At 49.5% G+C, this 143,164-nt stretch overlaps 1 protein-coding gene and 1 pseudogene across 1 annotated transcript; both read right to left on the bottom strand.

Annotated features, from left to right (window-relative positions):
- Positions 1-3,297: 3,297 nt before the first annotated feature.
- LOC113199025 (suppressor of cytokine signaling 5-like) lies at positions 3,298-4,898 on the bottom strand (annotated as a pseudogene).
- A 32,334-nt stretch (positions 4,899-37,232) lies between these two features.
- LOC113199021 (E3 ubiquitin-protein ligase RNF213-like) lies at positions 37,233-138,003 on the bottom strand. Its single transcript, XM_077792174.1, has 67 exons — positions 137,923-138,003; positions 131,388-131,554; positions 121,606-122,043; positions 121,236-121,358; positions 120,443-120,615; positions 120,037-120,192; positions 119,539-119,747; positions 116,919-117,202; positions 116,094-116,353; positions 114,519-114,716; positions 110,463-110,694; positions 108,041-108,096; positions 106,616-106,769; positions 103,409-103,570; positions 99,824-99,913; positions 99,099-99,221; positions 95,676-95,856; positions 93,251-93,424; positions 92,919-93,068; positions 89,495-90,081; positions 88,552-88,717; positions 87,853-88,070; positions 86,747-86,887; positions 86,473-86,637; positions 83,545-84,697; positions 82,457-82,650; positions 82,094-82,249; positions 77,833-81,441; positions 76,100-76,236; positions 75,472-75,567; positions 74,430-74,548; positions 73,577-73,696; positions 73,018-73,145; positions 72,462-72,606; positions 72,039-72,177; positions 69,718-69,909; positions 68,859-69,004; positions 67,551-67,705; positions 66,106-66,318; positions 65,699-65,880; positions 64,965-65,085; positions 61,786-61,886; positions 61,515-61,694; positions 60,654-60,823; positions 60,465-60,564; positions 58,416-58,527; positions 57,521-57,734; positions 57,157-57,347; positions 56,303-56,425; positions 55,455-55,565; positions 54,767-55,009; positions 54,369-54,450; positions 53,547-53,581; positions 52,275-52,369; positions 49,723-49,882; positions 48,954-49,134; positions 47,854-47,945; positions 47,042-47,293; positions 44,084-44,219; positions 43,659-43,742; positions 43,193-43,373; positions 42,767-42,968; positions 41,525-41,602; positions 40,795-40,989; positions 40,273-40,362; positions 40,011-40,189; positions 37,233-37,689 (listed from the first exon to the last, which is right to left on the bottom strand). Exons 2-67 carry the CDS (start codon positions 131,505-131,507, stop codon positions 37,536-37,538), a joined length of 15,306 nt encoding a protein of 5,101 aa, XP_077648300.1. The 5' UTR covers positions 131,508-131,554; positions 137,923-138,003; the 3' UTR covers positions 37,233-37,535.
- Between the last annotated feature and the right edge of the window lie 5,161 nt (positions 138,004-143,164).

Below are 143,164 nucleotides of genomic sequence, written 5' to 3'. Positions count from 1 at the left end.
GACTTGGAGTTGGAGCCCTCTTTCAACATTTTTCCATCTTCTTGTCATTTGGAGAGAGCAGGCTAGTAAGAACATCTCTACAGCCATCTGTGGTCCAGATGTGCCCAAGACCTTCCTAGGTCCCATGTCCCTCCAAACTGGCCACGTGCCTGAGTTCAAAGCCAGCCTCAGGACTGAGCATGGAGGGTAGCACACAGGTCAGCCCTCCTGTGGCCACTCACGTCCTAAGGGATGCTGGTCTACTTTCCTGGTTTTCTTTTTCTTTTTTTGTGTGTATTGGGGACTAAACCCAGGGATGCTTCACCCCTAAGCCCCATCCCCAGCCCTATTTTGCATTTTATTTAGAAAAAGGGTCTCACTGACTTGCTCAGGGCCTCATTAAGTTGCTGAGGCTGGCCTCCAACTTTTGAACCTCCTGCTTCAGCCTCCCAAGCTGCTGGGATGACAGAATGCACCACTGTACCCAGCTCTGAGGATGCATGGACACCTGTAAATGTACCATGACCCCTTATTATTCACCTGTTTCCATTCTAGATATAGACCTACTCAAGAAATTCTATTTCTGCTTTTGTAAATGCTATTGACTGAATTTTTATCCCTTCAAGATGTATTAGTTGGACCATAATTTCCTATGTGATGGTACCAAGAGGTGGGACTTTTGAGAGATGGTTATATTCTGAAGATGGAGCCTCATGAATTGGCTTAAGGCTTTGATTAAAGAGGTCATGGGTGTCCTTCCCCACTTCTGCCATGTGAGAACCAGCAAGAAGAAATCCTTATATTCCAGGAAGTGGATCCTTGGGAGACACGGAAATTGCTGACATCTTGAATTAATTTTGAACCTCCTCAATCTCCAGAAGATGAAAAGTAAGTTTCTGTGTCAATTCAAAGTAATATAAAGCCACTTGGTTCACGGTATTCTGTTAGAGTGGCATGAATATATTAAGAGATTGAGTTCTGGTAGTTTGCATCTTGCAAGGAATATGTCCATTTTCAAATCATAAGCATACATAGTTTTTTTTTAATATTCTTTTGTTAACCTTTTAATGCCCATGACATCAGTGGTGATAAACATCTGTTATTTCTGATATTAGTATTTGTTTAAATCTTTTATGTCTGTTTCCTCACTTCTCCTCTTTCCTCCTTCTCTACCTCATTTTTTTCTCTTTCCTGTTTCTCTTTCTCTATTACCTTGGTTTTGGTTTTACTAATTGTATTGATCTTTTCAAAAAATTACTTTGGATTTCGTTTACTTTTTGGTGTTTATTTCTTTTTTAAAACTTCATTAATTTTTATTTAATTTTTCTGCTTTATTTAAGCTCTTTCTCTATTTTCCTAAGGTGGATGCTTAAATTATTGATGTTATAACTTTCTTTTTTAAATGTATGCAACCAGTGCTAAAATCTTCCTTATAAGTCTGCTTTTTCTACATCCCTTAAATTTTGTTTTACTTTCAATAATTCTGAATTTCTCTTGAGACTGGCTCATGTGCTATTTATAAGTATATAGTTCAATCTTCAATATTTTTGGAATTTTGGTATATTATTCTGTTATATGTTTCTACTTTATTCCATGTTGTCTAAGGGCATATTTTGTATGATAATTATTCTTTCAATTTGTTTGGTTATGTTTTGTATCCTAATATGTGATCTATCTTGATTGGAGTTCTAAGTGCACTTAAGAATAATGTGAATTGTGCTGTTGTTGGATGAGGTGTTGTATAGATGCAAACTTAATCTAAAGTTTGTATAGAAAGGAAAAAGACCCATACTAGTCAACAGTACTGGAGAAGGAGAAAAAAAGTTGTAGGACCTGCAAATTTATTTTTTACAAGGAGAACACCAAACATACTTTATTAGCACAAAGAAGCAGCCATAACAATGCACAGCAAGCAGAAACATACATTAGCAGTCAAAGGGTTAGTGTTGCATACAAATATAGCTTTTGTTTTTTGTAGCCTTGGAAATAGCTACAGGGATGTAAAATAACCTTCAGTAGCAGCTGGTAAGGAAACTAAGGGGCACTCTCCAGCAGCACAGAGCACATTAACAAAAAGACATGAGAATGGGATTTGGCTACTATAGTGCAAAATGACTAGGACAGAATTGAAAATTCAGTTCAATACTAAGAAGCAACCACTAGAACTTGATAATACTTTCCAAAGCGCTCACTCAAGTTGTATTACACACTATTCTAAGTGACAAAAAGGTGCTAAGTTATTTACAGATACAATGGTTGTACAGTACCTTTTAAATCTACAGTTTAGATTTAAAATTTTCCCATTAAGAATTAACTGCACTGAAATTCTATTAAATTATACTTAAGTGATTCAGCTATGAGAGTTTACAGCAAAGATAAATACTGCCATCCAAGTTATTAATTATAGTTTAACAATATTCTCAACACCAGCAACCACTGTAGTTACTATTATCTGATTTGTTTGGGCATCTTCTAGTCTCATTTTCTTCATGGTCCACAAACTCATCCTGGGCATAGGAAAAGATCCAATTTTAATGGAACAATGTTTAGATTGAACACATCAACTTAAAAAACAAAATCACATGCAGGACTACAATTGCAGCAGCTATTCCAAATGCCTGCTTTGAGTTAAAGCACTCATTTAAAAAATGAATAACTAAGGTCTTTAAATAAAACTCTACTACTAACTTCATAAGTCTGAAATTTTAAAAACAACTATTTAGAAAACCTGGTTTACTTAACAGTACCTTTTGCAGAAGAGAAAAGGAGACTGACTATAAACTATGTCAACACTTAAGTGAACTGCACTATGCCCTTGTGGCCAGAAAATTGCATTTTTCCCCTAAAAGAAAGGCAGTCTTTTATTTATTTATTTTGGACTTCCAAAGCTTGACTTATAGTAACTACAAACATCACTACTTTTGGAAGGTTATAAAAAATTCTTAGAAAAAAATAATTTCAAACATTAGTCAACTGCTGAAATACTCATCTACTATTAGTTTGTTCTTTAATAAGAAATAGAATTCTTCATAGCAAATGCCCCAGAGTTGCCTCCATTAGTTACTATAGCCATTAAAAACCAAACTCAACTAAATGGGCAAATGTTTTTGTAGCCTGACTGAACACCTGCAGCTCTATCCTGTTGTTTCAATAGGGACCACATTTGTCTGAGTAACAGTAGACTGCATCTGACAGAGACTAATAACTAAGCTTACACACTGTATGAAAAACCAAGCACTGACATTGTGCTTCCTATATGTGTACTGTCTGATGCACATGAAAGCAGATCTAGTTAATGCCCTTTGGGAACAGAAGAGTTTACTTCGCCTTGACTGGTTCTCATTCTAACCAGCGAACCTTAACTTTTTGTTTATAATGATACTCTTTTAAACAATCCTGTAACATGGATGGTAAAGGGAGACCATCAATTCCATCATATGTAGTGCACCTGCAGATCACTGCACGGCAGATATACTGCAGGCTGAAAGGAAAAGTCCTCTTCAGAGATATTGTAAGCAACGGTTCAAAAAGCATGCACGAACTGGGATCTTTATAATGTTCTAGAAGTCCTGTTACAGTGGAGGAGTGAAACACACATGGGTCATGGGCATCAAAACTGAAGTTGTGGTTCCACTGTTCAATCCGGGCCTGCAGGGATCTGTTGTAGCGGCGGAAGCTCACAGAGAAGAGGTAGTCCTCTTGTGCAGAGTCCCTGAGCAAAAATGTGCCTTGGGGTTTCCCTTCCAGTAGGGCTTCTGCTTCATTTGGGTCCATCACGCCCCAGTAACAAGGATTCCCGGTAATCTGAAGCAAATCCAGCACGAGGCAGTGAATGTCATCAATCTGCGTGTGAACTTTCCACGCTCCCTGTCTGCTGACATGGGCAGGGCTGTCTCCAGATACCTGACCTTGTTTCTGCCCCCACGACTGCCAACACAGGGTGGTCGTGCCCTCTTCCGAGTCACAATTAGTTTGTGGAATTGCAGAACTGTCCCCACTTATTTCTGTCATTCCAGGAGCTAACTTTGGTCCCAGTTTATATAATGGATTAACCTGTGCAGTAGCTTCAAATGTATGTATTTGTGCATTGGGAGGGGGGTCCACCCCTTCTTCAATACTAAGCTGTCTTCTCTAAGTCTATCTTCTTCATCTTCTGTAGAAACCAAAGATGGATCAAATGTATCAAAAAATGTTGAATGTGGGCTCACAGGAGCTGTATGCTGTTTAATCAAATGCCATTTTTGAGCTAGATCTGAGCCAGCAGGTAAAGGACATTTCTCAAGCATTAATTCAGAAAGATGTATTTTTCTTTTATTGGAAACCAGGGGCTTTGATTGCTTGCTATAAGTTCTCATGGGAAAACAAGAGCCCACAGTATCCTGAAGCCTCTGTCTCAGAGAGCGGCTCCCCAGGGTTCTGCTGGGAACACTGTCCACGTGGTGCGCAGAGCTCACTCCAGAGCGCCGCTCTTGCCTTTGAAGTCCACTGGGAGTTCTACCGAACTTTTTATCAGTGTCCAATAAACTCTGAGTCTTTGTGGAACAGGAATGTTTTTTCTTCCCTCCCCGTGGGGCATGCCACGTGTAGGAATCTCTTGGTGCAATTCTTGCTCGGGGGTGACACATGAATCATTATCTTTCTCAATGCTTATTTCAACAATTTGAGGAATTTCAGTGGCACAGTTTTGGTTTCTCCTTGAAGAATTCTTGGATGGGCTTAACCCACATTGTAAGGCAATATTTTCTCTCAAAGGACTGCTTTGTTGTGAGGAACTGAGTCTCCCAGACTGATGTTTTTCTCTTTGACAGACATCTGTTGGAATTCACGTGGACGCTTTCACTGGGCCTTCCTCCCTCAGGGCTGAAGAGATTCTGACACCTGTATTTGAAGTTATTCCACATTTTCCCCACTTTATCCATTGATTATAAGACCAGCCGGGAGGCACAGGTGGGCCTCATCCAAGGCACCTGCGGCCAGGCAGGACGGCCCCGAGGCTCAGTCATCAAGAGGCAGGTGCGACTGTCCCCTCCGAAGGCCCAGCCAGCGCAGCCGGCTTCCTCCGGACGGAGCCCCGAGACCCCAACTCCACCAGATGCCCCCACCCCCTTCCCCCCCCCCGCCACCTCCCCCTCTTCCTCTTTCCCCTCCCCCATTCCCCCAACCCCCCTAGGACCTGCAAATTGATCTCTGGAATAGATTAGAGACTTGCTCCTTTCAATGAGTATTTTCTCAACCTGCATCTTAGATCAAATTTATATTACATTATTAACATTGTTTTGAACTGAGCAGTCAGAATTATGAATATTTATGGGGCACCATGTGATTTTTTAAATATATGTATATAATGTGGAATTATTAAAAAGTCAAGCTCATTAACATATCTATCTAGTCCTTTCCTGATCTATGTTATTTTTGTGATGACACACTTTAAAATTACTTTTATTTTGAAATATATAATAAGGGTTTCATTTTATTATTTTATACATGTTACTCAGTTTTCTCAACAGCATTTGTTAAAAAGAATATCTTTTCTTCAACATATATTTTTGACATCTTGTTAAGGACCAGATGATTATACATGTGTGGATTTATCTCTGCATCTTCTAAGATATTCCACTGGTGGATGTGTCTGTTTTAATGTCAGAATCTGGTAACTATTATTTTACTCTCTACTTCTATGAGTTAAACTTGAAGACCTAAATTTAAACCTAAAACTCTAAGACATTTATAAAATAACATGAGAAAGTATCTACGTAATCTTGCATTTGATGGTGTTCTTTTAATTGAATCTCAAAATCCATGAAAGAAAATACTGGTAAGTTGGGACTTTGATAAAATTAAAAACTTTTAAGAACCTGGGAGTTTAACTTTAGGAGTTTAAGACAATCCTGGGCAACATAGTGAGATCTGATCCCAAATAATTCTTCAGTCAATCCATCAATAACTTAGGATCTGAAAAAGAAAATGTTAAGAGAATGAAGAAACAAACCACAGAATGGGAGAAGATATTTGCAAAACAAATATATTTTTATTTATTTACTTTTGTCATGTCCAGGTTTATTTCCTGTGCATTATTTGCATCTCATTGGGATTTTTGTATTTAAAACATAGACAGTAGATCCCTCAGTGCTTATCATGAAACACTTCTTTTTGTCCTCCCAGATGTCCTGTGGTATGTAGGCCACTGCTTTGCAGCAGGCTTCTCTGGGCAATGAACCTTTTCAAAGACAGGAAACCTTCCAAATGCAGGGGTCAGAACTGGGTCTACACTTGGTGGCTCCCATTTCATCTCTTTGGCACCAGAGCACTGCCCTCAAAGGGGGTGCTAACTCCATTTCAGGATGAGGAGAGAGAGAAATCCTAAATGACTCCACACAGACTAAACCCAGGCTTCGAGCCCAGCATGGCTGACCTCCACTTTTAACACTCCACCAACTGACCCATGCTGGGCCCAATCCTGAGAAGGATCTGCATCGGGGCTGTCCTTTCCTGCTTGGCTCCTCAGGACCAGGCTCAGTGCCTAATAAAACAGCAGCCATGCGTGGCACTGACCCACGTCCTGAGCCTTCCCAGGACACATCTCCATTTCTTACTCCTTCCTTAAGAAGCAGGGCTCTGGGACGCCCCTCCCTTGGAGGGTTTCTAGCCTCTAGGTCCCTAATCTACAGTGTCAAGGACATTGGCCCCTTGGTTTGGGAAGCAGTTGGGGAGGGTGACTTTGGTCAGGTGTCCCAACACCCTGCCCGAATCAGGTAGAACTGAGGTGCAGACTGCTGGCCCTGGAGGTGACAGAGTCTGTCCAGGACCAGAGTCCCAGGATGCCTCATCCCAGCATCCCAGAACAAGCCATGGACCCTCCTGGACACTCATGGACTTAGGCCTGAGAGGAGTCCCCTGTCAGTGCAGCAGGAAAACCCTGCCATGGTTCAGTGGCCATGTCATACTTTGGAAAATTAAACAAAAAAAAAAAAAAACAACAACAACCAGCAAACAGGAGGCTGAGTAACAGCTGGGCTAAGTCACAGCAGGCAGAGGCATCTGGCACATGGTCAGTGGTTGGGGGTGGGAGCCAGCCTTAGGATAAGAGGATGGGGAGAGGGGACAAGGACCCACCTTCTATGCTCCCCTGGAGGCAGGAGGCCAATCCTCCAGAGAAGGTGGGCTCCTCTAGCCAGGTGTTTCAGGTTTATACACCTCAGGCTGCCCAGAAGCTGACCAGAACCTGGGCTCACAGCACAGCTCAGCACTAAGCATTCCCAGGGCCTGGGCCAGCCACTCAGGCTTTCTTCGCCTCAGTCTCCTGTCTGTTGTGACAGGGGCTGCTCCTACTGTTGTGTGCTGGTTACAGGAGGCCGAGAGCCTGGGACTCCATGTCCAGTACACTAGGACTGAGTACAGGCTATGCTGCTGTGTATTCTTTCACCAAGGAGAAGCCCTCGTGGAGAGATTCTGGGGGTGCTCATGGGCCTTCCTTCCAGCCCCAGGCCCTCCAACCAAAGCAAGGCTTTGGTGACGGGGTTATTTCTTCAGTGACATTCCACACCTCCTCCTTCCTTGGGGCCCAGTGTCTCTGAGGGGTTCTGGGTCCAGTGGACTGGGCTCTGGGGGCAGCCAAGGCAGGCAGGGTCTCCTACTTCAGTCAGCTTCCTGCCCAGCAGCCTGGCCAGACCCCTCAATGTGTGGCTCCTGCTGCAACCTAGGTGGCCGAGGAAAGCTGGTCAGGGGTCTTGCTCCTCAAGGGGACCTCTGACAGCCATCCCAAGCTCTGTTGGAGCCTCAGCCTTCGAGTGCAGGGTGGAGTCCCTGCCTGATCACCCTGGGGGGAGTCTGGTAGGGTGTGCTCGAGCCCCATCACCTCCTGGCAAGAGAACCCTGCAGATAGCAGGCCTCTGTGTGCTGAGGAAGTTCCCCTCCTGCAGAGCTCCTGGCTCAGAATATGAAGGCGCCTGAAGACAGTAAACACTCTTTCAGGCCCTGAGGAACTGAGAGGGAAGGGACTTACCTACAGCTACCCAGCTAGGCATGACAGGGGCATGCCAACCCTGAACTACAGGGTCCGGCACCTCTGAGGCTGGGCCCAAGCTCCCTGAGCCCCGTGTTCAGGATCTGGCTCCTGGGTCCTGCCCCAACCCTGGAGCCCATGGGGTCCCAGGCCCCTCCCTCTGATGTGGTCCCTGCTCCTCCACCAGTGGGTGCCTGCCCCTCCTTCCCCACACTGCCTGCACTCACTTAGCTCCCTGGCAGCCATCTTCCCCGAGACAAATGGGGACACGCTGCACTCACAGTTGGCAGCTTCCTTGGAACCCAACCCCCAACCCCAGAGATGTCATATGTCAGTGTCATGAAAAGACATGAGGCTGGAGGGTTGGGAAGTGGCAGCTGCCAATCACTTTCTGAGTAGACCAGGGTGGGGGCATCTACTGCACCAGAGGACATGCTGGGGCTCTACCATGAGCAAAGCCAGGGGTAGGGCATGTGAGGGTAGAGTCACTGGTCCTCATCTGGGGTCACATCCAGCAGAGGCACCCAGATCATGAGTGTTGCTGGCCCCAGGGGCCAGGGTTGATCCTGGCACTTGGTTTCTGCCCACCAAGTGCCAGCTGACCCGCCCACATTATTTCCTCCAGGACGCTATCAGAAATGCACCCTGGCCCCTGGTTCTGACCTGGGAATGTTCCACACCAGAGGGAACCAAGTTCAGTAAGTGCCTGCTGGGGTAGCATCCCCATTCTAAGAGGAGAAAACAAGGCTCTTAAAGATTTTCAGAGTCTTATTCAGTCTTACAGCTCTCCAGCAGCAGGGGACAGATCCTGCCCTGGTCTTCCAGTGTGTGACACCTGGTTCAGGCACAGTGCCCAAGGCAGCCTGTCTCTGAGCCAAGCCAGGGCTGCTCTGCACCTCATGGCCTACTCACCCCCATGCTACCCTGTCCCTGGGCCCAGCCCCTCCTTTCCTCCTGCTCTGTGATGTACTCCTGCCCTGCTCTCCTCCCTGCCCTGAAGGTGCTGTCTGTCACCCTTGATTCCCACCGAGCTGCAAATTCCACCTGCCTGCACAGCTGTCTCTCCCCAGTACTGTCCTGTCCCTTGTCAGTCCCCTCTCCTGACCACCACTCATTTTGGCAGGTGACTGAGGAATGAATGAAGGGACTGAGGTAGCAGAGGCCAGAGCGTGTGCCCAGGGTTCGTGGCAGTGGTCGAGGGAGGAGTGAGGCCCAGGCCCACTGGGCCCTGCAGGCCCTTCCCTCTTCCCCTTCCCTGCTGGAGGCTGAATACAGATCCAACGGATGCTCCAGGCTGACTGGCTCTCTCCCTGCCAGCAGGAAGGATCCTTCCTGACATTTCCCCAGGTAGTTAATTGATACCCAAGTAATGTGTCATGGAGACTTCATTATATGCCAAGTGGATCCCCTAAGCCTTTCATGTTTGTGCCTCAGAATCAAGATCAGCAAGTTAATAATGGGGCCTTAATCACACTGTTCCCTGTTGGCATTGAAAGAGAATTACTGGGAGATGGGACAGGGCACTAGTAGGAAGAGACGGTGCGTTCCTAGGGCCTTGGGGTGAATGAAACTATGAGTCCCTGGAGCTTCTACATTTCTGCAGAAGGCCCCAGCCTCAGTTTTCCCAGCTGGTGTTTTCCTCTGAAAAAGTGCCTTGACTTTCCACTGAGAAATCCTTTCTCCATAGGTGGGTGGAGGCTGGCTCTGCCCCTGGCTCTGGCCACCCTGAGCCCCAGTGACATGCTCAGGGAAAGGCCGGTGACAGGCTGGGCCAGCCAAGGTGCACCACCTGGGGTTTCTCCTGGAGCCATTCAGCTAGAGCGTCCCCATGCATGGGGTCACTAGATGCAGGAGTGAGGAAATCTGGGGCTGCTGCTGAGCCCCCACCGGGCAGGGCTGATGGAGAGCCAGGAGGCAGCGAGGCCGTACAGTGTTGGCTCACCTTGGAGTCAACACATAGGACCCAGTTTCGCTTCAGGTGGTTTCTGTCACACGTGACCTGTGGTTCTGATCACACACAGGATGACTTGGTTTGTACACCTGCACACTCTTGCTCCAGGATTCACCCACCTAAGAGCCTGTGAGGAGTCCCCAGGGAGGAAGACAGCCTGGTCAAAGTCCAGGCTTGGAGTAGGGTATGCTTGAGGATGGCTCCACTCCTCCCTCAGGGGTCTGCTGCCCATGTTGGGGGCTATGGACAGGGGAAGCTGGCCAAAGCTGATAAGCAGTGAAGCTGCAGGAGGGTCCCCAGCACCTGGCAGACCAGACAGCCCAGACCAGTGGTGCCATTGTTTGGACCTTGAGTGTCCCTGAGAGGTCCATGTGTTAGGCTTAGTCCCCAGACCATGGCCCTGTCCACTGGGCCCTGCAGGTGTGGAACCTGTAGAAGGTGCGCCTAGTGGGCAGTCCTAGGTTGTTGGGATTGTGCTCTCCAGGAGAGAGTGGACCCCTGGTCTCTTCTTATTTTCTTCCTGGCTGCAATGAGATGAACATCTTCACTTCTGCCATGATGTGCTGTCCTGCCACAGGTCTAAAAGTAACGGGACCAGGTGACCATGAACTGAAACCTCTGGAAACTTGAATGTTCCCTCTTTTTAAGGCAATTTTCTCAGGTATTTTATTACAGTAACAGAAAGCTGGCTAGCACAGGTGGGCTTAACCCACACAGAACTGTGGCCCAGAGGAGGAGCCAGCAGGCCCTCCAGGCAGATGGGCTTTAACATGGTGACATCCAACAGGTCGGTTCATATCCACCTGAAGATCAGGGCTGGGGTGCTGGCTGGGGTGAGACAGGGGCAGGGTGGGCTGGTACTCTTGCCACTCAGTATTAAACCAGGGAGCTGTCCAAAATATAGGTTGTGGGGGATGTGGGAAGGATGCCACCCAGAAGCAGACAAAAGAACTTCCCAGGCTGGAGTGGAGGGAAGTCCCTCATGGTAAATGGTGCACAGGTGTGAAGGTGATCATGACAGATGCATGCCTGAGGAAGAATGGCTCTGTATTGCTTATCTTTTGTGTGTAACAAGTTATCCCAGAACAAATATTTACTATCACACAGTTTCTGGGGATCAGGAATCTGGAAGCAGAATGGTGGAGAACTCAGGCTCACCATTTTGTCATGAGGTGGCTTGCAGCCAAGAGGACGGCTGGGACACCATCCTCCCGAGTCTAGGGGCTGAAGGACCGCTTCCAAAATAGTGCCCTTGCATGGCTAATGGTAACCAAGAGGACCCATTCACAGAGTGCTCTGCCATGCAGCAGGGGCAGGGGACCTCCCTCAAAATAAATGCCAAAAGAAGGAGAAGGAGGCAGAGAGGAAGAGAAAAAGGGGGAGAAACAGAGAGAAAGGGAGAGGTAGAGAAAGACAGAAGGAGAGAGAAAGGGGGAGAAAGACAGGAAGGAAAAGAGATGGAGAGAGAGCAAAGCAGAGAGGAAGAAGAAAGGTGGGGGGAGAGAGAGAAATGGAAACAGGGAGAGAATGGAAGGGGCAATAAAAAAGAGAGATATAGATAGATAGAGAGAGAGACCACCACCAAAACAAGAGCCACAGTGTGTTCTGTAACCTAAACCTGGAGCCAGAGAGACAGCCATGGCTTCTGCCATCCTCTGTTTGTCATACAGACCCACCCTGTGCCATGCAGCAGGACAAGGACACCAGTTCCGGGAGGGCAGATCACTGGGCCATCTTGGAGGCCAGCTACCACAGGCTCCAGGAAAAATTAAGCACATAGATGGGCTGATGTTTTCAGTATCAAAAAGAGATTCATTTTCCATTTTATTCCATGGCAGGTTTTGGGGATAAGTAAATACCCGCCTCCAAGTGAGGCAATTACTAAGTCCAGGAAAAACAAGAGGTTGTACAGAGATGTAATTACAACACGTTGCTCAGCAGCAACCAGTGTATGCAAAGAAACATCTTGGACACACTGAAGCCTTATTCATGGGGATGGGAGGAAGCAAGACAAGTGTGCTATGTGTGCACACACATGTCTGCATGTGTGCATCTGGGCTCCATGAGAGGACAAACTTTGACTCCCCAGAGCGGGATGTCAACGAGAAATTTCTAAATCTGAAAAGGAAAAAGCAGCAGCAACATTGCTATTCAGAAGTAAATACCAAAAGAACCATCCAGGAGGATGGGGAAAGCAGGGAGCCATGCAAGAGGGCCTGGGTTCCATCCCAAGCCCCACAGAACTATCTGATCATCCAGACTGTGCACATTTATGACTTTGTTTAGGAAAAAAATGAAATTTAAATCACCAAAAACAAAACCAAAAGCACCCAAGCTGCTCCCCACACCCATCTCCCTGCAGCCTGGCAGAAGCCCAGGCAGCCGGGCCTCTTCCTGGGTCTGGGACCCCCGTGTCCTCCTTCCCCTCCTGTAGGTGCCCTGGGTCTTTCTGCTCTGACCTGGCCCTCAGCTTGTGCCTCTGGCCTGTCACCACCTCTGGTTGCCCTCTGCAGGGCCTCACCACCTGCCTGCACTGGCCTCTGGTGTCAGAGGCTGAGGGGCTTGGTCCCCTGGCTGGGTTGGGGCAGAGCAGGCAGCACCATCCTTCCATGCTGCTTGCCCACCACCTGCCTGCCACTCACCTGCATGCCACCACCTGCCTGCCACTCACCTGCATGACACCACCTGCCTGCCACTCACCTGCATGCCACCACCTGCCTGCCACTCACCTGCATGCCACCCCCTGCCTGCCACTCACCTGCATGCCACTACCTGCATGCCACTCCCTGCCTGCCACTCACCTGCATGCCACCCCCTGCCTGCCACTCACCTGCATGCCACCACCTGCATGCCACCCCCTGCCTGCCACTCAACTGCATGCCACCCCCTGCCTGCCACTCACCTGCATGCCACCACCTGCCTGCCACTCACCTGCATGCCACACCTCTGCTGTCATTAGCAGTTGGCAAAACTCCACAAGTGGCCTGGCCAGGGGAGTGCAGTGGGCTTGGGCTGCTGATGGGGCAGGTGGGCCAGGCTGGGGAGCCCCCACCTCACACAGGCCCCTGGTGGCACCCCTAGTTCCTCACCTCTCTGAGGGACCAGAGATTGAGCTGCTTTGGGCAAGAAAGGGGTGTGTGCAGCTGGGCACTGCACCTGGAGGGGAGGGTGCAGGCACCCTCTCTTGCCCCCAGAACTGTCACAGCTTTTTCTGGAGACACTGATCCTACCAGCCCACTGATGGGGAAAGAGGCGCAGAGAGGTGAAGTCACTTACCCCAGCACATTGGAACCCAGGTGGCCCCACCAGGACAGAGAGCTCCAGGCAAAGCCCGCAGGCCCTCATCTGAGGAGGCACAAGGACAACTTTGGGTGCACAGAGGCTAGGGATCAAAGGGGCTCCCCTACAGCCTGAGTTGGACCTGGGTCCCAAAGGGTGGGTCCCAAGAGGCCTGTGGCTCTAGTGAGGTGTTGAGGAAGGGGCCAAGTGGCTCAGCTCCACCCCGTCAAGCAGCCCAGTGTCTGGGTAGGCGTGGGTTCGATTGAGGCTGGCCTAGGACAGGTCATACAGGCCACCCAGCCCAGGCTGTGAGAGCCCTGAGGGGTCCTGGGTAAGACCACGGGAAGCCAGTCCCTCCCAGACCCTAGGCAAGTTGGGGGGCTGGGAAGGGGCACAGAGGCTGGCAGGGGAACTGGAAATTCGATTTGGATGTGACTTGAATTATTAAGAGGTTCAAGAATATTCTTAGTCCTGAGAAGCTGTGGTCTGTAGATATGGACATCACCATGGTCTATTTATTAGGTTCTGCAGGAAGGAGCTGAGGTGCCACTACACTTAGCCCCCATCCCCGCCCACCCCTCTACTCAGGCCTTGTGTCTGGCTGTCCTCCCAGCCCCAGGCCCACCAGTCCTGTGCACCCCACCCGTGCACCCTGCTCCTTTGGTGTGCACCCTTGAGCACAACCCTGAGAGGAGGGTCTGGCTACCCAACTGTCCCTACCTGTGGCCTGCTGGCTAGACAGCCATCACCCCTGGCTCTGTGGTCTTTGCTTCTCCAGACAACAGCCTTCCTCACTGTGCCAGGCCTGAGCCAATGCTTACCACCTGGGGTCTTCGTAGTCTCAGGGAAGGTGGAACAGGTATTGTTCCAACCTGATGTCTGAGTTGTGCCCAGGGCATTAGAGACAGGCAGTCAGATCCCAGAGAGCTATGCTCAGCTTCAAGCCTGGGCTTTCAATTTCCCTAACCCATGGTCCTGATGGAGGTCTGATAGAGAAACATCTGGAAGAAGTTGGGAGGGCATCTGGTGGGGTCAGCTGCGGTATTTCCAGCTTGGGATTTCATGGGAATGCCAGGGAGTAGAGTGGGGTGGGGTGTGGAGTGGGGTGGGCAGCCAGCCAGGGCTTTGCCTACCTGGGACAGATGGCCTGGGGCACTTGGCAGGGGTGCTGGACACCAGCTCAGGACCTACACCTCAGCAGGTAGGGGAAATGACCTGAAAGTTTCCCCATGAGCCCCCCGGGGAAGACAGGAATCTGGACACTGCTGTTGTCTTTTTCAGCTAGTCACTCCCAGCTCAGGTCCCCTGGAGGCCCTGGAGCTCCATGGGGCAACCCCCTGAGAGGGGGAATCCCATCTTTTGTGAAAGGAGGGGACCTCCCAAGAGCACAATGCTTCACGAGAGGAGGGGTGGCCCCTCCCCCTACAGAGGGGCAACTCCTGAGGGGGACGTCCTTTTCCTACAGAACCAGCACCCTGTGAGAGGGGAACTTAAATTTTAGTAAAGGGGCACTACTTTTCTTAGAAAGGGGCACCCCTCTAGATGAGAACTCAGTCTGTAGAAGCAAGGTACCCGTCTGTATGGGGACAGATGTTTTAGAGGATTGGCACTCCATCAGAGAAGTATCCAACTTTTACCAGAGGAAGGAAACCCCCATTTCCTACTGGAGGAGCACCCCTCCAATAAGGCCACCATTTCTAAATGAGGGGCACACATCCCCTGGTAGAGGGGCACCCCCTTTGACCCCATCCTTCATGGAGGAGCAGTACCCCCTATCTCCTGGAGAAGCTGCAGGCCTCAGAGGGTGACATCATCCTTACTGTTTGGGAACACCAACCAGATTAAAGGGCATCACTTGAGAAGGTGACCCAGCCCCTGAGGAGGGGCACCCTAGGCCCTAAGGAAGGGGCACACCTCAAAAGGGAAAACAGCTCTCCAGGAAGTTGGGGGTGCATGACCCATTCTTAGAGTTGGGGTACCCTATGATATGGCCCCCCATCCCTCCAGGATTCTGGGCTCAACTATATCTAAAAGGGGGACCCCCTGAAAACTTGACCGTGCCCCTCAAGGAGGCAGGGTGCAGGCCCCCATCCCTAAGATGTGGGTCACACCAGAGGGACCACATGCTAGAGAAGAGCTGCCTGAAACCCACAGAGCAGCACACCCCAAGAGATGAACCACACCTCCAGGGAAAGTGGGGTGCTCACATCCCCTAGAGAAGGGGCACCCCTGGCAAAAGGGAACCCATCCCTGGAGAAAAGGCTTCTTTAAAATAGGGGACACTGACAATAGAAGAGCAGCAACCACCCACTAAAAGTGGGATAACCCCTGAGAGGGGAGCCCCATCCCTAATGGGAGGAGTGACGCCCGGTCCCATTCCCCTAGAAGAGGGCCAACCCCTGAGAGGGGAACCCATATTTTCACAGGAGGGGTGCCCTTTGAGAGGGGAACTTAAATTTTGATAAAGGGGATCCACTTTTCTTAGAAAGGGGCACTCCTCTAGATGAGGACTCAGTCTGTAGAAGTGGGGTACCCCTCTGTAGGGAGACCTACTCCCTAGAGGAGGAGCACCTGATCCTTTAGAGGACTGGCACCGCATGAGAGAAGTATCCAATTTTTTCCAGAGAATGGGAGCCCCAATTTCCTACTACAGGAGCACCCATCCAGAGAGGGCCACCATTTCTAAATGAGGGGCACACCATCCCCTAGAACAGGGGTAACTTTTTGACTCCATCCTTTGTGTAGGAGCAATGCCCTTATCTCCTAGAGAAGCTGCATGCTTGGAAAGGTGACACCATCCTTATTTTTGGGAGCCCCAACTTGAAGTAAAGGGGCACTTCTCAAGAAGGTAGCCCAATCCCTAGAAGAGGGGCACCCCATACCCTAAAGAAGGGGTACACCACAGTAGAGGAAACATATCTCTCTAGGAAGTTGGGGGTGCATGAACCATTGTTAGAGGAAGGGCACCCCATGAGAGGACCCCCATCCCTCCAGGATTCCAGGTAAAACCATATCTAGAAAAGGGGAACCCCCAAAAGCTTGATCCCATCCCTCAAAGAGGCAGGGTGCAGGCCCCCATCCCTAAGATGTGGGTCATACCAGAGAGGGACCATATGCTATAGGAGGGCTGCCCAAATTCACAGAGCAGAACACCCCAAGAGATGCACCATATCTCTAGAGAAAAAGGGGTGCTCACATCCCCTAGAGAAGGGGCACCGCTGGCAAAAGGGAACCCATCCCTGCAGAAAAGGCTTCTTTAAAATAGGGGGACACTGACAATAGAAGAGCAGCAACCACCCACTAAAAGTGGGATAACCCCTGAGAGGGGAGCCCTATCCCTCACGGGAGGAGGGGCACCCAACCCCATCCCTCTAGAGGAGGGCCAACTCTCCAGAGGGGGAGTCCCATCCCTCACAGGAGCAAGGGTGCCCCCATTCCCCTAGAGGAGGGGCAACTCCAACAAGGGGTGTACCTTGGGCTCAGCTGCTGACTTAGGTGTACTCTCTCTCTAAGGGCAGGCAAGTGTGGCCCATCCTCAGTGGGAAGGGGTCCCCAAAGTCACACCTACGCCTGGGCTTGGGTGGGAACACCACCTGTTCCTGGCTCTCGTGTGTGCAGTGCCTGCCCAGGCCTGGGGCAGTAGTGTAGCCCCTGTGAGCCTTCCCGGGTCTGCATGAGCCAGTGACATGAGGTTTTAGAGGGAAGGCTCTGGGGGCTTCCACTATGACCCTGTTCTCGTCACACCATTGACAGGACTCCATAGGGGGCCTGGCCCAGAGGCTGACCTGTGGACATGTGCTCAGTGGGCTCAGAGGCACCACCTCTCCGCCTACCATTTTGGTCCTGGGCCCAGCCTGAGACTAGACTCCTTTGCTTACTGGGAATTTCCTGCATGTCCAAGAGACTTCATATGTATTTGCACATCTAATGACCTCCAAACCTGCTGAGGAAAATTTAGAACAGTGGGAGCTGGTGCTCAGCTTCCTCAGAGGCTGCTGTAGAACTGTCCCAAGGGGGGTTCCTTGCTGCCCCTGGCCCATGGGGGCAGCTGAACTTAAGGTGGCTTGTGTGAATTTCCTGGGGCACCAAATAAAACACAGACACACACTTTACTTTTAAACAAGCTTCAAGACAGCTCCTCCGCTCTTGGCCTCAAGTTCCCCAAATGTGTGAGCGAGGGATGTCACAAGAGGCTGGCCACAGAGAGAGAGTGAGCTCATTCAGAAGTGAGCTTTTATGGGGAGGACCCTCATTCTTAGAAAGTTCCAACCAAAAAACTGAAGAAGGGGCGGAGTTACCAGGGACATGTGAGTGTAATTCGACCCAAGGGCTGTATGGAGCCATCTATGTCTGAAGACATGTCCTCAAACTTCCTGGACTGGGGCAACATCCAAGTCCCTAACAGATATAGTGACCATCGCAGCCTCTCTACTCTGGGATGGAAGACACAAATCATTCAGAGCGGCACCCCACAGTTCCTAACACCCAGTGCACACTGGCTTGAGAGGCCTGGCAGCTTGGCTGCACCTGGACACGACATACTGAGCTGTCACTTGGGCTCAGCACAAACCCATCACCCCAGCATATGGCCGAGTGTCTTTCCCTCTCCTGTTTGGCCCACAGCCCAGCAGCACTAGGGTAGTGTGACAGGTTGCCAAGAGACCCAAGGAAATATCCACAGATGGTGTGCAAGGCATGGGTGTATTTTTTATTTTAGTATCAGGAATTGAACCCAGAGACATTTTATCACTGAGCCATATCCCCAGCCCTTTTTTATATTTTATTTAGAGCTGGGGCCTCATTAAGTTTGCTGAGGCTGTCTTTGAACTCACGATCCTTCTGCCTCAGCCTCCTGAGCCTTATAGATACGTGCCACTGTGCCCAGCAATACCAGTGTATTGAAAGCTGCTCTTGGGGAAGGCCCAGGGCAGAAGGCAGGGCAGGCAGCACCCATGCCTCCTGTGATTCCGTCCCTTTCCACACTTTGTCCAATGGCAGGTGGCTGGACAAGAGGAACTTGTCATCTCCCTGGTTCCAACACCAGGCCAGTCACCCAGGGAGAGGGGTTTGTGGCCAGGTCACAGCAGTGACATCATTAGAGTGCTTCGTCTGCTTTGATTCCTGTATGACCAGCATCCAAAGAAGTAGCTGTCCTGGTGTGTGTGCAAGAAAGCAGCTCCTACTGATAACACTAGTCTGCCTATTTACCATGTGGACAGTCAGTGTCCCTCAGGATGGCATTTACCTGGACATTCTGGTCTGGGCTTAATGTGCTTGGGAATAGACCAGGGCATCTCAGGGACATGGTTTCTCTCCATTCTCCATTTCTTTAAGGACAGCACACCTCCCTCCTCTTCTCCATTGTTGGCCACATTCTTCCATCCTGATCTGGAACTGGGGAAACAGGGACCACAGGCTCTGGCAGCCAGCCCCGCCTACCCTCTGTCAACTCCACTCTCGAGCCTGGAGTCTGGGGGGCAAACTGGTACATGAAAGTCAGGGGATGAGGCAGGCTGCAGGTGGGTCACACATTGTGCCCTTCCTCTAGTTGCCTCTTCAACCCATGCCAAGGGAGGAAGTGGCCAGACCTGACTGTGAAGCTGGGCAGTCCCAGGGGCCCATCTCGCAGCTCTCCAAGCAGCTGAATAAGGCCGAGGAACAGTCACCAGGAAATGAGGGCAGAGGGGAAATGAGCACAGAGGGTACACAGGACTTGAATGACTTGTGCCATCCAGCCCTGGACACCTCACACAGTCTTCCCTCAGGGACTGAGGAGTGCCAGAAACAGGGTCTAGAACCAGGCTGCCACTGTGGCCTGCCCTGCTGCTTATCAACACCCCGGGCCTCCCCTTCCTCAATCATACGGTGCGACCCAATACCTGCCTCCTGGTAAACTGCCATCAGGCTTTGCTAACCCACTGACAGTCACTAAACAGGCCTGCTTTGTGACACCAAGGACAAGAACTACTGTGCTGCCTCACAGGTGAGGAAAAGAGGGCCATGCCCTTTCTGTGGAAGCCAGGCTGGGGTCCCTTGAAGATAAAATAGGCCATGAGAAGCTGGAGTAGCCCTGCTGGGGGACAGGACTTGGGCCAGATGTTTCTAGAGAGTTCCCACCAAGCCAGGAGTCCATCTCACTCTCCTCCCGCTTCAGGACCTTTCCAGTGTTCCCTGCCAGTCATGAGCCACAACACTGCAGCAGGGCGAGGCTGGGCCTCTGGAAGCACCACCTGTGGGCAGCTTAAGCGTCCCCTGGTGCTCACCTCTCTTGCCCTGGTCCAGATGGCCTGGAGTGTCCCAGAGTCCTGCAAATGTTCTTGATAGTGGATGACAGCCTAGAGGAGACAGAACTCAGTGACATGTGCTGGCTGGTTCTGAGCCAGACTCTGGACAAACTCTACCTGCCCCACAGCCTGGGGAGGCCCTCACACCTACCACAGAGGCCCAGACTTCCAGATATTAGGAACAGCCACCACTGGTGTGGGGGTGACAGGGATGCCAAGAACCTCAGTGTTGAGGTCCTGACATGAAGGAAGAGTGTCCTAGGGTCCTCCCCACATGCGCAGCTCTGCCCGGCTTTACTGGGGACTTCACTCTCTTCGAAGGACTCCCAGCAGAACTAGTCTGTCCTTCCAACTAGTGTCACCTGTGACCCCTGCCATCTCTAGAAAGTTCAGCAAGGTTACCTTTTACCAGAGTGAAAGAGGGCTTGTAGGTTGCAGGTGGAGATTGGGACAACCCAGGTGGGGAGGAATATGAAACAGGGCTCAGTCCCAAGTGGGACCCTGGCCTCAAGAAGCCCCCGATCCTGGCTCAGATGGGTTTAGCTGATCTCTGGGGCCTCGTGACTCATGGGCAGGAGCAGCTAGTCCCCAGATGGCTCCTGCTTCAGTTAGTGGGGAAGTAGGTGGGGTGGGCGGTGGGCGTCTGGCAGGCAGCAGCCCAGCGTGGCTGGAGGACTTGCACCTGGCACTGGCAGGGCAGCAGCATCTATGACCAGGGACCCACCAGAGCAGCAGGAGGGAGACCCAACTCCAAGACCCTCTCTCACACTATCTAGGAGGGCTGAGAGGCCAGTGGGCCCAGAAAGAAAATGTCGAGCCTATAGGACCCTCACCCATTCCAGCAGGTGGCTTGTCTCTGAAGCGTGGGTTCAGGACTTGCTGGGCTCTTCTCCAGCTCAAGGCACATGACCCTGCCTATTCCTAGGTGGTCAAAGTACATTTCATGTGGCTGACCCCTCACCTGCAAGAACAGAAGGCCACTCTATGGTAAGCTGAGAAGAGGACAGAGGCCTGCCCGGCAGGTCTGGGAGAGCACAGCCCAGAGTTCTAGGGCTGAGGGCCTCTGAGAGAATCTCCTTGTTTTTTCTCATTATGCCACTGGGAAAGAATGGAAGAGGAAAGGCATCCTAGGGCTGACGACACACTCAGGTTTGACAGCCTGTGTGCCTAAGACTCCAGCAACATCCTGGATGGGGAGAGAGCAAGCCTCTTGCTGGTGGACACTCACAAGCCCACTCATCCACCACCTCTTGGCACATCTGCCCCAGGAGCCTGTGCCTGGTGGTATGCGGCTGCTGCTGCCACCTGGAGGCCATTCTGTACACCTGCAACGAGGCCAAGGCAGGACTGAGGCCCACTCAAGTGTATGTAGCCCATGGCCCCTCTGCTGGGTGGCTGCCTCCACCAGCTCAGCACAGGCAGAAAACATCAGACAGCAGGGAGGCTTCTGGGCCCTCTGCCCCACCCCTCAGCAGTCTCCAGGGCTGGGCTGAGGAAGGCAGGGTGTCAGGTGCAGACCATGCCCTCAGCTCCTCCCAAAGGCCCAAAGGCCTGGTAGCACACAAGGAGCTGCTGCCTGAAGAAGGCAGATCTGAAGCCCCACACACTGGCTCTGAGTCCCTGCAGTGAGGTCTGCAATCTGAAACTGGCTCCTGTTTGCTGTACACCTCCCTGCTCTGGCTGAGCTGCCTGAGCACATCAATGTTCTCTCTGCCCTGGGGCTTTTGCAAATACTGTTCCTGAGCCGGATTTCTCTCTTCCTGAGGATGGCTTCTCTTTGGGTTTTCACCTTATAGCTTCTGTGGAACACATGTTAGTATGGGACTGGTGTCCCCTCGTCATGACTATGAAGGTGAGCTGTGGGCCATGTGTGCTCAGCTGCAGGCTGAGTTCCTTCTCAGCTGAGCCAACTGGCTCATCAGAGAGCTGATCCCCTGACCCCTGAGCACCAGTTTAGGTGCTGGGTACCTGGCATAGCCACACCCTGGAGTTCCTGATGCCAGCATGAGCCTTCCTCAGCACTTGCCCCCAGTGTCCAGCAAGGGCCTCCAGCTGAGGGCTACTGGTGGAGCACTCTGCCATTAGAGCTGACATCAAATGATCCTCCAGACAACCTGGTACCCAGGTGCAGGAGGCTCAAGTAAGGGTGAAGCTGAGTGTTAGGCTAAGTAGCTTCTGAGGCACAGGCAGGAAATCTCAGGTAGAATCCTAGGAACTCTGCATCCTCCTATCTACCCTCCTGCCTCCAGGGCCCAATATGTCCACAGCAGGTTCCCCAGCAAGGGGCTCATGGACTTGCCCTCAGCCCAGGGCCATCTTGTCCTCAAACCACTGCTCTGTGACTCCAGCTCAGCTGACAAATGGTGAGAAGTGGAGGAGCATTGCTGAACCCCGCTTGGCACAAGGACTCTGGGATCCAGAACCTGTAGCAGCATCAGATCAGGCACACGGCTGCCTCCAGGCTCATCTTGTGGCCCATGGAGATGTAGAGAGGCTTGTTGCTGAGGCTATGGCTCTTCAGGGCCTACAGCATGGAAAGGAGGTCAGAGCTGCAGGAACACATGCCCCCAGGTCCAGGCCAGCCACAGGGACTGGAGGCTCTGATGAGGCCCTTGGTGGTAGCAGGGAGTTCTTGGACTCCCAGCCCTTAGGCTCCTTCCCGGTGCCTGTCCCTGGGCAGGGTGGGCGAGTGCTGGCATCAGAGGGTCTGGGGTGCACACGTGCAAGTGCATGCAGTGCCTCTGACCTGGCAGAGTAGGGTGAAGGCCCAGGCCAGTCATCATTCCCAGGACAGTTCTAGAACCTCCCGTCAGAGGATGCATGTCCCTCAGCCTGCAGGAGCTGAATCTGGAAAATGGGGAGAAAACTTGCAAAAACCTTTTCTTGGTGAAGGGCTGAGGCAAGCCTCTTCCTCTTTAAAACCCAGTCACAAGCCGGGAAAGGGAAAGGATCTCTCCTGGATGATACTGTACCCAAGCAAAGCCATCTGCTCAGACAGCCCTGAGTGTGCCCAAGGCCCCCATCTGACCTGACAACAGGGGCTTTGAGATGGGCAGCAGCTCACCTGGGACCACAGAACTGGTAAGTAGAGGAGTGGCCAGGGCACACAGGGCCACCCTGGCAGCAGACTGTGACCAAGACTTAGCTACTAGCTTCTTTCTGCTTCCTCCCTACTGGGAACTTGGACATGTGTATGTCACCTCCATACTTTCCTCTGGAGGGGAGAGGATGGGCCCAGTGTGGGTCACATTGTCCTGGGTAGGGTCTGGACCGCCATGTCCTCCACAGATGTTTATGGAGTGAGTGCTCCACACAGGTGCCTCTGCTGGAGGAAAGGACAGATGGGGTGTTTGCTCTCAGAATGCGCTGTGCAATAGAAGAGCCAAAGTGTTAATGTCACCTCCCCTGTGCATGCTGCAGGGCCAGAAGAGGGAGATGCAGCGGTGAGAAAGGGTGTGGATGCACTCACAGGCAGGAGCAGTGGTCCAAATCCTGGCACCTGGGATGGCATGGGGGTGACTGGGGGACATAACCTACAATAATCTACATGAGTGTGGCAGCAGCACAGAGGTGGAGATGGAAGAGGCAATCACAGCACAGGGAAGAGTCAGGGGGCCCAGGGGTTGCAAGCCACAAGCTGGGATACACCACCCAGGGCTACATGGAGAGAGGCACCAGAGAACACCAGGTGTGCTTTACTCCAGGCCAGGATCCAGGGATACAGACGTATGTGGGAGGTAGCTGACCCGTCCTTCCCATCCCCAGGACCATTCCAGGCACCTGCTGGTTAGGCCCAGGCTGTCCAGGCCTCCCTACCTTCTCCTTGTGCAGGGTGCTCTTCTCCAGCATGTCTACCTGCAGGAGTTTCTTGGCCACTCCAGTGCAGGGCAGCTTTGTGAGGACAACAATGTAGCAGGCCACCCCAAAGCTTGGCAGTGGGCAGAGGAGGGTGAATTGGGGCAGTGGGGTTGGGCAGCACTAAGCCATGCAGCCTGGAGGTGGGCCCAGGATGGGGGATGAACAGAATCTCACCATCTGCAGACCAGCAGAGAACTCAGGGGCCAGACTCCAAGACCCTCTGTGCCCTGACTTCATGGGTGAGGTTGGGGCAGGCCCAGCAGCCTAATCAGCATGCTCACACCACGTCACCCTGTTCTTTCTTTCATTTTCTGGCAATTTCCCTCTTCCTCTCCCCTTTGCTGCTGCCCTCAGGTCTATGCATATGTTCCCATGGCCTGGGTGCCCATGCCCAGGAGCAGCCGGCTGGTCCCAGGACTAGCATCCAGGTCAACATGAGTTTACCCTTTGGTTTTGGGGCCATGAGGTCCAAGGGCTGTGGCCAGGATGACCATCAACCTCAGCACCCTCCTGGGCCAAGGTCCCTGCATCTGCAGGAAATGGCACTCCTGTCTGATTATGGACAGAGGACAGACTGTCCAGCTCAGGGACGGTGGTGAGGGGGCTCCCTGAACTCAGGCCCTATGACTTTTCACAGTGGCCAGGTTGGCACTGGACTATGGTACTGGAGATGGGCCAGTGTAGGGTACTGTGGGCAAGAGAAGGAGTATGTAGTAAAGGTGGGGTGAAAGGGGGGCTCTTCTCTGGGTGGGGGATCTGTCCTGTGGTCTCACTGCCGATGATGAAAATGAGTCCAGAAAGGAGCCATCAAAGCCTGGATGGCAGCAGAAGCTCTTGCATGGGGTCAGACATGCCCTCTTCTGGTCTCTCCCAGGGCCCACTCTGACCTTTCCTTTGGGGAGAGCAAGATTACCTCAGTGGTGGAACACCCCCATTTTCACCCAGAAACAGGACCTACAGAGCCACAGGGAATCACATCAGCTAAGCTGACCCTCACTCCTCAGGTTGGGCTTGTGGGGCAGAAAAAAGGGGAACTGCCACAGGGGTCCAGCTTTCAGAAAACCCTCTTCTTTTCTGACTATGAGTAGTAGTGGCTTTCAGGGGGCCTTCCCTCCCCCAGGCAAGAGCAGAGGGTCCACTTCCTGCCCCTGGGAGGAAGTACCTGTCTGGGGCATGAGTCCTGGCTCCTTCTCCTATAGCAACTGTCCCAAACCCACCAGAAAGGGCAACTCGCGGAAGGCCAGAAAGGCCTGTCACATAGGAGGCCATCAGGCTACCCATACAGCTCTCTTCATACACCACCTGCCACCAGGCATGCAGGTCAGCAGGACCCCGAGGCCACCTGCTTCCTGCCTCCATTTGCTCTGCCCTATTGCTCAGTTCACCATCAATAACCAACCTCCCCTCTCTGCCCCACCCATGGCTCCCTTCTCTGCTTCACCCAGAGGTGGAGTGTGCAAGATAACCTTCCCTGCAAATGGCGGTGAGGACTGAATGCAATGTCATTTTGTAACAGGGGTTCACTTAATGCTTTGACTATATCCCTTGTTGCCTTGAAACTTACGTTTTATTCTTTTTCCAAAACTTCTTTTCCCTGACCTTTATCCTCCTTGATCTCTCCTCCCTAATCTCATTTTTCTCTGAATTACCTCTTTAAAAAACCCCTATTTCCCATGATGGGCAGAATCACTGGCTCTGGGACAGGAGTCCCTTGGGTTTCTCCTTTGCAAGCAAAGCAATAAAACATCTTCCTTTTTCTCAAGACTTTGTCTTTGTTATTGGATTGACATTGAGGATGAGGACTGAGCTTCCGGTTACAATTTCAAAGGTGCCCACCTGGGACCTGGTGTGTATGACACCCAACCACTCTTCCCAGGAGCTCTTCTAAGGGCGGTGGCTAGCCTCACCCCTGCTTGCCCCTTGCCCTTCTGGGGCTCCTTGTAAGTCAACCCTGACTCCTCCACCACATGCAAGGCCGCTGGAGGCTCAAAGACAAGGCCCAGGAAGGCACTAGCACAAAGGCAGCATTGCGTGGACACAGGGAGGGGAGGGGAAAACCAGGTCTCCTGGAGGCCGTAACAGTGAGGTGTCAACACTGCCTTTATGAAAAGTCCTCTGATCATCTAGAAGAGTGGGCATGCCCTCAGAGTAGGAAATCAGAGAAAATCGGGGTTTCCAGAGACAGGAGAACTTGGAGACACTGAGGGAGGAGGGGAGTGCACACTGGTGTGGAGCTGCAGGGACAGCAGATGAACTGACTGAAGGCCCTTGCACATGCTGCCAGGAGGTGTGGAGGACAGAGGGCCCAGATGGCCCAGGCTTTCTGGAATGGCTGGCAACTACCCAGAGAGCTTTTAAAGTTCAGCTCCCTTACTTAGGGCTCCTTTTCTCTGGCAAACAGACTGTTTTAAAACCCAAAAGACCCTACCCCACAATGGAAGAGGGTGTCTGGTTATAGGTCAACCTCCGCCTAGAGCACATGAAGGTGGAGTCTCTTAACCGTGTCTTTTCATTAGTCTCTCTGGCCTGGGCTACTTTGCAGGCTGGTCTGTTTCATTCCCCACCAGGGGGCACAGTGACATCTGAAATAGGCTCCTCTTATGTCATGGGCATGGGAAATGAGAGGGGGCTTTCCTTTCTTGCTCACTGGTTTTTGGAGCTTGTGTGGAGAAATTATAATTTAAGCAACCACCATCAACCTATGGGGACACAGGTTGCCCCTTATGTCCCTGTGGAAAATCATCTGTAGATCTCAGCAGCCCAACCTGCTTGGGTTCACTAAGAATCACTTTCTCTTGTCTACCATTAGAGTGGACCCTCCGCATTTTGGGTTATTTTCAGGTAAGATTCTTACCATGTTACTGATAAAATGGCCAAGAGATAAATCCCAGCTCTCTAGGCTAACAGAGAAGTCAGTTCTCTTGGGTGTGTTCAGTTGCCAACCCAGCCTCAAAAGAGGAGTAGAAATTGTGATTTAGGAGCTATCACCAAGAGATCTGGAGGATTCAATAACAAAAATGGGGGTGGGGAGGTATCGGGTTCTAGAGAATGTATGTGTAGTAGGACCCTGGGACTTCCAGCCTCCAGAACTGTTTATAAGGCACCTCGTCTGAGGCATTCTGCTATAGTAGCCCAAATGGACTAAGACCAGGGTGCAGGGGGCCACTCCTGGACTTGTTGGGTGAGGAGGCTCACTAAAGAAGCAAGTCTAAACTGGGTCCTAAGAGAGAAGTGGGAGCTGGCCAGGCACAGCATGGTGTGTGAGGGAGTCAAAGCTGATCTGAATGGGATCTGGGTGTGGGGAGTGGGGTGTGGGAAGGATAGTAGTGGTGGGAGTCCAGCCTACAGGGTCATACCAAGCAGAGAACAGATCACAAAGGGCCTTCAAGCTACTGTCAATAAGTGTAAACTTGATTTACCTTGAGGTCACAGAAAGGACACTGAAGTACTATAAAGAGGACTTATGGTGACAGGATCTCACTTTTATTTTCTTAAGGCAATCGCTGTCCTAGCCCTGGGCATCAAGAAGAAAGACTTGGGATGGGGAGCCCATGACAATTCGGCTGGCTTAGTAACCTACAGAAGCAGAGATGGTGACACATACAGGAAAGGGGCCAAAGGGAGGCAGACAAGAAGGCAGATTCCAGCAAGACTGAAAAAGCTGAAAATATTGAGCTGACATCAGACAGGATGAGGGGAAGAGGAGAATCCAGGAAAGGACAGAGATTTCCAGCTTGGGCACCTCTGGGTGTGTGCTGCCTGTCACTGAGACTATGAGACCCCAAAGCTGACAACCAGACTTGGAGGTAAACATCTTAGCAGTCGTAGAATTCCCTTAGTCTTTATATTTTTATTTTTTCCCCCCTTCAAACACTTCTCACTTGTTAATGAAATTCTAGGAAAGGCAGGCTGGGGATGTGGTTTAGTTGTAGAGCGCTTGCCTGGCACTGAGCCAGGTCCTGGGTTTGGACCCCAGCACCCCAAAGAAGGAGAAAAGGAAAGAAAGAAAATTCCACTACTTTGCTCCAGGTCTACAGCCCCTGCCTGTCCCTCCGGGTTACCTCGGGCTCTGGGAAGCTGAACCATCAAGGAGGCACAGGCGCTGACACTGTCCCCTTTCACGAAGAACACCTCAAGCTCCCGACCCTCTGCTGACCTGAGAAGGCGGAGTCCCGCTGGGATGTCTCAGTGTCACGGTCCACCAGGAGGCTTGCCCCCTGGAAGGACAGACATCAGCCCCGCTGGGGCCCAGCGTGGACCATGTCCCCTGTCGCGCACTGGAGTAGGGCCCTCCCATACACCTAGGACCGGGCCTGCCCCTGCCAACAGCAGGGCAGGAGGGCCACCAGGCTTGCAAGGGGTGGTACAGCCCCTTTCCTCCCCGCCTCCCCGCCCCGCACCTCCCGTGGCCGCTGCCTAAGTCAGCTTGGGTGGCACTCCTAAGCCCAGCAGCAAGGCACTGCAGAACCTCATTTCCCAGCAGAGTCTTGCAGGCTGAAAGGCTTCACCCAGCGAGCGAGAACTTGTGTGCAGTAGGAGTCTTGGACTTCCAGATCACTGTTGCCTCTTACCCCGTGTTCCTCAATGTAATGGACATTTATTTACTCGGTGCTCTCTGTGCCTGGCGCTGTGCTAGGATCTGGAGTAGCAGGTTCCTCGCATTGCTTCACCAGGGACAGAGAGAGGGGTGAATAAATAGTGCGGCTGTAGCGGGCTGGGGTCGTGGCTCAGTGGTAAAGCATTTGCCTAGCATGTACGAAGCCCTGGGTTCGATCCTCATACCACATAAATTTTAAAAAATAAATAAATAAAGGTATGGCATCCAACTACAACTAAAAAAATAAATAATAGTGCAGCTGCAACTAGTGCTGACTGAAAATAATACCCCAGGGTTGGGAAGGGCCTCATGTAGAGGTGATATTTAGAGGTGACCTGAAGGGTGAGTTTGAGAGAGTTTGAGAGAGCAGAGGGAACAGCGGGTCCTGAGATAGGAAAGAGGCTGATGTATGTGAGTTACCGAAAGGCAGCCAGTGAGACTGAAGTATTGCAATTTAAGCCACAGTAATTTAACTCATTCTATTCTGAGAAGTCAGAAAGGTATGTGCATAGGTCATGTAGTCTGTACAGACTTCAAGGAGACAGGATGATAAAGAACACTGCATTGGACTGGACCAACTAGTTTCAGGTTTGGGAAAGACTTCCTACAGCACCAACAACCAACAGCGCCTTGAAAGCACGGCAAGTTCTCTTTGGGGAGAGGGCGTGTCCCGTTTCTTGAGCACCCGCCCCATGCCAGGCACTGTGCTGCTCTTTACCTACTCTAATTTCTCACCACAGAACTGGGAGGCACTTAGTATGTGAGAAAATGGAGGCTAAAAAGGATCAAGTGTCTTTTCCAAGCTGGCAAACAGGAGAGCCAAGACCTGACTATGCTTAGGTCCATCTGGGCTGAGTTGTGTCAGCCTGGTGGTGTTAACGTTGGGGTTCTGAGGAAGTAGCTGTCCTGGGGATAAGGTTCCATGGTGTCTCGGGGTACAGGTAGTGATAGGGAAGGAATACTGACCTTGGTGGGGCCATGTGAAGGGAAAGGCAGCACACTGCAGACTCTGGAGCCCCCAAGCAAAAGCAGCCCCAAGAGCAGAGAGGGCTGTTGCATCCCAGGGCCCTCCCCAGTTGGCTCTCTGAAGCACTCCACCGGCTGAGAAGGAAGCAGGCTCCATGTCCCTACAGGGAAGGTATGAGTTTTGCTAGCATTTCTCTTGGGAAAAAGCACTCGTGCTTGTTTTTCCAACTGGAATTCCCAGGATTCCAAATGCTTGAGCATACGTTTAGTGAACTTGAAGGGGTCAGAACATTGCAGAACACGATGTGAGTGCTAATTGCTGATTGAACCACTGGTGCCCAGCTCCAGGCCTCAGGGCTTATGTCCCATGGAGCACTCTGCATGTACTTTAACACGGCATCCTCACTCGGTGCTTCTGGCATCACATCAGCGATGCTTTCCATATGCACACAGGGTCAAGCAGGCATGCCAGAACTTGGGCAAGTTTGGCTGGGCCCTTTGAACTCATGTTTTGCTCACAGTGCTCATCAGTGGAAGTTTGTTTTTTAAGTCAAAATTGCCTTAACATCTAAGAACAGCTGAAGGATCCCATGACTGTCTCCCTTAGCAAGTGGCAAAGTCTCCTAAGTGTTAAGGATGGAAAGAGCTTGAGGGCAATGACTTGAAGTTCTATTTCTTTCATTGCCTTTATTTCCTGTTACCAGGAAGTCTTCTCCATCCTACAGCCTGACTCACTGAGTTCATTCTTACTCCTTGGTAGCTGGGGCTTTGCTGTTTCAGTGATGTCCCTTTAAGCAGAAGATACCCCTCCCATGGCTGAGTCTTAAGCTTTTTCTACTGTGGACAAGCTGTTCTGCTGTTGTTCTGACAGTAGAAGTTTACCATCTCACATTCTAGGGTGTGCTCTTCACTTCTGAACCATCTACTTCATGAATACTTCTGCAAGGATATTTCCACAAAAACCCGCATCTGTTCTCATAGCCTAGCTGAAGTCTACATGCCATGCACAGTAGCATGGCCCCCAAAGAGGGGGATCCTTTGGCAGCAGAACTGAATTTTATCAAAATAACATTAAAAGTATAATGAAATTTACCTATGCTACCCAGTGTATTTTTGTATAAATCATGCTAAATATGATAGTTAAGGCTTTGAAAGCATAGCATACAAAGTAAAACATCTTATTTAAAAACAATTCATAACAGTGAGGAAAAAATGCTCAGGCCAAAGGGAGGAAAATAGTCTTCACACCAAGGATTTACTTGACACCGGATTCCACCTATGAAGGTGTGGCAGTGAGGAACAGATTGGGTCTGAGTGCCACTGCTGGTCCTGGCAAGCTGCACCCCACTCCCAGGCATCTAAGGCCAAAGTACTCCTGCTCCTACATGTCAGGCTTCTAGTAGGAGGGGGTGGGGCTCTACATAGTCTGGAATGTTCATCACAACTCACTAAATGCAAGCACATGTTCTGTGAAAGGAGCTACAACCTGAGGTCTGAGGTCTGTCACTGCACTTCCTTTATCAGACACTGTGAAACCATTCATGGAAATGGAGTGCATTGTTCCTTCTGCACCTGCCTTTGGAGGTGTGCAAAGAGCCTGTGCCAGGCCACCTTTTTTTTTTTTTTCAGTGCTATAGGTTGAACCTATGGCCTTGTGAGGCAAACACTCTACAACTGAGCTGTGCCCTTTGCCCTAGTTTTATATTTCTGTAGTTCAAAAGTACACAGGCCAGATTTCAAATTGATTGGGTCCCTAATTTATCTGGAATGTAAATGAAACACATGGCCTCCATTGTGCAGTGGCTCCTGTCCTGATCTCACTGCAAATGGATGCTGAGCTGTGAGAAACAGGAATTTATCTGGAGGTCCAGGATATCAAAGTGGGTTTCAAAAAAAGAAAAAACTTACAATGAAAAACACTGCACATGATCGAGGCAAGTTATTTTCCCTTTTTCAGAAATGGAACTGGTTTTGTACTTGCTTGGAGGCTCAGTGGTTTATGGCATGGTTGAGAATCAGAGAAAGGACCAAGAATGCACATACCCAGTGCTTACTCCTCATGGCATCTCAAAGAGCCTACCTCTGATCCAAGCTAACATTGAAAATTTTCATTTAGAATCTCAAAATATGAGAACTGGAAGGTGCTTTGGCTGTTAGTCTACTTCAGTTTATTCACAGGAAACCAAAACCTTAGCAGTATCCCAAGTCCTGTGCTCTTCACAGAGTTGTTGGCTCTGATGCTTTGGAATCTGGCAGTGACTTACTGGGTTGGCTTTTGTTCTGGTGGCCTTAAGGCATGTGCAGATGCACTGGCTTTCCTCGTATTAGTGAGATGATAAAGAGTGTGGTGCTTTTTTCACATCTTGAAACCCAAGAAATATGAGCACAGTACTCAGAACTTAAGGGACTGGGAAAGAGAAGAAAACCAGATTCTTTTCTGTGTGTGCAGAATAGAATAGGGAAGAAAAGAGACCAACACCCCTGCATTCTGCCTCTGTGTGGCAATGTGAGGAAGCACAAGGAAGAGGCTGCAGGCCTGACAGAGGTCATTGCTAGGAGTGACCCCTATTGTGACTCTTCATTTCTGTTGCTCCTTGAATGCACGGGAAGGTGGTTGATTACCAGTTTCAAGTAACTGATCTTCTCATTACTTAATATTCATAACTTAACATGAAAGTTCTGGAATCTGCATGTGTTCCAGAAACAGCATGGCTCTCAAAAAATCCATCGATCAGCACTGCGACCATCCGTGCAGAAATCAGAGCCTCTGGGCTCAAGTAAGTCTCCGGACCCAAAGCCTGAAGTTCTAGCCCATGCACAGCTCAGAAGCGGCTTAGCAGAATCATCTATCAGAACCTCTACAGAACTCCAGACTGTGCACCGCTCCCACACAGGTCACATGGCTGCTAGCTATCCACAGCACAAGGCCATTACCCAGCTCCCCCCACATCAGCAGCGCCGGAAACAGACCATCTCCATCTTGGAAAACCTTCATCACCATTTTGTGGTGGGTGTGGCTATCAGATCCTAAAGCCATTTAGCAGGTGATGTATTGTTGATATTGGGATCTGTTAACATTGTCTTTCCCCACAAAAGAGAGATCTTGGAACCCTACAAGAACACTACAAATCTATAGAGTAAAAACAATGACATACCAGATCCACAGAGTTGGAAAGGAAGACACATGAGCAACATGAAAAGACAAGGGAAGAAAGTACCACCAACAAATCAAGAAAATACAACATTAGAAGAAATGGTAGCTATAGCAGAAAAAAATGACAGAGAAAGATTTCAGGATATACATGGTTAAAATGTTTTGGGATCTCAAAGAAGATGTAAGAGAACAATTACAGGCAGTGAAATATCGCTTTGACAATAAGCTACATAAACAAATCTAAGAAGCAAAAGATCACCTCAACAAGGAGATAGAGGTTATACAAAAAAATGAAATCTTTGAAATTAAAGAAATAATAAACCAAATTAAAAACTCAAATGAAAGCAACACCAACAGAGTAGCCCACTTAGAAGACAGGACATCAGACAATGAAGATCAAATAAATAATCTTGAAAAGAAAGTAGACCACACAGCAAAAATGATAAGAAACCATGAGCAGAACATCCAAGAAATATGGGCTAGCATAAAAAAGAGCAAATTTAAGAGTTATTGGGAAACAGAAAGTCATAGAGGTCCAAACGAAAGGAATGAACAATCTATTCAATGAAATAATATCAGAAAACTTTCCAAACATGAAGAATGAATTGGAAATGAAAATTCAAAAAGCCTACAGGATGCCAGATGGACACAATCACAACAGACCCACACCCAGGCACAGTATAGTGAAAATGTCCAACCTACAGAATAAGGATAGAATTTTAAAGGCCACAGAGAAAGGAATCAGATTGCATATAAGGGAAAACCAATTAGGATAACGGCAGATTTTTCAAAACAGACCCTGAAAGCTAGAAGATCCTGGAACAACATATATCAAGCTCTGAAAGATAATGGATGCCAACCAAGAATCTTGTATCCAGCAAAATTAAACTTTATATTTGAAGATGAAATAAAACCCTTCCACAATAAACAAAAAATAAAAGAATTTATAGCTAGAAAACCAGCACTACAAAACATCCTTGTCAAAACATTTCATGAAGAGGAAATGAAAAACAGTAATGAAAATCATCAGAGGGAGGTGGTACAGTAAAGGAAAAACTAATCAAAGAGGAAAACTAATTCAAGTTAAATAACAAAAATAAACAAATATGGCTGGAAATACAAACCATGTCTCAATAGTAACCCTAAATGTTAATGGCTTAAACTCACCAATAAAAAGACAAGCTAGCAAATTGGATTTAAAAAAAGATCCAACAATATGCTGCCTCCAGGAGACTCATGTGATAGGAAAAGACATACACAGACTAAAGTTGAAAGGTTCCAAATAATCATACCACTCACATAGACTGTGAAAGCAAGCAGGGGTTTCCAAACTCATATAAAATAAAGTAGACTTCAAGCCAAGGTTAATCAAAAGGGATACAGATGGACATTACAAACTGACCAAGGGAAGCATACACCAATAAGACATAACAATCATAAATATGTATGTCCCAAACAGTGGTGCAACTATGTTCATCAAATAAACTCTTCTCAAGTTTAAGAGTCAAATTAACCACAAAACAATAATCTTGGGTGACTTTAACACACCTCTCTAGCCACTGGATAGATCTTCCAAACAAAAGTTGAATAATGAAACTACAGAACTCAATAATAACACAATTAATAACTTACACTTAACTGACATATATAGAATACTTCAACCTGCATCAAGCAGATACACTTTTTTCTCAGTAGCACATGGATCCTTCTCTAAAATAGATTATATCCTATGCCAAAAAGCAACTCTTAGCAAATACAAAAAAGTAGAGATACTACCATGCATTTTATCAGATCATAATGGAATGAAATTGTAAATCAATGACAAAATAAAACATAAAATTTCTCCATCACCTGGAAACTAAACAATATGATACTGAATGAACAGTGGGTCACAGAAGACATCAAGGAGGAGATTTAAAAATTCCTAGAAGTAAATGAGAACATAGACACAACATATAGAAATCTCTGGGACACTGTGAAAGCAGTACTAAGAGGAATATTCATTGCATGGAGTTCATTCCTTAAAAGAAGAAAATTTCAACAAATAAATGACCTCACACTACATCTCAAAGCCCTAGAAAAAGAAGAACAAACCAGTAGCAAAAGCAGTAGAAGGCAAGAAATAATTAAAATTAGAGCTGAAATCAATGAAATCGAAACAAAAGAAACAATTGAAAAAATTGACAAAACAAAAAGTTGGTTCTTTGAAAAAATAAATAAAATTGACAGACTCTTAGCCACGCTAATGAAGAGAAGGAAAGAGAGAACAAAAGTTACCAGTATACATGATGAAAAAGTTAATATCACAACAGACACTACAGAAATACAGAGGATAATTAGAAATTATTTTGAAATCTTATACTCCAATAAGATAGAAGACATTGAAGGCATTGACAAATTTATTAAGTCATACAATTTGCCCAGATTGAGTCAGGAAGATATACACCATTTAAACAGACCAATATCAAGTGAGGACATAGAAGAAACCATAAAAAGCTTACCAACCAAGAAAAGTCCAGGACCAGATGGATACACAGCCAAATTCTACAAGATCTTTAAAGAAAAACCAATACAACTACTCTTCAATTTATTGCAGGAAAGAGAAAAAGAGGCAGTAATTCCAAACTCATTCTATGAGGCCAATATCACCCTGGTCTCAAAACCAGGCAAAGACACATCAAAGAAAGAAAACTTCAGACCAATATCTCTAATGAACATAGATGCAAAAATTTGATGTTTTTCTATTCGATTTGCAAAATCCTGGCAAATCTAATAGAAAAACATCAAAAAGATTGTGCACCATCAACAAGTGGATTCACCCTAGGGATACAAGGTTGGCTCATAATATGGAAATCAATAAATGTAATTCACCACATCAATAGACTTAAAGATAAGAAGCATGTGATCATATCAATAGACACAGAAAAAGCATTTGACAAAATATAGCACTCCTTTATATTCAATATACTAGAAAAACTAGGGATAACAGGAACATATTTCAACATCATAAAGGCTATCTACGCTAAGCCTCAAAACAACATCATTCTAAATGGAAAAAAATTGAAGGCATTCCCTCTAAAAACTGGAACAAGACAGAGATGCCCTCTTTCACCACTTCTATTCAACATAGTTCTTGAAACAATGGCCAGAGCAATTAGATGAAAGAAATCAAAGGGATATGTATAGGAAAAGAAGAACTTAAATTAGCACTATTTACTGATGATATGATTCTATACCTAGAAGGCCCAAAAAACTCCATCAGAAAACTTTTAGAACTAGTAAATGAATTCAGCAAAGTAGCAGGATATAAAATTAACATCCATAAATCAAAGGCATTTCTGTATATCACTGACAATACTACTGAGAAGGAAATGAGGAAAACTACCCCATTCACAATAACCTCAAAAAAAAAAATAAGATATTTGGGGATCAACTTAATGAAAGAGGTGAAAGAGCTATACAAAGAAAACTAGAGAACCCTAAAGAGAGAAATCAAAGAAGACCTTAGAAGATAGAAACATCTACCTTGCTCTTGGATAGGCAGAATTAATATTATCAAAATGACCATAGTACCAAAAGCACTATACAGATTTAATGCAATTCTGAACAAAATCACAATGGAATTCCTAATAGAAATAGAAAAATAAATCATGAAATTCATCTGGAAAAATAAGAGACCCAGAATAGCTAAAGAAATCCTTAGCAGGAAGAGTGAAGCAGGTGGCATCACTATACCAGACCTTAAACTATACTACAGGGCAATAGTAACAAAACAGCATGGTACTGGCACCAAAATAGACTGGTAGACCAATGGTACAGAATAGAGGACACAGAAATTAACCCCAAAATTACAATTATCTTATATTAGACAAAGGTACCAAAAACATGCATTGGAGCAAAGATAGCCTCTTCAACAAATGGTGCTGGGAAAACTGGAAATCCATTTGCAGTTTTAATGAAATTAAACCCCTATCTCTCACCATGCACAAAACTTAACTCAAAATGGATCAAGGACCTAGGAATTAAACCAGAGACTCTGCGTCTAATAGAAGAAAAAGTAGGCTCTAATCTTCACCATGTAGGATTAGGGCCCAACTTCCTTAATAAGACTCCTATAGCACAAGAATTAAAACCAAGAATCAATAAATAGGATGGAATCAAACTAAAAAATTTCTTCTCAGCAAAAGCAAAAATCTGTGAGGTGAACAGAGAAGCCTATATCCTGGGAGCAAATTTTTACCCCTCATACATCAGATAGAGCACTATTCTCTAGGATATATAAAGAACTCAAAAAGCTAAGCACCAAAAAAAAAAAAAAACCAAATAACCCAATCAACAAATGGGCCAAGGACCTGAACAGACACTTCTCAGAAGAGGATATACAATCAATCAATAAATACATGAAAAAATGCTCATCATCTCTAGCAATCAGAGTAATGCAAATCAAAATTACTCTAAGATGTCATCTCACACCAGTTGGAATGGCAACCATTATGAAGACAAATAACAATAAGTGTTGGTGAGGATGTGGGGGAAAATACACTCATACATTGCTGGTGGAACTGCAAATTGGTGCAGCCAATATGGAAAGCAGTATGGAGATTCCTTGGAAATCTGGGAATGGAATCATCATTTGACCCAGCTATCCCACTCCTCAGTCTATACCCAAAGAACTTAAAAATAGCATACTACAGAGACAGAGCCACATCAATGTTTAAAGCAACTCAATTCACAATAGCTAAACTGTGGAGTCAACCTAGATACCCTTCAGTGGATGAATGGATAAAAATAATGTGGCATATATACACAATGGAATTTACTCAGCAATAAAAGAGAATAAAATCATGGCATTTGCAGGTAAATGGATGGCATTGGAGAAGATAATACTAAGTGAAGTTAGCTAATCCCCCCAAAAAAACCAATGCCGAATGTTTCCTCTGATATCGGGAGGCTGACTCATAATGGGGAAGAGAGGGGGAACATGGGACAAATAGATGAATTCTAGATAGGGAAGACGGGAGGGAGGGGAAGGGAGGAAGAAGGAGATTAGCAAGGATGGTGGAATGTGATGGACATCATTATCCAAAGTACATGTATGAAGACATGAGTTGGGTGTCAACCTACAAACAGAGATATGAAAAAAATGTGGTGATTATGTATAATAAGAATTGTAATGCAACAAAAGTACATGTATATAGACATAAAATGGCATGAACACACTTTATACAAAGGTATGAAATTTTGTGCTCTATATGTGTAATAAGAATTGTAATACACTCCGCTGTTATGTATTTAAAAAAAAAGTAAAATCAATAAAAAGCAAAAAAAAAATCCATCAGCTGGCACAGTGCATGCTGGCCTTGAATTCAGTGCTATTCCAACACTGTCTTTCCAGGTGCCCTTGAGGCACAGTGGAGGGGAGGGGAGCTATGTCCCCATCACATAAAGGGACAGAGTAGAGAGTCCTATTTTGCTTGCCGGTCCTGTTTCCATGAAACTGCCACTTTCCATACAGAGACGCAGCTGGACAGCAGTATCTCTTCTGGGAACTGGGATTCCATTTCTGGAAGAACTTCACTCTCTTTGGTTTCCATGTAACTCACCAGAGTGTCCCTCAGGCTGCAAAATCAGGCACAAGAGACAGTGTTTAGAGCATTCAGGAGCCTATCAGCTCTCACTCTTTATAGGACTGGGGTGCTAAGACCAAAAGTACTTAGGGTCAGCTTCAGGTCAGCCAGCTGCCCAGTTCCTGAGCTGGACCTAGAGTCCTAGGCTCAGGGCTTCTGGGGGGTGGAGCTTCCTCGACGATGCTCAGCTAGGCCATTTCAGGCACTCCACTGACAGGTCTGGCTGGCTGCATCAGAAACAAAGCTTTGCCACTCAGAAAAAGGAAGGTGTTCCCTCTCATGGTTTATCTTACCAACGGTTGCAAATTCTCTAGGAAGGGGAACTTTACTGTACAGGCATGTGCCATACGGCCTGAGGGCAGAAACAGCAAAGGTAGCCTGACTGTCCATCCAGAAAGCCAGCCAAGTGAAATAGCTGCCTCATAGCACACATAAAAGTGAACTGACTAATGAAAGAAATGTGCAATGGAGAACTATAAAAGCAGCAGGAGAAAACAGTATGGCTTAGCACCCTGGGAAGTGATAAGGAAGTATGTCCCTGTGGCAGCTTTTGGGGGGGGCAGGGGAAGTACTGGGGATTAAACCCAGGGGTGCTTAGCCACTGTGCCACATCCCCACCCACCCCTCACACTTTAAAAGAAATATATTTTTAGTTGTAGATAAATGCAATAGCTTTATTTTGTTTATTTATATGTGATGCTAAGGAGCAACCCCAGTGCCCCACACATGCTAGGCAAGTGCTCCACCACTGAGCTGCAATCCCAGCCCACATCTCCACCCCTTTTCAATATTTTATTTAGAGATAGGGCCTTGCTAAGTTGCTGAGGCTGGCTTTGAACTTAAAATCCTCCTGAGCTCCTAAGATTACAGACATGCACCACTGCACCCAGCCCCACAGAGGCTTTATGAAAAAATCCTATCAATTGATTTCTTACTTCTATCAATTGTAACATGTAGATCAAAGGAAATAATCTATTCTATACAAAGAGCTTTTTACAAATCATTTAAAAAGAGATAAAGGGGCTGGGTAGAGCACTCACCTGGGTTTGATTCTCGGCACCACATATAAATAAATAAAATAAACACATTGTGTCCATCTGCAACTTAAAAATAAATATTTTTTAAAAAGAGTGAGATAAGGGCTGGAGTTGTGGCTCGGTGATAGAGTGCTTGCCTCGAATGCATGAGGCCCTGAGTTTGATTCTTTTTTTTTTTTTTTAGAGAGAGAGAGGGGGGGGGGAATTTTTTTTTTAATATTTATTTTTTAGTTCTCGGCGGACACAACATCTTTGTTGGTATGTGGTGCTGAGGATCGAACCCGGGCCGCATGCATGCCAGGCGAGCGCGCTACCACTTGAGCCACATCCCCAGCCCCTGAGTTTGATTCTTAACACCATATAAGAATAAATAATGCAATCGGTATACGGGGTAAAAATGGGAGTTCATAACCCACTTGAATCAAATGTATGAAATATGATATGTCAAGAGCTTTGTAATGTTTTGAACAACCAATAAAAAAAGAATAAATAAATAAAGATATCGAGTCCATCTACAACTAAAAAATATTTTTTAAAAAGGGATAAACTGGTTAGGGGCAGTGGCATATGCCTGCAATCCCAGCAACTCAGGAGGCTAAGGTAGGAGGATCACATAGTTGAGACCAGCCTTAGCAATGGTGAGGTCCTATCTCAAATTAAAAAATAAAAAAGACCTGGGGATGCAGCTCAGTAGCTAAGTAACCATGGGTTCAATCTCTGGTACTAAAAAGAAAGAAAGAAAGAAAGAAAGAAAGAAAGAAAGAAAGAAAGAAAGGAAGGAAGGAAGGAAGGAAGGAAGGAAGGAAGGAAGGAAGGAAGGAAGGACAAAAAAACAGATCAACTGCCCTGCCCAATAACCAGAAGCTACCAAGAGCTATTTCAGAGGATGATAAACAAATGGTGATAGATTTAAAAATGTGCCCAGCCACAGAAGTAGGTAGGAAAACAAGTGAAAACAAGACACCATTTTTTGGCCATTAGATTGACACAAATGTAAAATTCTCATGATTTTGGATATTTCAGATTTCACACATTGTTGTAGCTTAATCTACCTAATCTAAAATGCATACTTCTTTGACATAGTTAGGTCTACTTGTTATAATGAGCATATATGATTTCACAGTTATCTTTTAGAAGTCCCCAAAAGATTAAAACCAAAGAAATAAGTTCTCAGTTGCTCTGGTGATGGAGAACAGTAGACAGAGGGTCCTGTGGTAAGGTGGAACTACCTTCATGTCAAGGGAGATGCCAAACATTCTAGGTGTGCACACCCTACCTCCATTCAGGGTTGAAGCTCTCCTGGGCCTGGGTGTTTCTTAGTTTCAACACCATCAGCTCATTGAGCTCCATGAGGAAAGCATCCAGGTCTGTGTGATTCAGGAAGGTTCTGAGGAGCTTAGCAATTTCTGGGCTGAGGTCTGCTTTGTACCTAGAACTGATTTCCCAAAAGGGATCCTAAAAAAGATGAACAAGTACAACATCAAAGCCTGGGACCAGTGTGCAGCACCCTCAGTCTGGGCAGAGGCAGGCAGACTCACTTTCTTCAGTCGCAGTAGCTGTTCCGACTTATGAGCAGAGAGGAATTGCCAGAGGGCAACAGCATGTTTTAACTGACATCTGCTTAAAGCCTGGAAAAGGAAGAGAGTCCCAAGTAGGAGTGAAGGCTCACTCTGAGTGGTACCCAAGGGCACTTCTCCCTAATGTTGTCTGTTTTCATCATGAGGCCATCTCTGTTCCATCCACGAGTCTACCTGCCTCATCTTGGAAACATCTGAGAGTCTCCCCCTCCTACAGCAGCGTGTAACTGTGAGTATCACGCAGTGAGCAGGTAGTCAATGTCCTCAGTCACCTGTGCATCCTGCTCTACTAGGTGGTCAGCACTGAGCGTCCCTGCCTCTCCTGTCCCCAGTGTGCACTGAAATTCTGTGGACTGGTGAGGGGTGGGGTTCCTGACCACCCCTTTCCACAGATGCCTGCACCAGGCTCCTGCGTGGTGGCATTCTGGCAGGAAACTAAGACCAGGTGATGCTGATTCTCCTTGAAAAGCACACAAGACCTACCTTTAAAACCGGAGTTGTTTGGTCGCTCATTCGCAGGATGTCTTGGACATACACATTTAGGTGCATATTTGGATCCCCACCAGCTGTGCCTAGAAAGCCCAGAGTGACCTCTATGATAGACAGTGCTTCACAGGCATCGCTGTAGGACCGAAGCTCTCCACTGATGGCACCCATGGCTGAGTTGGGGAGGGGGCTCTAAAACCAAAATCAGGACAGAGTCTTGGGTCAGGCTATTGCTTCTCTTACTTGGAGAGCCTAACTGTGAGCTGCCAGCACAGGCGGGCCAACTATCCAGCACTTGTGGTAAGAGCTGATGCTTGTGCTTGAGCTGATGCTGAGTGCCGCAGCCTTTCAGACTTTGCACAGAAATGGGTCCAAGTTAACTGAATCCTCCACATGATCCATGAGGACACACAGAGGCACAAGAGCCTCTCCACTTGTCGGTAGCAGAACCTAAGGAGCAGGAGTAACCTTTAGCACCTGAAGCAGCTGCTGATCTGCTGCTGGACATTGATATCATCATTGAGAAAACAACCCCCAAGGGGCTGGTCTGTTCTCATCAAGAAAGTTTGGTGATCTGCCATTCTGCTTGCCTCTCTGAGCTCTGGGATCCCTAAGCTCCTCAGGGAGTCAGAAAGCCTGGTGCTCATAGCAGACACCAGGATGAGATTGTACTGTCCTTACGTATGTGGATGGAACAACCCTGCAAGTGAGGGTTTATCATGACCACCTGTGCCATTTTGTTCTTGATGTCCACAAAGAGATGTTCGAAGTTCCAGTCATGTCTGTATACCAGCGTGGGTATCCCCTAAGTGAGAAAGAAAAAAAAGTTTTTGGAAATTAAAATAGAGGAGGCTTCCATCTGATGACAGGTGTATTCTTCAGCAGTGACTCAGTGGAAGTACCAAGCCGGACAGTATATTCCTGGGCAAGGCATGTAACTTTGTTGTGTTCTGATGACACTGTTCCACCAGCACTCTTTGGACACAGTAACACAAGAAATCTAGCCTGGCTACAGTGACCTTGCAGATATTGCCCTGTAGAATAGTGTATCTGCCGACCACAAGAGAGGAAGAGCGCTGGAGGAACAGGAATGGGAACGTGCACATTTGTGATCTCTCCAGCCACACTGAGCAGAGACTGTGCACGAGGCAGCCACTGTCAGGATGAATTAAAAATGGCTTTAGGCTCAAACAACTGACAGGCTGACTACAATGGAGGAATAAATACATCTGAGAATGACACCTGACTGGACTTGTAAGGATGAGTGCAGCCACGGTAAGGGACAGTACAGAAGTGCCACTGTGCTCAGGGAGTCAGGAGGCAGGTCACAGGGTGTGATGCAGCAAGGAAGGAAGGGGCTGGAGACACCTGGAAGGTCGGGCCGGGGCCAGGTGACAGGGCCTCTGTGCCAGATGGGGGAGTGTGGTGGAGGCCATGTAACTGTCCACATGCTGTGGACTGGCTGGGGGTGGGGTTCCTGACTGCCCCTTCCCAGGGGTGCCTGCACTGATGCTCCCCGCCTAGGGGCATTCTGGCAGGAAACTAAGATGAAGTGGTGCTGCTGGCACTGGGCAGCTGGACTGATGGCTGAATGCTCTGAAGTGAAGCCAAGGCCATGGCAGTCAGAGGACGAGGCAATGGGGAAGGTCTGTGTGGTGGTTCCTGGGCACGGACTGCATATGCAACTGAAGGGGTGGCAGCAGTGAGGTCTTCTTGGTGGTGCCATTAACTGTGGTGGACACCCAGTCCACTGAGACTTGAGGCTGCCCTGGGGGACAGGTGCAGACAGTGATGGTGATATGGAAGAGAGCTGGGGACACCTCCCGGCCCAGAGAAGGTGTAGGGACCACAGAACACAGTGGGGAGGTGATAACACAGACAAGAGCCTGGGTGTCACTTGTCTGTTCCCCCTGAAACTCACAAGGGCTGTTCATAACTACAGCAGATCGTTGGCAGAGGGCCCAGCTACCTTGAGGGTCAGCCGGGGCTTGCCCTGGAGGAAGTGGCTGCTGATCTGCCGCTGGATCTTCTCCAGGTCAAATTCCTGCGAGGTCTCCCCACCTTGCTCCACTTGATACTGGCAGTTGGAGAGAATCAGAGGCATCAGGTCCCGCTCCACTTCGTAACTGACAACATGCAGGTCAGTGACCTCTGAGGCATCCACGGAATAGCTGAGGGACACAAGATACAGTCTTGGTGTCCAGAGCAGGCGTGTGAGGCCTAGGGCTTTGGGGCATATGCTCCTGCTTCTGCATTAGAGTGTAAGCAAGTGAAAACCATGTGCAAACACGGGGCTTTATTGAGGAAGGCTGAGAGAGGATCTGGGGGACAGGAGCTGTTGCTGGCTGGAGTCTGCAGCCCAGCTTGGTGGCAGGGTGGTGAGTTTACGCAGTACCTGTTGTTTTCCTTGGAGAACTTCTCCATCGTGTAGATGATTTCATTATGTAGATTAATCAAGTAGCTGACTAATGCAGTTGAGCAGAGCCCCAGGCCCTGACGCCGGGGCAGGATGACCTTAAAATCTGTGTCCAGATCCAACTCAGAGTTGTAGTAGCCTTTAGGTAACTTGATTTCACCTTTAAAAGACAGGGTCATTACTAAGCAAAGGGATGTTGCTCCAGGCGTTTGTCTGGAGGCAGGGGAAGAGAAGGGAAGCCACGGGCAGCCATGTCCAAAGATCTAGGCCCTGGCTGTTAAGTTTCCAGTGCCCCCAACTCCTTTCTGATTCCATATTTATAGACTCGAGATGACTGAGGGTGACTTTGGAGGTTGACTCAGGTATCCCAGCACCTCCATCAACAGGTTGCGTGGCCACACACACCTCAGGGTGCTGGCAGAGCCACGTGGAGGAGGACACTTACCATTGGTCTCCAGTGACCGCCTCAGGGCATTCCACGTGGACAGGAAGGTGGTGATCCTGTTGTGGAATAGCTGCCTCAGGCCCTCTGTTGAACACAACACTTGGTAAGACCCCATGGAAACAACCCCTACCATTACCCTGGCCAGGGTCAAACCACAAGGCGTGCTCCCAAGAACCTGACCCTGCACCTTCCCTCACTCAGCAGCATGCCTGAGTTTCAAGTTTTAGGCTGTATGAGAAGCTGGAGAGGCTGAGGGCTTTCCAGCCACAGCAGTGGCTCATGGCCATCTCTGGGATTTAGCATCCTTTGCCTCTTTCTCTACCTTAGGACCTGAGCCCCACCCTCATGTCCCAGCCTGAATGATCCTTTTGAACCACCAAACAGGGATGGTCCTGATCTTTGGTTGCAGCAGACAGCAGTCATACCTGAACTGTGACTGCTAATAAAACTCCTGATGGAACAGGAATATTCATCTTCTGGAACATTCTGGAATTGTTTCACTAGATCCCTTTGCAGGGCCAAAATCTCAGGTAAGAATTTCACCAGTCTCAGTTCTGCTTCCTGGAGAAGAGAAGATGGCTCAGTAACACTTCCTCTATTTAATTGAGAAACAACATGGGGTGTACAGATTTTAGGGCAGGCTGGGGACTTTCTGTGTAGTTTAGTTTGGTCAGTGGGTTGTTTTACATGATTCTACCCTGAAGCTTGCAAATGGGAAAGGGGTCATCCCATCCTTTCACCAAGTGGTGAGGGATGTAGGATGAACTGGATCAAGTCCCCACTCTCCTCTAATGAAAAGCTGCCTCAAGGTCTGAGCTGGGCCCCATCTCTCAGTTTGCACAAGAATCAACTCTAGATGACCAAAGACCCGGATGTAAGACTTGACCTCTGAAGCTATCAGCAGAAAAACAGGGGAAACACTCCAAGACATTGGCACAGGTGATGGGTTTCTGGATAGGACCCCCAAACCAAAGGAAGTAAGAGCAAAATGACAAATGGGATCACATCAAACTAAAAAGTTTCTGCACAGCAAAGGAAACAACCAACAGAGTGAAGGGACAACCTAACAGAGTGGGAGAAATAGCTGCCAACTCTTCACCTGACAGCAGCAAATACCCAGAATATATAACTCAAAAATTTTTTAAAAATCAAAGTAATCCAATTTAAACATGAGCAAATGATCTGAATAGACAATTCTCAAAAGAAGAAATATAAGTGGTTAACAAATACATGAAAAAATGCTCAATATAATAGCCATCAAGGAAATGCAGATCAAAACTACAATGAGATGCCATCCTACCATAGTTAGAATGACTCTTATTAAAAAAAAATAATAAGATAGGTGTGCAATCCCAGCTACTTGGGAGCCTTAGGCAGGAGGATGACAAGTTTAAGGCCAGCCTCAGCAAGTTCTAAGTTAGTCTAGGCAATTTAGTGAGATCTTGTCTTAAAAAAAAAAAGCAGGAAATGGGGGCTGTCGCTCAGAAGTAGAGCACTGCTTGCTTAGGAAGCCCAAGAAGGCCCTGGGTTCCATTGCCACTAGTCCCCCACACCCAAAAATAGATGAACCCAAACATAAAATAATAAATGCTAGCATAGATGAAGAGAAAAAGGAAATCTAATATATTTCTGGTACAACTGGTTTTCTTATGGTTATCAAAAGGGGATTTATTAGAATGTCTTATACAACCAAAAGCTGGATAGTCCACAATGGCCATCTGCAGGCTGGGGAGCTGGAGGAACCATTGCAGTCCAAGAAGCAGAAGCCTCAGAACAAGGGGGATTGATGTTGCTACCACAGTCCAATACCAAAGACTTCTGGAGACTCCCTGGACAATCAATCAGTGGCAGAGTCCACTTTGGAAGAGTGAAGGAGCAAGAGTCTGATATCCTCAGGCGATCACAGCAGCAATCAAGAAACCATTCAAGAAGAATGGAGCTTGCACCTGCTGCTGCTTTCTCATTCTTCCAACTTTTATTCCATCCCAGACACCATACTGTTGGATGGTGCTGTTCATGCTTAGGGTACAACTGTTAATTAATACCTCATAATAGAGAACAGTATGGAGGTTCATCAAACTAAAAAAAGATCTACCATGTGATCCAACTATGCCACTCCAAAGGAAATCAGGTATCAAAGAGGTACTGCATGCTCATGTTTATGTGGCACCATTCACAATAAGACATAGAATCAGCCTAGAGGCTATCAGCAGATGAATGCATAAAGAAGATGTGGTTTAAATACATAATAGAATATGATTCAGCTATAAGAAAAATGAACTCCTGTCATTTTCAGCAAAATGGATAGAACTAGATGATATTATGTTAAGTGAAACAAGCCAGACACAAAGACAAGATCAATGCATGCTATATGCATACATGGAAATTTCACACCGATTCCCATTATGTATACAACTAATGAATTAATAAAAATAAGTAATTTGAGAAAAATTTTTTAAAAATTGACTCTTGGGCCCACAGTTGGGTGTGAGGCTGCTGAAAGGAAAGACCAAGGCCTACTGCAGTGGTAGCTGATGTGATTTTGGGTTTTGTTCTGAAGGGCCAGGATCCAGCACCCTCACTCAAACAAGACCGTGTCTTACTAAGAGATCACAACACTAACATGAAGTCCTTCCTAGTGTGAGTACCAGACGTTCCCCAATCATTCTGCTCCCTGCCAGCTGTGGTACTGGTCCATGAAGGAGGTGGTGTGAACCTCTACTGTGGCCCAGGAGAGCTCAAGTGGGTGAAAGCTGGGGATGGTTTCTGGGTCTGGCAGGTGTGACTCCACACCCTGCAGCCCCATCATGCAGCACACTGCCTCCCACCTGCAGGGCACAGGGAGGGCTCTGGTTTGGTTTTGGTGTGCATTCTTTGTTTTTAATATTTTTAAATTGTAGTTGGACACAATACCTTTATTTTATTTATTCATTTTTATGTGGTGCTGAGGATTGAACCCAGCGCCTCGCACGTGCTAGGCAAGAGCTCTATGGCTGAGCCACAATCCCAGCCCCTTGGTGTATATTTTTGACTGTTCAGCAGGCACTTGCTGGTGACCGCCTACTCAGCTTCTGGACATGAACACAAGGTTTCACAGTCGAGTAACCAGTGTGGTCTCTCCTGGCCTTCCTTAGAGATCACGGCTAACCTCACCATGCACTATGTAATGTGCACATTACTCCTGTGACTTCAGCAGATGTGTCTTAATATCTCTGCTCTCTTCCCTAAGACTCCTGATACAGGCCTTGCATTCAGAGTCACAGTGCTGATGGGGTGGCTTAGGATTCTGCCTCTAGGAATGATGACTTTGAACCCAGGCACAGAGCCTCCCAGTCCTCAGGGGAAGTCTACCAGGAAGGGGGCAGCCCATGAAGCAGACACACCTTCTGCAGGAACTGCCAGAGCACGGGCACCATCTCCTTGCCGTTCTTCTGCTCCACAACGTGCTGGAGGTACTCCACTGTGATCTTCTTCCTGCAGCTCCAAATCTTTGAGCAATGAGCCACACTTTTCTGGGACAGCTGGAGCAAGAAGCTTGCTGGGTCACCATATATGATTTTGGCCACAGGGCTAGAGCTGATGCGCTCATCCTGGCTGATGAGTGTGCTCACAGTCAGCAGGGTCTTATCGAGATGCTGGATAAAGAAATGACACAGCATTCTGCAAGTGAGACATGGTCACAGACAACCAGGCAGCTCTTGGACCCACGGTAGCTCCTTAGGAATCTGCCTGCACAACCCGGATGCTTGCTTTTGCCATCTTTCACTGATTGGGGGGTTCCTTGTTCATAGGGTTTTTGCCTCTACAAACAGAGTGAGACTTGGGGCCTTTATTTCACTGCCCTTTTGCTTCCTGACTTCCCTGTCCTGCTATGGATAGTCAGCTCTGTGATGTTCTCAGCAGAGCAGTCATGAATCCAGAGAGATTGTCGATGCATTTCTGGAGGGTCTCTGCCTCTTACTTTCACATCCTGCTATCAAAAGCAGTGGAGCAGGCTGCCATCTGCCCTCTGGGAACTCCTGATAATCCTTGGCCTTACCTAAGACTCGTGCAGGAGGGGGATAGCAGAAGGAGGGCTTTCTCCAGGCACGGCCTCTGACAGCCCTCCTGAGGACAGTGGGCCCACAGTGCTCCCAGATGAATGGGACCCCCTCCTGGAGAGAGGGCTAAGGAGTGGTCACCACTCACCACTTACCTCCAGTTCAGGTAGAAGAAGAGCTTCGACATGTTTTTCCCAACTGTTTCTATGTCCTTTTTTTGACAATTTTGCATCAAAATTTAAATGTCCTACAAAAAAAATCAAAATGTGTCTGTTACCCAACAAACAAAAAGCAGCGCTCTCTATGCAGTAAACACTGAATAATGTTAATAGAGATAGTCCTCCTTTTGGGGTGATAACTTCCTAAGTTCACCAGGTACTGCCAACACCAGCCTCCAGGCCTTGTGAAGACACTTTAGTCTCTGACAACCCTCCAGCCCACAGCTGTGGCCTTGAAAATATTTTAAACAAATGGCTAAGGACAGGACATGAACTCAAAAGCCTAGGGGCTCAGCAATGCTGACAGCTACCCAGAGCCACCTCACTGCTGCCCCCAGGCCTGTAGGCAAAGGTGGTCCTGGGGAGCTGGCAGCAGGTTAGGGCTCCCGAGTCCATGTGCTGTGGAAGCCACACCAGAACAAGAGGTGTTGCTAAGATGGGGAGGACATAGACATCCCTGAAGTGGAACAGATTCTCCGGTGGTGGTAACAGACATTTTATTGCTACTGTTATTATCTGTATGCTTTTAAACAACATTGTTCTACAATGGCACAATGATGGTTTTAAAAGATTTTTGCAAGTAAGCAAGAAGAAACTGAAATCCCTCCTAATGCCACTCAGATAACCACTTACAGAGTCCCCTCACAGACCTTTGCTTTGGGGCTGGATTTAAATGTTTAGAGTACAAGAGTTAGCTCAGCAGACAGTGTTTTGTAGCTTCCTTTGTTTATGTAACAAATTGTGTACATGTACATATTAGGTCAGGGTACAAGTGTGACATCTCTGGAAAGCAGAAGTGGGACATGTCACCTGCTGGGGTGCCACGTGCTCCCAGGGCACAGGTTAATGGTGCATGCACAAGCACCAGTTATCAGTGCTGCAGGCCCCAGCCAGGCAGGTGTGGGAGGAGCGCAGCAGCCCCTCCAGCCCCCGCAAGGAGAGCAGAGCGCTTGCTCCCACTCCTGTCATGCCATTCACCAGGAGCTGAGGGAGCCTGGTCTCCTGGCAGTTATGCCCAGCCCACAACCCTTGCTTACTCCAGTCAGGGAGTGGGTGCTGCTCTTTGAGAAGGCAGCGCAGCATGAGGTGGACCACGTGGGTGGTCTCATCAGCACTCTTCCCCAGCGTCTTTGTCAACTGCTCCAAGTCTCTCCGGATGTGCTGCTGCAGGAATCCTTTAGGGTCACTCACTGGAGGCTTGATGATGTTTATCACAGCCTGTGAGGGCAACGAGATCAATGTGTAGAGGACACAGTGAGAAGCCAAGGGAGCGAAGCACCAGCACTGGGGAGAGGTGGTTTCTAGGTGGGGTCAGGGTGCTCTCAGCATGACGCAGGCAGCAGAGGAAGGGAGGGAGGTGAGTAGAGCCAGAGATTGCTGGCTCTGATGTCATCTGGGTGCTGCAGGGAATGCTGCCCTGCACCTCCTGCAGCCACCACAAGGGTGTAGGTGACAGGGTCCCACCACCTCCCCATGCCCAGGTGTGGGCATGGACAGAGTTGTATACTCTGAGTAGACTTTATGATCTGATTGTTGCACCTTGTATACACATGCTAAGATGTCACACTGTAACAAACGTGTAATTGTTTTGTGTCAGTTAAAACAGATTTTAAAAATTAAAAAAATGAAGAGGATTTTCCATAATCTGAGGAGTAGTTCCCCCATTGCATCATACGCCCCAGAGGGAAAAGTAGGATCTATAACTTTTGCATTACCCTGTGGACTTTGTAGACAAAAGGACTGGATGCAAACACAGCAGGTTCTTCCTATAGCAACGTAAGAGAGTCTAGTGGTAGCATCTAATACCTCAGGATTTTGAGTGGCTCCCAAAAGCATAGCCAGATGAGTGAGTAGGCGAATGAGAATGAAGATGACCGGGGACAGCTCTCGGTCAGACACTACTAGGACATCTCTGGGTTGTGGGTGGCCCAGCACATGGCCAGTCTTGGTTCTGTCTGTGCTGTCTCTGGAAAGGATGAGAGGAAACAGGATGAAGACTAGAGATGTCTGTTTCTCCTCAGCTCCAGGGGCCTCACATCTTAACGACTAGGTTCCCAGTTTTTTCTTGTTTTTTTGGTTTTGGTAATGGTAACGGGGATTGAACCCAGGGGCTCAACCATTGAGCCACATTCCCAGCCCCCACTTTTTTGGGGGCACTAGACCAAAAAGCCACATTCCCAGCCCTATTTGGTATTCTATTTAGATAGACAGGGTTGCTCAGTGCCTTGCTTTTGCTGAGGCTGGCTTTGAACACACAATCCTCCTGTCTCAGCCTCCCGAGTTACTGAGATGATAGGTGTGCATCACCACACCCAGCTAGGTTTCAAGATTTGAAGAAAACACTAAAAGAACCAATTATTCCAAGCCTAGACCACCTGCCTCCACATCCTTCTCTCTTTAGACCCACCCAGTTGGATGGCCAAACTCTGCAACTTTCCCAATGTTAAATGGCTGCACGATGTGGCCATTAGTGCAGGGTGTCAGGATGGAGACCAACACCTTCCTCATGACAGCAAGTTTGGGGCATTTTTGCATCCATGTGGGGATTGTCTACGTAATTCTCACTTTTCCCAAATCAAAGACTGGGACATACAGCCTGGAAAAAGTTTTCAAGATTCAAGGACATTGATAATTTAAGAAGATAAGAGTCTAGACTATTTTAAGCTTTGTAACAGAAAAGCCAGATAAATGGTGAGGTAGAAGGTCCTGCATGTCATCTTAAGGGAGCTCCGACAGCCACACTCATCTCAGGATCAAGCATGGGACTATGAGATCAGATTTTTATTTTTATTTATTGTTTTCAGTTCTGGGAATTGAGTGGGGGCTTCACATGTGCTAAGAAAGTACCCTACTTTTGAACTACACCCCAAGTCCTTTCTATTTTTATTTTAAGACAGGGTCTTATAAGGTTTTCTGAGCTGGCTTCAAACTTTCAATCCTCCTGCCTCAGCCTCCTGAGTAGCTGGGATTACAAGTGTGCACCAATATTCCTGGCTGAAGGTCAGATTTTTATCTAGTTTCTGAATCTGGTACAGTTAGCCTTATGTATCTGCAATTCTGCGCCTGTGAATTCAACCAACTATGAATCAAAAATATTCAGAAAGAACTGGGTACTGAAGAGTAGCTTTCTTTTCTTGTCACTATTTCCTAAAAATATGATAAATGAGTATTTACATAGCATTCAATTTGCATAAAGTATAATAAGAAACCTAGAGATGATTTTTTTAAAGTCTGTGGGAGGGCTGGGGATGTGGCTCAAGCGGTAGCGTGCTCGCCTGGCACGCGCGCCGTGCTGGGTTCGATCCTCAGCACCATATACAAATAAAGATGTTGTGTCCACAGAAAACTAAAAAATAAATATTAAAACATTCTCTCTCTCTCTCTCTCTCTCTCTCTCTCTCTCTCTCTTTCTCTTTAAAAAAAAAAAAAGTTTATGAGAAACCAAGTACAGTGGTGCACACCTGTAATTCCAGTGCCTTGGGAGGCTGAGGTAGGAGGTTCACAAGTTCAAACCCAGCCTCAGCATCTTAGTGAGACTCTATGCGACTTAGCAAGACCCTGTCTTTAAATAAAATATAAAAAGGGCTGGTGTTGTGGCTCAGTGCTTAAGAACCTTAGGCTCAATCCCCAGTACCATTAAAAAAAAAAAAACTGGTTTAGAGGAGGATATTTGTAGGCCACAAGCAAATACTGTGCCATGACATATAAAGGAACTGAACATCTGGACCTGAGTATCTATGGAGGAAAGTGTCCTGGAAACAAGTCTCCATAGATATGGAGGAATGGCTGTAGTTAATATGACTGATCACAGGGCTCAGGCTGGAGCTCAGTGGCCGAGTGCCTGCCTAGCACATGTAAGGCACTAGGTTCAATCCTTAGTACCGCATAAAAATAGATAAAATAGTACATGTATGAAGACATGAAGGATGGGGCTCTACTTTGTGTACAGCCAGAGATGTGAAAAATTGTGCTCTATATGTGAAAAAAAGAAAAAATAAAATAAAGACAGGCTATCCATCTACAACTAAAAAAGTTTTTAAAAAACACTGACTATATCTGTCTTTCACTTTTCTCAAATTAAAAAAACAAAGCAGGGAAGGGGTGCAACTCAATGGCAGAGCTCTTGCCTAGGATGTGTGAGGCCCCGGGACCCATCCCCAGTACCACAAAAATAAAGCAAAGAAACAAAAAAGCTTCAGCACTACATGCCCACAGGTGTGCTTGATGTGGATCCCCAACATGACACAGTCCAGATGAAGAACAGTGGTGTTGGTGATCCTATAGTTCATACGATTCATCTGCTGGAATGGACAGCCCAGAGCCTCAGGCTCCAAGGGATGGAAGCTGAGTCCACATACCTGATACTTTGGAAGCCAGCATGAGGTCTGTGGTTGATACCTCCTATTTTAGCACCACAGTCAACACAGAAGCTCTGCTCCATCGGCTTGCCACACTGGGACATAGAGGGGACACAGGGTCAGCACTGCATCCAGCATTGGTACATGTGCAGAAGCCACCCTCCATAGGAGGTGGTGTGTGCCACAGTCTGCATCTGGTGCATGTGTGTGTTAGGGAGGAGCAGGAGTCCTGGGGAGAGGGTGGGCACTTAACCACATATACTGTCCGTGGGCAAATGTGGCTTCATTTTCCAAAAATAAAGTTTTTTACTCCCAAGTAGAGTGACTAGTGTGTGTAGCTCCATCTTCCTTTCTCCTATTCACCGCCTTCTCCATCCCTGTGTCTAACATGCCAGCCTCTAGAGCATCGTTATCTAACACCAGGAATGATGGTGTTAATAACTTCTAAGCAGACCTCCTCACATCCACTGGACAAAAACAAAAAATCCCAACCATAAGATTTGCCACCACTAATGGGCCCAGGTTTCCAAGTCAAATGGCACCCCACTGCTATGAATCACGCCACAGCAGGCCCCTCCAGCTGCAGCGCTCAGACCACAGAACTCAGTGATAAGAGGGGCCCTGGGATCTCTTCTTATTTCACTCCTCAGACGAGGAAGCAATTGGGAGTCAGGAAGGTGAAGTCACATCAGGGAGCATCCTGTTCACTTTAGGGAGCAGCACACATAAGTCTAGTCCAGCAGCATGTTGCTCAGCAAGTGCAGATGCCATGAGCAGCCCGGGAGAGGCTCTGGAGTCCCAGATGAGCAGCATGTGCTTGTCTCCCAGGGCTCATCACCCATAAGTCTTTCCTGTCCTCTCCTGTCCTCTGGTATCTAGCCCACATTCCTCTCTGACTAGTGAACCAGCTGAGGGTCTGTGTGGCTGAGCCGTGCTGCAGGGCCAGGGAGGGAGGTAGGGCTCCCGGCCAGCAGCATCATGGCATCCTAGGAGACTTGGGCAGTGCCTGCAGACATTCTCGGGCATCACACTGGGCTAGGGGGTGCTGCTACTGGCACCCAGGGAGCTGAGGCCAGGCATGCTGCTAACTATCCTACAATGCACAGACAGATCTGCAGGAAAGACTCATGTTTACAGTGCCATTTAGACACTCAGCTGGAACACCCTGAGTAGCCCTCAGAATACACCTATGTCTCCCTCATTCCCTAGGCCCTCCCTCTCCTCCCAGATGGGAATGCACATTTAGAGCCTCCCCCAAACACCAAGACTCACCTCTCCTACAGAACACGGATGACCTTTGGGACAAGCTGTTCAAAGAACAACAGGACACATGTCAGCTAGTGAGTCTCCACCAAATGACCCATGTGGGAAGGGGACATTGCTGCCCTCCTCTCTGGCCCTGACCAACAGGACACACAGCCCATGTCCTCATGATCTCACCAGAAGCCTTGAGCCATGCCATCAGCTAAGTTTACTTGACACGTCAAGTAACTGGAGGTCAGTGAACACATGTCATCAGTGAAAAGTGTCTGCATTTAGCTTTCTACCACAGAGAGAGGTTAGATTCCAGACACACCAGGGGTAACTTAGTGGCAGGGGGGATAGTGTTTTATATCTTTCTATTCTCTTGGATTTTTTCCTTTTATGGCAAGAGAATGATTTAGAACAACTTAAAAAAATTAGTTTTAGAAGGTTATTTACTCAAGGCAACAGCTTAACTCACATAAAGTCAGGGGTTATATGGCTGTCTCCATGGTCCAGACTACAGGAAGCTCTCTCTGGGTCAAAAACCCCTGCATTGTGACTGGGCTTTGAATGAGCCTCAGCATGGTCCCCAGGTCCCCCTTATTCCAAATGGCTTGTTCTGCCGAGCAACAGTGCATTCCAAAGGGTCTTGTCCCCTGACTAGGCAGGGAAATGACTTGGTCATCTAGCCAGCCAAGTCTGTGGCCCTCGAGCCACCAGGAGGAGGCAGGTGACATGGGCCTTCAGCAGAACCTCGTGAAGCCAAGTCCAACCTCATGTCTGGCATGGCTGCAGGCTGACCTTCCAAGCTGAGAGGAGTGAGACCCTTCCCCTTACACCGATACTCACTGTACCAGTGGATGCCTTCCAGACCCTTCCACTTCTGGGCTTGAGCCAGCAGGTCTTCAGGCATCGTTGGAAGAAAAGCATTCTGAAAGACCAAGAGCAGAAGTGGCCCTGCTGAGTGGGCCTGTGGGCTGCAGCTGCAACCCAGCAAGAGGCACAGAGGGAGAAAGTTTCTTCTCAGCTCGAGAGCTGTTTACAGAGGATGAACAACAGCTCTGTGTGAAACGGCAAAGGGTAGGGCATGTTTTTACCAGGACTGTGCTGAAGGATCAAGTGGGGCAATGGGGCAGAGAATCTAGAAGATGGACAAGTCAGAGAGTTCCCACAGCCACAGGCCAGGTCTCAACATGAAAAACCCTGAAGTTTCACTGTGAAACCAAGATCATCATCATGCAGCTTACCGCCATGCTGGCTGGGGAGAAGGCCAAATTCCTCAGGGGCACCAAGACTTTGCTCTGTCCACACAGAAGGACAGCCGCAGTGTGAACGGCCATTTCTGTCACTGTTCCTTCAAGGCTGTCAGCACCAGGGCCTGCGCTCAGCAAGGGCAGAGTGTTGGCCACGAGGGATGCTGCGAAAGGCCTGACCCCCGGAAGAGACAGGATCTTGCTGTCCTCAATGAACCTGCTCACAGCCTCGCATTGCTGGCACAAAAGACGTTTTTCATGTTAGGATATGTCAGAGAAGAATACTGTGTGAACTTAGGGTTTTCTCTTTGAAAGTCACACATTTCAATACTGAGTGCATATCAAATATCAAGGTAAATATATTTAAAGGATTATAATGGAGGAGAAATTCTTCAGGAAAGAGAATTTTCATATAGAAACACAGCAACCACATTCCTGAGTGCAGATCTCAACACTCTGTTTTGATAAACATGAGGTAATGTTCCTGAGACTGTAAGATTTAGGGTTAACAGAAAATAGTTCTTCCACGTAACAAGGGTACACCCTCTATCCTAGACAGGAAATTATGGAGGGTCATAATTCCTATTATCCTGATAGGAAATAAAAGTTTGTGACTTCTACTGTGCTCAGAAAGCCCCCTCTTAATCATGAGACTGAACTCAAGCCCCAATGTGTCACTCACCTCTGGCTTAGGGTGGAGGTTCGAGTTGTGGGAGCAGTGGAGAGCAGCCACTTCTCGGAACAGTGCCAGCAGCAGGTAGAAGGCCTGTTGAGCTCCAGGGCTCCTGCAGGCCTGCGGGTGGGGTGTGGAGCGAGCACTCAGAAGCTACACAGCGCTACCTGGAGCAACCTTCCCTGGGCCATGCACCGTGGCCCTCCACGCACATGACTCGGGCTATGAGTTCATGAGACAGGCTCAGGTTAACCTCAGTGCACAGGGGCCAGGCAGCCATGATGGAGAAACAGAAGTCAGCACCTGTTCTCCTCCAACTACTTCACTGGTCTTGGAAATGTTTCCTGAGAGGTTTTTCAATTTCCTCTTTCCAGCATTAGGCCCAGATAAACTGGGACTCAAAAAGGAAGCAAGACCAGAACAATTTAAAGATGAGAATCCTGGGGCTGGGGCTGTAGCTCAGTGTTAGAGCTCTTGCCTAGCATGTGTGAGGCACTGGGTTTGATCCTCAGGACTGCATAAAAAGTAAATAAATAAATAAAATAAAGGTTGTGTGTCCATCTACAGCTAAAAATGTTTTTAAAAGATTAGAATCCTAAATCTCTGGATCAACATCAAAATAGACACATAAGCTTATATGTGGATTGTGAATCCATGATTGTGAATCCATCCAGCTCTGGATTTTGCTAATTGTCCTGACACCTTTCACTCACCAGGGAGACCATGGGCATCTGCCTCCTGGCATATAGTGTCACTCTAGGGGCTGTTCAGAGGCCCTCCCCACCACATCTGCATCCTTTGACAGAACCAAGGTCGGGGGGCACCTGCATCAGGGAGAAGCTTTGAGCCCATCCTACCATCAGAGCAGCCTCGAGGCCGGAGGCCTTGCACTCGAGCATGGCTTTGCCCACTGCGTCACGAAGTGCCTTGTACTTGTCCCCATGCACCAGGTATTGGTCCATCTGGCCCGTGTGGTCTTTCTGCAGCTCAAAAGAAAAGGGTTAGTCATGGTGGAGTGGGTTGAGGGGTTCTGCAAGGCCATCTCCATAGGCTAAGAAAGACAGCAGACACCACTGGAGGCTGGAGGTAGCTCAGCTGGGACTCCCTGTAGGGTCCAGGCACGACAGTCCTGGGAGTCTTCAGGAGCATGTCTTCCATAGGGTGGGAGAGCCCAGGGAGGAGGGAGGCTGACCCTGGAGCTTCTTGCTTTCTCTACACATGGCACCACCCCAAGCGAGGTGACAAAAAACATGTCATCCCTGAGTCCCAGTTGGTCATATTAAAGATGCCAGGAGCTGCAGTGCCATATTTTTTAACCCTAGGACAGTAAGAATTTTCAAATTTTTGAGCACTGGGAACAGAGAAGCCTGAAAGCCAAACTCATTGCACTTGTCTCTCAATTGTCCCCACCTCTGCCTGGCAGAGAGCACAAGTCACAGCCTGCAAGAGGTCACCTTTTAATTTACTGGAAGCAAATATTTTTAAAAAATACTCATTCACTTTCCCTGCAGGTGAACAACGAACCAGAAACACACACAAGTGTGCACACACATGTGTCCATGCCTACCTTTGCCCTGTAGCAAGTGGCCTAAGCCCACCCTGAAGCAGAGACCAAGGACCAGATGCCTGCCTGTGTCCTGCCTGTCGTGAGGGCTGGGAGGGTGAGGAGTGGTGCCCACAGCTTGCCCGCTCTGCCAGGGACCTGTATCACCTGCTGTGCAATGACTCCCGTGGGAAACACCCACTGGCACCGATGGCCCTCCCTGGAGAGGCTTTTCACAAACTCCATCCCACGCAGGCTCGAGAGCCTCCGGACCAGGTACACGCGGTGCCAGTCGTTCCCTGCCTGGGTGCAGAACTGCTGGACGTGCCGCAGGTAGCCCTGCTGTTCCTCAGCCAGCTCTGAGAGTGCAAGGAGAAAGCTGGTTAGCGACTGGGGACTGAGGGCCTGCTTCTGGGCAACTCAGTAAAAAACACCCAGAAGAGGGGACCATGGTAAGGGCCAGCAAGACCCTAAGGACAGTTCCTGTCCTTCTGAACCTGTAGCTAACTTCTCCAAGGTAGAGAAGACCTGCCTGATCCATCCTGAAACTCCAGGAGGAGGTCAGAAGCTCTGTCAAGACACAGGCGAGTCCTGGCCACCTCCTGCAGGTACTCCACAGACGCAGCAGTGGCAGGTCCTTGGCTTTGTCTCCCTGAGGAGCAGGTCTGTAGGAAATGGCCTTCCTCCCTCAGGCAGTCGAGTCCACTCCTTGTGCAGTAAGCACTGGTCTTCTCATGAATTGAATCCTAAGGAACAGAGAACAAGAAAGAAAAGGATATTATACTTTATAACAGGCAACTCCCCAACCTTCTAAAATTGCCAGTGAGAATTCAAGGGAAAATAAAAATCATTATTGTAGATCTAAGTATAAATTTTCTGAATCATAGAAAAGAACTGGAAAAAGCAAACCTATAAGGAAAACTGTTCAAAATCTAAAATGCATTATAAAATATGAAGATGATAAAAATAAAAAGGACTCATGATCTCGCCAGCTGGGGATGACCATTGCTAACCCTGAGGTGGACTCCTCCAGGCTGTGGTGTCTTCTCTTTGCACCTGCACACACGTGACTGTCAATGTAGTCACACACTGCTTAACAACAGGGACACCTGCAAGAACGCATCCTTAGGGACTTTCAATGTTGTGTCAGCATCAGACAGCTTCAGATACTAGGTAAGGATCTCATGAGACCACCATCACACATGCAGTGAAGGAAACATCACCAAGTGGCTCCTGACTGTGCGTGTGACATCTAAGAGCAAAGCAAGTCTTTGAAACATCTTTCTTTTTCCACACGGAAAAGAAGCATCTGTTAATTGTACTGAATAAAGCTGCATTCTGTCAGTTTTCAGAAACTCTGCCACTGCCTAAACCATATGGTTCATATGGTTTGCAGAAGAAAAGCAACAAAGAGGCAGCCGGCTTACTTCTAGGCAGTTGATGAAGAGCATATAGAGTTCGGTCTTATCTTCAGTGATGAACGCTTTCTTCTCTAACAGGGACAAATAGGCCTGGATGTAATCTTTCACTGCTTGGAAGCTGTGAAAAGAGAAATATTATTCCTGGTGATGTCAGGATCACCCTACACAAAAGCGCATCTATTAATCTATTATCCATCTATTTCTCTGTGTGAGTATAAAGGTATAATACATACATATGCAGGTATATACCTTTAACAGCTTTTTATTAAAATGTTTGCACACTCTTGGAGGAATATGAAATTCCATATTGCAGTTCAGCTGTTCTCAAACATTTGGTTTAGGGCTCTTTTACAGGCTTAAAAATTATTGAAAACTGCAAGAAACTTTTTGTTCATGTGGGTCAAATCTATCAATGTTTATGGTATTAGAAATTAGAACTAAAAAGTTTCAAGAATATTTATCAATTCACTTAAGATAAAAAGAATAAACCCACATGTGTTAATGATGTGGCTTTTTTATAGTCCTATAATTCTTGGAAGCCTTGTTTAACAGAATTCAGCTGACTTCCTACATCTGCTTCTGATGCTACATTGAAGCGTATAAAGAAAATCTGGCCTCACACATGATGTAGTTGGAAAAGGAAGAATTTTTTAATAGTCCTTATTTATATTTGGGGTTACTCTTTCTCAATACTGTACCAACACGTGATCATTTCTGAAGGTTGGTTATGGGACCTGATACCATGTCAGTTATTTTCATCATCAACTATATTACAATCCATAGACTACTCTGTTATGAATTTTTCCCAGGGCTATGGATTGAACCAAGGGCCTCACTGTGTGCTAGTCAAAAGCTCTACCACTGAGCTGCATCTCCAGCCACTGCATCATTTTTTGATTCTGTGACATCAGGCATTGGTCATTTGGAAAAGCTTTGGTTTGCTGAGTAAAGCAGATCTTGAGATGTTGGCATCTTTTTAGTCTACAACCTGTTGTTGTAGATACCTACCTACATTCATCAACATCACCAGAGATCTGTGGTCTGGTGGTCACTGGCTCAGGCAAAACGGCAAGGCCTGAGAAAAGCAGCCCGTTCTTATCTGGAGACATTTAGGAGTGGAATTCTTTGAGATAACCACTGTCCTCTGGTTTGCAATGTTTTGGATCTATTTCCTGCTTCTACACAACATTAAAAATCACAGCCTCAGGCTGAGGTTTTAGCTCAGTGGTGGAGCACTTTCTCCTCAGGTTTGAGGCACTGGGTCCCATCTTCAGCACCACATAAAAATAAACAAACAAAATAAAGATGTGCATCCAACTATAACTAAGAAATATTTTTTAAAAATCGCAACCTCGGGGGTTGAGATTTAGTAAGGCCCATATGTGAAACTGGCATTTGAAAAACTACATATGCCCAGTGGAGAAGATGACCATGACTATGGTTGCAATTTCCTTCATGCAAAGAAGCTTTGGCAAAGTTACTGCAAATATGGACATGTTGAATAGGCAAATTACTGTCTAGGGATTATTTTTAAAAACTCTGAGGTCTGGGACCCCCTCCCCACCAAAGGGTCCCCACCAGCACGCTGAGAATTGAAGCTCAATGAACACACAGGATCAGCCAGAGGACACCATGCTTGACCATCACTGACCGCCTGTCTCACTGAGAAAACACAGAGTCCACGTGCTGTGGAATCTTGACCTGGAGGACACCGAGGCTAAGGTACAGTCTGAATTACCACCCTGCAAATCACACCCTGGGGTGGCCATGGAGCTAGGGTCAGAACCACCATTCCTAATGCATGGGTTCTGCATGCTTCACCACACCCAGGGTCCTTCCCAGAACTCTGTCTTCTTACTTGTACCGGACCCTGGCAAGGCCCAACTCACGTGCCCACAGGGTTCAGTGTCTGAACATAAGCAACAGAGACCAGGTTTCCTCGCACTGAAGAAACTTTCCCAGATCATGAGCTAGGATATGTGGCAGCACAAAGACCACGCCCAGCCCAGCCCAGAAAAGACCTCAGACAGTGTGCCTTCAGGGAGCCGCTCCCACCTGTACTTCAGGAGCAGCTTCAGCACCACGGAGCGGACGACAGGAGTCTTATCCACAGCATCATCAAATGGCGAGAGAGACTTGGTGTGTTCCCGGTATCCTTACAGAAAGAGAAAGGTGCTACTGCTCATATCATGGCACAAAACAGAGAGGAACTGAATCAAGGTTTGAAGGAAAAAAGTAACTCACGTTGGGGAGCATCTCTCAAAAGCTCCTTCCGCACAAAGAGTAGAGACAGCAGCTCATCAATCACCCTCTTCTGAGGAGGGGTACTGTCTTTGAAGCACATGGTAGAAACCAGGTCCATGAAGAAACTGTTGCACATCTGCCGGAACTGGGCGTGTTTCCCAATGGCCACCCTGAGGAAACAGTGAGAACCCAGTCAGAGGACTCAGAGAGTGTTCCCAAATCCCTGCCTGCAGAATGATTTGAGATTCAGACAGCAACTCATTTTACATCAACAGATGCAAGTGTCTACTTCTGTTAATTAGCTTGTCTTCAAAACTGCAGAGAGTTTCTACACACATCTCTTCCAGGAACGCCTCCATCATTGAACCAGGCAAAGCCTGTCACAGAACCCTTTACTGGGAGGAAAGAGAGGGCAAAGCCACCAGGGATGGGGCACGACCACGGTCTGAAGCCCACAGCACCACAGCTGTCTTCCGCACCTCCCAAAGGCTGGGCAAGAGTAGGTGTGGGGCTCGATGGTAGAGGGCTTGCTTGCCCAGCCTGCACACGGCCTGGAGTCCACCCCTGAACACAACACTCAGATGAAAAGGAGGACAGAAAAGCTCTATCTAAGTTTCTTGGGTCTCTTTCAAGGGCTTCATTTATGAGTTTCTGAATTTTGCTGTCTCAGAATGTTGAGGGACACGTGTGTCTTGGGGAGAGGAATTCTGAGATACCCAAATGGGAGTCTCACTTCAGAGAGTTCTCTGAAGCCAGGCTTTTATCAGGTGGAGGTTAATAGAAACTGAATTTCTGAATATTATATTTGAGAAAAAAGAACAGAAAAAAAGAGGAAGACTTTTAAAGAGAAAAGTGTTTTACCTGTGCTTTTGGGAAACTGTCAAAGAGAACTCCTCTGGCAGGACAGTTAAACAGCAGGGGCAGGTCATGTGCCTGGAGAGCCAGATCTGGATGCAAGGCAAGCAGTACACATGGTCACAGGGCAGACACACAGGATCCTGAGCATCTCCCAGGCAGATGAGGCATGGCTGCACTCCAAACCTGAAATCCAAGCAGGCGATGGGCTCCAAGGCAGACGCCAGCACCCCAGGGGCAGCGATCCCTCCCGCCTGGAGCCCAGACCCCCTCTCACCTGGCCAGGCTCTTGCTGGCTTGCTCCTTGCACTCACAGAGAGTGGTCATCACAGCCACAAAGGGCCTGTGGGTCTTGAGGTCAGAGTTCTCTTGAAGACACTGAGGAGAAAGGCCTGCTGAGGGGTGGCACCCATTGAGCAGGGGCAGGGGTCAGCTGTGCCTTGGGGCAGCCCAAGGCCTCAGGGATTCTTAGCAGTTTCCCATCCTTTTATCTCTTTGTGGCTCTGCTGCTTTTAAAAGAGAAGAACCAAATTCCCAGTGTCTAAATTTTCCCTCTTCCTTCCTTCTTTTCAGGTCTGCCCCTCTCCTTCTCTTGATGAATTTCAATCTTTAAATGATAATAATGTGATGACCATTGCGACACACCATTAAGCTCTGAGAGGCCTCAGCACTTTTGTAATATTGGCTTTAGATCCTGTTTTATTTCTTTACTTATTTAGAGATGGGGTCTTGCTGTGTTGTCCAAGCTGCTCTCAAACTCCTGGACTCAAGCCATCTTCCTGCCTCAGCCTCCTGAGGAGCTGGGCTACAGGTATGTACTGCCACCCCTGGTTATATCATAGTTTAAAGGAACAACACATAGATCCAGTTGTGGCAGCACAGGCAGCCCTTTCTAATTAAGTGTCCCCTTCCGCTCCCGGGTAACCACATTCCTAAGCTTCTCTGAGGTCTTGTGTGCCTGTGTAAACATCCTGCCACTGTCCTGTGCCATTCTGCCCTTTAAACCCTGTGGCCTGGGAGGCCCCACTGCAGGCCCAATTCTGTGAGTTCCTGGTTGGGAGATCAGCTGCAGATCACTGGCATTAACCACTGTATGGCAGCTCCCATGAATATTTCAGGTACCTGTCTCCAGTAATGGATATTTAGTGTGTATCTGGGTTTTCACGATTCTAAAGAGTGCTGTACTAACAGTCTAGCGTATGTCTGCTTCAGTAAAAACAAGAAGCTGGGCTGGGAAGCAGCTGGGTGGTGCAGCCCTTTCCTGGCATGAATGAGGCCCAGAGTTCCACCTGAGGACCACAAAATAAATCAAAGAGTCTCCAGGACACTCATTTAGAAATGCACATCTGCAGCAATGCAGGATAGTGGATTTAATGATTTAATGGCTGTTTCTGAGAGTTTGTGGTCAGGCATGATACTGAAGCCAGAATTAGACAGGCTGATGGGTCAGTTCAGAGAATGGAAGGATTGAAATGTTAATTCCTTCAGAACACTTCCTCCCCCCTCAGCAAGATAACCTGCCCCTGCTCCAACATGTTGCTAAGGTAACCTGTCCCAGGGATTGTCCCTCCCTTCCTGCCCAGATCACTCCACTTTGACCCCTCCAGCCCGTCTGCTTTTCACCTTTTGGCCATCCCACCAAGCATCTTCTGGGCCTAGTCACTTACTCAGGAAGGAGAGAGATAAAAGAGAAGAGAACAGGAGAACAAAGGAAGCCTAGAACATATAAAAAGGCAGAACACCCTCACTTCTTGGGATACCAGGATACCGGCTATGGCCCCCTTCTCCCTTCTGGGAGAAGTCTATGTGACCCATTCTTAAATATGCTTTATATGCTTGCCTCTTCGTGTTTCTCTAATGTTCAAACTTCACCATGTAAGGAAGCAAAACTTATCACTGGTAACTGTGGTATCAGTGTTAGTACTGATGTTCTATAAGGGCATTATACAAGTAAGAATAGTTCCCTATTGCTACTTTGCCGAGGGGATATTTTTCTAAATCATACATTTTGTCAAATGTTCTCTTTACCCTTTGAAATCATTATTTAGAGTTTATTTTTTAGCTTATATAACTGATGACATTCATAGATATTTTTTAGCCATCCTTGAATTCCCAGGATTGATCAAACCTGGAAATGATGTGTGTTTATTATCCTGATAAATTTGATTTGTTAACTAACAAACCAACTCAGCAATGGATAATAGACTTAGACATTTCTCCAAAGATACATAAATACCTGAGAAGCACAAGAAAAGGAGCTCAGCATCACTAGCTATTATGGCAATGAATATCTAAACCCTCTGAGGACTGGGGTAGTAGCTCAGTGGTAGAGCACTTGCCTAGCATGTGTGAGGCTCTGGGTTCTATCCTCAGCACCACAATAAAATAAAGGAATAAATAAAAGTATTCTAAAAAAGCTCTTCATTATTAAAACATTATTCTTCATTATTAAAAACAAACTTCTTCATTATTAAATTCTATTAAAATTTTTCATTTTTAAAACAAAACAAAACAAAAAACTCTGAACCAGGCAAGGTGGCACATACTCAGCGATCAAGAAGCCTGAGGCAGGAGGATCACATGTTCAAGGCAAGTCTTAGCCAAATCCTGACTCAAAATTTAAAAAGAGGCTGAGATGTAGCTCAGTGGTAGAGCACCCCTGCATTCCATTACCAGGACAAAAAAAGAGAGAGAGACAGAGAAATTTAATAAATTGATACTGTGAGTCCCCTTCTAGTTATACATCCAAAAGAAGTAAAAGCAGGCCTCAAATAAGTTGGTGAACACCAAAGTCCACAGCAATCCCAACAGTCACCAGGCCTCTGACATTCTGGTCAAGTCTGGGCATGCCAATCTATTTCCTGTGTGCCTGCCTGCATCTCAAAGGCTGCCTACCTGTCTACAGTGGCCTTTCTCAGACACCCTGACAGTGGGCACTCTGGAGGTCAATGAGATCACACAACAGTGACCCTAGCCCAGGTCATGGGGTGAAAGAGGTGGGAATCTGGTTGTGCTGAGTGACCACTGTTGCCAGACAGCCTGGCCACAGAGATGGTGGCTTTCTCTGAGGGGCACCGGTTGTGCTCTCATTGGCTTTATCTGGTGTTGGGAGCAGAGGCTCAGTGGTTTTCTATTCCCATGGTCCAATGAATTGTGTGTATGTTGAAGTTCCCCCTCCAGTGGCATTCTCCTGCATCACTTTCACCCTGCTCAGGGTGGTGGTGACTTTGCCCCTGAGGGCTAGGATGCTGGCCTGCTCTAGGTCAGCTTGGAGGTGGGTGGAGCCTAACTCTTCAGCTCTTGCAAAGCATCCACAAGCAAGTTTCCTGCCAAAGTCCCGTTCTACATAGTCATTATTATCCCTAAGTGACATGCCACGATACAGCAGTCAGGCAGGGCAAACTCATGAACAACACATGTCTCTGCATCCCACCAAGAGACATGCCCAGTGCTCACCTTGTCTAGTGAGAAGACGAACTTGGTCACCAGCTGGCCCAGCTCAGGAATCTGGCTCTCGGTCCCCAGGAGCACATGTTCCACAAAGAGTGCAATGGAGAAAACACGACTCCACTGGGTTCTGTCGAAAGAGGGTGTTACACACTCAGCTCCAACAGAGAACTCTGAGACAGGAGGAGGGGATGAGAAGGCAGGTGTAAGGCAGCACGGGAAGGCGAGCTGACAGGAGGGATTATCCACCAGCCCTGCCCTCAGCACTCCCCCGGCTCTCCATGCAGGCAGGACTTTGGGTCTCACTTTGCTATCTCAGCATGCTCAGCCACTGTGCTCACTTTCTCGTAATCCTTCACACAGTGAGTTCCTCTTGACCCTCACAGCCTAGCACAGGTTGGGACCCTCCCCACCCTGAAGGCCTGCCCTCTGCTTGCCCTGCCTGCCCCTGTCCGTTCTAATGGCTCCCTGCCACCACAGTGGTTCTCCAGGTGCAGCTGAGTAACCTGCCTTTCTGTGGCTCTGGGGCACCATGGCCTCCCTGCACGTGGTTCTCCTCTTGCTCAAGCATCTAACGAGATGCCTGGCACTTGACAGGGTTCATCAAGCGCAGAGTGAGTGCACAAAGAGCCCTTCCCGTGGAAGGAGCACCCACTCACCCTGCTGCCAGGTGTGCCAGGACCTGGAGTCCACTGATGAGCACAGGCCGAGCATGCCAGGGAGAGCCGGGCTCTGGGTCTCACCTGACCTCCACAGTGACAGCTCTGGCTGTGCTCCCACTGCCTCGCAAGTACCCATCCGAGCAGACGAGCTCCAGCGGTATGGACAGCTTCTTCACCAGCTGCAGCCAGGCCTGGGGACTCGGCTTCAGGGTGTCTCTTATCAGCATTTCAGCACAGGCCATTGCGGCCAACACATCTAGTGTCTGGGAAGAGGAGAGTGGTCACATGACCCCACAGGACCCCACCGGCCAGAGGTCCTGGCAGAGTGTGTCCTTGCATTCCAGGCTCATAACCTGCTCCTTTGGGTCTTGGGATAGAGGAAGCACTATCCAGCTGTTCCCAACACCTCTGGGCTAGGCTGACTCCCAGGCCCCTAAAGGATCTCTCCTGTGCTCCTGGGGACAGGCGCCTCCCGAGGGGGACTGTACCATCTCACTGCCAGCCATGTCGTGCTTCTGTACAGCTTCAGTGAGTCTCTGCAGAACCTGCGGGTGGATGGTCAAGATTCTGGAGAAGTTGTGCAGCCGGGTCTTGAAATGCTGATAGGCCAGGTGCACCCACGGCAGGGAGAGCCCTTCCTCGGGCCTCCCTGAAGCTGCTCGCAGCTCACAGACACAGCACCACAGCGCCATCTGCAGAAACTGGGGTTTTGAAAGGTTTTCAGAATGAATTTTTTAATTATAAAGAGATGTTTTCCTGTGGGAAATCAGAACTATTCAAAAATCACAAAAAAGAGAATTACAACCCAGACTTCCTATCTTCCGACTGCTTTTCAGAAGAGCCTCTAGCCATTTTCCTAGCTGTGCCTTTCCTCAGAATCATCCTCAAATCAAGATCACTGTGTTCCTGATTTTCTCCACTCAAGATTAGATTATGAGAATCCTCTATCACTCATTATCTGTGCAAACATTGTTTTTCAATGGTTGCAAACAACCATTTTAAAATGGACATACTATAATTTGTCCCTTCTTCATTTATTTGGACACTTAAATTGTTTCTAATTTTTCATGATCAGACACAAAGCAGGAAAACCTTGCTGTGAGCACCTGCCTGGCCTCTGCTGAGCAGCGGTGGGGGGGCAGGCTCTCCAATCACTCTGCCATGTGACCACTGCTCAGCATCTGCCCAGGAAGCCTGTAAGCCCTCCCTTCTTTTTGAAAACTCAGTTTTGCCAGATGAGCAGTACAACTGTCATCTAGAGACTCTCTATGTTCTCTTGAGTCACTGGTAGGGCTGAGCATGTGAGCAAAGCTTTCTAGAAACTTGCACGATTACACCCTGTGCAGCTGGCGTAACTTCTACCCATTTTAAAAATAAGAGTATATTCTGCTCATTCTCCGCAAACTCCTCACTACCCTTTCGTCATGCTGGCTAGAGTATATTCTCTCATATTCTCCACCTTCTTTTTCTGCTCTGCATGTGACTACCAGGCAGCTGGTTTCCATCTTGGGCTGGGCTCTGGCTCTCAGTCAGCACTTGCCTGGTGGGACTGAGGCTCTAGGTTTTCTCCCCAGCACCCAAAACAAAACCTATCAACCTTTCCACTGAATTTCACTCATTATTCTTACCTTAAGAGGTCAGTTACATATTTATCTTAATTTTGTCAAGAGAAACTCAACAATTTCAAGAGGGTGATACAAGGAATCTGGAGAGCTTCTCAAGGTACTAGAATGTGCATTCCTGGAGGCCTTGGGGAGTGACGAGGATTGGCCCTGTGTTCTGAGCAGCTCAGGGGACATTCTCAGCCTAGCGTTCTGCATGGCTTCATTCTGTTCCCCTACATGGTAGCACTAGCTCTCAGAAGCTGAGTTCCCGTGTTTGCCCCCAGTCCAGACCATGCAATTTCCACACATGACCTTGAGTGGATACCTACCTTCAGCTCCTCCCAGGTGGACACTCTCATGGTGAAGAGCAAGAAGTCCCTCAAGTAGCACTGAACCAGCTCCTGCTGCTGTTCTCCGGGGAGCTTGGCAAGAAACATGCTCAGGGGAGTCTGCTGGAAGATTTCTACTAACTTATCTGACCGTCCTGCAGGGAGGAAGCCAGAGTGGCTTGAGACAATTGAAGCCACAAGCTGAGAGAAGCTTGCTCCCCAGGAAGGAGAGCCATAGGCTAGAGCAGCCCCTGGGGGTGACTCAGAGACAAAGAGATATTGGTTGCCCCACGGGACTAGAGAGTGGTGGATGTATAGACTAGGGGACACAGAAAGGAAGGCAGGATCAACATTCAATTTAGGCCATGCTAGCCCCAACATGAAAAAACATCTGAGGGAGTCTGAGTTTTGTGCTGCACGTCTGTTAGGTGTAATGGGCTCCAGTAACCCTGGGTTCCCAGGGAATCAGGACTGAGTAGGCTACTCATCAGGGCTGGGGCCAGAGACTATGCCAACCAGGGAGATTTGCCTTCCAGCAGATGTGGATTGGCTCCCAGCTGCACACTCTGCTGAACCAGCAGGGTTGGGCAGGCATGGCCCCAGGTGAAGAAACACCCTCTCAGCAGGGAACAGACTGCTTCCCATTGGTTTAGGACATGCAGCAGAATACAGACCCAGGAAAACAAGTTCACTTTGAACATACTGGTTCTCTAAGTGAATGCTGAAAAGATGAGTCCATGTGTACATGAGAGATGACTTCCAAAAACACAGCCCTGCCACTGGCTTTTCTGGAATGACAATGGCCAAACTCAGCCCCCAGCAAGTGACAGCCAAGCACACACTCTCTAGCTTGTGTGACTCAGGATGGACGAACGGCTTAGGATGGAAGAAGGGGACACACTTTCATTGCTAGCATTTGCTGAGAAAGTTTAAAGGGGACCTTTCCTGGGTCTGAGCCTCAGGACGGGAATGGTCAACTTGCAGCAGGTAGCAAGCCCCGTCCCTGCTGGAACATGCTCCAGTTCACCAGCCTGCTGGTCAGTGCACCACTAAATCACCTCACAGGCTCACTTGATGGTGTGACTTACAGGCTTCTGACCTCCTGATGACTCTCACTCCTTCAGCAGAAATTTCAAAATGAAGGCAGGACATGAACTTGAGCCTATTCCACATGCAAAGTGTGAAAACTACAAGTCCCAGAATTTACCAGGTGCTGGCTGCTGTCTGCCCACTGATGGTCAGGCAGTGTCTTTGTGGATAAAGGCTGCTTCACCAGGGCTGCATCAGGCCCATCTTGACAGGTCTCACCTTTTACATCCATGATGTACTGGGCCTGGACCCAGAGCTCTTCCACATAGTCCCTGATTCTCCAGCTGAAGGGGACACTGTTGCAAGCACCCTCAGGAAGGCTCATATAGTTCTGCACCACGATGGCGGACATCTCACTCTTGGATCTGCAGTGAGGTGAGGTGAACAAGAGGTGAAGGTGCTGTGGGCCAGGGGTGGCTCCGCGGTAGAGTGCTTGCCTGGCATGTGTCAGGCCCTGGGTTCCATCCCCTGCACCACATCAAAATAAAACAAGGCTGCACAGACAGTTGCTGTCTCCTTTGATGGCCAGGACTCCTGCTGAACAAGAACTGGTGGGCTACCTCATAACCCCTGATAACAGATACAATGAAGCAGGCCACCTATGCAGGGCCTAGGAGGGGCCCAAAGCCTCAGGCAGAACCAGGTCTCCAGTGCCTGCGCCTGTCCCTCCCCTGCACCTTATTGGCCTACAGTCCAGAACTGAAGTCCCTGCAATCCGAACAGGAAACTTGGGAAGGCCCCGCACAAAATAGGGATGGTGAGTCTGGTCTGATCAGAAGCTCGAGGTTGCCACCTCTGTCGATGAGGGAGATCATGCATAATGGAGCATGAGCATGATTAAGGACATATTCTTTCCAAAGGGCAGTGTCCCCACTGCACACAGAGTCCAACCCGGCTTCCTGAGCTATCACAGGTGCCCTGAGAGAAGGAAATAAGGAGAGAGGAGATGCAACAAAGGCCTGCAGGATGCCATGGCCTCTAGGATGTAGAAGGAGCTGGCGAAACGTTCCTTGGAAAACAGAGCCTACGTTCTCAAGCCCAGGAGAGCTACTGAGGGTGCCGTGTGGATTTCATTCACCTTATGTTATTCATCACAAGCGGAATGTTCAGCAACTTAGTGTTACTAAAAATAAACATCCACAGGTCCCGGGCCCAGGCTGGTGAGTCTGGTCTGATCAGAAGCTCCAGGTTGCCATCTCTGTCGATGAGAGAGATCATGCTGGCCAGCAGAGGGGTGACTGCGCCTTGGACCCGCTTCCAAAGGGTATGCCTGCAGCAGGGTGGGACAGGGGACAGGGGACAGTGGCTCAGTATCACAGCCAGTGCTGATCTTGACACCTCCTTCCTCTGTGTCAACAAGCCATCTGGCTTACAAGCCAGGGCTGCAAATTGAAGTTTCTATCACTTTTAAGTACAAGAGACTCACAAATGCAATTGTCTTAAGATTAGTTAGCAGGACTGGATAGAACTTAATTCTACATCTAGTAACAGTAACTAGTGCCTTGAAAAGGTGAAGAAATATTTGCTGCATTTTTATATGATTTTTTTTCAGAACAAGCCTACTAGGTTCTATAAACAAATCAAATAAGGACCAACTTCACTAAAAAAAATTAAATAAAGATTTTAAGAAAAAAGTAGCTATAGATAAAATATAATAAAGATGAAGAGATCAAACTAAATTTGATACAAAGTTAAATAAAAAAAACATTTTTATCTAGAATTCGGCTTTTCTTATAGGTGTTTCTGTAACTAACCCTGAGTACTTTAGACTGACAGTGCTTAATTGGTTAAATTAACTACATCTAACGTTCATACTAAAATGATATATTTTTTACATAATGAAAAATGCTACAATTTCTCATGATAAAAGACAATAATTAATAAATATTTGTTTTGGGGGAAAAAAGTGCAGCCCTTTGTAGGGAAATTTTTTTTTCTGGATATATAGTACACAGGATTCTAGAGATAATTTAAAAACATCTACTGAGAAAAAAAAAAAAATCCCATAAGGCAAGGACAATGACCTTGACTTAAGACCCCAGACTAGAACACACACAGTGGATGTGGGGGAGGTGGTGAAAGGGGCCCTGGGCCGGAGCAGCTGAGAGCCCTGAAAAGTGCTCCAGAGTAACAGTCACCGCAGAGGGTCTCCAAGAGACCAAATTTAAAACAACTTGAGAATCAAAAAAAAAAAAAAATGAAGGCAACAGGCTGCATAACATGATGAACTAAAAACCAGAGGACTCCTGGCATAAAGGACTCCAAGGAGGCTGGCTATCTAGCCCCAAGGGTATGTGACATTAAGTCCCAGACACACAGTGCTGGTGAAGTGTCATGACATCCTGCCAGCCTCAGAAATGAGCATTGAGGGTACCATGCAAACAGGTCCAGTTGTTCCTGGGTGTTGCTGGTGACCACGGGGAAGAAACTGGTCCTGGGTGCTGTGGAGACCATGGGGCAGTGAAAAGGGAGGCTGGCAAACCCAGCAAGGCCAGAGCAACAGTGGCAAAGGGGCAATGGGACATGGCTTGGACATGTGCTGGGAAAGGGAGACAGACCATTCAGGGAGACAAAAGCATGTTCAGTTTCTGGGCTCACAAACTTCCTTCAGAAGATGTAACTAGGAAAGAAGTCAAGGAGCACTGCAGAGAGAACTTGAAACAGAAAACTTCCTGTGGTAAGGAAGCCAGCACCCATGGGCCCTGGCCTCCCAGGACTCTGCCATCGCCCACATTCCCCCTGTGGGCCACATGGGGCAGCAGGCCTGGAGCCAGGAGGTCAGAAGAGCAGAGCTGGAGGGACCGTGGAGAACCTCAGTGGCCTAAGATCATCCTGCCAACAGGTGGTTTCAGACCCTCAGACCCTCCATCTGAGACCCTGAGCAACCCTCCTGTCCCCATAGCACAGGCTCCTCAAAGGTTGTCTCACATCTGAAGAAAAGGGTCATGGTATTATAGAAAAAGGATCACGGATAATAAATGACACTCCTGGGTCCTATTTTTGTACTTGCTGTTACTTCAAGCTGTAGGGATGGGAAGATAATTTCTGTTACTTCCCTGCACATCACCATCTCAATTTTAATAACCTTGAATGGCAAACCTGGCTTTGGTTTATGACATGCTGGCAAACATCCTATGAGAACAGTTTTTTTTTTTTTTTTTAAGTTTTCTATTATGAAAAAAAGTTAAGGACACAAAAGCAGAGAAAGGAAGCCAACCATCCCCATGACCACCATTCAGGTGGCCAACAATCCACCAAGACCAACATCCAGGTCTGTTTTGGGTTCTTGGAGTAAAAACATAGCTCTGCCCTCTGCAGAGGTGGAGAAACAAACACCTGGTGTGCTCCTTCCCCTGGGATGGCATGGCAGGTCCCTGCACTGCCCGCTGCTCACAGTACCTGAAGGTGCCGGCCTCCTGGAGCGCATCCTGGTTCGCAGCCTCTCGCCCCACCCACTCCTTCAGACTGCAGAGCTGGTTCTCTTCTTGCTTCTTTAGAAGGAAGGAGAGGCGCATCTTAGATATCCGCAAGAACGCGGCTGTGAAAAGGCAGAAGGGACATAATTTGGTCCACCTGTGGGCACCAAGTTGGAGGCTCTGCTGTGCTGCTTGACCAGTTCCCTGCAGAGGGAAGCCACAGGTCCTCTGGCCAGGCCAACTCTAGAGCAGAATTCATGAGATGTCCTGAGATTCCCGCTATGACAGCTGCATTTGCCAAGCCACAGGAACCTAGAAGGGCAGATCTCCATACTCAGCCACCTGATTCCCACTGCTCAGGAAGGGCCCGCTGGACTAGGATGAGAAGCAGGGACATGACTCGTACCACTGCACACACTATCCCTGTTCAAAAGGCTGAGGAGGATGGTGACTCTCCTCATGTTGCGCGGGCAGCTCTCCTGGTCCCTGAGCATCCCCACGGCACTTTGCACACAGCTCCTCAGCAGTCTGGTGGTGTCCAGGACCTGTGCCTGCCAAGGGAGACAGCACATCGTCTGCTGCTGCCATGTCCAGGGTGGGTGAAAGCTACGCTACCCACACGAGAAGGTGGCCTGGTGTCCACCTGCCCAAATCAACAGTGGTCAGTCTCCATGGTGAAGCTGACCTACTGACCTCCCCCGGCTGATCCCTGTGTGCTGCCCAGCCCCCAGAGGACCACTGGCAAGTGGTGGCTGACATCACGAATTTGGCCAGTGGTTGGGGGACAGCTCCTAGAGCTAACTAAGAGCCTTCATAAAGAAGGGAAAGGCAGACCTTGTCCTGGTAAGTCCCCTACACTTCCAGCATAGAGAGAAGGCAGGGCTCAGTCTGATGCTGGCACAGCTGCCTGTGCTCCTCCAGATCAGCCACCCCAGCCAACAGGGGAACAGAGGAGAACTCACATCACTGCCCCGCAGGTCCGCGGCCTCCCATTCCATCTCCTCAGAACCCTCCTTTTCCGTTTCCATTTCTGCCACCTCCCCTGACTTGCTGGTCTCTGCCTCCATCACCTCCTCCTGGTTGTCTTTTGCTGCAAATGAAGGGAACAAATCAAGTCACCACTTGGAGAAGGAAGGGGGTGGGTAGTACCAGGTCTGTGCCTAGGCTGAGCCTCACCAGGGTTTCCTGTCCCAAGCTTCAGTGGCAGCTCCATTTAAGGGGACATCCGTCATCCACTAGTCAGGTGCCCCACAGCCTGGGCTGAGGGCTGGCACATGACCCACAGCACACCAGCTGATACACTAGGTGCTGCTCCTGGGCCTTCCCAAGGCTCTGGTTATGTGGACCATGAGCCAGGCAGTTCAGTGCCACATTCTGAGTTCCTGCTGAGGGCAGGTGCCAAGACTCAAAGGTGACTCAAAGGTGGCAGCCCTGACTCCAGCCTCACAGGAGGCTGCCTAGCTTGGCACCTTTCACCTGCCTTTCCACCCCACCTCTGCAGTCTGCCACCTTGCAACTCACACTTTGGGCTGCCTCCTGGCAGGAACAGCTGGCTGATGGTGACACTCTGCAGCTTAGTCACATCAACAGCCATGACTGTGGACCTTCGGAGGTCATCAATGTGCACAGACTGCCACAGCCCTGTGAAGAACAAAGCCACCGAGTCTTCTCACATCTTTCTGCTTTCTTCTTGTCTGTCAGGAGCAGGGGCACACCTCTGTCCAGATGCTCAATCACACTACTGTCAGAGTGATGATCGGTACCTCAAAGCCCACATCCCCAAACACACCAAAACCCATCAGACGCCCTACATCACCTCAGCACACTCACCATCAACATGGGTGTTGAGGCTGATTTATGTAGACATGCAAAGGCTCCATGGATCCTGTCCACGGTTCTTTACGTGCATCTTACCGTACTTACTGTCCCATAATCAGAAAGTGCTGCAAGGTGCTGACAGTTTGGCTTTCCATCTATGAAATTATTAAACTTGTTTCCCTCTTTCCAAAATACCAATTGTCTTACATAAGCCAGCTAGTGACCTTCCACAGAAAAAGGGATGGACTGATTTGAACACAGTACTTCCCCAAGGAGCAGGCAAAGGAGTCAGCACTAGGGCTGGAGTGAAAGGGGAAGATCTCTGAGTCATTTGCTTAATGAAGAGTGGGAGCAGGAGTGTGTCCCGTGCACTCCTGAGGTAGACCAGGCCATGCTGACACAGCAGCAGCACGTCCCAGAGCAATGGCTGTGAACAGTGAGCCCAGAGAAGCCCGGAGACAGAAGGGGTTGGTGTCTGACAGGGACGTGGGCAGCATGGGACCCCAAGAGGCAGCCCAGACATACTTAAAGACAGTCACTCATCTTTTGGCCCTACCTCCATGGAATCCCACGTAGGATGCTCTGTTCCTCATCCGGGACAGTTTTGTGATGAAATAGAAGAAGACGCAGCCCTGAGTTCCTTGTATTTTGTTGATTTCATTAATAGCAGAATACCTATTGAGAAAACAGAAATCAAAACAAAGCAAGCAATGGAGCAAAAGCTAAGGTGTGAGATGGCTGCCGCGTGTCCCAGGAGCTGTTGGGGCTTTACCACATTCCACACATTTCCAGGGGCCACCACATCTCTCATGAGAGGAGAAGGGTGGCTTCCAATTGGCAGGATCACTTCCTACCTCTCACTGCTGATCAGAATCCCCACCCGCCCTGCAGGTCTCAGGGCACCCACATGCCAGAGGTTGGGGCTTACTGGCCTTCCCATTTTGAGAAAGTACAGTGTGGTACGGTGGCCCTTGCACACCCAGTGGCCGCAGACCACCTCCCTATATGATCTGGCTGGGCCTTAACTTGTAGTAGGCTCCCAGTGCTTTAAAGGGGCAGAAGTCACTCTTAATTACATGAGGTATCAGAACACAACAATTATGAAAGCAACATATTTATGAACACCACAAAAATGTTCAATAAATATTAATTCATTTATATAGTCTTACTGCCCTTAAACTCACGATAAGTTCTTTTATTTCTTTTTAGGCAGTACTGGGGATCAAACCTAGGGCCTCAGACATGCTAGGCAAGTGCTGTGCCACCAAGCTACATCTCAGACTGAATTTTAATTTTAATTATGTGATTCAAAATCAAAATGATCAAAAAAGGACTGCAAATGACTGCAAATGCAGCTTTAACACATTCTCCTAAACACTACAAAAATTCCATTATTGACGCATCTTGCATTCCACAATTTCTGTGCCATTACTGGCCTTTTCCTTCATCCTTTCCTCTCTAGCTTCTCTAGCCCATGTCAGGAGCTGGGAGGGAGAGTCATTCTTATTTCCACACTGTTTTCATGGAAAAAATTCTTCAGGATGTCCTGGGGAGATTTTGCCTTCCTATGTTTTCCTAGAAAACTATTGAGAACATACTTAGCTGACGCAATGAGCTGAGCACTGTGAGTGCCATCATCAAAATCCATCTGGACAATGAGGATTTTACGTCTGGCTGTCTTCATTAAGCTGCTTCTGAAAGGAAAAGAGAATCACCCAAGTGAGTGGTCTGTCCTAAAACATGGGCAGCCACAGCTCAGGAGGCTAAGGTAGGAGGGTCACCAGTTCCAGGCTAGCCTCAGCAACACAGCGAGACCCTATCTCAGAGTTAATAATAATAAAAATTAGGGCTGGGGATGTGGCTCAGTGGTAGAGCAGCCCTGGGTTCAATCCCCAGCACAAGCAAAACAAAACAAAACAAAAAACATGGATCACAACACTCCACAAAGTGAAGGGAAACACAGGCCATGCAGATCCCAGCGTCCAGGTGGGGTCTCCCTCCACAAGGTGAGGATGCAATCCACTGGAGAAGGAAAGGGCCACACAGTGCTCAGGAGACAGACGGACACAGCTGTCTTACAACTGGGGCCAGAGGGGCATTCGAGGAGGCTGAGCACTGAGCCTCCATAGTACTCAGAGTTCCTTACAAGTGGTTACCACACCCTGGCATGCGATACCACGTTCCCAGGGCAGGGGCCAAGGGTGATGGGCAGGCAGGGCGCCTCACCGGACTTCCTTGAGGAATGAGTACTCAGTGTCAAACTGCTGCAGTGACAGGATCACAGGCTTCGGGGCCAAGCCCTTCACCTCCGCCGCTAGGACCTCGCAGTCATGGCTCGTCAGCAGTCTGGAGAAGGTGGTGACCTGCAACATGGGCACACAAGCCATCAGCTGAATTCAAGCAAGAGCACAGAGCACCGGGTCAGAACCCAGGGCCAGTGGGCACTCAGACAGAAAGAAGCCCAACCCAGAGCAGTTTTTCTATACAAGGAGTGGCTGAGGCAAGCAGAACCCCAGGGTCGACAGAGGGCCGAGAGAAGACTTGCCCTGACTAAAAGATGCCTTGATCTCCTCCTGAGATGTCCATGTCTCTCTTCTTGCTTTTTTCCCTACCTGGGAGCCTCCTGATCCTTTAGGGCTCAGCACAATGCCATTTCTTCTTGTAATCTGACTTCATGCTATCAGGAGTTAGCCACTGGCCACGCTCCCTCCCCTCAGTAGTTCTCCATTCTCTGCCATGGACCACACCCCATAGTGCACATCACCAGGCACACAGGACCTCAGCTCTCCAGACCCCATTTTTTTTGTACCAGGGATTGAATGCAGGGGTGTCTAACCACTGAGCAATAACCCAGCCCTTCCTTTTAGTTTTTATTTTGAGGCAGGGTCTTGCTAAGTTACTTAGGGCCTCGATAAGTTGCTGAGGCTGGCTTTGAACTCTCAATCCTCTTGCCTCAGCCTCCCAAGCCACTGGGATTATAGGCATGTGCCACTCCACCTGGATCTAGTCCCCTTCTCTGGGCCTGTCCTTACTGACAAGCTTCCTATTCCTACATCCAACCACACAACAGACATCCAGGTCACCACTGGCTCCCAAACCCATCGTTCCTTCCTGGGGTCTCCATGATGATAGCACAAAGCGACAGTGAGCTCAGGAAGGCTGTCCTCCACCTCCTGCCACCCTCCATGGAATTGATGATTAGCCCAGCCATGCTGCCTGCTCACCATTTGCAGTTTGCACCATGCCAGAACGTCCTGACAGATCCCTCCTCTCAATGTCACTCTCTGACTCCACTGTCTTTCCATCACCCAGTCATTGGGGCATGTCTACGTACACTTTCATTCATAGCTCCTCTCTGTGCAGTCAAGACCAAGCTCAAGGCTGTCCACAAGGCCCTCCACATGTCTCTCCACCTATCCCATCCCCACAACCCAGCACTCACAGCCTGAATTTCAAGCTCTGTCAGCAGTCCCTTCCTGGTCTCCTGCACAGATGCAAATTCAGACTCAACACCTGTGCCCCAAGGATCCCTCTGCCTCTGACGCATACCCAGCCAGCCCTCACAGCAGGCCCGTGTCTTCTAAGGAGAACCCCCTATGATCCACGCCCCCACCTGGCTGCGCAGCTTTCACCAATGACACTAAGGGCACCTGAAGGGGAGGCATCCTCGTCCATCACTCTTAGGCTGTCCAAGGATGAGAAGCAGGCCAATCACTTCTATCCCGGGTGGGCCCAGCACTCTGGGAAGTGAAGTTGTGCCCAGTGCTGCTGTCAGAGGAGAGCTCTGCTCACAAACAGGTGAGAGAGGCCAAAATGGACTTATCCTCATTGTGCCTAACATGGAGGGGACATACCGGTTTTCCTTCTGAACAGTGCCTTAAACGGAGTTGAGACCTTCAGGCACCAGAGAGCAAGGACTCTTGGGTGAAAGAAAAAGGAAAGGCTGTGGGGGCAGTCACCTCTGTGAAGATGGCGTGGTGCTCCAGGTCCGCATTGTGAAGTTGGGCCTGGAGGAAATCTGCAAAGGAGTGGTGCTGCTGCTTGTTCCAGTATTCCCGGGACAGGGTCTGTGCAGCAAATGAGCCCAGTGTGGAGGTGCTCAGCCGCACCACAGCATCTGGTGTGGCACAGTCCAGCAGGATCAGCTTGGCCTTCTCAAATACTCTGTGATGCAGCTCCTGTGTCAGGTCCCCGGGGCCCTGCCTCTCCACAGCCTGCAGCACCACAGAGGCACAGGCGTCAGAGTGGTAGCCGATGAAGACGTCAGCAGGGCTGTACTTGTGCCCAGCCAGGAACTGATGGGCCTTCACATCAGCAAACTGCTCTGCCCACTGCATGAGCTCCTGCACGATGCTCTTCTGCCACCCCTGCAGCACCGAGCTGAGGTCCAGGTAGTGCTTCTCCAGCCGGTTAATAAGGGGCACGGGGAACTGCTCGTACACCACATTTTTCTCCTCGATGACAATCAGATGGAAGTCAGGGTGGACCCGACACTTGACGCGATGGGTGCCGAGCCCGAGGTCCACGTACTTCTGGCCCCCGAGGTAGACGTAGTACTGGTTGAGCGCGTCATACAGGCTCTCGTAGAGGTGCTGCAGGTTCAGCAGCACCACCATCTTGCCCGTCTCCATGCAGATCTTCACCCGGTTGATGTTTCTGCAGATCTGGGTGTACTCCTGGTCCCGGGGAAAACTGGAACCAAAGATGATCTCGGGCTGCTGGTCGTCACTGAAGAATAACTGCTGCAGGATCTGCAGGGCCATGTAGTTTTTGGTCAGCACCAGCAAGTAGCGGGATTCAGCTTCTTCCAGCTCCCCCACTGCTACCGTCTTCATATCCCTGAAAATGTTCTGCTTGATGAGCTCCAGGGTCCTGAGCTCTCCTACGTACCTGACCTCAGGTAAACTGGCCATGAAGATGTCCAAAGCGGGGATGTCATCTTTGCCACTGAAGTTCCGAAGGACTGCCTGTGCAATATCCTGTGGAGAAGGCTTCTTGTTGGATGCTCTGGCGGTGGCGAAGACCATCTTGATGAGGCTATAGTAGTCGCGAAGCCCGAAGAATTCCTTGTTCTGCCTGCTGCACACTGTTTCATAGGCCTTGGCCAAGGGAGCGAAGTACCCCTGGACCCTGTCCTGCACCAGGCTGTCTGAAGAGCAGATCCCCCTGGCACTCTCTATGAGCTCCTTCTCACTGGGGCTGCCGCGGGACACAAAGATGCCCCGGTTCATCTTGGCAGGGTCGAGGGCCCAGTTGGAAATACCTATGAAGCCGACTTTTTTGTGGGGGGCCGGATCGTCTTCAATGCCCCCATCTTCCAGCAGTGGGTGCAGAGCCTTCAGGGGCATTTTGGGGGAATCTTCTGCCAAGCCGACCTCATCCAACACCACCACAGACACGTACTGCTGCAGGTCCTTCCCCTGCTGGAAGCGAGCGCACTGCTTGAAGGTGTTGATGATGCCCTGTGGGGTGCAATGGGGGCTACACTGGAACGACACCAGGTGGACCTGTTTCAGGCTGCGGAAGAGAGCGGAGTGCGCGGCCTGGCCCTGCATGGCATCTGCCACGATGGTCTTGGCGAGAGATTTGGAGGTGCCAGGCTTTCCCACCAGGAAGAGGGGTATCTTCAGCTCAATGCAGATGATCATCATGAAGACGTTCTCCTTCAGAGCCAAGTTCCTGGCTATGGTTTTCCTCAGAGGCACCTCACTCAGGAAAAGATCCTGTGCGTGTGTGATCTCATCCAGGATGACCCTGCCATCGTCATATGGTTCTGGAAAATACCTGCAAATGGCTCTGCGGTAGGACTCCTTGTCCTCTAGGGAGGCGTGGTAACAGACCCCCACTGCCAGCACCAGGGACCAGAGGACGGGGTCTCTCCTGAAGTTATTTTTGCTGGCACGGGACTCACAGAGAAAAGTGTTCAGCTTCACCAAGAGCATCTCGCTGCGGCCATGAAACCACGTGAACACCTTCACACAGCGCTCCACATCCCGGAGGCTGACGAAACTGCACTCACTTTCAGTGTTCCTCATGAACCTCTGAGAGGCAGAGAGCACTTCCGTGATCACACGAGTCTCGCCCTCGCTGATCCTGACGTGGTCCACCAGTCTCTGCACAATCTGCTGGATGTAGAGCTTTTCTGAAGTGTCATTCAGCTGCCCGAAGTCCCACACCAGAGGAATCAGACTCGGGGGCAGGGCGTGGACCCGGTACACCAGCTGCCTGAGGGGGATGGAGCCCAGCCTGTCTGCCGTCTCCTCGGCACTGACCCTGTACCCCAAACCAGCCGACTCCAAACGGCAGATGGTCTCCCGGGAGTGCTTCCTGTAAGGGTTGCAGGCAGCTATGATGTGCAAGCCTGAGTCCTCCTCCAGGGGCTGGCCATCCACGGTCTGGTCACACAAGACTTCCTTAATACAGCTTATGGCTTCTGTTGTGTTGGCTTCATCAAAGAACAAGATGGTGTCCAACTGGTGTTGGTCTTTATTATATAAGGCAGTTTTCTCAGCCTCCAAGACTTTGGAGTGGATCATGGCTGTGGTTGTTCCTCCATGAACCTTGACCAACTTCATGGTCTCAGCCTGGGCACCACAACGCCGCAGATCACTAAGGAATTTAATGAGCCTGGTTTTCCCACAGCCTGTTTCTCCCATGATGATAACTGGGATCCCACAGCGGAATCGCATCTCAATGGCCAGGATCTTGAGCATGTTGTCTGTGGTAAGCTCGTATGTTTCATCGGGATCAAGGGCCTGAGGAATCCCTAGTGGCCGGCAGAGTCTCAAGAGCTTCTCGTGTCTGGGCAGGTTATCAAAGTCAACATTGAAGGGCACCCTCTGAAGCAACAGCCCCTTGTACAGTTCTTCTGTCATGACATCTTTCTTGATTATCTTCCCATTGAGATGGTTGATGGCGTCAACGCTGCCATTCTCATTGAGCCGAAGATGGAAGCCTATGAATGTCATGGTCTCGCGGTCACCATTGAAGAACACATAGGGGTGAGGCTCTGACTCCCACCTCCTCCGGAGAGTGAAGGGGGCAAGCTCTTCCTCATCAACCCCATCCATGGTGACCATGTGCTTCCCTGGGCTCTGGTCAGACATATGAAGCGTCGGTGTGGCAAAGTCTCTTGCCATGAAGATCATGAAGGTGACCACAAAATTCTTGAAGCCTGGAAGTGTAAATCCAGTAAACCCTGTATTACAGAACATACAGGCTTCACAGTCCTTGAGCTGAGAGTTGAGGAACCGAGCAAAGTTCTGGAGCTCTGACCAGGAGGGGTTGATGACCCCACAATATATGAGGAGGTGCTGGATGCACTCCCCTGGGGTACCTTCAACAGAGCCTGCTTGGTATTGAAATGTGTCTAGGTTTTGTTTTTGATGGAATCTTTTTAAATATTGGTAAGGTCTTTGGAAAGTGGCACTGCAGAATTCTCGCTCGTCCATTCCAGGCTCTATGAAGCTTCTCTCGGGGCTCAGCTCCATGGCTATCACTTCTTTGGGAGGTCTGCAGGTGACTCTGGGGAAGATGTCAAGAAAACTGAACTGGGGAGCATGTGGATTCTGCAAAGGAGAGACATAAATAGAAGTTAGAACTTGATTTCCTGAAAGATGCCCATATATATTAACCCTCCACGCCATCTTCTCAGGATCTGCCTTTATGAAAACAAACACTTAAATACACAGTGATTGTTTGCATTCTGCAGCCTCTTATTCACAGAGGCTGGCATCTGCACCTTAGAGTATTAAAGAAGCTCAACTACAGCAGCTGTATTATTAACCAGGAATCCATTTCCAACCCAGCCTCCTGTGGCTGATCTCTCCTCCAAGCACGAACACATGTGCGACCATAGAACTCCCACCAGCTAATGGCTTTCTATGTGCAAAGTTGCCCTGCGATCTTCACTGGCAGTAAAAGAGACAATGGCCCTCAACAGAGGAATCTCCTGAACACTCAGCACGGGTGAGACTCAACCCAGACACAGCATGGGTCTGACAGATCCAGACAAATGCAAGACGCTGCCAATCAATAAATATGAGAGCATTCTCATTCCAGACATCATTAAGATCTAAGTCTAAGCATGCATTTCGCCTTACACATACTCACTGCTCCCTGAACATGAAAGTGGGAAACAATTAAGATGTGTCAACTCAGGCCACAGGCCACAGCAGCAAAGGTGTGCTGTGATCACCTGCAAATGCCCTGTGTGCTTACCAGCTTTGAAGACCTCTTTGGCAGTACTGAATTTCCTACGGGGATTTCAATGATATATAAATGGCATGGGTTCCGAAGCCACATTTTCCCACTTATATCCATTAGGTATTGTAAAATGAGGAGTTTGAAAAGAAAAACCCAAGTTCCAGTCTCTACCTAAAGACAGAGAAGCGTGGGTTGAAAATACACAAATGCCAACCATTTCTTTCAACTCCCAGGACCCTCCTGTCTTGTTCCTGAAGAGAAGGGTACTGACCACAGGTAGGTGTAAAAAGAAGGGACTCTTCATACAGGGAGAAGCAAGTGGGGCCCTTGGAATTACACCTTCTGATGTGGCCATTCAGCTGCCATATAGGCACTTACCGAAGCAGTCACATCAAAGTGGAATATCATAGGCGTTTTCCGAAACTGAGCATCCCAGAAAGACAGGAGGGAGCCCAGGATGCGGCCCTCATCCACCTGAGTGTCAGTCAACCGAACAATCTTTAAAGGCACCTTTTCACTGTTTAAGTTCTTCTTCAGTTTTTCATGCAATCTCTTCACATAGAGAGACTTCCCTGTAATGTTAAAATAAGGAAATGAGATCCCAAGCCCATGGACCAAGAGGAACAGAATCCAGAGAGATGAGAAGTTACTTCTTAGGCAAGAGCAGTGGCATACGCTTGTAATCCCAGGAGCTTGGGAGGCTGAGGCAGGAAGATTGCAAATTCAAGGCCAGCCTCAGCAACTTAGTGAGGCCCTAAACAACTTAGTGAGACCATGTCTCAAAATAAAAAATAAAAAAGGCTGAGGATATGGCTCAGTGATAGGGCACCCCTGGGGCAAATCCCCATTTAAAAAAAAACAGTTACTTCTCTATGTAAAAATCAAAACTGATGCAATGGAACATCAGATTGGAGCACAACTCCACCATGAAGCCAGAGTCCCCAGCTGTCACCCACTCAGCATCCTGGCATTCTCCATGATGACGGCAGTGGGAGTGAAATAAAGTAAAAGCAGAGCATGTCCCGAGCAGGGAGGGAGGGCAGGTTTTGTCCTGACAGGGCACAGGGATGCTCACGGGATGAATCAACAGAATGGAAGTCACCACCTCTTATCAAGGACACGTGACAGTGACTGAAGGGAGGGTGCGAAGCACTCTTCTCCTGGAGCCAGAGCAGCTGTGCCTCCTCTGATCACACCAATGTGACCCAGAAGAGGTCAAGGGTTTACACAAGAAAAAAGTGACCTGCAGAGAAGTCCATCCAAGGAGGAGCTGGGCTCCCGGGAACTGCAGCCTGGGTGGAAAGGGGGCCCCTTCCAGAGGAAGCACTGACTGCTGGGAGTCAGACCCTCCTGAGACTCACTTTCCCACCTGCAGAGGGGTGTCATCTGAGGTGCCCACTGCTGCAGAGGCGGGGGTCATTGAGAAGCCCTGAGAGACTGCCTGCCCACCCCAGCGCTCTCATTACCAACTCCGGCTCTCTCTGAGGCCACGAACCCCACACACATCCGGTCTCTGAACACAGCTGCCGCCGACAGGGTCTGTGCTGGGACCTGGTAGTGACGTGCCAGGTAGTCCTGGATGGCATGGAGGGGCGCCTGGGGGATGAGATGGACTTTATGCTGGCTGAAGGCTGAGGGCAGGTAGCAGCATTCCCGTGCCGCATCGCAGACCAGCACCAGCTGGTAGTCCTCCCGGGGACACTGCGTGCACAGGCTGCGGAAGAGGGCCTCTGCCTGGCAGGCCACCTCGTAGCTCAGCTGGTCTGCAAACAGCAGGCTGTAGACCTTGTGCCCCTGGGAAACCGGGGCCAGGCATCGGTGCAGGAACAGGGCCACCTCCTCAAATGTGGTCCCTGGGGTGCAGAGTAGCACCTCATCGAAGGTGGGCAGGGGCTGGCCTGGGGCCTGCATGTAGATGGCCAGGGCAGCCAACAGCACCTCAGAGTGGCCACACAAGACCAGGTTGGGCTGGCCAGCCTGCAGGCCCATGGGGAGAGACCGCTCCACAGGAGGCCTGCCCATCCTGGCCAGGCGAGCCAGACAATGGCCCAGGGCCTCCAGGTCCAGGCAGCCAGGCAGAAAGACACTCATGCTCTCCAGCGACTGCTCCATGATGGCCCTCAGCTTGGTCACCAGGCTGATCTCAGAGGACTGCAACGGAGGTAACTTTTCCATCACTGTCCTCACGCGGTGTCTGGGGGCCTCACTGAACCCCTCGGTGGCCCTTAAGACGTCAGCTGGGGTGCAGTTGTCTTTGATGAAGGACAGCATCATGAGGGTAGCTGCGCTGGGACTCTGCTTCCTGAGCTCGGTGCTCAGGAGGACCAGCTGCTCGGCCGTGTAGAAGTTGAGGTAGAAGTGCTCTCTGCGCTTTCTGCTCACCAGCTCCTTCCAGTCATCCAGGAAGCGCTCCATCTGCCTGCAGAGGGCTTCCAGGAGCCGGGTGACGTCCCCACTCTCTGTCAGCTGGCGCACCAACTCCAAGTGGAAGTCCATGTGGATGGAGACGCCGTTCCTGGGGCAGCAGTAGACCTTGGCAGTCCAGGTCCGGAACAGCATGTTTCCCGCAGAGTACAGGTTCAGGAAGGCTTGCATGAGCCGCTGCACATGGCAGAATAACTGGGGGAAACAAGGGCATAAGGCAGATGTCATAGTGAGCTACTGCAGGGGGACATGCTAATCTAGACACACACGGGTTCCAAGTCAAGGGGCTTGGGTTCACTCCTCCTACAGGGTCGCTGGGAAACACGAAAAGCCTAGGGAGAGGGCAGCCACCTTCAGGAAGAGATCAGGTGGCAGGCAGATAAGAATGTTGATGTGGGCTGGACTGTGCTCAGTGGTAGAGCACTTGCCTAGTATGTGCCAGGATCTGGCTCTATGGCTGCACTGGAGGAAAAAATGTCAATTGTGAAGTGCAAATAAACTGTAAGGAAAGAACCTATAACAGGAGAGAGAGCGGGGGGAGAAGGGGAGAGAGAGGGGGGGGAGAAGGGGGAGAGAGGGAGAGAGAGAAAAGAGAGAGAGAGAGAGAGAGGGAGGGAGAAGGGGGAGAGAGAGAGAGAGAGAGGGAGGGAGAAGGGGGAGGGAGGGAGAGAGAGAAAAAGAGAGAGAGAGAGAGAGGGAGGGAGAAGGGGGAGAGAGGGAGAGAGAGAAAGAGAGAGAGAGAGAGAGAGGGAGAAGGGGGAGAGAGAGAGAGAGAAAGAGAGAGAGAGAGAGAGAGAGGGAGAAGGGGGAGAGAGAGAGAGAGGGAGAAGGGGGAGAGAGAGAGAGAGAAAGAGAGAGAGAGAGAGGGAGGGAGAAGGGGGAGAGAGGGAGAGAGAGAAAGAGAGAGAGAGAGAGGGAGGGAGAAGGGGGAGAGAGGGAGAGAGAGAAAGAGAGAGAGAGAGAGAGGGAGAAGGGGGAGAGAGAGAGAGAGAGGGAGGGAGGGAGAAGGGGGAGGGAGGGAGAGAGAGAAAAAGAGAGAGAGAGAGAGAGGGAGGGAGAAGGGGGAGAGAGGGAGAGAGAGAAAGAGAGAGAGAGAGAGAGGGAGAAGGGGGAGAGAGAGAGAGAGAAAGAGAGAGAGAGAGAGAGAGGGAGAAGGGGGAGAGAGAGAGAGAGGGAGAAGGGGGAGAGAGAGAGAGAGAAAGAGAGAGAGAGAGAGGGAGGGAGAAGGGGGAGAGAGGGAGAGAGAGAAAGAGAGAGAGAGAGAGAGGGAGAAGGGGGAGAGAGAGAGAGAGAGGGAGGGAGAAGGGGGAAGAGAGAGAGAGAGAGAGAGAGAGAGAGGGAGAAGGGGGAGAGAGGGAGAGAGAGAAAGAGAGAGACTATTACAAAAACCAACAACCTATGTCGACAATTATTTTAGGGTTTTTTTGTTTTATTTTTTTTGGGGGGGTTGCTACCGGGGATTGAACCCAGGGTGTTATACCATTGAGTTATGTCCCCAGCCCTTTTTGATTTTGAGATAGGATCTCACTAAGTTGCTGAGGCTGGCCTCTAACTTACATTCTTCCTGACTCCGTCCTGAGTCACTGGTGTTACAGGCATGTGCCACCGCACCTGGCTCAGTTACTTTAGTTTGGATGAAGAGTGCCCATTAGAATCTTGAGGTGTTTGACTTGGCCAATTTACAGAGTGAATGAAGCCATTCATACTTCTTCTCAGAACTATCTACTTGGTCACCTCCTGCTAAATGCAGCTGATTAACCACCAGTGGTGACAGACCTTCAGGGTGCCTCCAGGGCCTCCAGGGCCTGTCCCACCTCAGATGGGGCTCCGGGCCAGGTGCACCCTGCAGACCCACCAGCTCCACTCTCTGGAGCCACTCTGTCCACCAGAGGCCAACCCCTGCCCCTTCCCCTTTGCAGGAAGCAGGGCAGTGAGCATGCCCAGCCTGAGGCAACAGGGCACCTGCTCACCTCAGAAAACCTCTCCACTTCCATACTCTTGTGGTCTTTCTTGCCAGACATCAGCATCAGCTTGTTTAAAAGATCCTTCAGCTCTTCCAAAGTGTAGGAGCGCTCTGGCTCCAGGCCACTGTGACCCCCAGGGAGGATCAGGCGCAGGATGGCATCTGGGGAGATCTGGGAGGCACAACATGCTTAGAAGCCGTTTTCTGGTGGCTAAAATGCTGACTCTGCAGCAGGCCAGTGCATGCCACCAACAGTGCACCTGGAATCTGGGAGGGCTCACCTTCTGGTCACCTGTGGGTGCCCTGATCTCATAGATGCCTCTGCTGTTGATGGCTGTGGCCAGGGACAGGGACGAGAGCTCGATGGACCCATGGCTTTTCTTCACTGTCTTCAGCCACTCCAAGTTCCTGGCAGAGTCTCGCTGTTGGAACGAAAGCAGAGAACATGGGCCAGGGTTCAAATGACTGTCTCCCTGCATGTCCTCCTCCTGCCTCTGCCCTTGCTGGGCAAACTCCAGCCACCCTCCTCCAGGGCTCCAGGCATAACTTCTTGCCTGAGGCTGCCTCAGGTACCCCTGGCTGTGCCCTCAGGACCCTGCCTGTTCCTCAGGACCCTGGCCACTCATTGTGGCTGCACTGGTGCCAGGTTTCTAGCTGACGCTTAGAATGCACTTGGCCTGCACTTATGGTTGATTGGTAAGATAGCCACAGGCCGTGCTCTCTGGTGGCAGGCCACCATCCTCCTGGGTTCCCAGAACAAAGGCCCTCTGAGGAGAGATGGTTGACTGAACAGGAACCCTAAGTTCTTAATGTCCTGTCATGGTCCCTGAGCATGACCAGAAGAACAGGAAAAATCGCAACAGAAAATGAGCTTCTAACAGAAAAACTGCAAACTGCTCTCTCTGTCCATCTCCCCACCCTCCAACCACATATAGGACTGTCCCAAGGCTGGTGCAGGCCTCTGGACACCTCTTCTCATTGGGTGAGGTATGAGTGTAAGTTTACTCAGACGCTGGTACAGGTAGATTACTTAAATGTTTTTTTTCTGATAAAAAATTAATCAACATCAATTGTGAAAAATACCAAAAAAGTAACTAAATAAAAGGACAGTTACTAAATTCAGAGAAAACTGCTGCACACCCTTTCACAAGCTTCTTACTGTGCTCTTTCCACACTTGTCCTGTAGGGTGGAGACTGCTCTTGCATGCAGCTCTGTAGTTCTCTTCCAACCCAAGACAAAGAAAGCATTTCCATAGTGAAGAAAAGCTGGTTTTAAACATCAGTTTAAATGGCTGCCTACACGCCTCCATGCCCATCTGCCCTCAAAGCACAGCTGCTCCCCAGGGCTGCAGGACCTCCACACCTGGGAACCAGGAACAAGACTCACCAGCTTGCTGGGCAGATGGGGGTCATTTTGCAGAGCCTTCCAGAGTTCTCTTAAAATTTCCATGAACTTGCTGAAGCCTGCCTTCTTGTCCAGCTTATACAGCAGGGACGCATAGCCCTGCACAGCATCATGGAAGCAGGCCACCCGGTCCACGTCAATGTCGCTTTCTCCAGCTGAGATGGAGGCCAGGTCCACAAATACCTTGAGCTCGGTGATGCCTGGGGCAGAGAGGGAGTCAGCACAGGACCACTCCATGATGCTGCACAACTCTCACTTGGGGCAAGATCCTTCGTGAGGCCACCGATAGACACTAGGTAAACACCTAGCGTGTGTGGCACTTCCTGCCTTCCGTTAGGACACCAGGACACCTTTTCTTTTGCAGCATATGATGACACCACTGACCAGCATCTAATCTTTACCAAACAATGTCCCAGGCTTGTGTGTACCTTAGTTCCTTTAATCTACAAACATTATCACCTGAACAAAAACACGTTCCATTGGTAAATAATTTGAATCAAATGTATGATATGTCAAGATCATTGTAATGTTTTGAGCAACCAAAAAAAAATAATAATAATATTGGGCAATCAATTATTTTAAAACCTGAGATAATTCCCCTAGGGTTAATTACTAATCAAAGAATGTAAGTCAAAGCAGACTCAGGAGTACAAGGTGGAAGCAGCAAAGCTCCCACCCTACCTCTCAGCTCGTCGTGCAGCCAGCTGACCAGCTCCTTCTGCAGGGCCAGCTCCTCCAGACACTGGCGGCGGGGCTCGCTGATGTCCTGCAACAGCTTCTTGGCCTGGATGAGCTGTGGGCTAATCTGGTACAGTCTCTCATGGTGGGTGGCCTTGAAATCATCAATCTGCAAGATGAAGCTCTACTGGGGGCTGTTCCAGCAGCCACCCACACCTGCCCTCCAGTATGCCTGGACCAGCAGCTGCTATAGCAGAGCCTGACACATTCTTGCACCAAGGATAGCATGACCTCCACAGCCCTCCTTGCTAAGCTGCAGTTGCTACTGTCCCCAGTACCCAGGTCCTGTGAGGAAGCTTTCATAGACTTGGAAACCTGCTCCTCACAGCAGCCCAGCCAGGTCCACGTTGTTAGCTTCTCTGGGGGAGTTACTCATAGGCTTACCGAAGGGTTCAAGTCTAGGTAGAGACAATTCCACACTCTGTGTTAAATTTTAAGCATTAACATACCTGCCTCTACTGAAAATCCACACACCTTAGAAAAGTGAGGCTAAGAAACAGGAAGAGATTCAGGCCTGAGCTACAACAGGAGCAATGTACCATTTGACATTCCCACTGCAACTAGGAGAGGTACCTGGACAGATGACAAAATATTTCATCTGTGCTTTCATAACCTAAAGAGATGAGATTCCTCTGGAAAGGGGTAGGTTTTTTCTACCCTGAATTTTTGGTTCTCATATAGACCCGAGAAAACTCACTAGCTAAGGAACAGTCACCCTGTCTCAAGCAAAGGTAAAAACCCAAGGCTTGGAATGTTCCAGACTGAGTGCAGCCCAGATGAGAGTCCTTGGAGGGGACTGCCTCACTGACCTTCCCAGAAGCCCTGGGGCTTCCAAGGAGTCTGAGGTAGGCCCCCACCTCCCAGGAGTCCCCAGCAAATAACTTACAAAGTTTATTAAAGTGTAAAGAACACTGAAGTCACCGGTCAATCCAAAATCCTTTTTGAACTGCAAGATGACCTTGGCCGAGCTGATGGCCTGGTGCAGGCTATGGTACTCCTTGATCTGTTCAACACGCTCTGAGATCCAGCCCCTCTGGGCCTGGGGGTCTACTTCACACATGATCTGGAGGTCTAAAGTCAGGTCATTGTATTTATTCACAAAGTCCTTGAAGAAGACATTAATTTCTCCAAAGGTGATCTCTCCTGACTTCAGATCCTGATACAGTTTCATGAACCTCTGGTAACAAGGCGAGTACAAGTACTCATAAGCCTCTAAAAGCGCAAGGGTTTGTCTTTCAGATTCTCCTTGGGGATGGCTTAATGACTCTGCAGCTTCTTCCCAGAAGATCTGGAAGATGTGGCTGTCCATCAGCGAGTCTATCCTTGCAGCCATTCTTTGGACCTCACGGTCCAGGTTATAGTGAGTCATCAGCTTGCAGGCTGAGGACGCCGGCTGTCTCACCCTCGTGGCTTCATTCAGTCTTTTGCAGTTCAGGTCTTCTGAGTGTCTTGCTTCAATCTCTCCAAAATCCACTTTGGAAACCACAAGGAAACATGGAAGTTAAACTGCTAGTCACGGTAGCATCTTATTTTACTTTCCTTGTATTTCTAATAACTTCTTTGAGAAAACACAAATTAATATTATTTATGGGATGTTTTTTCTTAGGAAGAATTCATCCCTCCTCCCCTCCACCCTGCCATGGGATTGTTTATCAGTTTTCATGATAAAGAACAGACTGGAAGCTCATGTGTGGAGAGAACAGTTGGAAACACAAATCCATCTCCCTCCCAAATCCCATTCCAGTGACAGATTAGAAAATGCTTTTAAAACATCATAACCAGCAGGAACAAGGATAGTAGAAAAGAAGCCCAATAACAACACAACCTGAGAAGTAGAAAGATGGCCACACCAGTGGCAAATGACACTCGGGGCCTGAGAACAGAGACCCTAAGGACACAGCAGAGGTGAGCTCAGCCAGGCCCGGCACAAGTTTCTGGCACTCAAGGACACTAGATGTTAAGGTCACCCTAGACTGGAGGAGGCAGAGAGGGAACTGGAATTGGGTTCAAAGTCTGTTTAAGAAGCAGTTGGTGAGAGTCCACCTCCACCATGGAGGCAGATGGGGGCTGCCCGCCCCCTGTCAAGGGGCAGGAGGGACCCACTGCAGGGCTCTCTGGCCTGGAGGCTACTTCTAGACACACACCTGTCTTGGGCAGCTACAGAGGACAGGGAGTATTCAATCTAAGGACAAAGAGGATGACACAGTCACCAGAGCAGGAAAACTGGAATAAAAGTGGGGCTCACCCTCCTCCTCTCCCTCTTGGCTCCAGAAGTCTGGCAGCAGGCAGGGGGTGCAAGTATGACCAGCTCACAAGAGAAGCCCTCAAGGACTAGGTCAATTTAAGGGCAGCCACAGAGCCCCACAGGTCACAGCCCAGAAGTCCTTAGCCTGTCCATCCACTGTGGGGACTGTCTTCATACAAACAAACAGAAATCTCCAATCAGAACAGAAAAAGTTTTAATGTGGGAAATATATCCCCAAAAGCCAATAGGGATTGTGTAGCTCAGTGGTAGAATGCTTGCCTAGCATGCCTGAGGCACTGGGTTCAATCCTCAGTGCCATTAAAAAAAAAAAAAAAAGCCTAGCGTCCATCCCCAACATGCAAAAAAGGAAAGAAAGAAAGAAAGCCAACAGATAAAAGCAACTTGGATGAAACAGAAAAAAAACCCAGGAAAACATGCTGCAACCACGAACCACAAGAACATAGTATATAAATGAATATTTCAAGAGAAAAGGGAGGGGCTGGGATTGTGGCTCAGTGGTAGAGCATGCACCTAGCACATGTGAGGCACTGGGTTCTATCCTCAGCACCACATAAAGATAAATAAATAAAGGTATTATGTCCATCTACAACTAAAAAAATATCTTTAAAAAAAAGTTTTGGGTGCGATGGTACACACCTGTAATCCCAGTGGCTGGCAAGGCTGAGGCAGGAGGATCACGAGTTCAAAGCCAGCCTCAGCAAAAGAAAAATAATAAGCAACTCAGTGAGACCATGTCTCTAAATAAAACACAAAAATAGGGCTGGGGATGTAGCTCAGTGGGGATGTAACTCAAGTGTCCCTGAGTTCAACTCCAGTGCCAAAAAAGAAAAGAAAAAAGGGAGTGCCTTCAAATTAACTATATATAAGAGCTGAAATGAAGGATTCAATGCCCAGGTTACAGGAGGAGATTGAAGAGAAGGCTCAGGAAGCGAAGCCCAAGCAGGAGAGATGTCATGGGAGTCAGGCAACCATGCCAGGAGGCCCAGCAGCTGCTGATGTGCACCCTGCAACAGGGAAAGCAGAATGAACCAATTCAGGAGAATGCTCTAGAGCTCTAAGACTAGATCTCTGGCTGAGACCTGCCAGTGCCCCATCCTAGAGACGGAAAAGAGACCCAAGGCCAGGCACAGATTAATGTCAACCTCAGAACACTAGGGCCAGAGAGTTCTCAAGAGCATCCAGAGAAGGACAACAAGCTCCATACCGAGGATCAATAGCGAGAATGCATCTGACATCCCAAGGCAGCACTCAGGCAGCACTCTGAAGGAAACTCTGCCCCTGGCCCAATGATCAACCTACAGCAGGGGCACAGTTCTGTATCTGGCCTCCTGTGTCCCTGTCCCAGCAAGCAGTAGATGCCACCCTCTGTCAAACAGGAGTCAAGCACAGGCCAGAGATGCAGGACCTGCCCTACCAGCCCAGAGGCCAAGGCAACCCTGGGAGACAGAGGAGATTAAGGGCCAACTCCCCGCTAGGGAAAATAAGCCCTCTGTCCTGGGAGATGCTTCAGAGACATCCACTCAGATAGCTGGTTCAGTTTGGGGCTGAATTTGAAATAAACACGATGAAAAAGGGGAAAAGAAAGTACCAAGGCAAGAAATGCATTTCCACCAGCTACAGAAACTTTATGCCAGAACCGTGGAGTGGCCGTGGTCCACCGCACGGCTCGCCTGTGAATCCTGTGTTCACACCATGGCGAAGGCCTGACCCTGGAGAAGGTACAGTAACTCAGGACACCACTGGCAGTGACAGAGCAGCAAGCAGCCTCATGTGCAGGGCACAGACTGGAGAAAGATCTCCCCTCCCCTCCTTGGGAAGCCAGCATAGGACACTGACACTGGGAAATCGGGGACATCGACGGGTGTAGAGGCACACAAACAAGAATGTACAAGGGGAAGCTGCTTCCCTGGGCAAACGCATTGAAAACTGGGTCAAGAATGTTTTTTAAAAGCTTCTCCCTGAAAAATAAGGCCCCTCTATTTGTGGCCTGCTTCATCCCCGTGACAGCCCTCAAGGGTTCCCAGCACAACTGCGGGAGCAGTACCTTGGACGAGATGCTTCACCTTCCCACACAGCCTCAGGAGGCTGTCCACCTGTCTCTTCTCTCTCTTCAGAAACATGACTTCGCCCATCCTCCAGTCCAGTGTCTCTTCCATGTCACAATTTTTCTGTTGGAATGAAGAACTTTCTGTCTCTGGAAAACAATGACAAAGTCAGCCAAAGGAAACGAACCTCACGGCATCCCTTTCTCACCCTGGGAGTGCCCCACAGTCACCACCAATCAAAAGGACAAGGAGGCCCCCACTTGGTGGCATAGAGGAGGACAGCCAGCACACATGTGAACACGGGCTTCTTACCAGCCTGGCCCCAGCTCACCTAACTGCCACAGGCCCAGAAACCGACTTTTGTGCTTCAGGATCAGCTCCAACCGTCTGACCAATATGGACCCATCCAGGACATCACCAGCAACCTCTGTGAAGACAGAGCTGGCGGCAGCCATCAACCTCTTGGCGTCCTCTGTGATGTTGGCTAAGAGCTTCTCATCTGTCCCTGAGAAGACCACGAGCACAATGAGCATGCGGCCCTCCCCTCTCCTTGCCATTAGAACCCCTCACCAGCCCCTGCCCACACGGCGCTGGCAGCAGTCAGTGGTGTTTCCAGATGCGCCGATGCCTCACTCAGCTGTGCCTGTACCTGTGAGGTTCAGGTCTTACCCTAGTGCATCTCCTGACTGGGAGGAGGAGATGGCCAAAGTCAGCCAGGAGAACCACAGTGCTCGGGGTTGAAGTCCTGAGCCCATGCTACAGTGAACGTATTTCTTGAACTACATATGATATTCTTGGAAATTCACCTTGTGGGAGACCAACCTTGCACGTGACTGAGTCACACTCCCCGGCTGGGTGCTGAGGCACTCAGTCACAGAAATGTGGCAAAGCTTTCCCCATCCTTCTTGGGTTTGAGGGACAGTGTCTTGTGCATAGGTGTGTCTTGCTACAGCACCATGGGTGAAGCTATGCTTACCTGTTCCTTTGTAATATAACCCCTTGCCTGTTTAGGATAGAATCTTTCATGGAAGTGCCTGTGTGTGACCCCTTCTCTTACTATGCCCTTGGGTGTGGCCTACCCAGGTGTCAGTCAACCTGCTGACAGCGGACATCATAAAGATAGACTCAGCCCCCTGAAACCTGACCCTGGCCTCATTTGAATAGCTTCTCCTCAATAAAAGGGGTTAGCACGTGCTCTCTCTCTCTCTCTCTTCCTGCGGACCCTTAAGGTCAGAGGAGCCGTCACTGCGATCCCAAACAAAAAGGTATTTGTGTCTCTTGTGTTTTATTTGGCGTACCCCAGTCAGCCCAGTTCAACTGGAGTGACCCCTGAGCCTTTTAGTCACAAGTACAAAACCTGGCACACCTGTCTTGAGAATCCCTGCAGTAGTAGGAAAATAAACTGCAACAGGACAAGCTCACATCAGAGGCCACTCCACGGGTGCAGGCAAGCATCTGCATAGCACCCAGGAAGGAGGCAGATCCATGCTGCAGCTTCATGCTCTGCCTATCTTGTCTGCGGATCAAAACCTGGAACATGAGCTTTTGGAGCAACTAGAGGACAATATTTTAAAACTTGACTAGTTTAACTGCCAGACTATTTATCTCACAGTAATATGAGGTTCATATAGTATTATGAGAAGACCAAGTTTATTTTTACCATAAAAAACAAAGATAAGGGGCTGGGGATGTGGCTCAAGCGGTAGCACACTCGCCTGGCATGCGCAGGGCGCTGGGTTCGATCCTCAGCACCACATAAAAATAAAATAAAGATGTTGTGTCCACCAAAAACTAAAAAATACATATTAAAAAAATTCTCTCTCTCTTTAAAAAAACAAAACAAAGATAACAGGGGGCTGGGGTGCAGCTTGGTGGTAGTGTGCTGGGCTAGCAGGCATGAATCCCTGGTTCATCCCCAGCATCACCCCCACACAGAGTGCAGCTGAGATGACCTTCAGTGGGAGAATGGACCAACCCAGGCACATCCAGGCAAGGGGGCTTTACTCAGCGATAAAAGGAACGGAACCAGGAAGCCAGGAAAAGACAAGCAGGAGCCTTAAATGCATGCTGTGGAGTGTAACAGTGAACTCTTCCCCAGCAGGCTGCTGTAGCCCGTGCACACGGCAGCCACCTTCAGGACCACACACTACTCCTGCCTATGTCCTGGTGGAGAACAGAGCAGCTGGTTTGGCTGAGACAATCATTGGCCCTGGGTTTTTATTGCCACACCAGTGCTTTCCCACTACAGGATCTGAATCTAGCAATTTACACATAAACCTGCATCATCATTTCCAGGGCAATGCACGACACTTGGGAAGGTGATGGCTGAAGAGTCACATACTGTTAGTTATCAATATTAGTCTCAAAATGTGACACATGAGCGTCACAGGGAGGCAAGCTGGGCTTGGACTGATTTCTAATCATTTGTTGTCTTGGACACAGTGAGTCTCCGACACCCTGGTTAAGCAATGTGCCCTGGGCACTTCCATTCCCTCATCTGGGAATCAAGGGGCTTGGGGACTTTCAGAGGGGTTGCTTCAAGGACCGTGTGTCCCCCCAGGAGCACGTATTCAGCAGGCACTCAGCAGACAATGGTTCTAGTGTTAGATGCTCTTTATGCCTAACACCTGCCTGGGCACCTCCATGCCTCCTGCCTTTACCAAACCTCAGCACATGCAGGCTGAGGACCAGGTCAAGGACCTTGCCTGTTCATTTGCCCAAGGAAGGACAGCAACTCCAACCAGCCCTGCACGCACCGTACAACTTGAAGAGCTGCTTCACATCTGGCCCCGTGAGCAGGTGTTCAAGAATCTCATCCAGGCCTTCCACAGCCTCTCTGTTGTTCCTGGGCCAGGACTTGGTGATCACAGCAGACACAAGGCTGCCAAATTTCTGCAAATCATGACAAGAGACTCCCTCCAGGACACTGATCTGAGACTAAAAGAAAATGAATTAAAAGAGAGAGTTGAGAAGATTTTACTGATTTGTTTTTTAATGACACAAGTTAGCACCCAAGAGCATTTCATAAATCTACTGAAGCTAGTTTTATAGTGCCTCAAAAAATAATAATAATACAGAAGAGAGGTTGGGCTACCCCCGGTAAGTGGGGAGCTTGGCCTATTGGAGGCCCCGGGTTTCATCCCCCGTATTGCAAAAAGAAAAGAAACATAAAATACTAAATATTTCCTAGGGCATTTCCATTGCCCTGTGGCCTGGATCCTTATGTGAGGTGCCAGAGGTTTGAAGATGCACAAACACACCCCTATAACCCCAAGTCACACACCCTCCCAGCTCACTGTCAGCTTCTGTATTTCTCTTAGACATGCCTGTCATGAAAAATGCCAAAAACAAGATGAGGAAAACTTTGCTACATCATGAGCTGCCCTCAAACACCACAGACACTCCAATTCTCCTTCTGATGCTTCACCAAGAAACAAAACAGTTTTCTTCTTTGCATTCACATTTTTGCAAAAAAAAAAAAAATGAAAAAGTTTCAGTGATCAATAAAAAACACAGGGTAAACTAATAACAGGTACTTTTGACACTTAACAGGATAAAAGAAAACATTAATTAGCAATGAATAAAAAGTTATAGACCAGAGGGAAGTGAGATTTATCCCAGGAATAAAACCACGTTTTTTACATTAAAAATCAGTTAATAAGCCTGGTATAGGGGTACATGCCTGTAATCCCAGCAGCTCACTAGGCTGAGGCAGGAGGATCACAAGTTGGAGGCTAGATTCAGCAACTTAGTGAGGCTATATCTCAAAATGAAAAACAAAAAGAGCTGGCAATGTGGCTCAGTGATAAAGCACCCCTGGGTTCCATCTCCAGTGCCACACACGCAGACATAAAAACATGAATACATCATACTGATAGAAAAAAAGTGACACAACCATTGTAATAGATACAGAAGAAGTATCAGGCAAACTCCAAGAACAAGACCAGGATAGCCAATTTCACTCCTTTCACAGTGCCAGAGTTGCTATCCAGGGCAATTAGGTAGGGAAAAGGAAAAAAAGGTATTGGGATTGTAAAGGAAGTACTAACTTACAGGCAGATAACATGGTCATCTCTGTCAAAACTCCAAAGAAGATACTCACCCACGGATACCCCGCTAGAGAAAAGAAATGAGCCTGCAAAGCTGTAGGCCACAGAGACAAGGTGCTGCCCTGTTTCCAAGTGCTAGTGATAAACAATCCAAAAACATATTTGAGAAAACAATTTTTAAAAATATTTTTTTTAGTTGTAGATGGACACAATACCTTTATTTTATTTAATTTTTATGTGGTGCTGAGGATCAAACCCAGTGCCTCACAAGTGCTAGGCAGGTGCTCTACCACTGTGCCACAACCCCAGCCCTGAAAAAATAATTTGTAACAATAGCAAAGGAATAAAGTACTTAGGAGTAAATTTCATAAAAGAAATGCAGACCTCACCACTTGCAAACTGCAAACTACTGTTGAAAAAAAATAAAGACCAAAATAAATGGGGAGACATTCCAGGTTCAGAAGCCATGAGATGTGACATTGTTAAGAGGTCAACACTCCCCAAAATGACTTACAGATTCAAAGCCACCCCTGTCAAAGTCACAGCTGCTTTCCTTGCAAAAACTGACAAACTGATTCTAAAATTCATATGGAATCCCAAGAGATCCAGAATAGCAAACCATACCAAAAGAGGAGAACAAATCAGGAGAATTCGTGCTTCTTGATTTTACGACCTACTGGAAAGAAATGGCAGTGGAGACATGGACAGATGTGAGGTGAACCCTCACAGCTGCGGCCAACAGACTTTTTGACAAGAGTGCCAAGATCACTCAAGGGGTGAAGTACAGTGCCTTCCTCAAGTGGTCTGGAACTGATGGATCTCCACATGCAAGAGAATGTATCTGGACCCTTACCTCACACCACATAGAAAAAGGAACTAATGTTAAGATCTAACACTCTAGAGCTTTCAGAGCACGTATGAGCATATGGTCCTAGGTTAACACTCAGTGCCAAAATCAAAACAAAAACCTTTTAGAGGAAGACACGGGTAAATCTTCATGACCCAGGATTTAGCACAAGATGTCAAAATTACTAGCAACAAGAGAAAAAAAAAAGACACATTGAATTTTTCCAAAAGTAAAAACCTTCCCAGGAGTGGTGGGCACACCTGTAACCTCAGCTACTCAGGAAGCTGAGGCAGGAATATTGCAAGTTTGAGGGCAACTTTGTGAGACTGTTTCACAAGATAAAAAAGAAAAAGGCTAGAGATGTAGCTCAGTGTTAGAGCACCCCTGGTTTCAATCCCTACTACTACAAAAAAAGAGAGAAAGAAAAAGAAATTAAAACCTTCTGTGCTTCTAAAGAAAACACCCAGAGTGAAAACAATCCAGAGAATGGGAGAAAATGCTGGCAGATCACATATCTGACCAGAGATTTGCACCTGATTATCCAAAGAACTCTCATAAGCCACAGTCAAGGAAAGACATAGAGCCCAGTTAACCACTTGAGGAAGGCACTGTGCTTCACCCCTTGAGTGATCTTGGCACTCTTGTCAAAAAGTCTGTTGGCCGCAGCTGTGAGGGTTCACCTCACATCTGTCCATGTCTCCACTGCCATTTCTTTCCAGTAGACATTTGTCCAAAGACATAGAAAACAGAAATAGCCAAAAAACATATGAGAAGGTACCTGAGGTCATAGCTATCAAAGTCACCAGAGAAACCACTCCACACCCCCAAACTGCACAGTCACAGGACTGAGAGCGCAGGCTGTGGGGGTGTGGAGAAGTCAGGACCCTCCTAGGCTGGCAGCTGACATGGAAATGGTCCAGCCACGGTGGGAATGGGCCAGACAGTCCTTCAATCACACAGGTACCAAGTGATCCAGCCATTCCACCATAGGTGCAGAGAGTGTGAACAGCACATCCACACAAACCCATGTGTGGAGGTCCACAGCAGCAGACTGATAACAGCCATCAGTCAGGGAAAGCCCAGATGTCCACCAGAGGACAAATGGAACATAAAAGCCCCCTGAGTCCATATGATGAGTAACATGTAGTCATGAAAAGGGACAAAGGACTGATAGGTGCTCCAGAGTGAATGACCTTGAACACATGCTCAAGGAAGCCTTGGAGCTGGCCATGTCAGCAAGCATCTGTGAACCCCAGCATGTTTCCCAAGAAGAGATTGGTCACCTGGCAAGCAGAGCTCACAGCTTCGATGACACACTTCTCAAAGCTCCTGGCCACACTGTCCTTGAGGCCAGCGGCGTCCCAGTGAGGGCTGCAGAAGGCAGAGATCTGGGAAAGAGGCCTCTCCTGCAAACATGGAGGTGGGTGGGGGCGTAAGTGCCTGGTTTTTCTGACTCCCCTCCTCCCTGCCCCTCACTAGAAGAGTAAAGATGAAACCAAGTTAGTCTCTTCTCATATTCCAAAAAAAGCAGCCAGAATAGCAGCTTGTAAAAACATGCAAATTTTGAAAAAGAGCCATTTTTCCTTTCTTTTGTCCATTTATTCAGATCCATATAAAACACTTATGAAGAAACCAACTTTTCTGGGTCACAGACCTTCATTCAAAATGAAGGGCATTTTTTTGTTTGTTTATTTCCTCCATGTCACTGTGTTTAATAAGGCTCCTGCCACCAGCAGGTCCCTTGGAGCACCTATACATGGAAGGCTTGATGACACGTATGTCTAGGGCTCCAGTAAGAGCACAATCCCATTCCCTGGCTCTTTTCAAGAATGTCACACTAGAACTCTGAAATGTTTCTGAGGTCAAACTGCAGAGCCCTGATCAGAAACAGAAATGCAAAGCTTGGGTGGATCCCAGGGCCTGTACATGCTGTGCTCTGCTTGTAGCCCCAGGTGCTGCCACAGTCTGGGCTGATCACCATGTTGATGGTGTCCTCCATGTCTGGTACCTTCTTGAGCCTCCCTTCCATGTCCCCCAGCAGCGACTCCTTCCAGTCATACTCTGCAGGAAAGTTTATTTCCACCAGCCGCCGCCAGACCTGCAAAACCCACATGTTAAGTGACAGCCACAGGGACAAGAAAACACCACAGAGATATCCTACAGAAAAGACAGCAACAACAAGGTATGGGGGCACCTGTGGTCCCAGTTGCTCAGGAGGCTGAGGCAGGGGGATCTTGAGTCCAAAGCCAGCCTGAGCAACTTAGTGAGGCCCTAAGCAATTCAGCATGACCGTCTCTAAATAAAAAATAAAGAAAAGGGCTGGGGATGTGGCTCAGTGGTTGAGTGCCCCTGGGTCAAATTCCCAGTACAGGAAAAAAAAAAAAAAGAAGCACTTTGCTAAAGCACTTGGAGGCAGCATCCTAACACGTCTCCAAGCCAGGTAGGCATCCTACCCACACACCATGTCTGCTGAGGGCAGGCAGCGTTAGGAGAACAGGAGCCTGGAGCAGTGCCCCTAGCCACATGCCTCCATATGTCCACCTGATATCTAGATCCAGGGTCTACCTTGGGACACACAATGCATTTACTGGTCATGTCTCTTTTCCGGAGAAGTTCCCTGGCCTTATCTTTTCTGATGCTAACAATTTTGAAAAGTTCAGGTCATTCTGCAGACTGTCTCTTGACCCAATTGGCTCACAGTTTTCCCATGATTACAGTAGGTTTGGTTGGGACACTACTAAGCCAAAATGTACTCAGTGCAGGTCAGGTGTGGCCAAACATCTGCACTTTCCACAGGTGCCTAGCCAAACACCTTGAGCCTGACCAAGCGGTGCATGAAAACTGTTGGTGCCACCAGGGCTGACCAAGAGGTCGGTCCTTGGTTAAAGCTTATCAGCCAGATTTCTTCACTGTGAAAGTCATCTTTCCTCATCCATAAAGGCTTCTGCAATGGGACACTGGAAATCCTGTGACCTCCTGGCACCCCCACCGAGCTCAGGATTCCTGGGTGATACCTGCCTGCATCAGCTACTATACCTTGGTGACAGAGTGACAGTTTTCTATTGCAATTATTTCTTCTACATTTCTTAACTCCATTCTTCAATAGAAGAATAGAAAAGTTCCTTTTTTCTCTTTTTTTTCTGTCAGTATGTTTATCAATGAATTTTAATCCATTCCTATCACTTTGCCTTTTAATAATCAAATTGTGGGGCTGGGGTTGTGGCTCAGCGGTGGAGTGCTCTCCTAGCATGTGGAAGGCCCTGGGTTTGATCCTCACCACCACATAAAAATAAATAAATAAAATTAAGGTATTGTGTCCAACTACAACTGAAAATAAATATTAAAAAAATAATAATCAAATTGTTCCAGATTCCAGCTAATGTGAGCATCTTCAACAATTTTCTTAAAAATTTTGGAATAACTTTAGGCTTGCAAAAATGCTGCAGAGATAGCCCAGATAATTTCTATGTTCTCTTAACCCCATTTCTGCCATCATGAACATGACCACAACTCAGTTGTCAAAAGTGAAAAGCTAGCAATGACAGACCACCGTGTCCACCACAGACTTCACATGGAGTCCTCCTGGCCATCTGAGGAGGAGTCTGGATCACCACATGCCTGCAGCCTCAGCATTTCCTGACGTTCCAGCACAGGGAGCCCTTGGCCCCCCTGTGCATCTCGCACTGACTCATGGAGGTGGTTCTTCTTCCAGGAACAGCATTGTGTGGTGGGAAACGGGAGTTAGAAGACATGACTGGGCCATGTGGGGTAGAACACGCCTGAAATCACAGCTCCTCAGGAAGCTGAGGCAGAAGGGTCACAAGTTCCAGGCCATCCTGGGCAACTTAGCAAGACCGTGCCTCAAAATAAAAAATAAAAAGGTCCGTGAAAGTGTATTTCCACCAGCCACCACCAGTGTAGCACCGTGATAAAGTGCTCCTGGGTCAGTCCATAGGAAGGAAAGAAAGAAAGAAAGAAAGAAAGAAAGAAAGAAAGAAAGAAAGAAAGAAAGAAAGAAAGAAAGAAAGAGAGAGAGAAAGATAGATAGAAAGGGAAAGAAAGAAAGAAAGAAAGAAAGAAAGAAAGAAAGAAAGAAAGAAAGAAAGAAAGAAAGAAAGAAAGAAAAGAAAAGAAAAGAAAGAAAGAAAGAAAGAAAAGGCATGATGGGATGTGGGTGTGCTCGGGTCCCAGGGCATCATTATTTCTGTAGGCGCTCATGGTCCCAGGGTGCCTTTGCCATAGGACTTTTGATGGACAGAGCTGGCAACTATCTAAATCATGAGTTCCTGCTGCTATCTCTAGCTCCTTCCATACCACAGAGCTCTTGTCCCTCTGACTCCCTATCCCCCTTCTCCTGACTTCCAGCAATACCAACAGCACATCCATCTCCCCAGACCTTGGTAAATTTACTTGTAAAACAGGAATAACCGTAGCAATCACCTCAGAGTAGATGTTTAATTAATTTCATTTTTTTAATCATTAATACTGCACTTAGAATCATTCTTTCTTGCTGGGCACAGTGACACATGCCTGTAATCTCAGTAGCTGAGGAAGCTAAGACAGGAGGATCATGAGTTCAAAGCCAGCCTCAGCAATGGCTAGGTGCTAAGCACTCAGTGAGACCCTGTCTCTAAATAAAACATAAAATAGGGCTGAGGATATGGCTCAGGGGTTGAGTGACACTGAGTTCAATCCCTGGTACCAAAAAATAAAAAATCTTTCTTGTCAGTGGCGACACAGCTACCCGTCTCTCAAGCTTAACACCTGGGGATTATACTACTTAGAATCCTGGAATAATATTTAATAATCCAATTGTGTTTTCCTGGGATTTCAGTCTGTTGGTATAAAACTTCACAAAGCAGTTAGAAGAGGATTTTTTTCCTTCATTAAAAAGAACAACCCTCTGGCCTGCAGCCACCCTTGTCCATACAGGTGGGGTACCCCTGCCTCACATCACAATGAGTCTTGCCACCAACTCTGTGTGAGACCACAAGCAGGTTCCAGAGTCTCCCTGGAAGACTGTGGCTCAAGGGGGACAACCTTCCACTTCCAGGACAGGGAGAAGGCAGCCAGGCTGGAGAGCAGGCCTGGGGTGGGCAGGACCTCCCACCTACCTCCTCCCCCTGCAGCCCTCTAGGGACTCGGGCTCCTGGATCCCACCGGCTCTCAGCTGTCTTCTCCAGCACTGGGGTGACTACTGTGGAATCCTCCCCATGTCCTGGGTTTTGGAGGAGGAGTCACTCTGTCAAATGGCTTCACTCAGGTGCTTCCTGTCATGCTGACCTTCTGTTTCCAGTTCCACACAGCTGGCTTACAGCCTCAGACCTGAAGCAGAGCCTGAAGGTCCTCCTGGCAACTCTGCCTCAGCATGACTGCACCCCATCACACTGTACCATAGAGCCACCGACCCTCTGCCAGGTACAGGGGGAATGTTCCTTCCTCAGAGTAGGGGCCAGGGCCCGAGGCAAGGTTCAGGATAAGCCCAGGCCTCCAGGCCAAGGCATTGTGGGTCTGGTGCTTGGTGACAGGACATAACTGTGTGACTCCCCACTCTGTTGCCTGCAGAGGCTCTGCAACCTCAGGCCAAGCTCACCTGGATCTCCTCAGGGTAGGTGAAAAGGAGAGTCGAACCCTTCCGGAACATTCTCTGTGCTAACACTGTGCACAGCCAGGATCTTGTGGTGGCCAGGACACCCTGGAGGAAAACTGTCAGGAAGCCCTTCTGGGCTGCGGCTCCTGGGTCCTCTGCCACATCCTGTGGGCACATGAGAGAAGTTTTACCAGCTCTACCCTGCTGCTCCCCACACCTGAGCCACCTCCTAGCTCCATGCTTGTTGGAAGCCCACCTGACACAAGCACTGTCGTTTCCCCAGTACCCTGGGCTCCCATGAAAGGGGCAACACGGGAGAGGAGGGGAGAAGGTACGGGTGCTACAGGTCCCTGAGCAGACTCTGCCTCACCAAGAGCCTCCACCAGCGGAGGCACACACAAGAGCCCTGTGCTTTCTCCAGATTGAGTGAGAAGAATGGACCCATGAGCAGAGAGCTTCCAGAGAACCCTGAACCAGTAGGTCATGCAAACTCCCAGCCCCCACTCCAGGGATGTGAAGCAGCACTCTGCTGGCCTGGAGGCCGGCCCAGTTCTCTCCCCATGGGCACTCTACAGGGACAGCTACTGTCTGTCTCCTCCCCACCTCTACCACCACACCCACAGAACCACCCCCTTTCAGGTGACCCCACACTCCGGAGTCCTCTCTCTCTTTGCACTCCAGAGGTACCTGCCATGGAGCACATGCAACTCCAGAGGCCCTGAAGGCTGCACAGTGTGTGCTCTTACAGAGCTCCATAAAACCTGGGTCTGTTGACTCCTGCCCCCTCGAGGCTCACAGAACCAGCCTGGGGCCTCCATCTTGGCAAAGTGACAAGGTGGATGGCAGACGCCATTCCTGCTGTAAGGAACCAACTAGAGTGGAAGAGATGACCCATTCAGACAGCAGGAAGAGCATGGTCCTCAGCCACAGTAAGTGCCAAGGTGGAGAAACTCCAAGAGCCCGGGAGGCAGACCAACAACAGGAGAAGGGACTCGGGCTCCAGGCAGGTGACCAGAGCACAGGGCACAGGTGAGAGCAGGGCAGGACAGCACTGAGGGTTCTCAAAGGAAAATGAAACAGGGTACCCTTGTATGATGTCCCTGAATACCTTCCAGGACAATCTGGACACCCCAGCAGGGCATTTCCCTAGTGCTAAGCCTCAGGCATTCCAAATCCAAAAGCGGCCCCAGCTATACACTGACCCATCCTTGTGGAGGTTCTGTGATTGGGATTGGGGTCCCTGATGACTTCATGGCTGTGACATGCTTGTTGCCTGAGAAAGTTTCTGTGCCAAGGCCTAGGATGCCTGGTTGCTGTGGTAATGCCCGCCACGCTAGAGTCTTATCAGCTTCGACCTTAATCTTAGGCACATAACTCCTAGGAATAAAGGAATTAGTTTGCTTGATGACTACAATGTTTCACCAAGCTCTGGTGCTCCTGGATCTGCCCGCCTTACAGTAACATCAGACAATGGACTTTCTTGAGAGCTGCACATAGCTCCTGACATTGCATATTGCAACTGTAAAATGTAACTGCACAATAAGCAACCTTACTGATATGCTAAACAATAATGTAGTTATGGCACTAATGACCTAGTGTGACTTATTGGTATGAATAAATGTGTCTGCTGGGAAAAAGTCCACTTTGCCACCTTCCCTGCCTCTGCACCTTGTCTCTGTGTCTCCTCTTTATTATTATTTCTTTATACATCCTGGTGTCATCCAGGATTGAGCAGAGGTGGTCAATAAATGAATTGCAGGAACAACCCTGAGGCTGAACAAACAGCAGGGCCCTGAACTGTGCTTTGACCCTCATGGCAGCCACCCAGCTGCTGACCACCTGACAGGAGGCTCCCACATGCCCCGGCATGTTTTTGCTTTGGTCAATTTTAGCACAGCAAAATTTTGTTTTTGCAGAACAGGTAGAGTATTTGTGACCACAGATCTGGGACCCCAAACAACAATGAGGACACTTTCTTCTGCAAAAAAGTAAACCCTAAATAACTGACAAACTTCTCAAGCACCATCTATTGGGAGCTGGCACCACTTGGGGGCTGGGGATGTGGCTCAAGCGGTAGCGCGCTCGCCTGGCATGCGTGCAACCCGGGTTCCATCCTCAGTACCACATACCAACAAAGATGTTGTGTCCGCCGAGAACTAAAAAATAAATATTAAAAATTCTCTCTCTCTCTCTCTCTCTCTCTCTCTCTCTCTCTCTCAAAAAAAAAAAAAAAGAAATTCTCTCTCTCTTTAAAGAAAAAAAGAGAAATAGTACCACTTGGGAGAAAGCAGACACCTTATCAATGAAATTCATTCTTAGCACCTATAATCCCAGAAGGATGAGGTAGGAGGATTCCAAATTCAAAGCCAGCCTCTGAAACTTAGCAGGCCCTAAGAAACTTAGCAAGACACTGTCTTTAAATGAAATACAAAAAAAAAAATGGCTGGGGATATGGCCCAGTGATTAAACATCCCTGGGTTTCAACCCTGGTACTGGGGAAAAAAATCATTCCTAGAGTGTGTCTGTGGTATATTAAAGAAGAAAGGCTGAAAGAATAAGGTGAAAATGTAGACTTGACCACCTCCATCCCTAACATTACAGTTTTGATGTGCAAAAACGTTAAGAAAAGAATTGCCCTGAGACACCACTCTCGACTACCCACACAGAAGTTCAGGACCCGCAATGGAAAAGCTGCACTCAATGCAAAGCTCCTGATGCAGCAGCAGGGATGCTGCCCTGAGACACGGGTGAGGGAACAGAGTGTGAAGGCCAGGGGCAGCCGAGCTCCAGTGGCAGGAATCAGAGTGAGGTTCCCTCTGGGTATGAGGGCGAGGGGCACAGGGGCCTGATCAGGGCAGCAGGACATGGGCTCTGCTGCCATGGTGTGTCGCTACATGAAGGGAAGAGTCTGGCGGGGAAGACAAGGCACAGACATGTGGTTTTGGGGGGTAAATGGGCTCTAGTTTTCTGTGAATAATAGAATCTAGGAAAAAGGAGGGCTCAACTTCTTGGCGAGGCCAGAGGTGAAGTGTGTCGTCTGCATACAGTGGAACCCAGCATGGAGGAGACGCCAAATGAATACCTGACAGCTGACTCTACCACTCTGTCTCGTGCAGGCATCCCAGACTCCCCACATTCCCTTCTAAATCGGGCTGCATGGAATCCAGGACCTCTCCTGGGCATGACATTTCATCCATAAATCCCACTCACCACTGGAGGTCTAAGTCTGATGACTCTGCAAATGACCTCAGCAGACAAGGCGGGGATCTCGTAAAACCTCAGGCGTTTGGTGATCCTGCAGGCAGCTTGATGGAGCTTCAGGCACACAGTCAAGTAGGACTCTAATGAGATCTTCTCAAGAATCCTACCAACCAGGAGTCCAGAGAGCTCATTTAAGTCATTGGGAAATGAGAAAACAATACCAATTGTCAATACCAGTCCCTTCCCTTTTAGACATACAAGTCTGCCTGTACCCATAGCTCCTCAGGAGGCTGAGGCAGGAGGATGCCCAAGTTCAAGGCCAGCATCAGCAAATTCGCAAGGCCATATCTCAAAATAAGAAATAAAAAGGGATGGGGGTGTGCTTAGTGGTAGAATGGGTTCAATCCCCAGTACCACAAACAAATTAATTACTTAAAATAAAATAAATGACCTACAAGTAAGGCATTTACTTGATCTCCTCCAGGATATCATTAAATAGGTCTTAAAGCTGTGACTAAGCAGTCACCGTCCTTTTGTCTTAGCTCAGCAGTTGGAACTCTATCAAGGCAAGTTAAAATATTTGCAAATACGTTCCCTTATTCAAAAAATAGCAAGGGATGAATATTTCCAATATTAAAATATGAATAACTTAAGAAAAAAATCAGAGAGGTATAGGAGAGAGGGAGGGAGGGAGGGTGCTAGAAGAGGAGTGTGCACTGCACATAGAATTTCTTCCACCTGGTGTGACCGGGTTTCACATTTACTGACTGACAGCTTGGTGATATGAGAAAAGACCCTGCAAAGTCACAGGGGCTTGCCACACAGGGGGGCCCTGTGCTACGCTCCACGTCCAGACACCCCCGGGGCTCGGAGAAGGGAGAGCAGCAGTGCTGAGAGGCTCCAGGAACACCCAGGCCCCTGGTGCACATTACTGTATGCGTTTCCCGTGCTGTTCCTCCAGGTGGCGAAGGTCCCACACAGGTGAAGGAGTAAATGATTCTGCAAGGCCACCTTTGATTTTTGTTTTAAATGGGCCCAACTTTCAAGAACTTATTTTAAAAAAAAATGCAGGACACATACATCTGCTCTATGACAATGATCATTTAAAATATGTGAAAACACAAAAGCCAAAAGGTTGGGTGGGAACGAAGCAAAATCTCAGCACCCAAGAGCTGTAATTTGCTTTTCTTTTTTGTAGTGCTGGGTACTGAACCAGGCCTTGCATACACTAGGCAAGTGCTCAACCCCTAAGCTACATCCACAGTCCTGCTCTTTTCCTTTAAGACAAAGAAAATGAAAAAAAACCAGATGGCTGGATTGGCAACTGCAGAGGACACTGGAGCATTTGCTGGTGCACCACCCTCCCACTTTGACCCAGGCAGCCCACACCACATAGGAGCCCACACAGGGGGTGGCACCAGCTGCTCTACTTACACATCCTGAAGGGTGTCCACAAGGTGCATCAGCATTTTGAAAACATTCCCGACATGCTAAGGCAGGAAAGAGAAAGGGAAATATGAAAAGTCCAAGAGGGAACCAGCTGTCTGTGCCGAGAAGGGAGAAGGGCGCAGGGACTTGTCCTGTTCTCCTTGCACACAAGCCTTCAAGAGCCAACCTTCATTTTCCACCTGTGAAATGCAGCCTGTAAATTTAAGCCATTTTCTTTTTCTTTTTGTTGGGGGGGGGGATCCTTTCCTTTGTCTTTTCTTTTTTGAAACTGGGGATCAAAACCAGGGCTTCGCATATGCAAGGCAAGTGCTTTGCCACTGAGCTACATCTTAGCCCTTATACCATTTTCTTTTTCAAAAATTAACTTATTTATTCTAATTAGGTATATGTGACAACAGAATGCATTTTGATTCATTGTACAATCATACCGTATATACAGTCATACATGTGCCTAGGGTAATGATGTCCACCTCGTTCCACCATCTTTCCTGCCCCCATGCCTCCTCCCCTTCCCTCTCTCCCCTTTGCCCAAAGTTCTTCCGTTTTTCCCATGTGACTCCTCCACCCCCAGCATTATGGATCAGCATCCACTATTCAGAGAGAACATTCAGCCTTTGTTTTGGGGGGATTGGCTTATTTTGCTTAGCATGATATCCTCCAACTCCATTCATTTACCTTCAAATGCTATAATTTTATTATTTTTAATGCCGAATAATATTCCATTGTGTATATATACCATAGTTTCTTTATCCATTCATCTATTGAAGGGCATTTAGGTTGATTACACAATTTAGCTATTGTGAACTGTGCTGCTATAAACATTGATGTGGCTGCATCACTATAGGATGCTGATTTTAAATCCTTTGGGTATAGACCGAGGAGGTGGATAGCTGGGTCAATTTCATTCCAAGTTTTCTAAGGAATCTCCATATTGCTTTCCAGATTGGTTGCACCAATTTGAGTCCTACCACCAATGTATGAGTGTACATTTTCCCCCATATGGTCGTCAATACTTATTGTTGTCTGTATTCTTGATAACTGCCATTCTGACTAGAGTGAGATGAAATCTTAGTTTTGATTTGCACTTCTCTAATTACTAGAAATGTTGAGCATTTTTCATATATTTGTTTATTACCGACTGTACATCTTCTTCTAAGAAGTGTCTGTTCAGCTCATTTATTGATTAGGTTGTTTGTATTTTTGGTGTTAAGTTTTTTGAGTTCTTTACATATCCTGGAGATTCATGCTCTATCTGACATGCATGTGGCAAAAATTTGCTCCCAAAATGTAGGCTCTTTTCACCTCACTAATTGTTTCTTTTGCTGAGAAGAAGCTTTTTAATTTGAATCCATCCCATTTATTGATTCTTGATTTTATGATTTATGCTTTAGAGGTCTTGTTAAGGAAATCAGGGCCTAATCTAACGTGATGAAGATTTGGGCCTACTCCTTCCTCTATTAGGTGCAGGGTCTCTGGTCTACTTCCTAGGTTCTTGATCCACTTTGAGTTGAGTGTTGTGCATGGTGAGAGATAGGGATTTAATTTCACTTTGTTGCATATGGATTTCCAGTTTTCCCAGCACCATTTGTTGAAGAGGCTATCTCTTCTCCAATGTATGTTTTTGGCGCCTTGTCTAGTGTGAGATAACTATATTTATGTGGGTTTGTCCCTATGTCTTGTATTCTGTACCATTGGTCTACATGCCTATTTTGGTGTCAATATCATGCGTTTTTGTTACTCTGGCTTTGTAGTACAGTTTAAGGTCTGGTATTGTGATGCATCCTGCTTCACTTTTCTTACTAAGGATTGATTTGGCTATTCTGAGTCGCTTATTTTTCCAAATAAATTTCATTATTGCTTTTTCCATTTCTATTAGGAGAGACATAGGAATTTTAATTGGAATTGCATTCAATCTGTATACTGCCTTGGGTAATATGGCCATTTTGACAATATTAATTCTGCCCATCCAGGAGCATGGGAGACCTTTCCAACTTCTAAGGTCTTCTTCAATTTCTTTTTTTAGTGTTTTGTAGTTTTCATTGTTGAGGTCTTTCACCTCTTTTGTTAAATTGATTCCCAAGTCCTTATACCATTTTCTTTACCTCAAAAAGCATAAAATGAAAGACAGCAACTATGAAACATGTGATGTTAACAGCACCTTCTAACAGTCATAAATAACAAATGGCTACTGTTGTCTTGTGCTCTATTTACTAAACCAGAATCTACTCTGGGAATTCAAACTTTAACCCTAAGAAATAATGACTTCTTATTTCAGCAATTCTCTGATTATTTCTCAGCACTTCCCCCAACTTCCCTTCAGGACAGAAGACCCACAAACATTTCAATGTTCAGTTTGTAACCTGCTTTTACTAAGCAAGGACCTGACACCCAACTCCCAACCACAAACCTCCAAGAGATCTTCTGAGATCTTTGAGATCTCCTGAAGCCATTGCAGCCTGTAGTAAGTCCCTAGGAAACAGTCCAGGACCCGAGCGGGCATGAGACTCAAGTATTCATTGGAGATTTCCATATAGGGAACCAGGCTTCCCAGAGGCAGCAAACTGAACCAGGATGGAAAGAGATACTCATCCACACACAGCAACTGCTTCCTGCTCTCCATGAAGTCAAGAAACTGGTTCCTGAATGAAGAAACGGGGACAGAGACCAGGGCAACAGTGAGAGCGCTGAACAGACTCAAGACAAGGAAACGCAAGGCTGGGAAGGTCCAGAATGCTCAGATTTTAAAGATGGTATCAACGCATCGTGGAACCAGACATACAGAGCGAATCAAATGAAAACTGAAAACATAGCCAAGTGTGTGGCACACCTGTGATCCCAGCAACTCAGGAGGCTGAGGCAGGGGGATCACAAGTTCAAGGCTACCCTCAGCAACTTAGTGAGGCCCTGTCTCAAAAAGTAATTAAAAAGGAGTTAGGGATGTGGCTCAGTGGTTGAGCACACTTGATTTTCAATCCCTGACACCAATAAATAAATAAACAAACAAACAAACAAACAAATAAATAAAAATAATTTCCATTTAGCTTTCATTTCAAAAGGTTCCAAAAATAGAGAAGAGATGAGAACAATTGAGCTCACTGCCTTCCTCCCTAAAGACGGCACCTGGCTCCCAGTGGACAGGGAGGGCAAGGGGACAGGGCACTCCACACATGGCAGTTATCTGTGTGTGGAAATGAGTACAAAGCTGCTTTCATGTTTAATTCAGATTTATTTTAATTTTTAAGTTTTATACTCTTCTCTTAAATTGGATTTAAAATTTTTGTGTGTGGTGTTGAGGAGGCAACCCAGGGCCTTGCCCATGCTGGCAGGTCTCTGCCCCCGAGTGCAGCCAGCCCCCTACAGTTTTCCTTGTGTAGGTTGTGCTTCCCACGTCTTCTCTGAAGAACCTTTCCTCACTCCAAGATGAGGTGATTTAGAAGCAGCATGCCGTTAACACATCCAGGCGTGTAAGGATTTTCCAGAGAGCCACCTGTCCAGCTGTGGTCAGGAACCTGGACTGCAGCACTTTCAAGGTACTGAGTGAGAGTGGTCCAGCTCAGAATGCAGCCTGTCTTGCTGCATGTGCCCACAGGCACACCTGAAAAAGGCCTGTGGCCTGCCGTGCAGGGCACTGAAGCCCCTGGGGGCCACCTGGGTTTGGGTGGTCTACAGCTTTCTCCCCAGTGTCCATACCATATTGACTCTCCTGCCATTCGCTCCACAGAGGTGTGGATCTGCCTGCCCTCCTCTTGGGCTCTTGGTGTGGGATTGGATTTGACTCTCCACACTGGGGGTTAGTCCTACTTTAAACCTTTGTTCTCCATTCCTCTGCGGATCCTGCTCTGACTCTTTTATTTTTTATGGTGCTGAAGATGGGACCCACGACCCCAGCCAAGCTAGATAAGTGCTCTGTCACTAATCCCCAGCCCCAGCCCCTGCCCCAGCCCTGTTCTGGCTTTTAAGTATTGCTTAGTATTCCAATTTATCATTTATTTAGCTTGGAGTCTTGCATCTCTGAGTCCACTTTCTCCTGCTCAAGCACAGTTCTCAGTGGGGTCAGGGGTGTTCAAGCTCCCACTACCAACCAGGGGGCCCTGGCAATACCAGGAAACACAGATGCCTCTCAGAACTGGGGAGGGGGCAAGACCAGCAGCACCTTCCAGGTGGGGGCCAGGCACACTGCTCGACATCCTACAGTGCACAGGATGGCCTCCACCACACAGAATGGCCTGGTCCCCAAGATACAACAGTGCTAACTTCAGGAAATCATGCCTAGAATTACTTTGATAGGGTTTTTAAAAATTAATTATTGCTATTATGATTTTTTTTTTGGTAATGGGGAGTGAACCTAGGTGCACTGAACAACTGAGCCACATCCAAGGCCCTTTCTTGAGTCTTATTTTGAGATTTCAAGTTGCTCAGGCTGGCCTTGAACTTGTGATCCACTTGACTTGGTTTCCCTAGTCTCTGGAACTTCAGGACTGTGCCACCACACCTGGCTTAAAAGTTATTTTTTTTAATGATAGTATGCTCAACCTGAATTTTACCATTTCAGCCATTCTCCAGTATATACAATGTGTCAAGGACATCACATTGGCACACAACCAAACTTAGGACTCTTTTCATCTTGCAAAACTGAAACTCTGTCCTCATCAAAGACTAACTCCCCTCCCCCAGCCCTGGCAAGCCACACTACTCTTTCTCTGAGTATGAAGATGCTAGGGACCTCAGGGGTGGAACCACATGGTAATTGTCCTTCTGAGGTCTGCTTTGGTGTTTTAGCTCAATGTCCTCAGCACAGGTCTGCACTGCAGCATGTGACTGAGCCTGCCTCCCTGCCAAGGCTGAGCACCCTGTACCAATGCCAGCTCTCCCTCCTCCATGCACCCTTCCACAGTCCCCTGGAGTCAGTGAGTCTTTTCCCCAGCTGCCTTGGAGAAAGTCTTTCTTTGGTGCCCTGCAGCCTTGACTGTGCCTGATGTGAATGGCCTGCCCCTGTTCTGCCTGGAGACTGCAGGCTCTGTGAGACGGTGCTCTCTGTCCTGGGAAAATCAAGAACCATCCTCCCTCTTTCCTCTGGCCTCTTTCTCCTCTTTCCTCACCTGGTTTTCACCCACAGACCTCAGAAGCTCTGTTCTTTTCTTTTCCCATCTGCAACTCCTCTGTGTGAGCATGACATTTCTATTGCCCAGTCCTCCGGTTCTCGGCCCCTTCCCCCTGCTGTCTCCAGGCTGCTGCTGAGCCATCAAGAAGAGTCTCCATCCCCACTCCAGGTGTTGTCTGTGGCCTTCCCACTCAGCTATTTTCTTAGTACCTATGGTTTCCACTAATCTTCTGAAATTCCCCATCTGTTTGTGACAGATTGTCCACTCTTTCTGAAGGTCCCCTTCAATACTCCTCACAGTTGTTCTTTTTAAAAATATTTATATATTTATTTTTTAGTTGTAGTTAGACCCAATACCTTTATTTTATTTATTTATTTTTATGTGATGCTGAGGATCAAACCCAGGGCCTCACATGTGCTAGGCGAGTGCTCTACAGCGGAGCCATAATCCCAGACCCCTGGTGGTTGTTCCAACACCCTCCCTGAATCCCCCCACCTGGGCCGTCTAAGTGTTTCACACCCTAATTCCTCCCTGGGCAGCAGCTTCTTCTCAGGTCAGGAGTTATGAGGGAGAGGAGCCAGGGCTTTGCTGTAGCTTTAGTGAGACTCAGTTCATGGAAACTTTCCATCCTTTGACCACAGGGCCACAGTACCCCTGGCAGAAGCCAGAATCTGAGCATCCATAGCAACTGGCTCCTATCTCCCTCTTCAGACTTCAGCAAGCTCTATGCATCCACGTCTTGGGAACAGTGACTTTTCCAATTTTCAGTCCCTCTCCCCGCTGGATGGCCACTGTCTTGTACACAGTGCAGGGCCCAGTGAGCCCATGGTCATTGTCTCTGTACTCTTACCCACCAAGACTTCCACACTCTATGAGGCCTGAGCCTCCCACCCACGGGGCAGCGCACCACTCTCACCATCAGAGAGCAGACTGTGGAAGTCCTCTGCTTCTCCCAGGCAGTTCTCTGGCCTGAGCCTTATGGCCAGCAAAAGGAGGATCTTGCTCGAAGCTCTACCAAAAATGCACTCACCACCCCCAACGCCAGCCAAAAGGCCAAGGTCAGAGGCCATGAACTAAGGTTTGCAGTACTGGGGGTTGTGTCCTGGGACACACAGAGGTGAGTAAACATACATTAATACAGTTATACGAGAAAAGACTGCCCAGCGCAGTGGCCATTCCTGTGATCCCAGTTGATACAGAGACAGGAGGATCACAAGTTCAGGCCAGGCCAGGCAACTTAGCAAGACCTGTCTCAAAAATTGAAAATTTAAGAAAGGACTGGGGATGTAGCTCAAAGTGGCAAAGTGCTAAAGAATCATTATTCCAAGATGCACTTATATAAATGCAGTTTTACAACTTACTCATTTAGCCAATTTTCCTGAAACATAAACAAGGAGATTCCATTGAGGCCAGCCCAGATGTCCTCAGGCTGGCTCACAAAGTCCTTTTTTGGAGGGGCCAGCTGCATACAGTAGTGCAGGACAGGGAGGATGCCCAGCCAGTCGACGACTCTTGCGTCTATGCACATTTGGCACAGGTTGACCAAGTACTCTTGCCATCTGGAAGGGAACCAAGACCTAATGTGAGTTGTGGTTGGCTGTATCTGACCTGCTCTGTGGTCTGATGTCCCAGGAGGGAAAGGAAAGCTACTTACATCCAGCAGAATCATTATTCCAAGGTGTGGCACACCTAGACCAAGTCCCAGACCAGGAAACACAGGGAGACAAGAGGGAAAAGAGATCTGGCACTGCACTGGGATTGATCCCAGTGCACCAAGACATCATGAATCCCAACAGACTCCCACTGGGGTCATATCCACCCACACCACACAGCTGAGGAATTGGGGCCCTCGGTTTCCAGCCAAGAAATTCACACAGGGCCTAGGATTTGAACCAGGTAGTCTGGCGATGATGGACCTAAACACAAAGCAAACTTTAAAAAAAATTTGAACCCAGGGACACTCTACCACTAAGCTACATCCCCAACCTTTTTTATTTTGAGACATGGCCTCCCTAAGTTGCTGAGACTATCCTTGAACTTGTGATCCTCCTGTCTCAACCTCCTGAGTCTGTGGGATTACAGGCATGTGCCACTGTGCCCAGCTACAAAGCCACTTTTTAAAAGGAACAACACATGGTGTGTGTCCCACAGGTACAGAAATAGATGCTTCTTCCTTCTCTCACACCCCCGCACAGCTGTTTGGAGATTTCCTAACCACTGTCACCCTTTCACAGAGGGCACAGCAACTACCTGGGTCTTTAAAACTTAGGAAACCCACAGGTGCTAAGAGCTCAGAAAAGGCGACCGGATGTTACCCAAGCTCAATCCAAACAGAAGCAGAAGAGACCCTGATCCTCTGAGTCTCTGCAACCACATGAAAGGCCATGGCTGACCAGCAGGGGCAGTGTGCTTCCAGAGCTACCAGCACAGGTGGAGCAGCAGGGACAGCATCCCTGTGGGTCCTGCAGCTGTCCTGGTGACACCTGCAGGCAGGCCTGGGCCCCAGTGCTAAGGCGTGCTGAGTGGGCAGAGGAGGGGCCCCCAGGAGCACTCTGTCATGTACTTTATATCACTCATTTATTTTTTCCAGATGGGGTTCCACCAAGTTGCCCAGGCTGGCCGTAAGCTCTTGGGCTCAAGCAACCCTCCTGCCTCAGCCTCCCAAGTAGCTGGGATGACAGTGCCGCCATGGTTCCTGGCCCTTTGAAGCTTTTTGAAGCCAGGGTATTCAGGAGAACACAGAATTTAACAAAACTAGCAATGACACACATGCCACGAAAGTGACAAGAGCAAGTGGTGACATGACTGTGGTTTTATTTTTCCCCGGTGTGTGCTCAGACTTTCTCTAACAAGCACTTATCTCTATAACCAGATAAAAATCATGATAAATGGCTACGAAACTTCTAACCAAGAAACAAAAGGAACCACTAGGATACCTCTCAGATGTGCCCAGGATGTGGTGGAGTTCACTGTGTAGGACATCTGGAGAGCAGGTGCTAGGGCAGAGGATGGAGCACAGTGAGGTCAAGTCACCTTCTGACAAGCAGAATCTGGCATTTTCCACCAGGAAAAGGAGGACCAGGCCCATCCTCAGTCTGCTCCTCACAGGCCAGCCTTCAGGCAGGGCATCCCCACTCTTTCCTTCCAGAAACGGTTCAATCTGTTTTTTCAAACACTCCCACAGGTGTTCCTTCACCTGATGCAGGGGAAAGAAGAGGCACAGCCATGGAGTGCATGCCCTGGAGGCTGGAGAACCCTCGGGCAGGGGATCAAGGCCCTGAGGCAGGGGAGTTCTGGGGAGGGTCCCACCTCCCTCGCCTCCCCAACTCCCAGGTACACTGAGGTTCTGGGACAACAGAAGCACATGGATGATCAGTCCCAAACCCTGCAGTGAGGTGGGTCTGGGAGACCCCTGGATGCTCTTTGAGAGCTCAATGATGAACTCAGAGAGAGCACCAGCTCTGTCTCCAAGCCACAGTGTGGCTGAAGGGGCAATGATGGACTCCACCCTTTCTTTCAACTCTGCCTAGGCCTTGAAAGAACTCAAGATCAGTGCTAGGAGTGAGGCTCAGAGGTGCAATCAGGAGGAGGGACTGGGGGAGAGGAATTCCCAAGAGGTGGAGCAGGAAAAGAAGGGATGGAAAGGTCCTCCTGCCCCTCTGCAGCTGCCCCAGTCAGTCACAGGGTCTCATTACCAGTAGTAGGTCAGGGGACCTGCCCACCCACACCAGAGCTGCTGGTAACCGGGGGAAGCCTGGTACCTCCTCCTCTTCGAGGCCCAGGCTGTGCCAGGGCTGTGCTTTCCCTTCATAAATCATAGGCACTCGGACAACAGAGTAAAACTGCCGGAACTGGGTGAAGAAGTTCTGCAGGTTGACGAGGTTCCAGGTCTGGAGGTTGCTGAAGATGCGGCCCAGCATGATCTCAGCTGCTATCATCTTCCCCTTCACCAGCTCCTTCTTCATCTTATTAGTGAAGAGGTTCTGAAGTTTCTGGAAGGTCCCGGGAGGCTTCATGCAAATTATGTCATCATATTGATGCCAGTCTGTGGGTGATAGCAAGAAAAAAGTCACATTTAAGATCTCAAAACCCACCAACCCAAGGTACCACCTAGGAAGACAGAAACACAGGGGAGGAGCAGGCACAGTGGCACATGTCTGTAATGCCAGTGCCTTAGGAGTCTCCAGCAGGAGAATCACAAGTTAGAGGTCAGTTTCAGCACCTTAGGGAGGCCCTGTCTAAAAAATAAACAGAAATAGGGGAGCACAGTCAGAGGATAAAAGGAAGGAAGGAAAACAAGAGGACTCTGGAAAACTGAGGTGATCAGAGCTCACTCCATCAGCTACCATGGCCATACCTCTAGAGACAGAAATCCTAGACAACACACAGTGATGAGCTTAAAACCAAGTCTCTGCTTAGCAATGCAGTTCAGCAAGCCTGGTAAAAGCTTTAAACATGACCATATGCAGGATAAACATTTATAACAAAAGAAGGGGGCATGGGGTAATTAATGATGGTGGAATGTGGTGATCGTTACTATCCAAAGTACATGTATGAAGACACGAATTAGTGTGAATATACTATGTATATAGCCAGAGTTATGAAAAATTGTGCTCTCTATATATGTAATAAGAATTGTAATGCATTCTTCTGTCATAGATAAATTTTAAAAATTACATTAAAAACATTTATACTAAAACTACATCTCTCACTAGCAACTGAGTCCTGTTCTGGTAAATGACTTCAGGGTACATACTGGGAACAGCAACCCCCACCCCAAAGAGGGTGGTGCAGGTTACCCAGCAGACACAGAGCCACCAGCAGGTGCCCACTATAGGGAAAGGGCTGAATTCAAGTCTGCTCTGAGATCCACCTGCAAGAGACACAGTTATAGACCTAGAAAACCCAGTGATGTTAACTGTAAAATAATCAGAAAACAAAAGTGGTTAGCAATCACCATGGTGCATGGCTGTACTCCAGGCAATTTAGGTGGCTGAAACGGGAGGATCAAAATTTGAGGGTAGCCTGGGCAACTTAGCAAAACCTGATTCAAAATTTTAAAATGAATAAAAGAGCTGGGGATCTAGCTCAGGGGTAGAGCCTAGCATGCACAGGCCCTGGTTCCATCCCCAGCAATGTCAGAAAAAATAAAAAGAAAAAAGAAAGAAAGAAAGAAAAGAAAAAAAAAAAGACTGAAAACCTATAAGATGGACAGAGACACAATGATGGGCACAATGATGCCTGCCTGTAATCCTATCGACTCCAGAGGCAGAAGCAGGAAGACTGCAAGTTCGAGGCCAGTCTTAGCAACTTAGGAGGCCTAAGCTACTTAGGGAGATCCCATCTTAAAATAAAAAATAAAAAGGCCTGGGGATATGGCTCAGTGGTAAAGCACCCTTGGGTTTCAATCCCTGGTACCAAAAAAAAGCCCTATGTGTAGAAAGACACACACAAGTAGCAGTGAAACATTAAGACAGGTGCTGAGCAGGACTCCTGAGGCCCAAAGCAGGCGCTGTGCACACTGCTATCCCATTAGTGGGCCCTGCCACCCCAGCTCTACCCTGTCCCTGCCAGGTGACAGTTGGCCAGGGTTCATATGCTAATTCAGGCACGGTCTCCTCTGGAGCTTCTCCTGACCCCACTCCAGCCCTCGCTTTGTGGGACTTGTCAGAGCAGAAACTCCATCTTTGCTTGTGGAATTATCTGATGAAGTCCAGTCTTGCCTAAAAGCTGAAGTCCTCAGAGTACACTATTGTCATTAAAAATTACATGCATAGTCAGGTGTCCTGGTGCACCTGTAGCCACTCAAGAGGATGAGGCAGGGGGACCCCTGGAGCCCAGGTGCTTGAGGTCAACCCAGAAAACATTTTTTTTAAAAAATCCTTGGTCCCGGGGGGAGCTGAGGACCTGGCTGGGTGCCCAGGCAGGCCTGGACAACCAGTAGCTGCAGAGAGGGTCACAGACAAAGAGCTGCCAGAGGGCCTGAAGAGGGGCAGAGGGTTCTTTCCAAAGATTCAGCAGGTCGAATATGGAAGCCACCCAAGTGCCACCAGCAAAATGTGACAAGGACAAATAACAGAGGCCCACAGGGAGGCTCTCAACACATTGTTCTGCTTCCGGTCACTACCTGGCCGCCTCCAGGAAGAGCTAGCCAACAACTCCCTGTTCCGTGCTTTGTCCCAGAATCTGCCCGGGACCCGGGGCCCACTCTGCCCACAGCCCCAGCCCTTCCTCTGGCTTTGTCCTCTCTCCTTCCCACTTTCTCTCTTGCATAACCACAGCAGGGGCAGCGCACAGCAGAGGACCCATGCAGACCAGGCCGTCTGCTCCGCAGAGCAGCACCCAGGCCAGGACACAGGTGCCACAGGAGAGGCCCTTTACCTCTGGAGCACAGGAGGGAGGACTTGACACACAGGCAGCGGTTCACGTGCTCGCCCGCCTTCTGCGGCGGCTCGTAGATGTACTCGTACTCCACAGAGCTGCGGCTGCGGCCACGGTGAAGGACGTACTTGTAAGGAATGGCTCTATCCAGGCTCTGCCTGGGAATGACAACGCTGCCCTCGATGAGGGATCCATACTCATGTAAGTCCCTGAAAATCAAAGTACACTGGCTAGTGGCCAGTTATCTGGAAGTATTATCTCAGAAGATTTAGGTCTCAAATACCAAGAACACAGACCTAAAGCTATAACGAACACTGACCAAGACAGCATGTCTAGAACAGGGCAGGGCTTCGTTTCCAGTTAGGACAGAAAAAAAGAGCCATGGCAACACGAGACTGAGAAATGCATGCTGGGATATCACCCAGGAAGCAGGGCCACCTCGGGGACTCGCTGACCACCTCTAACACACGTTGGGGGGCTGGGGGACCCGGGACTCACGCAGTGTAGGACATCTTGCAAGCGTCACTCCACTTGGGCTGTCCGAGCTCTTCTCCTCCCCTGATGAACACCGTGTGGAGCTCGGGGTCGAAGGTGACATGCTTGGGGATGATGGCGTGGAAGTGCACAGTGATCCCCTCCTCGGGCTTCAGCCAGCTGGAAGAGGGAAGGAAGCACTGTGGTCACCAACTGCCCCTGGCCCAGCCCACCTCCTCTTTCTCTACTGGTCATTTTCACCCCTGGCTGCTGCCCATCACAAGCGGCCAAGAAGTAGAGAGGAGGGCATGAGTTCCCGGCCTGGCCAGCCTGCCTCCTCTGCAGCCTCTGGACTGAACTCGTCACAGGGGCCCTCAACAGGCACGGATGGCCTCCCTGTGCCCTGGCCCTGGGCGGGGTGGCCTGGTACCTCACGGGGACGGCCTTTGCACTGGCTTTCTGATTCTTCTGCTCCTTCTCCTTGGTCACAGCAGCTGTGCAATTTTTGTCACTCCCTTCTGGCTTCCTGGGGTCTTTGGGTTCTGAGTTGTTTTCACCTGGTTTTTCTCCAGGAGCAGCCAACCCGTCCTTGGTCTCACCCTCCTGAAACGAGCAACCAAGCCCCAGCCTGAAAGACTGCCCCTCAGCCATGCATCCCACAGCAGCCCAGGTGGACTGTCCAGTCCTTCCAGTCCACTCCCATGGCCTCTCAGGACCCTTCCCCAACCTTGCCTGGGCCCTCCTCCCTCTCTCACTCCTGGGCACACCAGTTCCTTCCATGAGAGCAGGCCAGCACAAGACACCCTCAGGCCTGGGCACGCCAATCCTTTCATCTGAGTGTGTCCGAGGGACTCCAAAGCTCACCCCTCACTCCTTCTAGCCTCTGCTCCCCCAGCACCTCCCTTGAAGCCTCACCAGCCTCCCTGGCTGAGGAGCTACCTTCCCCCGTGGCACCAACCAGCATACTCCTGGGGACCCTCCTGGTACCCCCCACACTCTATTTTTTCCCAGCTCACTTCTTGGTTCCTGGTTTGGCCTCAGTTTTCCCCCCTCCAGCAAGTGAGCTCCCTGAAGGAAAGCTTGGTCTCCTTTGCACTGTCCCTAGCTCTCCCCAAACATGTGCCACATAACCAGACTGAAGATGGGCTGGTGACAGGTTGCAGCAGGGATGGCCAGGAAGGCCAACAGTGTCCCCCAGGCCCACCCTGGTGGGAAACCTGTACCTGGCAGTGTTCCTTGGAAGCAGGGGGACTTGCCGGCGGCTCATTTGCTGACTGAACCTTATCTTTCATTTCTTTCCCAGCCCTGTTAACTGGATTATCTGGCTCAGCTGTAGCATCAACTCCCTGGAGGAAATAAAGACCCCAGACTCCCTGAGCCACAGGGACAAATGAAAGGCTGCTCTGTCCCAAGGGCTTAAGATCAGCATTGGCCTTAAACCTGAGTGTGAGGCCAACAGTCCCTTCCTGCCCCCCACCCCCAGGGAGCAAGTCCCAGCTGCCCTCCTAGACAGGAAGCATTGTCTCACCCACATGGCACACCAAAGGTGCTAGGGCCCGTCCTGTGCCCCTGCCACCACTCCCCAGTACTCACCCCAGAGGCTGGGACCTCCGTGTGCTGCCTGGCCCTCTGTGCTTCTTTCTGAGGCTCAGAGTCCCCTTTGGACTCAGGCAGCGGGAGCCCCTGGGCAGCATCTTCAGCCTTACAGTGGGCTTCGCAGGTAGAGGTGGGCAGCCCAGACACCTTCTGGGAGAGGCCCCTGTCCCCAGAGGGCGTGGAGGTGTGGAGATCCATTTCTTCCCTGTGGTCCTGGGGTGCTGGCCTGCTCTGAGCCACATCTCCTGTGGCTGCACCCCTGCACTGGCCAGCTGGACCAGCATGCGGGGCTTGGCTTTGGGCCAGGGCTGCGTCCCGGGACCAGGGGTGTGAAGGTGAATTTCGACGCTGGGGAATGGAAGGCGATGGTTCCAAGGAACCCTGTTCTGAGGAAGCAGTAGTGTCCTGATTCTTCCTCCTTTTCTTCCTTTTGCTCTAAACAGGAGAGACAGACCAATCTTACTTCTGAGGTTGACTACAACCTGTCCCATGTTTCCCTCCCATTTCCCCGCCCCCAATTTCTCTAGTACAGCAAGCTGAGCTCTGCTGAACCACTTATCTATCATCCCTGCAACTTCTTTATCAGGGACGGAACTTAATTAAGAAACCCAGGGTCGGGGGTGGGGTCCAAGGAGCAAGAGGCCAGGCAGAGAGCCTCGAAGGCAGTGGCTGAGGATGTCACTGCGAGATCACTTTAGGACACTACAACATTCACGGGCTGTCCATGTGACACTCTTCGTCGTATGTGTCACAAGCAGGAAAACCAGAATAAAGGAGAGGAGGAGACCGCAGAGTACTGAGGAACAGAGAGCCTCCTGCTCACCCAGAATGAAAGCCGACATCCAGCACATGATATCTAGCCTTGGGAACCAGGAACACTGCCTGTGAGTAGCAGGCTGCTGGGACCCTGGCCCCAAGGGCTATGATGCTCTAGAGAAGTGCTGATGGGCCACTGAAGGCCACTGGTTCATAAATCCCAAGCCCTGGCTGTATGTGGCCAGGCCCTGCCACCCAGAACAGCTGGGAGTGGGCCTGTACTGCCCCAGCCCCCGCTCCTGGGGTTAAGACATCAGGAAAAGGGAAGAACGTGAGTGCGTCTGCGTCTGGAATGTGCGGCCTCCTTCTGCGTCAGTCTGCAGCTTCCCCAAGAATCCTAGCTGACCTTCCTGCAGAACTGTCCAGATGCCCACAACAGCCCTCCAGGCACCCAGAGGGCTCCTGGCCTGACTGGGAGTCAGTGTCCACTGTGTGAAATAGAAAGACAGGGCTTAAGAGATTTTTTTCTCTTCATGGTCCTGAGGATGAGACCCAGGGTCTCACATGAGAAAGGAGATTTAAGAAACTTTTTCATCTCCCAAGGGCAACCAGATCATCCAAGATGCTGTTAGCATGTGCAGTGACTCCGCAGTCTGGATGGGCCCCAGGGTCCTCACGTTCACAGGCTACCTGGAGGCCATGCTGCCAGCCCAGGCGCAGTCGTGAGCATGAGATAGTGTAGCAACTGGTGATCCCCTCTCTGACACCTCAGGGTGCCCTGGAAGCCTCAGAGACTGACTAGACAGATCTGGGGTCCCTAACCTTAATGGTCTCCATCAGCATCCTGATGGTTCCAAGAAGATGCTGACCAGCACAGGCTTGGGGAGGGACACCCCTCAGCCCTTCCCAGAGTCCCTGAAATGTCAGTGCTTAACCCAAGTGGTGCTGCCTCCACACTGAGCCACTGAGTGACCTGGGCCTCTGTGAGGCACAAGGACCACGAGGGCATAAGGGCACAACAGGGCCCTGTCCCATGATGCTGGCAGCGTGATGGAGGCAGGTTAAGACGCATTATGCAACATGCCAAGGACAAATCCATCCAGGAGGGCATGGTGGGAGGTCACAGGCCACCCTGACTCAGAGGCTTCCTGGAGAAGGTGGCAGCACAGGCTGAGTCTGGAAGATGCAGAGGCTCTAACCCAGCCTGATCTCCGTGGCCAGGACTCACAGGTCTTTGTGCACAAAGACCAGCCCTTCCTCCCTAGGCCTCCTGCTCACCTAGAATAGAAGCCAATGTCCAGCACAGGAAGACCCCCTGAAGCTCAGGCCTGCTGACCACCCTCACCCAGTGCAAGCAGCAGCTCTGGAGGTGAGTAGGGCCTGGACACAGGCAGTGACTGCAGCAGCACCTGGGGGCAGCACTGAGCCCAGAACAACTGGACCAGGGCACCTCCGGGTGGGACACAGCAGGACACAGGCACATGGGAGCCAGGAGCCAGGGTGAGTGAGGACAGGTGCGCTTGGGAAAGTCACTCCGCCTCCTCAGCAAACACCTGCTATAGGCCTCTGCCTTAGGACAGGTGGAACATCAAGGCGGAGGTGACAGAGCAGGCCATGGGCAGGAGGCCAAGGCCTATACAGAAGCGTAGAGAGGCCAAGTCCCAGGGCGTGGTCCACACAAGGAATGGAGAGACTTCAACATCAACAAGGGGGTGCAGCATCAGGGATAGTGACAGGTAGCCACACAGACAGCGAAGGTGAGTTCTCATGAAAGTAGGCAGTGGGACATGAATGCCAAGGCAGGTGGGCAGTGAAGCTGCCTATGGAGGCCCAAGGAAAAGAAGCTGGCAGGTGGGTGCTTTGTGTTCCCCAAGCCCCCAGGGCCAGCTGGCTCATCCCTGTAGCAGGTAAGAGCTGTAAGGAGCCAGGGGTGGGCTTCAATGAGGACGGTGAGGCCTCGTCCCTGGCAGCTGCTTGGCACATCCTTCCAGCAACATGGCTACCAGAGCTTTGCTGTGGGAGGGCCTCCTGGCAGGGACATCCCCCTGATGCACCTTTCCAGATCAGCTTCCTTGTTTGTGCAGACAATATGACAGGTAGTGTTTGGGGATAGGCTTCCACTAACAGGAGCCATGGCTTTAAGAAGCAATGGGAGCCAGGGGTGGTGGCACACACCAATAATCCCAGTGACGCAGGAGGCAGAGGCAGGAGGATTGCCAGTTCAAGGCCAACTGTAACAACTTGATGAGGCCCTCAGCAACTTAGTGAGGACCTGTCTCAAAATAAAATGCAGGGCTGGGTTTATAGCTCAGTGGTGGAACGCTTGCCTCGTATGAATGAGGCACTGAGTTCGATCCTCAGCACCAGATAATATAAATGAAATAAAGGTATTGTGTTCATCTACAACTAAAATATATATATATGAAACATAAAAAGGGCTGGGGAGCTGGGGATGTGGCTTAGAGGCAAAAGCATCTCTGGCTTCAATCTCTGCTATAAGTAAATAAGTAAGTAAATAAATAAATAAATATTTTTAAATAGCCGCTATGTGAAGATGGGCCAGCTGGCAAGGGAGTTGGTCAGGGAGCCAAGGGACAGGGTGCCGCACCCACCCTCTTGCAGATACCATGGCCGCTATGCTGCGCTGAGCCCTGGAGAGCATCCCACTGCCCTAGACCTGCAGCTGCTCCAGCCCACAGACGGCAGCACAGTCACATCCAGCCTCACCAAACACCACGCTGGCCAGGTGACCCTGGTGGCTTACATCAGGTGCCTTAGTTTCCCCATCTGTTACATGGGACAGATGTCCCTACATCACAGGGTCACCATGAGGATGACCCAGAGGGACAAAGCATCTCAGGAGCCGTGGAAAGCTGTCTGGCTTAGCAGGGGACTGGGGCTGGGTCAATATGCACAGAGCCACTTTAGGGCCACCTGCTGACAGCGCCAGGCACAGGGTGGGTGTGGGACCCATGTGGTCAGTGCCCCACCTCCTCCCTTTCCCTGGGAAAGGTCCCTACACCTCCCTGTTCTCACCCTGCACTCTGCTCCAGCCCCTGGGTCAGCCCTGTGGGCTCCTTCAACCACTGATTTCCACCTCACGGCCACAGCAGGTTGAGGGCCAGGCTGGAGAGCCAGTCAGAGCCCAGGTGTGAGGGGAAGCTTTCCCTCTGTTCTGAAGGAGCATCCTTTGTCCCCTGGATGAAGCAGTGGGGCAGGGAGCTGTGGACACCATTATGTGACCAAGGGGCAGGATGGTCTGGAGTACTAGAGACACTGGCCAGAAAGGTAAAGAGGCAGTGCAGGCAGGCAGGGCCGCACCTGGACTTCACAGCTACCATCCAGTTGCCTAGTTGAGCCTTGTCTACAGCCTCAGGATTTATTGGTCATCTGAGCAATAAATTTCAGTTAACCAGTTTGAGTTGCATTTTTGGTAATTTGCAACCAAAAGATTTCTAATGGTTCAAATAATCAAACCTCAGATTAGGTTGTTTTCTCCTTACAGAAACGAAAACAAAGTCCAGATAACCCATGTCCCAACTGTCAGATAAAACGGATGCCAGCCTCTTGTGGATACTTGCAGGTCACTGCATGGCACAGAGGACCCCACTGTGGCCTGTCCTGACCCTCCAGGCCCCTCAGAGCACACATTCTGCCTTGATCTTAAAATAACTGCCAGCTGCCCTCTAGGAGGGGAGTGGTCACAGGGAGGCACTCAGCAGAGGCACTGAAGAGGGCAGGCATGCTGGGGTGCAGCTTGCAGGTGCCCCAAGGAGGGCCTGCCTATACCCTCCATGACACAGCAGCGCGAAGACCACAGGAATTGCAGGGGTGGCCCAGGAAGACCCTCGGAGGGACCCCAAACAGTTCCTGGAAGACAACTGCCAGGGCAGGGGTGATGGCAAGTGACAGCACCCCTGTGGACCCAGACTCCTTTGGCCATACCTGGGCAGCAGTAGGTTGCTGATTTCCAATACAAGTATAATCTGAATCGCTAATGAACCTGGAACACACCCAACCAATGCTCTGGAGTTGAACACACCTGAACCAATGTTCAGGATCTGAACCCCAAGGAGCAGACACCAAGCTTCCTGCCACACCACTGGTATTTCAAGCACAGCCTGCTGATGGGCACAGGCCCAGCTTGGACAGCACCTGCCTTGTGAGACGAGCCCTGGTGTGGCCAGTGGACGTAAAGGGACGGACTTTCACAAGAAATGACAGCTGGGAGTCAGGGTGGGCAGGCAGGATGTGCAGCACAGAACAGAAAGATGGCACCCCCAAAATGACCTGCCACAAAGACCAAAACCTGAGTGGGTGCAGACGCCTCACAAATGGCTTAGCTCCCAGCTCTGCCCTCTCAGTGGAGGCATGAGGGTGACTGGCTGGGCTGGGCTGGCAGGAGGCTCTGCAGCCAGAAACACAGACTACCTGCTCATTGTCTGCCGGGAAGGCGTCCAAGACCTCGCACAGAGCAGCCTCCTCCATTCTCCTCTTGCTGGGAAGGCACCGGGAAGCTGCCTGCTCACCAGGTATGTCCTCTCTGGCATCTACAGAAGGTCCTGAGGCCACTCCCTGTAGGGACATGACTCCTTCAGACAGCACAGGGTCACCCACACACCCTGGAACCCCGCCTCATCCAGGCCTCGTCAGGGAAACCGCATGGAGCAGGGAAACCAGAAATCCAGAGCCTAAGGCAGCTGAGGCCAACAGGCAGGAAGGTGCAGGTGGGCAGGGCACAAGTGTCCCCCAGGTGGGCAAATCAGGTCCTGGTCCCCTGGGCCTCCACCTGAACACCAGGGTCTGTATTTCCAACAAATGTAGCTGCAGAGGCACCAAAGGGAGCAGGTCAGCCCAGGCACCAAGGCTCAGCCAGGCACAGCCTCCAGAGCCTCCAGAGGCCAGGTGTGCCTCCACCAGGCAGCCTCAGGCAGCATCTGTCAATCACACCAGCAGACTCTGAGGACGGAAAGCCACTGTGGGCCGAGGGCCACTTGGAGCCTCCCACCCCACCAGCTCAGGCCCCTGCCTGGTCTCTTCCCTCACTGCCAGAAGCACAAATGTGTGAGCCTCTGGAAGGACACAGAGCCAGCAAGCAGGAACTCACAAGCCAGCATCCAGTGGCCACTGAAGAAAGGGCTAGGAGGAGGCTGGCCACCTCCCCCATGGCCCTGTGGACCACAGGTAGAAGGACAGGATCAGCTCTGCTGGGGAAGGCTGGTGAATGGCTAGTGGCTCCATCCTGGCTTCTGAGGTTCAGGCCACCCCCCAGGCCCCGCCCACCCTCTGGGAATTTCAGGTCTGAGCTCAAAGACCTTCTCTCAACAGTGACACCAGCTCAGAGGAAGCAGGATGCAGGCTCACTGTGGGACTGGGAAGCCACTGCCCAGAGACACTTGTGGTGCTCACCTGTGCACCTGACTCCCAGTTTCTTTCAGGTGTGGCTTCTGCACCTTTAGGCATGTGTTTTAAATAAATCTCCTGTGACAATACCACACCCAGTGTGAAAATCATATAAAAATGGACATTTTGGGGTAGTTCTGCTGGTGTTTTGAGGTATTGGGGCTGGAATCCAGGGACTCACACATACTGGAAAGTGCTCCACACGGAGCCACATCCCTGCCCCAAACAAACATTTGAAAGTTAACAACTCAGAGGCCTTTAGGCCACTGACAATGTCATCAGTCATCACCTGTACTAGGCTCCCACTTCGTCACCCCAAATGCAACCCTGTCTCTACCTCACAGTCACCCCCAACTCTGAGCTACTGATCTCTCTCTCTCTGGATGAGCTTGTTCTAACATTTCCTATAACAGACATTGCACAGTGTGTGCCTGGTACCTCAGGTTCCTTCTCTTAGCACTGGGTGTCTGAGGTGCACCCTCGTTGCAGTTTGGACATGTACACTTCCTTCTTTATAGTGGCTGACTGATATTCCACGGAGTGTACACAGCCTAAGTAGTTCATTGTTCATCCACTGAGGAACACCTGGGTTGCTGTGCCACTGGTGTGCCATGGCTCTGCTGCTCTGATGTACAGATAGGCATTTGTTCAAACACCCGTTCTCATTTCTCTTGGATACATACTTAGTGGAACTGCTGGGTCATATGGCCATTCTGAATTTAACTTTCTGATAAGCCGCCACACTGCTTTCCACAGTGGCTGCAGGACTTCACATTCCCTCCAGCGAGACACCACAGTTCCAACTTCTCCACCTCCTCACCGACCCCTGTGATTTGACACTTCTTAGCCACCCTAGTGTGTGTTAGGTGGTGTGTCAAGAGGTTTTGCATCGCACTGAACCACCAATGTGTGCTGATGCCTTTCACAGGCTTGTTGGCCACTTGTACATCTTCTTTGGAGAAAAGCTTAGGCAGCCCAGGCGTGGTGGTGCACAACTGTAATTGCAGCTGTTCTGGAGGCTGAAGCCAGAGGATCACAAGTTCAAGGCCAGCCTAGGTGACTTAGTGAGACAGTCTCAAAATAAGAAAGGCTGGATTGCTGCTCAGAGGTCCTGTTGGTGCATTATGTGGGAGGCCCTAGGTCCATCCCCAGTATGAAGAAGGGGAAGGGGAAGGCAGGCTGTTTCAGGCAAACCTTTTGTCCAGAATTAAGTCGGACTGTCTTTTTGTTGTTGAGTCATGAGTTCTTTATATATCATGGATACTAAATCCTTATCTGACACATGATTTACAAATACCTCTCCATTCCATTGGCTGCCTTTTCAGTTTACCTTGTCCTCCTCTAAATGAAAAAAGTTTTCATTTTGATGAAGTCCAATTTTTCTACTTGTTCCCTTTGTTTCTAGTGCTTTTGGTGCCACAATTAAGCAAGTTTTGTTAAACATTTGGTAACCAAATGCCAACTCTATGATATTCCCTCTAATTGAGATTTATTTCTGTAAAGTCATCAGTAATGTCTCCACCTCCATTTCTACTTTAGTTTCTTTGGCATCCTTTCTTCTTTTTTTAAATATACATTTATTTATTTATTTATTTATTTATTTATTTATTTATTTATTTATTTGCCTTTCTATTTATTTATTTTCATGTGGTGCTGAGGATGGAACCCATATGCTAGGCAAGGGCTCTACCACTGAGCTACAACCCCAGTCTGGCACCTTTTCTCACTGGTGTGTTAGGATTGCACGGTATGGTGGTGCATGCAGTCCATAATGTGACAATATCATTTAGCCAGGATTCCTCCCCAGCAGTTGCCCTCTCTCCCCACCTCCCACCCCCACCTCCTTTTCTTCCACTGATTTCCCTTCAATTGCCATGAGGTCTGCCCCCACCTCACTTTCCCTTTTTCCTCTCTAGCTTCCACATAAGAGATAAAACAGGACCCTGGACCTTTTGAGTTCTTTACCTGTTATCTTTTTTTTTATTAATCTAAAAGTTTATGGATTTTGTTGGTCTTTTCAAAGAATCAACCTTTTGATTCACTGGTTTTTTTCTCTAGTGCTTTTCTATTCTCTCCTTTGTTTATTTCTTTTATTAAATACCTTTATTTTATTTTATTTATTTTTTTATGTAGTGCTAAGGATCAAACCCTGCATCTCACACGTGCTAGGCAAGCGGTCTACCACTGAGCCACAACCCCAGCCCCATCTCCTTTGCTTATTTCTGTTCTAATATTTAGTATTTCCTTCCTTCTTTGCCTTTGGTTTTAGTTGCTTCACCTTTTCCTAGTTTCTTACGGTGTGAAGTTGGAATCAGACACAGGGCTCATGTCCTCAGTCCTTTCTTTATTCTCTCTCTCTCTCTCTCTCTCTCTCTCTCTCTTTTTTTTTTTTTTTTTTTTTTTTTTTTGCCACAGGGTCTCACGAAGCTGTTGAGGCTGGCCTTGAACTTTGGATCCTCCCGCCTTGGCCTCCTGGTCACTGTGATTACAGGTGTGCACCACTGTGCACAGCTATGGTTTCCTGGCTATTGCTCCTTTTTTTTTCTTACACAAAGATTCTTCAACTTACTCTGTGAAGGCTTAAAAAGACCCTCATCCTGCTGAGCACTGCAGCATTTTTTATCACCACCCCCTGAGTGTCTCCTTGGTGACTCTCACTTGAAGGTTCACCCAAGCCTTCAGTATCCCCCAAGGCCAGGCTTGTGTGGCCTTCCCTGCTGAGGAAGGGGTTACTCCAGGGGAAAGACACAACCGTACACCACACACTCACACACCACTCCCCCACAGGCCCTGCACCCTGACACATACACACAAATCCACACTCACTGCACACACACCACATACACCAGACACTACACACACCCCACACACACCCAGGCACCACGCACAGCACCCGCCCACATGCATGCATGGACCAGAGGACTCCAGCGTGTCACTGCCACACTCTGGGCCACAGAGCGCCCCCTGCAAGGAACCTCACAAGCCAGCCCCAGCCCAGGCACAGAAAGCCACCGTCCCCTCTGAGCCAGGAGGAAGCCTGGGAGCAGGTGCCACACTCCGGTGTCTGTGAGCTGGAGCTGAGCCAGGGAGCACACCTGGTGCTCCTGAACCCCTGCAGGAGATCCCTCCCAGAAGCCTCCAGGGGCTCCAGCCAGGTCCCTGACCAAGCAACAATTCCCTGGTGTTTAACTCTCCCAGAGGGCAATGGGCCTCACCTCTGGGAAAGAGCCCCTGGCAGCCAGCGAGCACCCACACATGGGCCCTGTGGCACCACAGAGGGGCACCCAGCCCCTCACCTCAATACAGAGACCCAGAGAGAGCAGGACCCACAGCTGGCCCAGCACAGCTCCTGAGGCACACACATATCGGGTCTAGAGCTGTGAAAAGAGGGTGGAGACCCAGGGCCTGGAGCCAGTAGGCACCTCTGGGGATGGACCAGACACTGAGGGCAGCCAGGTGGTGGCACTTCTGGGGCCAGCTGGACCTCTGTGCAGTAAGGTTGCAGGGGAAAGTCAGGGGGTGAGGGACACATGGTGGTGGTGAGGGTGACAGCCAGCCCAGCTCAGCCACCAGGGAAACAGAGCAGGAGCAGGGACGGTGGAGCGGCACGGCTCACTCACTCTTTGGATGGTCCAGGACCCATCTTCAGAACTGGGCTCAGCTGCATTTTCCTGCAGATCCCTGGAGCCAAGGGGCGAGCAAAGTCCCCTGTCTTCCTGCAGCGCTTCCCTCAACTCCATCTCTTCCTCCAGGGATGGAGCCACCAAGGAGTGATTGTTCTCAGAATCTATATAGGCAGATGAAGGACAGGTCAGGTCAGGGAAAAGCAGGGAGCACGTGAAGGCCACACCGGGGCAAACCCTGCAGAGGTCAGACCTGACCTCCCTCAAGGCCCTGCTGTGGTTTCGGCTACCAGCCAGGCAGCATGCGACCAGGGACTCAGCCCCAGCTGCAAAGGAACAGCGAATCAGACAGAAAGAGGCTGGGCTGCCAGGTGCATGTGCCTATAATCCCAGCAACTGGGGAGGCTGAGATGGGAGGATTCCAACTGTGAGGCCAGCCTCGGCAACTTAGGGAGGTCCTGTCTCAAAATGGGGATATAGCTCAATAATAGAGCACCTCTGAGTTCAATCACCAATACCAAGGAAGAAAGAAAGAGAAAGGGGTGGTGTAGGAAAAGAGAAAAAGAAAAGAAACGGGCACCCCAAACTCTGCAGCTCTAAAACAGAATCTGCCCTTTTCTTCCAGACCAGAAAAATCCTTCTCCTTCCTCAGGGGCAGGAAGCCCCAGTCCAGGCACCTCCCAGCGGAGGCCTGCCTCCCTTAGCCTAGCACTACCCCATCCATCTACCCTCTGGTCTACCGAGAACCTTGTGTCACCAGGTATGTCATCTACACAGTGTGCACACCTGAAGACTGCACACCTGAGTCTGAACTTCACCCTTCAAAGATTCTCTACGGTCAAATCTGGGTCTTGATGACACCGTGCCATTTCAAGCCTGGTTTTCTTCCTGGAATGTTTTCTGAGCTGACTGCCCAAGGCCCAGGCCTGCCAGGCTCCAGGTGTTCCCTCCCCTAGCCCCTTCTCTCTTCCCTCTCCCAGCTCTTTTACCACTGCATCTCCTCCCTTCAAGGAAGGGGCCATGCAGACCTGGTGCCCAGAGTGCTGGAGGAAGAAGACCCTCGGGCCCATGAGCTGAAGGAGGCCCATGCGCTGAAGGAGGCCCATGTGCAGGACTCAGACCCTATACCAAGACCACATGCAGGACTCAGACTGAAAAACCAGCCTCTACCTCAGAGCAAAGCCTGTCCAAAGAAGGGGCTTGAACTTTGGAAAGACCCACAGAGCACTCCTAGGTACGTTCCCACCCTGCTAAGTTGTTTATCTACAAATAGCAGGAGAGATCTGCTGCCCCAGGTGTCCCTGACTCAGTCAGGCTAGGTGGGGACCCATAGCAACCCCCTAGCAGCCACCAATCAGCATGAGATAGGGAAATACCTGGGATGCCAGATGACCCTCCCAGTAGTTTATGGTGGTTGATAACGTGTTGGGAAACCATGTAGTTCAGCAGAACACCCCTCGTGGCTTAAACCAATCAGTTCAAATGAATTCCCCTCTTGTAGTAACCAATCACCCCTACTCAACTTGTTCCCAGTGAATGTGCTAATCATGTTTAGAGTTGTTTTATGATTTTCCCGTGGTGTGTGATGATTTGCTAAGAGATGCTATGATGTATGTGAAGTCCCTGCCTTCCCCAAAGAATGTATAAAACTGCTGCAAACCCTGGGCTTGGGGCCTCTCAGCGTCACCAGTTGCTGTGTGCACGCAGAGGACTGAGCTAGCTCTCAATAAACACCTCTTTGCTGCTTACATCAATCTTGGTCTCTGGTGGTATTTTGGGGGTCCCAAATAACAAGACCCTATACCAAGACCACTTGCAGGACTCAGACCCTATACCAAGACCACGTGCAGGACTTAGACTCTATACCAAGTCCCTGTGGAGAACTCAGACCCTATACCAAGGCCTCTAACTGCCCATACACAACACATCGCCAAAAAGTTGGAAAACTTTCTGCCACACTCTCTACTCCCAGACCACTTCCCTTTGCACAGCTGACATTTAACAACAAGCCCAGGATTCTGATGGGCCTCCCTCCTTCTATGCCAGCTGGACAGGCAGCTCTAGGAAACCTAATCTACTCAGAACCTGACATCACCCCTGGCCCCAGGGACAGACTCAGGGAGGGCTCCAGGGCTCCTGCTGGAGTTGGACCCACACACCCCCTCCGGGGGGTCCATGATGGCAGCTGGATGTTGGACCCTGGCCTAGAGTTCTGCCTCCAGCCTGAGGACAAAGCTGCCATATGCAGAAGGGCAGGGCTGCAGGACCAGAGAAAGGAGCCAGAGCCCTAGGCACACCCAAACCCCTAAGCCAGGCCCTTGTCGGGCCAGCAGCTTTCCCTTCCCTTTCCCTTCCTCTTCCCAGTCCCCATCCCATGGGCGGGTCTTCTCACCTGGCTGAAGAGACCTGGCCCCTAAACTCTGTTTGGCCCACCAGCTAATGGTAGTGACAGTTTAGAGGGTCTAGGCCCTCCTACCTCTAGGGACCTATATAGGTATTGTTCTAGCCTCAAGCACAGTGACTTCCTGGCCCTCACCCTGTCACAGACCTGGGAACCTCCCCTGGAAGCATCTCCCCCCACCCCCATCAAACTCCTTTTGGTGCCTTACTCTTGTTCCATGGTTCCTGGCCTCCCGTGCCCCCGTGCCCTTTTTTGCTGTACTGCCCTGGCTTCCTGTGTTCTCCAACACAAACAGCCCCAAGGACTATAAAGCTCAACAGGCAGCCCACCAAAAACAAATACAAGTGGCCATCTGATTTCCAAAAGACGCCTGGCTTCCCTGCTGTTGGAGATCATACCTGGAACCACAGAGCCACTTCTGACCACCCCACTGGCGCCGCTGGCTATGAGTTCTGCTCCCCCCATGTTGAAGTCTGAACATTAGAGAAGCATGCAAGGCAGAGTTTATTTAGAAAGGAGTAACATAGACTTCTCCCAAGAGGAAGAAGGGGGCCACAGCTGGTATCCTGGTATCCAAGAAGTGAGGCTTTCTGCTTTTTAAAATCTGCCCTAGGCTTTCTTTGTTCTTCTCTCTTCCTTTTATCTCCCTCCTTCCTGTGTGTGTGACTGGGCCCAGGAATGCTAGGTGGGATGGCCAAGAGGTGAGAAACAGCAGAAGGGGCAAGGGCAGGAGGGAACAGCCCAGGACACAGCTCCCTATAGAGAGGGGCAGCTCCTGGGACAGGTGACCTTAGCAATAGATTAGAGAAGGGGAGGTTATTCATGAGGGTGGAGGAAGGGCTGAAGGAATTAACATTTCAGTCCTTCAGGGGACAGTCTTCAACTTCCTGGACTCACTCAGATTAGCCTCCTAGACCTGACCTGACTCAATTTACCTATCTATACTGACTGCCTGTCTAATTCTGGCTTCACCACTGGACTGTGAACAAGATGGGGAGGGAGAGGGTGGCAGAGGAGATGAAACAGGAGGATCACAGGTTCAAAGCCAGTCTCAGCAACTTAGTGAGGTCCTGTCTCAAAATAAAATATAAAAAGGGCTGGGGATGTGGTTCAGTGGTTAAGGACCCTGGGTTCAATCCCCAGGACCAGAAAAAAAATGTGTGGAAGCTCAAACCGGCTCACTGACACTAGACAAGTGCTCTGCTCCACCAGCCCGTGAAACGCTCCACTTTAAAAGATCCAAAGCAGCCTGGCATAGTGGCACACCCCTGTAATCCCAGAGGCAGGGGTTGGGGGGCACTGAAGCAGGAGGATCCTGAGTTCAAAGCCAGCCTCCACAAGGGCAAGGCACTGAGCAACTCAGTGAGACCCTGTCTCTAAATAAAATACAAAATAGGGCTGGGGATGTGGCTCAGTGTTTGAGTAGCCCTGAATTCAACCCCTAATACCATACCAATAAATAAATAAGAGAGAGAGAGAGAGAGAGAGAGAGAGAGAGAGAGAGAGAGAGATCAAATACCAAATGTATGTTATAATAATTCTGTTACAGTTGAGAAGGAAACACACCAGGGCATAGTACAGCAGGCTTTGCCAGCCCATTGTGTGGTAGGCACTGGGGGCAGAGGGCAGCAAAACTCAGGGACCAGATACCACTGCCCAGGCCTCTTCCCCACCCAGTGGACATCTGCTCTGGGCCTCCTGGACATCCGGGGCTGGGCTTCCACTGGAGTCCCCTGGGAGACCTCATGGGGGTGGGACCTTATTATCTGGCCTTCACCCCTTGTTTGATAGGGTCTCACCCACCCATGACAGGGGCTCCGGGGAACCCCACCCACCCTGGGCCCCAGAGGCAAGGCTGCTCCTCCTGCAGGGAGCGCCCATCATCCAGGCTCCCAGCTGCACACTCCCAGCCTCCCAGGAGCCCTGATGCTCTGGCGACCCTGAACTTATCTCCTCCATTGTAGAAACACACATCCTCCAGGAAATCACCGAATAAAAAAGAAACAGCTGCATGGACCTTGGTGCCTGCTCCAGGAAGCTCCCAGCATTCTGGCAGGAGTCCCTGCCTGGATCCCTGGGGACCTGGGGCAGGAAAGGGTGGTCCACCTCTCTCAAAGCCCACCCCCACCCCCCACCCCACCCCCGCCTCTGCAGAGACCATAGGTCTAGGTCTCCCCCCAGCCTTCATCCACAGCACCTCCAGGCCTGGGTTCCTGGCAGAGCACCCCACAGCCTCGCTGGCTCCTGAATTCCTGGGATTCCTACCCTGGTCCTGCAGCCGATGGAACCACCTGAAGAACCCCCAAGTGGCTGAGAGGAGTGGCCTCCCGCTGTTGAGGAGCCCAGCCCCCAGTTCCTGTTTCAGCTTCTATTCCAGTAAACAGAGTCAGCACCAGGCCTGAGGGAGCCAGGGCTGCACCCCTGCCAGGCTCTGGGGGCAGAGGGGAGCAAAACTGGACTCACTCAAATCAGCCTCCTAGATCTGACCTGACTCAGTTTACCTATTGCCACCCTGCCCTCTCTCCCTACCTGCAGGGATGGGCACCCCCTGGAAGGCAGCCCCTGGTAGTGTAATGGATGACTAACCCAGGCCTGGGTATAAAATAAACTATAAAAACACTGCGTTGAGAAGTAGTGCCTAGAAAGGGAGAGTTCCTGCCCCTTTCCATCAGCCATCTCCAAGAACCCTGATTAACATACCCCTACCTTTTGCCTTTTGGATGGTAAATAACTACCCCTGGGAATCCAACTACTCCCCTTTGAAGTGTAAACATCCCATGTTCAGGCTCAGGGCCAAGGCTAGAGATTTGCCCTTTGCTGCTTCTCCTCTGATTCCTGCCCCCAGGATGGGAAGAATCAGCAGCTTTTGGTAAAAAGGCCACACATCCTTGTTCTCAGGCAGATTCCCCTTTATTCAGATTCTGCTGGCAAGTGGTTCTGGGCCCATCCCAGCCCCTCACCAAAAATGAAAAGAGGGGCAGGGGGCAGTGGCCTTTCAGGGAGGCCCTGCAACAGGAGGAACCCTGGGTCACCACTTCCCTCAGGGTGCTGTGTTTGCCCCACCTGCCCTTCCTGGCCTCTGTCAGGGACCACCCTGTCTTGTCCCATAATTAATTTTAATGCTGGCCCCACAGCAAGCCTGTGAAAACAGTCTGGCACTGCTCATCACTCAGACCAGTACCCCTTTTCTCCCCTCAAACCAGACCAGCAAGACCTCAACCACAGTTCAACCTGCACTTGGGTTCCAGAGGGTTCAAAATCCTGTCTCTTGTTGCTAGCTGTGAGGCTGTGGGCAAGTTACTTAACCTCTCTGTGCTTCACTCTCAGCATCTGTAGGACAGGGATTTATGTTAATGTCGTGTTTAGCACAATGCTGGGCACATCACAGCTTAGCAGCTTGGCTTTTTTAAACCCCTGAGACTGCAAACCCTCCCCTCCCAAGGCGCCAGCTGGCAGATGTTCTTCCTGGTACCCAGGGGTGGGGAGCCCTGGCAGGTGGCTCCAGCATTCCACAGCTCCATCTTCACAAACAATCTGCAGCCCCTGTGGCTGCTCGTGGCCACTGCCCCATCCCAAGGATCCACAAGTCCCAGATGCTCAGGGCGTCCTTGGGGCTGAGGGAAAGCAGTGCTGCCCTCTGGGAGCTCTGTGCCCCGTGGGCTTTAGGGCAGCAGGACAGGAGCAGGGGAGGCACTTGCTCTATTCCGGCCATCAGCAGGAAGGCCCATCTGACAGCTGGTCCCCTCCTGTGCCTCCACTGACAGCCTGGGCAGGCTGCGGGGACCCCTCCCAGGGCATTGCAAACCTTCAGAGCCCTCCCCCTCCAGCAGCCTCAGACTCCTCCCTAGATATCCTCTGGAGTGTCCAGAGCCTTTCAGCTCAGCCAGAGGCTTCTCATCCCCAAGGAGGACTAAACTCAGTTCCCTCAAGAAAAGAGGCTGGAAACTTGAAGCAGGGCAGGTGACTCCAGCAAAGAACTCACAAAACTGCCTGAGGAAAGTGTCCCCTGGGAAGAGTTCTGTGGGGGGAGGGTCAGGCCTCCCTGAGGCTGCAAGCTGGCCCTGCTCCCATCTGCTGGAAGGCACAGATGTCCCCATGCCCCACTTGACTCCAGTGCCCCTTGGGACTTGCCTGGTCCTGGGGCTGCAGGAGGCAGCCTCTTTCCACACTGGCTGCAGAACTTGCGTGCCGCCTTGCAGGAGACGTGTCTCTGGCTGGGGGATCCTCCAGCCCAGTGTCCCTTCCCCTGCAGGTCTGAAAGGAGAAGCAAGAGTTCCCAAGGCAGCAGCTACAACTGTGCCTCCTGTCATGTGACCACAGTCCCATTTCAGTTTCGTTTTCTGAGAAAGTGAGATTGCTGTAGCCAGGAAGTTCATTGGCCAATGGAAATCTAGCAGCAGTGTGTCTCCTGTGGCTGCTCAAGGCCACTGCTCCATCCCAAGTTCCACTCTACCCTGGATCCCACTCCATCCAGAAGCCCCCCTCTGTCTCTGCAACCACCCAGGGAGGCTAAGACTGCAGCTCAAACCACAAGCCAGGCCAGCTTCCCATACAACCACTGAGAACTTGGGGGAGGTGGGCAGGAGACTCAGGTGGACCTGCAGCCAGGGAAGAACCTTGGCCTAACACAGGTGACCCCCAGGCAGCCTGCAGAGCTGCTTGGAAAGCAAGCCTGGAGCCAGGTGCCACTTCCTGCCCGGGGACCTTAGTATCTCACCTGCTCCCTGAGAGAGGGGACAAGACAGCTGCCCCACAGGTGAGAGTTAGGTGAGTCTTACAGGGACATCTAAGCACAGATGAGAGTTAGGTGAGTCTTACAGGGACAGCTTACAGCATTAGAGAGGTGCTAGTGGCCATGGTCACCTCTGGCTGAGCAGTGCCTCCTGCTAACAGGCTGGGGCCCAGGGCTAACAGACTGGGGTCAGGGGGACACTGGGGGACACTGCCATCTATGGAGGCCCACTCTTCTCCTTAACCAGGTGGCATCCAACTGGGGAAAGGGTCAAGGTCAAGATGGCAGGCCTGGGCTCTGGCCTAACCCATGAATCCCAAGGCACACCCACCTATCCACCACCCACTTCTGCTGGTCCTGCATTAAAAAGCTGCAGAAGCAGTGGCTGCAGCTGTGGCACCTCACCAGCTGGAGGTACCTACCAGCTGCATGCAGACTGCTTCTGCTGCAGCCCCTGCCCCTCTCCCAAAGTTCACCTGCTACAGCCCAGCCCAGTTCCCATCATGCCCCCTCCCCTCCACACAGCCCCCTGAATCAAATACCACCAAGGTCTGGCAGTTCCTCACTCAAACACCTTCAATGATTCCCTCCCTGCTCCCCCAGGTTCCTTTCCACTGTAGAGGAGCAAAACACGGCTTCCCTCCACCCTTCTAGGTTCTTTAGCTGAGCTATGAATTAAATCAACATCAGACAGATTAACAGGAGGATAATTATGCACATTTGATTACATACCTACACACAAAATAGGAGTTAAAGTTGGCCTTCACACAACACCAGAGCTACAGGAAAGGACAGAGCTTGGGGACTCTTGGGGGTGGACACGGTTAAAAGAGGGCCAGATGGCTGGGGATATAGCTCCGTTGGTAGAGTGCTTGCCTCACATGCACAAGGCCCTGGGTTCAATCCCCAGCACCACACAATAATAATAATAATAATAATAATAATAATAATAATAATAGTAATAAAATAGAGAAAAGGTTATAAATATGCAGTTAAAAAAAAAAAGAGGGCCAGGGTAGAACCATGAGATGAATGGAGATGATGTCATTATGCAGTTTCCCAGGTAACTGAAGCTGTCTGGGAGCAGCCCTCTGTACTAATGCAGATTCCCTTCACTGGGGGCAATTTCTCTTACAGAAGGACAGCTGTCAGAGCTCCTCCTGGTATCCAGGTTTCTAAGAATAACCAGTCACAGATATGCCTAAGTGTAGGGGGGGGGGGCATGTCTATCTGTCAGGTCACATTTTGGAGCGGTGTGTCTTGGCTGGTCACCGTCTGAGGTTGTCCAGTGGAGTGCTCCACTAGCCTACAGAAGAGAACTTCACCTCTCCAAAGCACTTTCTTGTTAAGTCTGCACCAAGGGCCAAAAGGCAGAGTGAGCGCCCTAGATACTCAACACTCCCTGCTCAGCTTCCTGTCTTTCCCACCAGTCCTTGTGCCAGTCACTGGCCAGGGGCAAAACTCCAGGCTCGGCCCCGCCCCTAGCCACCACCCAGGGAAAGCAGGCGGGACAGGAATGGCTGACCTGCCCCGGAAATTGGCCGGGGAGTGTGGGGGTGGGGTGGGGTGGGGTGGGGGGTGGACACTGCGCCTTTCTCCTAAAAGTTACTATCCTTGTTACAGGTGGAGCAGAAGGACGCTGGGGCGGGGCCACAGGCCCCAGATCGGCCTCCTGGCTGCCTGCGGCTCTCAGCGCTCTCGCCGAAGCCCTTTCATCCCTGCAGCACTGGAGAGGCTGCTGCACGCTCCCGGCTGGGGCAGGTCGGGGTGGAGGGCCTGCCCTTCAGGGACGTCCCCGGGAGCCAAGAAAGGCCTGCAGCCCCGCCGCCAGGGGGGTGTGGTGCGGACCCGTATTCCGAGGAGAAACCGAAACTTGGAACCAGCAGGAAGAGCCAGCTGGGCGTCGCCCCAACCTGACCCTGGAGACTTATGCCTGGCGAGCCCGCACTGCACCCCGCATCAGGGTCCCTGGAGGTCTCTGGAGGTCCCTCGCGCCCAGGAAACTCCTATCCATCCCTGAACCCTACCCAGTGGGAGCCGGTACCCAGGGGGGGAATCCTCGCCACAGGGACACCTGGAGCCCTGAACACCCGCACTGGGCTATGGCTGCATCCTGCCCAGCAGGACCTGGTGCACCTGCAGCACAGGGAGATGGGCTGCCCCGCGGAGCTCTTTGTCCACTGGCCACTCCACCCGAGGCACCGCCCCTCCCCCCTCTTCCCAGTGCAAAGCTCCCCCCCCCCTCCCTGGGACCTGGTGCCCTTCCAGATCACTGCTCCTTCCCTGGAAGCGTCTCCTGCTGCTGTGCACCAGTCCAGGTCACGGAGGGGACCCTGATTTCCGCAGGGCGCGGGTTCACCAAAGCAGCTTCCCTCCACAGAGGACCAAGAAAACATTTGGGAGGCCCGGGGTGCCCAGCACCTTGGACAGTGACCAAGACCACAGCGGAGGTAGCAGCCAGAGGCCTGGGGCCTAAAGGAAACCAGGACTCCGTCCATCTAACTTCAGAACACCCGGAGAGTACAGGCATGTGACACAGGCAGGGGCCCATTCCTGTTATCCCAGCTACACAGGAGGCTGAAGCAGGGGATCAAAAGTTCCAGATCAGGCCTAGTGAGACTCTGTCTCAAAACAAAAAATAAAAAGTGCTGTGGATCTGGCTCAGGTAAAGCGTTTCTAGGTTTAACCCTTCAATCCACCAATTTCAGTCTAGCCTTAGAAAGAAAAATGGGGGTCGCCATCCTACCTATCATGTAACTCTGAATTCCCAATTTAGTGACAAAACATGTACATGATGTATACATGTGCGTGAGGTGAACTGTAATGTATGGCCTAATAGAATTAGAAACAAGATGGAGAAGGCAGACCTGCATGGATCATGGAAGGAGCAGTTTCTTTTGCAGGGCTGAACCTGGAGCAGAGGTGAGTGGACAGCAGGAGGAGGGTGGGAGCTGGAGGACATGGTCAGTGGCTTCAGGTGGCTTCACCTACAGCCTTGCCCTAAAAAGGTGGTGATCCAAAGCAGGTGCAGTGGCCCATTCCTGTTATACCAGCACCTTGGGAGGCTGAGGCAGGAGGATTGCAAGTTCCAGGACAGCCTCAGCAATTTAGCAAAGCCCTAAGCTACTTAGTGAAACCGTGTCTCCAAAAAGAAAAAAAAAGATTATATATATATATATATATATATATATATATAATCTTTTTATATATCTATAAAGGCTGGGATGTGGTTCAGTGGTAAAACATCCCTGGTTCAATCCCCAGTGTTCTCTCTGCAAAAAAAGAAAAAGAAAAACAAAAGATGGCCACCTGGGTGCTGCGGCCTGCCCAAGTACCTCCTCCTCTCCGGAAGGAAGACAGAATGTTCACAAAGGGCCTTGGAAGAGCTATTTGAGGAGAAGCCTGAACAGAGGGAACCCATCCACTGTGGCCACCCCTGCCAAGCCACTGGTCTTGTTCCCCACCCCAGGCCTGGATGCTCATCCCACAGAAACACAAATGTCCAAGAGATGTGTTTTGTGGGGGAAAGAAAGGCTTTATTCAGTGGCCAAGAATGGAAAAGAGGGAGCTTTGCTTCTTAGCGTCTCAGCTCTAGGGGTTACAGATGCAGGACAAGATTCAAGAGTCAAATAAAGGACATGATGGTGTCCTTTCTGGGAACAGGTGCAGATCTTCCAGGAACAGGGGTGACATTTCTTTTCCCCTTTTCTGGTGTTTCTGGTTGTGATGGCTGGTAGGCATGTTTAGCTTTGAAGGGGGCGGAGAGAGGTCAGGCAAGTCTAGGTCCAGGTGGCACTGTATGATAGTCCTGAACAAAACATCTCTCCACCATCAACGTGTCTGTGTGCAGTGCTGAGCAAAATGTGACCCCAAGACTAAGGCAGCAAAGGGGACAGACCCAGTATGAGGGCAGATGTGCCTGTTCATCCTGTTCCCATCACTCCTAAGACACCTGCAAGCACAAGGGCCAGTGTTTTCTGCAAAAGTGGCCTTTGGGTCTCTGAAGGAAAGCCTAAGCAACTGCTCTTCTGAGCCATGTGTCACAGGTGTCAACTGCAGCAGTGCTGATGGGTGACTGATGAGGTATCGCCCAGCCTCAGGATCTCCAAAGGCAGACTTTTAGGTCAATCAGGAGTATGTGAGGCAGAGAGGTTTAGGTTTTTCCTCAGTGGCAGCCACGGTCCATGTCTCTACAGCACTCAATGTGCTGAAAGAGGTCCTTCTTGGCTTAGATCTCTAAGGAAAGAACCAAAAGAGAGAAATATAGAGAGAGGAGAGGTGGCTCAACAGTGACACAGGTTTACTCAGGACAAATCTGTGGCAGAGGTTGGAGGCAGGGGTGGCGATTCACCAGCAGAGGCTGGAACCCATGTTCTGCTTACAGCCTAGGGAAGTTATAGGGCAGCAAGGGAGTGGAGGAATTTCTGTAGTTAGGCCATTGTTAGGGGTTGTCAGGGAAAGGTCCTATGGTGTCACATTCATTCTTTGAGGTAGTCACTGCTCCTTGTTGAACCAGGTGTTTCTCAGGATTCCAGTCCCAGATAAGGATTCCCTTCCTGTGTGATGATGGTGTATTGCCTGGGTTTAAGTCAGGCTGAATCAGAGTGTCCTGGGGTGGCTTGTTCTAAGGTGGAGGATTTG

This window comes from Urocitellus parryii, chromosome 13, assembly GCF_045843805.1.
Source record: "Urocitellus parryii isolate mUroPar1 chromosome 13, mUroPar1.hap1, whole genome shotgun sequence".
In the NCBI taxonomy this organism is placed as follows: Eukaryota; Metazoa; Chordata; class Mammalia; order Rodentia; family Sciuridae; genus Urocitellus; species Urocitellus parryii.
Note: the sequence above shows the minus strand (reverse complement) of the source record. Positions and strands in the feature narration are given on the sequence as shown.

Bases quoted from the DNA above. Each gene is read 5' to 3' on its own strand.
- LOC113199021 (XM_077792174.1), bottom strand. From the start codon at position 131,507: ATGGAGTTGAGGGAAGCGCTGCAGGAAGACAGGGGACTTTGCTCGCCC. The intron at 81,442-82,093 runs GTAAGCACACAG...TCTCCTTTGCAG, and splicing joins CAAAGAGGTCTTCAAAGCTG to AATCCACATGCTCCCCAGTT. The intron at 72,607-73,017 runs GTGAGTTCTCCT...CTCCCTTGGCAG, and splicing joins CGGACCTGCGGGGCAGTGAT to GCACAGGTCCTGGACACCAC.